The following is a 133,130-nucleotide window of genomic DNA, read 5'->3' on the forward strand; positions in this document are numbered from 1 at the left end:
GTAGAGCAGTATCTGATGCTTTATGGCACATTTTAGAGGCAAAATCCACCATGTCCATGAATGACCAATAAAAACAACCTCCTACATAAAAGCAAAACATAGCTCTTCTTCTATCTTGCCTGAAATCATGGGTTCTTACTAGTTCATTCTCTTCCTGATCTAAGGTTCATGTGGTTCTACCTTTATTAATTATAAACCTTGGGAAATTTTCCTCAACCTCTAAGCCTAATTTAATTAAAATAGCATTCCTAACACTATCTTGAAGGTTTGTTATAGGAATTAGATAAAACTATACATGTTTGAGGCAAGACAGGAAGCAGAGAATGGTTATTTAGTGGGTACACAATTTCAGTTTTGTAAGCTGAAAAGGTTTTGGAAATCTCTTGCACAGCAATGTAAACATATAAACTATACATTTAAAATGGTTACAACGTTTAAGTGTTATGTTCTGTGTTTTTACCATAATTTTTAAAAATGCTTACTGAATAATGTATGAATAAAAAGTTCCTATCATCTGCACAGATGCACACACACACAGAAAATAACATTCATCACTCATCACAATGCCTAGTGCATCATAAGTACTCAAATATCTATAAGCTTCTTTTTCCCCTTTGAGCCTCTCAACAATCTCCTGACTTCAACCTTACCTGAATGAATTTCTAATTTCTCTCCCTCTGAACACTGTGTGGGGCTTAATCACATTCTGTCCAGTGCTGTTCCTTAACAGTTCACTGTAGGTATGCTTTATCTTACTAAGTAGACTGTCAGCTCCTGCAGAGAAATGACCGTCTCTTGTATGTCTTCTACATTCCCCTTCATGTCCAATGCAATCTTTGCATTAACTGTTGGCTGAGATTCTACTTCAAATGAGATGGACCTTCTCAGAGCCAAAATATTCCAGTTACCCCTGTCTGCTCTTGAGTTTCCACTCATCATCATCAACTAACATTTATTTATTGATCTGTTAGTTTATATTAGGGAAAGGGGGCAAGAGTAATGAAGGGGCAAGGAAATTGGAAGAAAATGAAAAGATATGTAAGACATGATTATTGTCCTCAAAAGGCTAACAATCTATTTGCAAACAAAGAAAACATAACAATATTAGTAAAACTGCAAGGAAAAATGCTAAATGTCCACTGAGTATTAACAGATAATATATGAATTCAGTAAGCAACGGGTATTGCAAGGGAAATTCAATAGGAGATCAGTTCTAGAAAAACTTAATATATGAGAGTATATATTCTTTAGAATTAAGATGATTCTTTAAGGGGTAAAAAGTGTATCTGCCTACCAACTCTACCTTTGAGATAAATATTATACATTTTCAGAATAATAACAACAGTTCTCATATACTCCAGTTGACTACATACTAACACTAATCCTAAAAGTGAGGGGTACATCATCCCTATTTATACATAAAGAAATAATTACTTGCCTGTAGATGTAGAGATAATAAGTATTCAATTTGAACACATCCGTCTGACTCTAAAGCATGAATTCTTCCCACTGTACCACTGGTTCATTCATCAAATATTTACTGAGAATTTACTCTGGACAAGCATTATGCTAAAGATATTAAACTAAATAAAACATGATTTCTTCCTTTAAGGGGCTCATGATCTGATAAAAAGGCAGTTACATAAAGATACCATCCATACAAAATATGCTGAGTCCAAGAACAAAGTTATGGAGCACACAGAAAAGAAACCTAATCCATTCTGGGAAATCTTGAAAGGTTTCCTAGGGAAGGAGAATTCTTTGTTAAGTCTTAAAGGATAAAATAAACAATGAAGCTTACATTTGTGTACTGACTAGGAAGATACTATTATTACCTGATTTACAGATGAGAAAATTGTAGCACAGAGAGGTGAGTAACTTGCCCAAGTATTAATAGTTTGTAAATAGGTATTAGAACTAGGATATGTCACTGTTCTCTCTTAATCTCTACAATATGCTGCACACGAGTAGGAGTTTGCCAGAAAAGTGAAGTAAAGAAGAACAAGCAAAGGCAAGAAACTTCATTGAATGGGACAATATAAAAAGCATAATATGGCTTGAGCAGTAAATAACAAGGGAGGAAATTAGAGAATTATGGGCCAGATCACAAAAAGTCTTGTGAAACATGCTAAAGGTCTTAGAATTTATCCTGTAAATTATGAAGGGATAATGAAGATTTGTATATTAATAAATTATTAGCTATCTGAAGGATGAATGTGAGTTAAGATTAATAGGAAGGGGGTCTATTCCCTTCCTATTAGAAGACAGTTGCTGTTGTTGTAAAATAAAGAAAACATGACATACATTTATCTTCCTAACAATTTTTAAGTGTACAGTACACCAAGGGGACAGATTTAATATGCAGTAAAGAGAAGATGAGAAACTAAACTTGGGTAGATAGAGTGAGATGGAAAGTCTGGAAATAAGATATGTCTAGATGGCAAAAGAGGCAGAACGTGGTGATGAACTGGATGTGCCTATCTTCCTACCCATCAGACTTTCCTGTTTTAAATAATCTATCCAGGAAAACAGAAAACCTAAATGTACATGTTTCTCATCTTGGAATTAGCTAGCCATATTGCTAGGCATAGGAGCAATAAAATGAATAAGACACACTTCCCATTTCAGAAAGGCCTCAGTCTAGAGTAGAAGTGGAGACGAAGGAAAAGGGCAGTAAACAATTATGTGGTTATAAAACAAATAGGTAAAAAATGTACTGGGGGTCCAAGGCTGAAGTGGTTAGCCCTAACCAGGGGAAATCAAAGAAGGGTTGAAGGAGGATATTTTCAAATTGAATCTGGACACTTTCCAGTGGATCATGTATTACTTGAGGTGAATATTTCTCCAGTGCAGAGTAGCAGGAAATAAAGCAGAACAAATAGTTTCAATGTGAAGAAGGGGGGATGGGGCAAGATAAATATGTGGACTCCTGAAGTCATCAAAAGTAGAACAGTAATTTATTAGATGCTGGTTCCTGCATTAAAATACCTAAGCGCAAGAAGGATATTGGGGTCACAGAAGGATGAAGGTGGAAGACAAGATAGTAATCTGCAATAAAACTACAAGAAGTGGTCTGGTTTTATAGCACTGTCTGTGGCCACGTCATCACACTCTATCTAGCCACACCTGAGTCACAGAGTGGGTGCTCGTTATGCTTAGAGAAGTGTATTCGTGTATTGGAAGTCTATTAATTCTACCCTAAACTTTAGGAGATGTTTAATAATTGTAGGATGTCATCTTGAGATTCACAGTTAGGAGTCTGTGCATCAGACACTTCCCAATGCTCTTCTAAAGGATTTTAAAACACCTCATAATATCTTATGTTTGGAAACCTCATTGCCTCTGTCACAAATATTGAACTTTGTGACTGAAAGTACCTTTTTTTGGTCATGTGTTTATATAAACGTGACTTTTTATCCTAATTGTAATGCCTAAAGGACAATATTATTTATAAATACAAACTCTCAGACTTGAAAAAGAATACCTTTATTTATCCTGTTTAATATACATCTATGCAAACACTTCTAAACTTAAGAATCTTCCTGAAAATGGTCATTTATATCTTTCCAAAGTCAAATTTTTATGGCTGTCCCTAACAATCAATTAAGAAAAAGGGAAATTCCATTACTAAAACGGATCACAGCCTTTTTAGATCATTAAACGTACGGTCTCCAATGTAGCAGCAGAGGCTATAAATCTAGTTCTTTGACTTTGAATAATCTCAATATTCTTTAAAAGGAGGCTTAAAAATATTCTTTATTATGAAAAATAAAATTTAAAAAGAGAAAAGAAAAAATTAGTGGAAAAATATTTAATGAACTTATTTTAATTAGATGTACACACTGTTCATGAAATTATGTAGAATAATAACAGTGACATTTCTCTACTTATTGTAATGAAACTTGTAGTGAGAATGGTAAAACAGATAAGAGAAAATACTGCATGTCAGTATTATTCGGGGTAATTTTTAAATGATTTAGCAAAGACTGTATCTCCTAGGATAAAATAATGGGTTCTCATTATATGAAGATGACTTACTTGGAATGGGGAACCAAAAACTCTTCTCTCTCGCCATCAGCCATGCCCCGTCCAATTTACACATCCAAAAGTATCAAAATCTCTGATCACATGCCAGACTGAAGATAGCTATAGAACTTTCACATATTCAATATCTGCAATAAAATAAACTGGCGTTATGACATCATAAGACAGTGAGCTAAGAGCTAAAGTCCTGTCTTTTCATACATAATAGCATGTTTATTCATCCCATTGTACCTCTCCAGTTGCCCAGAGAGAAAATGAAGTGTCTGAAGTTTCAACTGGGAAAGATGACTCACCCTGAAACTTTCTGTGTATATTATGAGGGCTTAACAATGCCTGTGGGTTGCTACTTGTGTCTTATGTGTGTGTGGGGGGGGAGGGGGGTAGTGATCAAGATGGAATGAGGCAAGAGTTTGATAAAATGGAAAGTAAGTGATTCTACAGTAGTTATATATTAAAATGACAATATATCACAAACCTTTACACAAACATTTTAGCATATGATGTATATATTCCAATTTATGTAAATGCAAAAGAAAAGGCCTCTAGTACCATTCCACCAGCTTCAGCACTGAAAACATGTAAGTTAATGGAAGAGAAATCAATGATCTCATAAATGTTTCAAGAGTGAAATACTGCTTTCTCCTCAACATAGAAACAATTGCTAGTAATAAATTCTACCAGATATTTTAGTGGTGGTACTATTTCTATCCCTTTCAAAAGTATTTTCTAATTGTCCTACAGATTTCCTTAAGCATACAAAAAAAAAAAAAAATCAGAGACTTCACTTGTCATAGAAAATCCTCAAAATAGACAATACTATTTTCATTGCCAGAAGTATTTGAAATACATAACAGCATACCTTACAAGTCAACTGTTTCCTAAAACGTTTTCTCACCAAACTGAGGTATTTTCACACAGCAACAGGATTCAAAAGAAATAGAAGTAGGATTGCTTTTGCAGTAAAGCAGCATTTATGGAGAAACTCCTTCTCTGTTTCATGCAGGTTGATGGCTACTGGTAGCAACGATAATACTAATGGCTGCACTCATGTAATGTTATTTAAGTACCTCCAATTGACATGGAGTAAGACTTTTTTTTTCTTGTAAGTTCTAATTAGGTTCCTTTCCTTTTTTCCTTCCTCCTGCATACTCTTCCTTTCTCCATCTTTCCATCTTGTCTTTTCTTTTGCCCAACAGTTAAAAAAAAAAAAAAAAAAAAAAAGGTAGTAGTAGTAGGTCTACATGTACCTCAATCCTTACGTCAGGCTATAGTAGAATACCAAGAGATTATTACATAGAGTAAACCTATCACCTCTCCACCCCATTACCCACCCCTCCCCAGCAAGAAAGAAATTTCTATTTCTTATTTCTTATCTCAGTGCCTGTACCAAAAATTTAGGCAGGTCACAGTAGCTTGTCATCCTCCCACATCCAGTAACTTGCCTTCTTACTAAAAGCCTCTCAAATCTATTCACTCCCCACCATTTCCCTGTGTCCACCATCTAAGCCCCCACAATCTCTTGTCTCCTCAGTTGTCTTCATGCTTCCATTATGGGCCCCTCCAACCGCTCTCTGCACTGTAGCTAGAGTAATCAATCTAAAATGCAAATCTGGTCAAGGTACTCATCTGCTTAACTCACTTCAACGATTCCCCATGTTCTTAGGATAAAGTCTTATATGCGCACAATACATGTTTTTATAATCACATCTCTGCTTATCTCTTAACCTCCCTTCTCATCACTGATCCTGACAAAAATTACCTGTGTTTTCGCTATCATGAACTACAGACAAGTTCTAAGTTGTCTGCACCCATTGCCCCTCTTACTAGAAAACTCTCCTTGCCTTTAACATAATCAATTCTTAATCAATTTAAAGGATTCATCTTAGATGTTAGTTCTTCCAGGATACCTTCTATCCTACCTGCTTGATGTTTCCACAGTGTGTGCTCACTTTTAGCTTCCCTGAAATAAATTTGTTGAAAAAATTCAAGTCATTTTGTTGGACATCTGGTTTGACTATAGTATGTGTATATAAAGATCCAAGAATGGGATCCCTGGGTGGCGCAGCGGTTTGGCGCCTGCCTTTGGCCCAGGGCGCGATCCTGGAGACCCGGGATCGAATCCCACATCGGGCTCCTGGTGCATGGAGCCTGCTTCTCCCTCTGCCTGTGTCTCTGCGCCTCTCTCTCTCTCTCTCTGTGACTATCATAAATAAATAAAAATTAAAAAAAAAAAAAAAAAAGATCCAAGAATGAAGCTCCTCAGCTTTGCATCCCACATTCAAATGTTTGGACATACATATACCCAGTCCACTTTAAACTATTCACAGTTGACAGAGACCCCGATATCATCAAATCCAAGTTCCATAAATATAAAAATAGATGGGTTTATGTTTCTAGAAAACCAAGGCTTGAGTTTGCTAGGAGATCTTTCTAGTTTTATTAATATAAAAGTCAAACTTTATTGTTCCAAGATCACAGTGACACATAATTGTCTGAAAACTGATCAACTGTTTCCTTCTCACAGTAGTTAGGAACTGTCTGCTTAACAAAGGACAGACTCACCCAGCTCTAACACACTTGATGGTACCCAAATCTAAACGAGTATGACAATTAGAAGCAAACTCAATTAAAAAAAATTATCAACTTTCTCAGTGATTAACATAATAGCAGTTATCTAACAAAAAAAATTTAGACCTTATTTTAGGACAAAAAAAATACTTTAGAACTCACTTGAGGTGACTCAAACTTAGAAGTTCATAACGTTAAATTCTGTGATAACCCAGCTAGCATCAAGATAAACTATCTGTCCAATTTACAAAATCTCTTAGATAAGAAATCTAAGGTTCAACTCTCAAACACAGTATCTAAGTTTTACTTTTGAATGTGATGTGTGGGGAAGAGGGTAACATATGAATATTTTCTGCCTGCTCTGATGGTTCATAGGCAACAAGTCTGGTAAGAACAGTTTCACCTAATCTCACCAGTAGCAGAAGCCATAATCCATAAAGATTCACCCTCCCTGTCAAGCTGCTATTCTATATTCTGTATGGCTGAGTGAAGAATATTGTGCTATCAAATACAGTTGGTACTGGATGCTCCACCCAGACTTCCTCCTCAGGGTTAAAGCATCTTTCCCCCAAATGTCAGAAATACCATCTTTTGACAGCTCACAGTTGTGCTCCGCATAAAGAAGTGTACTTGGCCACAAGGAACTATCTCACTTATGGTTAAAGCTCCTCCCAGGGCAGAGCCAACAGTCAATGGTCAATTCATACTTAGGAACAAAGGCTCCCTGCTTTAAAAAATTTAGGAACTAACTCATTGGTATTAAAAGTTACCTAATTTCTACCCTTTATCCTGAACAATTTTGAATGCTTGGCAAAAGTTATTGGATAATTTTATCACCCAATTATAAGAGGGGTAATATTCTAGATAAAATTCTAATTGAAAGAGCACAAATAGAAAAGCAGAATAAAAATGACTTGTCCTCAGCAGATCATTATATTCTTAAAGATATGTGAAATGTATTCTGTTGGACTTATACTCAACTCTTCTCTAATAAAAATAAAAAGTTAGATAGCATTTACTTCACGTTCTCAATCTTTCAAAATCTCCTTTTGAAATGAATGAAAGGTTGAATCAACGGATTCTTTTCCCACATCCATTTCTACTGGTTTATTCACCAAGACCAAGTGGGATTTGTTCCTGGGCTGCAATGGCAATATCCACAATATCCTTCAATATCCACGTATCAATCAATGTGATACACCACATTAATAAAGGAAAAGAACCATATGAACAATAGATGAAGAAAAAGGATTTGACAAAATATAGTATCCTTTCTTGATAAAAATTCTCTGTCATGTAGGGATAGGAAAAACATACCTCAATATCACTCCTCAATCCAAACAATATGAAAAGATTCTAGGTTTGGACGCCTTTGTATTTTTGAGTTTTGTTGTTGTTTTGATGCTACCGTTTTTAAACAGTAGACATTAAATCAGCTGTTCCCCCCTAATGGCAGTCTCATTTGTCTTAGACTTAAGCTTCTCTTCCAGAGCACATGGACAAGAAAACTCCTAAACAGACCTGGGTACAATAGTGAATAAATGCAGATGTGCCATCCCTTTAAGAAAACATAACTTTTATATGTAGGCAGAGGTTCCCACATGATAAAGGCAACTTGCCCACAAAAATTAATCTTCTGTTTAAGTAGAAATTTCTGTCAAGGGAAATCCCTGGGTGGCTCAGTGGTTTAACGCCTGCCTTAGGTCCAGGGCGTGATCCTGGAGACCTGGGATTGAGTCCCATGTCAGGTTCCCTGCATGGAGCCTGCTTCTCCCTCTGCCTGTGTCTCTGTCTCTGTCTCTCTGTCTCTCTCTGTCTCTCTCTCTGTCTCTCATGAATAAATAAATAAAATCTTAAAAAAAAATTTGTCAAGTACAGAAAAACCACTAACTTGACAGTGGCTTCCGATAATTGAATGACAAAGCCTGGTTCTTGTTAAGGAAAGGAAAAGATGCAAATGGGAGCAGAGACCAATTCTTTTTACGTTTTCCAAAAACAATAAAATGACATGTCCCTCCCCTATTACTTCCAGTGAATCAAATCTAAATTAGTATCTCCAAATTTTTACACTATACACCTTCATGAATACAAATATTTTCAACATTCACATATATATATAAGATACATAAATTATATCCAGGTATCACTGTATTAGTAGATACATTTCAAAACATAAAATAAATGTTTTAAAAATAAATTTAAACTTTATATAACTTTGGTTTGTTAATTAATAACCAAATTTTTTCTTCACATCAAAATATTCTTATTAATAATTTTAAGGTAAAGATCAATGCAATCAAATATACATCATTTCTTTCGATCCTTGCTTAATGTTTATTGATGCTGTGATTTTAAAGTCTAGTTCTTTTTCTTTTTTCTTTTTTTGCTGCAAAAAGCTTTATTGTCTCCATTTGGTCCATGTTTTGGGAAAGGGCTCAGGATGGTTAAAAAGCTGCCTAGTGGCTGCAGGGGAAAAGGTTCAGGCACAAGCCCTGGCACCCGAAGGGAAGGGGGGTGCCAGAGGAGCCCCTCAAAGGCTGCTGGTCTCCGGAGGCTCCTGGTCATGCTTGAGAGTGAGCCTTTAGAAAAGATACTCACCCAGCCCAGCCTGGGGGGGTGGCCACCCATCTTCTTGATGAGCTTTACCTCCTCATCTAGGAAGTGCTTCTCCAGGAAGTCACAGAGATGGGGATCCGCGCAGGCAGAACCCAGGGCATGCAGATCCAGAAGGGCCTGGTTCAGGGTCTTCCCCAGAAGCAGGGCAGCTTCCATGGCGTCCAGGGTTTACCCCCACTCACTTTGGGACGGCTTCTGCACGTCCTGGAAGTGGGTGCCACCGCGCAGGTTTTGCATCTTCAAGGAACGCTTGTTTGGTGCCCCCGCGCTTCTCCTCAGCCAACTCGTGGAAGTGGCCAACACCCTCTGGAGCCGCATGGCCCGAAATGGAAGCCCAGAGAGAGGAAGGTGTAGGAGGCCCGCAGATGCATATTGACCAGGCGACTGACAGCCACCTCCACCTCGTGGAATAATTCTTACCAATCTGGGAGCTCATGGTAGATCCGGGACAAGGAATTAAATTCAAACTTGGGTGTTCGCTCTCGGTGGCAGAAGATGGCCAGGAAGATGGCTCCGAAGGTTGCGACCGGAAAAAAGGCTGGAGGGTGGCCATTGGCTGGTAGAAGGGGCAACCCTGGGTGTGTTCTGTCCAAACACTGTTGAAGTAAGAAACAGATCCGTAGGACCACCAAACGCACCGCCTGAGAGTCTAGTTCCAAATTCAGTTATGGTTGTCATAGTTAAGAAAGAAAAGGCTGCTCAAAGATAAATAGATCCAAAAAAGATGAAGCACATTATTGGCTGAACTTATTAAATCATGACATTCCCTTTACATTCCTTTGAGCGATTAGTACTATATTCAATCCATGGTTTTTTGGTAATACTCTTTGAAGTTTAATTGAACTAAAATTGGATAGTTCTGTAGTTTATGCACTTAGCCAAACACTAAAATGAACTGTTATATGTTGAAAATGAGTTAATAAATATGGGCATAAATAAATAAATAAATAAATAAATAAATAAATAAATACACTATGGTTAATTCTCACTCTTCCCTAAAATAGCCAGTGACTCTTCAGAGCATATGACTATTTGACATGTGGTTAGTATAGGCCATCAGTGTAAAACCACATGGTAAATTTCAGTAAATTTGTATTGCTTATTATCTAGGGGGAAAATAATTATAAAAATATTTTTAATATCTTCTTAACAAATTCCTTAGCAGTACAGGTAGAAAATCTGACCTAAACAACAGATTCCAGAGAACTTCTTAGAAAAGAAAGAACCACAAATTAAACCTACACTTTTTTTTCAGGTTTTGCTTACCTGAGTAGCTAAGCACCTAGGCAGTATAATAAATAGTATCATCATGTTTCTAGTTCTATACACTGCACATATTTTGGTACTCACATGCTCAAAAGTCAAATCGATTTTTATGTTTAGTGTTTAAGGATTTAATTCACTCAGAAATTAAATAAAAATAGTTAATTTCCAGAAAAGCACAATATGAAATTTAGAACATGAAATACGAAAACTTACTTTGATCTACAATTTAAATATTCAGAAATGTACCATACAATGACCTGATATTCACAAGTCTGTTAAGATCATTCTGACTGATGACAGGAAGCATTTTGTAGGTATTCCACAATGAGTCCATTTTCAGGACACATCAGAAAAGCTGAATTATAAATTCACATCTTAATCCTCAGATTATAAACCTTTGTCAGTCTACATAAAATACACAGGACCCATTTTTTATCTGTTCACTTTAGCCTACATGATTATTTATGGAATAGTATCAGTTACACAGGCTGAACAACAATATTAGCAATATTTCATGTATTTTATGTATTTATAAATGTCAACAAATTATTAGCAAAGGTTTCCTTTTCAGAAATAGAATAGTCCATTTTTTCCTTCCAATTTGAAAGAAATACTAACAATAATGCTTTCAGAAAGATAAATAGCAGTGTGTCAGAGGCTTGAAACAAACCCTTGTAATAAGCACCAGACAACTAGCATAAGACTTTGGGGTCATGGGAGGAGGAGATAAGAGAATCAGAGAATGTCAAGTTCAGAGAAAACCTTCCAGGACATCCATTAAAGCCAATCGTACTTTTGAAGTCCGAATCCTCCCTACATCATGCCAAGTATTCATTAAACCAACCTATTCTGATCAAGAGTTCACTGCTCACCAAGGCAGCCAATTTCTCTCCTAGAATGTTAGAAAGCTTTTCCTTATGTTGTGCTAAAACATGCTTCTCTCACCTACTGAGCATCCTACACAAATCCACTTTCTTTTAGTGCCTCTCCTATGGACTGAATCACCAAAAACAGTGGTCAGCCTCACTGAGTCTTCTCATTTACATCCCGTAGTCTTTCAACTATGTTCTTCAAATAATGATTCTAGTCTTATCAGAGGCCTGGTTAGCATCCAGTTTATTAATGTTTCTCTGAAAGTAGAGAATCCATAAAAGAACATCACCTTGCTAGATATGGTGCAAAGCAGAAATTATCTTCCCCATGCTAAGTATTCCACATCTATTCCTGCAATCCAAGATTACACTGTTTTCATGGCTATGACACACATGTTGATTCAAACTGGGCTTTACGTTGACTAAAACTACGAAGTCTGAATTGTTCATTTATTCAACATATATTTATGGAACGCTGCTTCAAGAATATTATAATATTGGGCAGCCTGGGTGGCTCAGTGGTTTAGCGCTGCCTTCAGCCCAGGGCGTGATCCTGAAGCTGGATCACCAGGAGACCCAGGATCGAGTCCCACATCAGTTTCCCTACATGGAACTTGCTTCTCCCTCTGCATATGTCTCTACCTCTCTCTCCCTCTCTGTGTCTCTCATGAATAAATAAAATCTTTTTTAAAAATATCATAATATTAAGGACAGTAAGATAAATCCGTGAGATACACCTGAAACACATAAGACCATGGGCCCAAGCTCCAGTTTATCCAGATGTAGCTGTGTGGCAAGAATACTTGTTAGAGCTACTCAATCTTCCTAAGAGAATAATATCTTGCTTGCTGGTCTCAGTTCCAAAGCATATGGATGGGCCTTTAGCCAGCAATTTAGAATACCAGCACTCCAGGTTACCTAGGCTCCTTTCCAAGTACCTACTGAGAGAAGAAATGTTTAGGGAAAATAGGTCCAATGCCTTATAAACCCAATCTTTGGTTAATGTTGAATCACCAGAAAGCTAAATATTAGCAACACCACACAACACCTTCCTGATCACCCTCAGTGAGTTGCATTTAATGCTTCACCCTAATTTTTACCCAGAAGATTGTTGTAACACATAACCATGTGAAAGTCACAACTACATGGTTATGTTTTAAAACTGAGGATGTTGTCCATTTTGTTACTGAGTCCCTTTCACTCTTTTGTTTTTTCCTAAAAAATGGGATATTTCTACAATACTAAAAGTAGAAATCATCAGAATAGTTTTATTCATTTTTTAAAATGAGTAAATTTTCAAGAAAGATGAGTCTATAAGAAATGAGAAAAAATGCTATTTGATATACACACAAGTGGCATGAAATATTTGTATTTTTTGTTCCATCAATAACTGAAATGAGAGTAAGACAGATAATTCTAACTGGGTCTTATTAAATATTTACTGTTAATTAAGTTTAAACATCATTATTCAGTTGCCCTTATGTTTCCTCTTCCCAAATAATCAGCCTTAGAACTTATTTTTCCCAATGAAAAAGATTCTAAGATCAGATGAACCTAACAACTACCTGGAGAACTTTTAGAAATTTGCATTTTTATATACACTCCCTGTGTAATTGGGAAGTGGACACTCTTCCAGGACTGATTTTTGGATCACTTTAACTCTGCCACTCATCTCTGGGCTCTCTGCTGTCTCCCTAGATCCCTTTGAAAGCTTGGTAACCCAAGGTAGGTAGAATATTCTTACCTCAGGTCCTACTAAAGCATAGCAGATAAAAGGATTATGTCCCTTCTCTTACACAGCATACCACATTCACTTTTATGCATCCTAGTGTTGATAGGCATGCTCACAAAAGCAGGGCTTCACTATGACTGTCAGATTGAGGTCAGCTACTTATTTTGACTCCCCTGAGAAATGAGAACTTAAATGCATGAAAACAGGTCCAAATCACAATCAAATGAAACTGTGAATAGCATTGTATGGGACTTTTTCCTCAATTGAACCAGTTTCAATCATTTTTTTAAATAACGTATTCTATTTTTAAAGAATTTTCCCTTGAAGAGAAAATCTGCTAACTTCCTTGAATAAAATCATTCTTCCAGAAAGTAAGATTATTTTGTCCTAATTTTTATGAAGAATTTTAATCCTAATAATAGCACTTTTAGAATATCTACAGACAAGTAGCCTGTTGGCATAATGGACTCAAGGAACAGATTTATAAACAATCAAAGTATTATAGGCAAGGAGTAAAGAAACTTTATTGTTGCTCTCCAGCTCGCCATTTCATAGCATAAATCACTCCATGACACAGCAACTGATAGTATACCATAAAGTTCTCTACCTAGACCATCTATATGATTTAGCAAAAGAAATAAGTTTAAAAACTGAAAAGTGACTGATCATAATATGTCAACTGAAAATTCACAATAAATGTCTACATAAAAGGTTCAGGTACTCATTCAAGTTTCCAAGCTCAGTTTAAAGTCACCACTCCCACCTATTGCTTACCATAAAAACTCCAGTCCTATACATTCTATCATGTATAAATTGACTCTAGATAAAAGGCATTACCAAATGAACAAGCTGAGATATCCAGAGATTCAGAGTCTGAAAAATGAGTGATTTACTCAGAAAGTTGCCAGATACAAATTTTTTAAGTCTTTCGATTTAAGGGAAATCAAGCGAAGATCAGTTGGGGCATGATTCATTCTCCTATGTTATTTGCATTTTCTATCTGGTATTTTTTTAATTTTATAAATTTTATGCTGTTTCCATAGTTACCAGCTCTTAATCATAATGAACACCTGGTCTATACAGAGGAATTAATATTTCCTTATGAACTGTTTGAACTTATTGTTAATAGCCTCTCTATACTTTGACAGTGACTAGTTTAAGTTTCTGACCTGTAAGCAAAGATTTTCAAAAGGTTCTTTTCACTTTATTTTCTTTCTTTTTGAATCTTATATATTATGTAAACTTCAGTGGTTATATGATAGTTGAGATTTGCCAATGCATCACAATCTATATTTCTGACATGTCATATCTGTATCACTAAGTGTGCTGCTCTGTCTGGATCAGACATACTTAAAAAAGAAAGAAAACTTTTGTGTATGTATATATTAAATCTAAGCCAAAATCAATTGACAAATTAGGCAAATATTGGTACTCATTCATCAAATTCAGGACTAAAGAAGAGTACACAAACACCAACAACTCCTCAATGACTCATCATGGTTAGGTTTCCTAAGCAACACTAACTAGAGCACTTTACTTCAAAGAAAATTAAAATGGCGTTTGATCCTCTGGACATCTTCCATATAAAAACATACAGGTTTGAACATCAACCATACTTTAATTACAACTTTTTTAGGGGCGCTTTGGTTGCTCAGCCCTTTAAGTGCCTGACTCTTGATCAATTCATGATCTCTGGGTTGTGAGATTGATCCCCACAGTGGGCTCTGCCCTAGGCAAGAAGCCTGCTTAAGATTCTTTCTCTTTCTCCCTCTGCCCTCCCCCACTCCCTTTCCTTCTCTCTCCCCCCTCCCCTATAAAAAAATTTTTTAAGCATATGAGCAATGATATAAGACAAGTATAGACTTGTCCTAGGCCCATATCCTGACTCTACCACTCACTAGTTAGATAACCTTAGATAAGTTACTTAACTATGTCTCAGTTTCCTCATTGTGACAGGGTATAGTAATGATATTTCCTTCAGAAAATTATTTTAAGGAGTAAAATATTTTAATATTTTAAGAAGTTAGATAATTTGTACAAATTTAAAATTCGTAAGCGAAGAGATAAATTTGGGGCCTCCAATGGCCTCTCCAAAAACAATGTTCTTAATCAGCCCACTAGCACAGTGAATAAAGTGCTATATAAGAGATAATCTTACAACTTTTCAAAACTATGAATGTGTCCCATCCAAGAATTCTTAACCTACTCTTAGAAGCCCATCAGTATAGGTAAAATTTGAATTTGCCAGTACCTATAGGCTGGGTTCCTCTAATTCCCTGGATACCATAGATTTGTGTGTGTAACTGATTCCCATAGATTACTGAGGTTCACTGGTGGAAGTGAGTGCCACATCTGCAGTAGGCTCTAGATGGTGCCTGGAACCACATCAACAATGACATCTGCAGCTTGCCCATATACCTCTGTAAGATGCTGCCACCAGTTAGCCTCAACAGGTGTTCTTTCTGCAGTGGCTGAACAGCTATGGAAAGTGCTACTTATCCCATCCTGTTTTCCTAATGATTAGTTAGCTCTTATGTAATGATCTCGGTGATAAGTCTCCTGTTTTTCATGGAAACTGTGGAAGGAGCCTCAGTGTCCATCGAAAGATGAATGAAGAAGATGTATTGTATACATTGTATTCCATTGTATACAATGGAATATTACTCAGCCATTAGAAATGACAAATACCTACCATTTGCTTCAACGTGGGTGGAACTGGAGGGTATTATGCTGAGTGAAATAAGTCAATCGGAGAAGGACAAACATTATACGTTCTCATTCATTTGGGGAATATAAATAATAGTGAAAGGGAATAGAAGGGAAGGGAGAAGAAATGGGTAGGAAATATCAGAAAGGGGGATCCCTGGGTGGCGCAGCGGTTTGGCGCCTGCCTTTGGCCCAGGGCGCGATCCTGGAGACCCGGGATCGAATCCCACATCGGGCTCCCGGTGCATGGAGCCTGCTTCTCCCTCTGCCTGTGTCTCTGCCTCTCTCTCTCTCTCTCTGTGAGACTATCATAAATAAATAAAAATTTTAAAAAAAAAAGGAAATATCAGAAAGGGAGACAGAACATAAAGACTCCTAACTCTGGGAAACGAACTAGGGATGGTGGAAGGGGAGGAGGGTTGGGGGTGGGGGTGAATGGGTGATGGGCACTGAGGAGGGCACTTGACAGGATGAGCAATGGGTGTTATTCTGTATGTTGGCAAATTGAACACCAATAAAAAATAAAATTATTAAAAAAAAAGAAAATACAGGCCAGCTCTGGGTTAGTCTTTTTTAATTGTGAAGCTCCAATTAAATGCCTCTATTCACCTGGCTTGGCTCAATTACTAATGAGAAAATCTGGATTTTTATGAATTCCCTGACACATACGCTGCAAAATCCTGATATTAGCCCATCCTGCTTTTTCTGATGGACCCCAGAAGTGTCTTCATTCAGGGCCTACCAATGACTCAATTGTAATACTTTTCCATTCTTCTCTGAAACCGTTTCTTTGGTAACAACTGACTTGATAAATTTTGCCTTCTACTGCTCAGATAAGTGACCAAAACAATGTTCTTCATCTCTGAATATCACAGGCTACCAGTGGTCTCTTATTTTAGTGAAGGATGGTGTACTGTAGGCTTAGCTTCTCTTAAACTGAAAGACTAAATTCTGGATTTGATAACCCTAGATACTTAATGCTAAAGAGGAACTATATAAAAGCCTGCAGGAGCATTCAGACAGCTTGAGGGAGAAAATGGAATGTGGCAATGCTTCAGAAGAATTGTGGTTCATGTGGCTTCCAAATATGTTCACAGTGAGAACTTGTTGCTGGCAGATGCTAGGCACAGAAGAAGCTGCTCATCTCTCTAGCACTGTTAAGGAAATGATGGTCTCTTTTAGAAGACGGACTACATAGTACAACATGCCAGTTATTGTCCTGGTCTATGATCTAGACAAAATATCTAAATCTGAGTTATAGCTAGATAATAGTTCATTAGGATGGCTTTAGGCATATTAAAAGTCAAAAAAGGAGGTCTGGGTCAAAGGAGTGGAAGAGATTCTTATATTTATTGTATTCCAGGAATTAATCCTTATCTCTATATCACTTAATACTAATAACCCCTGGGTTTATATTTCCAATTACACTGTACCTCATTAACTAATGAAAATCATTTATATGACCCTTGACTTACAAGTCAAAAACAAACTTTAAGAAGAAACAATCACGATTTTTTTGTGAGCTATTTGAGAAAATAGAGAGCTTTTTCATCTGTGGAGTATAAGCAAATGAGGTCTAAGTAGGGATTACAGGAAGTATTTGTCCTTTTCAGATAGTAAACCTTACTGATGCTAATGGAGTAAGGTAAAAATCTTGGTACCATGTTCACTCACTGTGTGAAGTACCATTTCTCAGGCATAATATAAAAAGAATTTCTATCCGTCCTACAAGATCCACAATTAATTATCCCTAACAATCAAAAGTAATACATTCCTCTGAGTCCGGAGTCTCAATTATTACAATTCCCTTTTAGCAAAGCTTCTAATGTTGCCTTTTACTTTGCTGCAATTTATGGGAAAAGCAGTACAGTTACAGATTAGCTACTATAATTAGAAACAGAATTCAAAAGGAATTAAGAGTGTTTGCTTGCTTGTTGCATTTTCCATAGAGATCATTCCAGCCGAATGATTTCTTGAGGCTATTCACCCATGTCTTCACCCTTTCAACTATTTTTTCAAAACTTCCTGCATCCAATATAATGAATTAATGATGTAATACCAGCTAGGTGAAGAATGGGTTTTAAACATAAATATAACGCCCAGTAGGTACAAAATAGTTAAAAAGAAACTGCCATCAAGGCAACAACTGGGTGGTGTTTTATCACTACCACAGACTTAGAGTAATAGAATATTTCTAATCAGCCCTCAATCCAAAACCTAGGGGGCCTAAAATGCGTCTGCAGCCAAGGTTCCACGAGCATTTGCTATATACTATGCAGAACAGCACATTCACAGTGAGTGTGAGAGACCTCGTATTTCATGGATTTGAGTAACAGCAAATAGTAACAAATTAAATAGTTAATATTCAGTGAGGGCTTACTCCATGCCAGCTTCTAATCCCAGGAATGCCTTTAATCCTCATACTGTACGTATCAAATAGATACTGCTCTACCCAATTTTATAGATAGATAAACTGAGTCTTAGAAAGGTTTAGTATTGTCATACAGCTAATAAGCAGCCGAGATAGAATTCTAACCAAGCACTTTGACCCAGAGACCCTAACTCTTAACCACTAACCAGAGATATAGAAATAGAATTAAAGCGGGAATTGAGGAGTATTGATCTCTTGTCATTTTTTTGGTCACTTTTTTTTTTAAGATTTTATTTATTCATTAGAGGCAGAGAGAGAGAGAGAGAGAGAGAGGGGCAGAGACACAGGCAGAGGGAGAAACAGGAACCATGCAGAGAGCCCAACGTGGGACTGGATCCTGGGACCCCGGGATCACGCCCTGGGCTGAAGGCAGCACTAAACTGCTGAGGCACCCGGGCTGTCTTTTCGGTCACTTTTAAAACGTTTCATTTAATCCTCTCACAATGCATTTTGTAAAAGGAAACTGAGTCTCAGAGAGAATAAACACCCAAATCCACAAAGCCGGCAAGGGGAAAAAAAGGAATATTCCTTATACTACACCATACTAGCTCTCTGCAGCTTGAAGACTAAACTGAGTGGCAGATATAAAAACAGAAATCTCACTTCAATCTACATACCAGTGCTGTTATAAGACAGTGACCAGTGGAACCTGCCTTGTAGAGATGCTGACAGGAAAAAGAAAAGAATCTATAAATAACACAAAACATAAAACAAGATATTTAGAGGAAAAGGACCTAATCATTAAGACACTGCAGTTTTGGGGTGTTTGTGTATATGTCTGTGTGCATATATACACATACACATGTGGGTGAACTCCTTACTTTTTGGATTCATTCCATTCTAAACTACACCTTTCATTTTGTTCATGAAATCTGGAGTGGTTCTCAACTAGGGACAGTATCGACAATCAAAGAGTTGTTTGGCAACGTGTGAGGGCAGCTGGTAGTCCTCATGACTGGGGGATCCTACTGGCACCTAGTGGGCATGGGCTACAGATACTAAACATCTTGCAGTATTGTGTCTGCACAACAAAGCATTGTCCTACCAAAAATGCCAATACTGTTTGTCCAACATTAAGAAGTATTTAAAGGAACCTTTCGAACCTTTCAAGTATTGCTAAGGAAAAAAATACATGATCCAGGTAGACTTAATCAACATTTTTGTCAAAGTACTGATGCTCCAAGTGGACAGAGGAAGTTAAGTAGGGATCTTTATAGACAGGTTCCTGAACAAATTACATTGTTTTAGATGCTTACTACATGTTATTTGTACATAAATAATATTATAGGGGAAATATGTAAGCCCAAATTTGGAATGAAGACTCAAAGTAAGCTCAGTCTAGATCATCAAGGATCTTTATATTTTAGCCCAAAAGCTGACTTCCTACATATAAGGTAGTTTCTACCACGAGCAGTATAAAGGTAAGTAAACAGTAATCAAATTGTAGTTATACTAATATTATTCAATCACAAAATACCTTCTAAGTATGTATCATGCTAGACACTGTTCTAGTAGATGGGAACTCAGTAGTGAATAAAACAGGAATATTTCCTGCCCTTCATGGAATTTTCACTTTATTTGTTTACCTACTACACATATAAATAAATACATATATAATTTCAGTTAGTGATAGGCACTATGAAGAAAAAATAAGGCAAGAAAGTGGATAGACAGTAATGGAAGAGGTATCTTTTGTGACGTACTCTGGGAAGAAGACGATATTTAAGCAGAACCTTGAAGGACACTGAGAAAACAGCCACTAAAGAGCCAGAAAAGTATTACTGGCAGAGGCAACAGCAAGGGCAAATTCAATAGGAAACAAAATGGGCACGTTTAAGAAATAGCAAACAGGTGAATGTAATTGAAATGGATACGCACGAGTGAGTGGTGGGTTGGCATCAGAGAAGCATAGAGAGACCAGAATGTAGAGCTTTTTGAGTCTTGATAGAGTCTGGACTTCAGCTTAACGTGTCAGAAATGGAGAGTTTCAAGCAAAGGAAAAAATGATCTAATTTTTTTTTTTTTTTTTTGAATACTAGGGTAGTAAGAAAAAACTGAGAACTAGGATACCATACTACTTGGATACTGGGACTGGGATAAGGCACACAAAAGCATATATGGCAACACCTTTGCCAAATTGCCCGAGTGGGATGGGTGCTTGTTAGAGAAAGCTAACTTTATTTTAAAACTACTTGGGCTTGGGGGGTCCCTGGGTGGCTCAGGGTGTGATCACGCCTCCCTTCAGCCCAGGGTGTGATCCTGGGATGGAGTCCCACGTTGCGCTCCCTGCATGGAGCCTGCTTCTCCCTCTGCCTGTGTCTCTGCCTCTCTATATTTAATTTATAAATAAAATCTTTTTATAAATAAATAAATAATAAATAAATCAATCAATCAAACTACCTGGGCCCAAAACACTGCTGCACAAACAACTTCAGCCACCCTGTTTCAGACGATTCAGGTCATGAAATGACCTCTTAATATTTTCCAAAAAAAAAGGCATTTTACCATCCACAGACTCTCCAAACTTCAAACCATCATCTTCAACCTTGACACACCTGAAACAGACCTGTAATAACACTTAACTTCAAAGTCCTCCTTGCTGACTTCGGCTAACTGAAATAAAGGGGCAGGGGGGGGGGGGGGGGGGGGAATTCCCAAAGTGTTCACGCTCAACTACAAGGGAATGTTTCCTAGTACATTTCGAAGTACTTGATTAGAAATAGGCAAGACTAACAGCTCCAAGCAAATGAGGCCAGAGGCCAAGGCAGAACTTTAAAAAAATAATAATAATCCAAGGGATCCCTGGGTAGCTCGGCGGTTTAACACCTGCCTTTGGCCCAGGGCGCGATCCTGGAGTTCCAGGATCGAGTCCCCCGTCGGGCTCCCAGTGGAACCTGCTTCTTCCTCTGCCTGTGTCTGCCTCTCTAGTTCTATCATAAATATAAATAAATAAATAAATAATCAATCAATCAATCAATCCAGGTTAGGGAAGCAATGCTAACCACACTATTTGTGGAGTCATCCTCGGATTTCCGATACGCAAGAGGCCTTGGTTTGGCTTATTTGGCATTTGTCTCAATTTAGCTATTTATTTGTTTGTGTATTTATATAATTACGATTACTTATTCAAATGTATTTGAATGTATGTACTTATCAAATTCATTTATTTGATGTTTGTATTTATTCAAATAATCACGATCGGCCAGTTCTACTGCGGGGGGCGTGTTAGGAGGTAGGACTATGAAGCTTTGCCGTCGGTCTAGAGAGACTGGTAACATTTAAGGTAAAAGAAAAAAAAAAATATATATATATATACATATAAGATGCGAGGTCGCGTGTCGCCGAGCTGAAGGAGCAGGCGGGGCGGCGACTTCACCCCTATAACCCGCGCCACCAGGAACTTACAACCTGGGGGGGGGGGGGGGTGCCAAGGGAATCGTCGCACGGGCGCCTGCGGAGGCTCACCTGAGGGCTTCACAGGGACCGCACGTCAAGGGTGCCCCTCAGCAAGGGTGGCCTTCCCCACGCAAACAACTCGTTCCTGATTTAAAAAAAAAAAAAAAAAAAAAAAAAGCAGTCACCTCACGTCTTCTCAGCAGGACCCGGGGGCGGTCAGGTCAGGGTGGGTGTGGTGGAAACGGGGAGACGCCACGAAGCGCGCCCCACACGCGCTCCCGAACGACGGGGGCCGGTCCTCCCCGCTCCGGAGCCCCGACACAGCACATCGTCCCACAAACCACTTTTCCTACACTTTGCTTTTCCCTACAAATGCCTTTCACGCCTCCCAACCACGTCTAATCCAACGTGTTCTCTCACACACGCACACCCCCCCCCCCCCATTGCTTAAAAGGGGATCAACGAACACGTCACAGGGCACAGCGGGAGGATGGTGACGGGGGATTCCCCCGCCGCAAAACGCTGGAGGCCGCTCGTTTCACAGGGTCCGAGGCAGACGGCTGTGCTCGGGCGCTATCTTCCCGCGGTCGTGTCTTCATTTTAGTCGCAGAAACAAAAAAAAAAAAAGAACTACTTGTATGTCTTAAAACGTTAAGCGGGTAAAGAAAAAAAAAAATACTTGCTGTCAGGTCTTCGTCTCCTTTCTGAGAGAGCGTTTGGGACAAACACACTAAACCACTTCACCGGTAACACGTTGCGCCGCCGCGGGAGGACGCCCCGCACGCTCGCTCCGGCTCGTCGCCCGCACGGCGCGCCCGTCCCTCCCTCACCCAGGCGCGCGTCCCGGGGAGCCGTCGGCAGCGGGGATTGTGGGAAGTGTAGTCCGGAGGCCCCGCCCACTACGTCGGCAGCGGGGATTGTGGGAAGTGTAGTCCGGAGGCCCCGCCCTCTCCGCCATTCCTCTAATGGCCGCTTCCAGGAAGGTAAGGTGCCAACTCCTCCCCGGAGGGTATTTGGGGTCGCTTCGGTGTGTTTGTAAAGCGCGGGGGGGGGTCCGGTTTGCACCGCGCGGGGGCGAAGCAGGGATTGTTCTTAAGGTCTTAATGTGAAGGCCTGGCGGGAACTGGTCTCGGGGTTCGATTTATTTGGACGTTGATCCCCGTGCGGGCGGAGTGACCAACTTTAAGTCTAGTTCTGCTGCCTGAACGACGAGCTCGTCCCGCGGGTTAGTGACCCTCCCTCCGTCGTGCGTTCGCGCCCCTCCCTCGCTCTGCGCGGACCCTGGCCGCCTCCCGGATGAGGACGCTGATGGTGGGGATGGGGAGTAGATCCTAAATCCCCCCCTGTTGCGATCGCAGGCTCCGTCACGTGGCACCTCTTAGCCTCGGCGCCCCAACTCCGGGAAGGGGCAGTTTCCAATCGGATACGCTCCACACGCACATCCTTCCTTTGGTAAGTTTACACGAATTCCCCACGACCTCACGGACTTCTGCGTTGCATGACTTTTGCCAGACCGGTCTGCATCGCCTGGATGACAGAAATGCTAAGAAAATGTAAATTTTTATTTATTTATTTATTTATTTATTTATTTATTTTTACTTAACTTTTAGGATGTTTTAAGTTTCCGAGTGCCTGGTGTGTTTTCCCTTTGTTCTTCATTCCGTTCAGTTTGCTTAGCCGATTCACGACGTTGGCACGATAGCGTGTGGGAAAATTGCTGGAGTCGAGGGATGATCATGAAAAGGGGAGGTTAGCCCCAAAAGGCCATTCTTTAAATGCCTTTTGTCGACTTCCCCTCTTTTTTTTTTTTTTTTTTTTTTTTCCTACCATAAAATGAGGAGAGGGGTCTGAAATTTACATTGAAAAGGTGTGTGGATTGCTACTGATGGATTTTTACTGTCCTCTGGAAAGGTGGGAATTTCTAACGATTTCTTTTTTGTTTCCTTGTCTGATTTCTAGAAACCTTCAGCCCTCAAGATCCGGAGATAACCTGGAAGATCCCAACATCATGACCTCAGTTTCAACACAGTTGTTCTTGGTCGTCATTTCACTGCTTTTGGTGCTGCCGGTGGTTGAAGCAGTAGAAGCTGGAGATGCAATCGCTCTCCTGTTAGGTGTGGCTCTCAGCATTACAGGCATTTGTGCCTGTTTGGGCGTCTATGCACGAAAGAGGAATGGACAAATGTGATTTTGATGGGCCTTCTGAATCAGACCTTGCCCGGAAAACCTTTGTGTTATTGAGGTTAAAAACTGAGCTTTAGTGTCTAGAAGATCCCACGAAATAGGGTATTTTCACATTCTTAATTATCTCCCTGTAAGTGGGAACAAATTGATACGTGTTCAGTGGTGGTGGGGGGGGGGTTCATCACAACAAATAATACACTGAAAAAAGTAGTCTATAATTCATATGTGCTAGTTAGAAAAAGGGTCAAAGAAGTCAGATGACTGAAATTTTCATATTATTTCATAGTTTCAGAGTTTTCAAAGTGAAATAGGAAGAAGGAAACCCTTACCCAGAATCCTAGGAAATTGCCCGTGCCTCCTCCATCACTGAGGAGTCTTTTCTCCACATTTTTATTAGTTTTTCGTTCTGTTATCTCCCAAATTAATGTTGTATTTAGATATTAAATACAGTCAGTCAGAGATTAAAATTTTTATTTCTTGGGGGAGAAGTAAGAAAAATGTATTCAATGTATCTAATATTGAAATGAAGAAAATATTTAATGTAAAAAAGTTACTTTATATTGACATTGAAATGGAGACGAGATTTAATGTAAAAAAAAAAGCTTTATACTAACTGAGTTAACATTTCCATCATGAGAAGTACTATGTTAAATATAAACCCATTATGTTTTAAGTTAATGTGCGATGTTCATTCTGTTTATATCTTTGTATAGACTTTTATGTCAGCTAAGTGGTGGAGTGCCTTACCGTAAGTGATCACATTAGCTTATAAAAGCACTATCAGTGATAAATGAGAAATGGACAGGATCAAGGTAGGAGAAGCCCCTGGTAGAGAATCCACAGATACAGAAGGAAAAGTTAATGGCCTATACTGATTTTTAGACTAACCAGATGAGATGTACCCTCTCTGACCTTAATACTCAAAATGTCCTCAAACTAGCATTATCACCTGGCTTCTTGTTAGAATCTCAGACTTCATCCAAACCAATTGGATCAAACTACATGAGGGTCCTACTGGAAGCAAGTAATCAAGTTTTTTACTGAAACCATGCATTATCCAATCTAGCTCTCCACGTAACATTGAGAGTCTTAATTTTGATTAGAAAACAAGCAGCAGCAACCTGAAACCCTCTTTATAGTGGCATCCTGCAGGTTGAGCTCACTTGGCTTGCATGGGAAATTGGGTAGAGGGTAGGAGTAAGAGACAGCCATGCTATTCAGGCAGAAACTGCGTGGATCTGTTTTTGTCGTAGCTGATTTATTTTTTCAAAAGAGAATGCACTAACATTTTTGTTCAGATAAATTGGCAGTTACACATTGTGTAATTAATAGAACTTAATTTTACATGCTTTTTTTTTTCGTTTTATTTAAGGATTTTATTTATTCATGAGAGACACAGAGAGAGAGGCAGAGACAGGCAGAGGGAGAAGCAGACTCCATGTAGGGATCCCAATGCGGGACTCAATCCCAGGACTCCAGGATCGCTCCCTGGGCCGAAGGCAGGCGCTAAACCGCTGAGCCACCCACAGATCCCCAACATGTTTTTTTTTTAAAGATGGAAATAGGAATGCAGATTGTGGAATGGTTGGTCTTAGCTCATGAACCAGCCCATTGATTATGGTGTAGAGAGGCTGCTGCTACTTCCTTGTACATCTGAACTTTTTCACTGGCATTAGGAGAAGTCAAAAAGTACATTTTAAGTCACGGTGCATTGGTCATTTTGTCACCTTCAGATACTATTTTTTAAATGATCAAAATAAGACTACAAGCAAACATTCTTTAATGAACAATGTATTTCCAGAGGTATCTAGAAAGAAAACTGCTATTTTCTTGTTTTGCCCTTAAAAGTGGAAAATTATCATGAGGTAGCACTCAGAAATTTTGAGATAGGATGAGGAATGCCTTCTCTATTTTTAGCTTCTTTTCTACACAGGCTGGATTATGTGGTTTTAGCCTGAAAAGAACAGAAACTTACAGTGGCTCTTAACCTTTTAAGGTCTACTAGCTCCTTTGAGAGTCTGATGAAAACATGCTTGCATTTTTAGATTAATTTCAAGTAGTTCACGGAACTGAAGCCCGTCCAGAAATCCAAATTAAAAATTTCTGTGCTTTTTTGGTTTTGGGTTTTTTGTTTTTTTTTTAAGATTCTTTCAGATTTCTGGATTTGCTCTGATGGATAACACCTGCTGTGAAGCAGGTAATAAGAAGAATGAGATGGACACATATCCCCCAAGGGCCAGCATACTTTATAGATGTCTACTAAATGCTCTCTGCATGCTAGCTCAGTTAAGTTTAGTTACAAAGGCAGAACACTACTAGTTAAAATCAACAAGAAGGTCTAGTAACCCACCAATTCCTCTGACATCCAAAATCAGTGTGTTTCCTGTATCACTTCTTTCTGGCTGCTTTCAAGATTTTTTTTTCTCTTCTTAATTTTCAAAAGGTCGATATGATGTGTCTTGGCATGAATATGTTTGGGTCCTGTTTGGGGTTTGCTCATCTTTTTGAACCTATAGGGGTATGTCATTTCCCAAATTTAGGTAATTTTCAACCATTATTTTTTCAAATACTCTTTCAGCCCCCTCCACTTTATCCTTTCCTTCTGTGACTCCAGTGACCCAGTTAGATCTTTTGTTGCAGTCTTAACTTGTCCTTAAGGCTTTTTTTCTTTTCAGTCTTTTTTCTCTGTTGTTCATACTGGGTAATTTCTAGTTGTCCTATTCTCAGGTTCACTGATTATGCCCATGCATTGTTTAGTTCTAAATTTTTCCATTTGATTTTCTTTATAGCTTCTTTTTCTTTGGTGAGACTTGATATTTTTTCCCTTGTCTAGCGTGTTTATAATTGTTCATTGAACTTTTATGTTGGCTGCTTCAAAACCCTTGTCATAGTTCTAACATCTATGTCATTTCAGTATCAGCATCTGTTGATTATCTTGTCTCGTTCAAGTTGAGATCTTCCTTGGAATGATGAGTGATTTCCATTAATACCTGGACATTTTGAGTATTATATTAAAGACTGGGTCATCTTTAATGGTTGTATTTTAGCAGGCCTCTGACAATGCTGCCTCAGGGCAAGGGAGATTGTAGTCTCCTTACTACCAGATAGGGGTAGATGTCCAGGGACACATACTGCTCCCCACATGTCCTCCAATGACCCTAAAGTTAGGGTCCAAACTTTCTACATGGTCTCCACTGGCCCATGGCCACATCTGAGCCCACTGGCATTTCTGGGTTGCCACCTTCAGAGTACCTAGTACCTAGTCAGAGATTTAGGAGGAAAAAGAAAATTCAGAGCATTCACCACTATGTCTTCTGGACCTGAGGTTCCTAGCTGGTCGGCCTTCTTTCTATGTTTCAGAATCCAGTTTCTCTCTTTATTTGAGAGAGCACATATGAGCAAGTGCAGGGAGGGGCAAAGGGGGAAAGAATCTGAAGCAGACTCGACACTGAGTGCAGAGCCCAACACTGGGCTCATTTCACAACCCTAAGACCATGACCTGAGCTGAAACCAAGAATCAGACACCCAACCAACTGAACCACCCAGGTGCCCTTCCTTTCAGTATCTCACATTTGTTTTATACATAATGTCCAGGGTTTTTAGCTGTATTTAGGGGAAGAAATAAGAAAAAGGATGTCTACTCCCATCTTCCTAGAATCAAACGTCTCCTCAGTGCATATTTAAAGAGTGAATTTTCTGGAGAAAGAAAATGCCAGGTAAACAATTGATTGAAGATATTTCATTTAACAGACCTTTATCATATGATGCACATCTGTGCTCCCATCTTCACCCAATCATTATATTTCTGTCTTTACTCAGTAAGCCCACTTAAGGAGTATGACTAACAAGAATGCAGGAGGGCAGATGAAGTTTGAAAAAAGTGAGCTATATTGATATTTTGTCTCAGCAACAAGACTAAGGGCAGCTTCCTGAAAGACTGATGGGATGCCAAAAGTACCTGCTGTAAAGGAACCAGCTAGGCCCAGAAAATCTCAAAAGCTAAACATCATATGCTCTTTTGCCCTCTTAGACTTTCTAAGCTCCGCAGAAGCTTGTCAAATGCCATTTCCAACTTTGAATATAGGAAAGATGATGAAGCTATACAGCCTGAAGCACATAATGAAGGGAGAATTCTCTGTACAAACCATCTCCCAGAGTTTCAAATACGTTCTTTGGTGGTACCCACAATAAGGGTGAAGAATCTAACCTCTGAAATCCAACCGACATACACAGCCAGTTTCCGCCACTTAAAATTTGATCTTGGGCGAGTCACTTCTTTTAAATTTCTGTCTCACTATCTGTTAAATGGGAATAATAACAGTACCTACTTCATAGATAGATGAGGAACACATGAAATAAGTGTGAAAGGCTTGGCATGCTTAAGGTCATTACTGGTATTTGGAGCTATTTTTCTAGATGTGTCCAATTGATAAGTATCAATTTTGTATTTATATATTACATAAATCCCATATTAAACAGTCACTATATTTTAATTCTCACTTTTTTCCATGACTATTTTCGTTACCATAATTTTTCTTCTACCATTATAGGCTTACAAACTGATGAAACTCAAAGTCATCATGTTTAAAAGAAAATTTGGCTTCCCTAGAGCTTCCCCAAATTTTGAAGGGGAAGAAAGAAAAGGATTGATTCTGTTTTAGTAATTCCTAATGTGTTGACCATGGGTCTTTACTAATTGACACAAAAGCTTAGCAGTAACTGCTTAGTCATTTAAGGAGATGCAAGGAATTTGGTTCTGTGTGTTCAGAAAAATAGTGGATTGGGTCTATATTCTACTAGGAAAAGTATCCTGACAAATCTCATCTCCTTAAAAGTCATGAAGATATAAGCAACATAAAATGTGTTCAGTGTTTCCTGTGGTAGGGAGTGGAGAGGGAGCCCTTATTTATACTTATTAATCCCAGACGGAATTTTTATTCTTAGGTGAAAACAGAGCCAAATCAATAAATATGTGTATAGAATAGCATATTTAAATTTTTTCTAATCTTTAATAACTCCATTTTTCTAAATAATTTATGAGATTAATTAATAGACATCTAACAACTAAATGCAAAAGGCAGAAGACCAGAAAAATATGGTTGCTGCAAAATACTAAAATGTGGTTTAATTTTCCATTGATTTGTAATATCAGAGCTATAATAACCCTCTCACATATTTCCACTGAATCCATTATATGTGGGTGATTAGAATTTTGAAAATATTAGTTGGCACTTGATAATCTGAAATGAAATTATGAAATTTTATATACAAGAGGGTTAATTATTTTTAAAGGGCTAATCATGTAGCACTTTGTTACACATAGGGATTATAAATACCATATTTCTCAATATTAATCAAGATAATTATGCTCTGGATAAATGTGCATAAATCACTTAACAAAAGAATTTAAAAGCAGGCATGATCACCAAGAACATAAACTATACCATATTCTATTTCAGATGATTTGTCAGAACAGCTCTTTCATCTTACCACAAAAATTACCAGACCACTGAGATAGCAACATGAAACAATCTTATGGGTCCTGTGATGACATACGCCCACTTTCTCTTGTTTAATCAACATTTTTTAAGATATCATCGCTGCAATTTAGAAAGAAAAAAAAATAACTACCAGGCAATTGTCCTTGAGTCAATAAGTTAACCTACACAATTTATTCATCTGTAAAATTATTTGTTAGTAATCTCTAAAAGGTTTCCTAGTGATAGAATTTTTTGGTTCCACAAAAGGAGCTTTACTAATTTCAAAACTAATAAAGTCTAATGTGTTAAAAATATTGTAATTACCCATTTTCATTCGGCAGCCTGAGGAGCTGATTTCCTCTTCGAACTCCTCACAGAAAACCGTAGTCTAGTCATTTGGTACATTTTTGGATTTCAATTGAGCGAAGCGGGGGCAGCTCATTTTCTGTACTGAACGAGTATGATTAGGGATTGTCTCAAAAAGGAAGAATAAAAACAAACCGTAGCCCTGCCACTCCCACTCACAGCAAATAGCCCACATGCTAATTGATGTTGGCCTGGCAGTATCCAGAAACGAGCAACCTTGCAGTTTCGTGTGCTCAGTCTTTTCTGGCACTACCGATGGGACTGAGCTAACAGACACCATCTTCCCAGTGGCCAAGACAGACAGTTGAGAGCATGCATAGCCCCTTCCTCTCCCTCATAATCCGCCTCCAGGCCACATCTAGGTCTTACGGAATCCACCTTCAAGTTGTGCCTAGGATTCACCCACTTCCCTCCATTCTCACGGCTCCTACCCCAAGTTCAGACCACCATCATGTGGATGAGATCCACAGCAGCACCTAGTCTTCTGACCTCCCATTTTTAACCCTCTGTGATCTCTCCTCAACACAACCAGGACCTCTTTCTCCAGTGTCTTCTATGTCTCTGACCCTCAACCTACCTTACACTCTAGCTTTCAGCCATATTGTTTTTTCACTTCCTAGAAAACACTGTGTATGTTTCCTCGGTCTCTGTCATTTTCCCTACTTCCCCTGCTTTCTAGATCTATATGTTCCTTCCTCTGCCTATAGTCTTCTCAAGTTCACCTTCTGAGGCTTGAACAACACTTCTGTAGAATGTCTTCCCTGATCCTTCCTGTCTGAAATACATATTCTACTGTGTGCTCGCCCAGCAGTCTTTACATCTCCTATCAGGCACATATCACTTTGGATTTGAATCTCTGCTTATTTTTGTCTCAACCAAACTCAGCCTCTTCTCAGGCTTCTAAGCTCTGTGAGGACAGGGACTGAATTACTAATTCACTATTGTATTCCTGGCTTCTAGCACAATGCCTGGCGTATAGAAATTACTGCTCAGTCAATCTTTTATAGAATGAATATGTGATACAAAGTCAATATAGCAAAGGGACGCCCCAGCCCAGTATACACAGTGGCTCCTAGCATCCTCTCACTGAGCCTGTATGTGCCCGTACTGTCCTCAGTACAGCTCTACCACCAACCTTTCAGGTTTTACACAGGTAGGGCTGAGATTCAATGCAAGATTTTACCGTTTTCTTGGACATCTAAATAATTATAGAACACAATTTTAATAAGTATTAACATGTAATCTCATTAGCTGGTTTATTACATACACTATTTATAAAAATCTTGAGTCATATATGCATATTTAATGTTTTGTTTAGAAATTATCCGCCATTTTGAAACACAGGATGATCTTCTCCTGATCTCCTTCTCATTCTCTTATTCAACACCAGACTCAACTGAATTACCAAAATCAAATGCCTTGCCATACTTCCATGCTCATCTTTCATTTGCTTTATAAATGTGGCCTCCTCCAAGGAGCCTTTCCTAAAAGAAGTTAGGATCCATCCCCCAGGATCCACAGTACATTGTTTATACCTATAATAATGTATTTCATGAATCCTTGTTTTGTGGTTATTTAGATACTTATTATCCCTTTTACACCACCACCCCCCACTACCCCTTCTCTTCCATCCACCTCTAACCCATCACCTGTATCTTAGTCTTAAAATCAAGATTGTGGTTTATTTTTGTGTTGAATTCAGTTCCTAAATACTAAATGACAGATGATGTCAAAGTCTACATTTCATTCAAAGTGAGAAAGCTTTATCAGAAAAAAATTTAGGAGAAGAGAAATGATACCTGGAGCCATGTGTCCTTCTACATTTCCAAAGATAACTCCCAAATAAAGAGCCCCAAATAGGATTCCACTTCTCATCCTTAGTCACAGTGAGTGGACTATCATGTACCCACTTCATGATTCCACCCTGCTGTCCTGCTGGATCTTTCACTCAATCCTATGACTTCCACTTCTGAAGAGTAAATCAATTCAGTACCCAGGTATGACTGACGCACAAAGAAGCAATAAAAGTCATTTTTTCGTACTCACTCATTCATCTAAGTATGTGGGCGTCTAAAAAATAATTCTCTTAGAAAAATGTAGACTTAAATTTTTTTGATGCTGCCATTATTTAAAGCATATTTGGTACTCATCTTTGTCCTATGACTTACTCCTTCAAATACCCCCAATGAAGGGAAGACTTCATCATTGAACTTTTGGTTTGGGAAATGAACCAGAAGTAAATCTAAGCTAAGTCCTGTGTGTGACTAAGGTAGGTGACCAAAAACAGAGAGAACAACCATGTAGTGAGCTAATTCTCAAACTGTATGAGAGCTCTGTGGTCTCACATTTTATAGAGGAAGACACTAAGGTTTGGAGAGGTCAAGTTATGTGGACAAGTGGTTACACAGTTTGATAAATGAATGACAAGTGACTTCGAAGTAACAAAAAAAAATGTTTTCTGCAACTTATAAACAAATTAGCTGGTTATTACACTGTGTAATATACTATTTTTTGACTATGGAAATTATGAAATATACATGGATAATGATATAGCATAGTAAAAAAATGACCTATACCTTACCTGTCCTCAGTAAAACTACTTTCACTTTTCCATGTCACTTTCCCCATGCATAAGTTTAATAAAACTAGATAGAATAGGGCATACATGCCATTTTGTTTCCCAGGGTTTTTTTTTTTTTTTGGATAACATTTAAGTAAAAGGCCCAGAGTCGCTGTGCAATTTTATGATAGTCTATAAAAGTGAAAATAAAGATCATCATATGTTCTTGAGTATTCATTTTCAAAATTATTCTTATGGTTTCCATAATTGAAAGTAACCATTAGTTATCCAATGATTCCTACATTTATTATTGTTAGTGGTCAGTAATAATGATAGCTATCAAGAAATATTATTTTAATCATTTTCCTCAGTGCTGTTGCTACATGACCGAAGTTTATGAAGAAGTTTATGGAAATACAGCTCAGAAAGGCTGTGTGATATAGTGAAAAAATACTGAATGAAGAGTCAAAGAGATAAGGACCCTAGCTCTGGCTACAGTGTAAGCAAACAGATAATGGGGCACTGGGCGAATCATTTACAAGTTGATATGGGCCTTATTTTCTCAATCCATAAAGAAAAATACAAATGAGTAGAAATGGTCTACCTAATACACCTATTTCACTGACAGGCACTTTGAACAAGAGTTCCTCTTTGACAAAGGATGTGCAAGTTAAAAGAAGGCCTTGTCAGGGAAGTTACCCAGAAGTGGGGCCAGTAGTGGAAAAAGACAGAAGTAGGTCCTTGAGAGATGACATGATTTAAGGAAAACCAGCAGGAGACACCCAAAACCAAAATGCCTATGTGCTATACACTCTTCAGTATTTTTGTGATATCTGTAAGTCTACTGCTAATGGTGCCTCTTCTAAGTTTTGAAGTCTTCCTCTATTGAATGCTAATATAACCAGGGGTCTGCACGTTAAACTAAAAACGAGAACCTCCAAATGGAACTCCAGATTGGGATTAGACTCTTGAGATTGGGACTAGGAAGAGGATGATGGATAAAATTTCCTAGGGAGAGCCCAAGGGTGTGAATGCCTCCCCCCCCCCCCCCAATAACAGACAGTTAAACTGTGTGACCAAGGTTTGGCCCTGCTTACAACAATGTTTAATGAGGGGCATCTGGGTGGTGCAGTTGGTTGGTCCAACTCTTGGTTTTGGCTCAGGCCATTATCTCAGGGTTGTGGAATCCAGCACTGTATCGAACTCTGTGCTCAGTGTGGAGTCTGCTTGTGATTGTCTCTCTCTCTTCCCCTGTCCTGCCCACTCATGCTCTCTCTCTCAAATAAATAAATATTTATAAAAAACCAACAATGTTTAATTTTGCCCTATAGTCCATTAAATTAATCATGTCAGCCTAATAGCAGTCTTAAAAAGCAGAAAACTTGTCTTTTTATTTTTCATTATTCTTAAACACCCAAGATAAATCTTACAACACAAGAGGCATTCAATACATATTTGTCGGTTGACTCAAGGATTCTGTCCACAAAATAACCCAAATGGTTTAAATGACAAAGGATTTGATAGGAAAAAATATAATCTACTTTGATAGCCCAACAAAAAGCAAATAGAATCAAAATAAAATTTAAATAGTAGCATTACCATAAAAATATAAAATTAAGGCAAGGGAAGAGCACTGCATGATTTTATACTATGGTGGCTGTTGCAGATTTGTATATTTTACTTTTCTATATAATATTGGCATAAAATGGTTACTATACTCGTTTTTTTTTTTTTAAGGTTTTATTTATTGATTCATGAGAGACACAGATAGAGACAGAGGGAGAAGCAGACTCCCCATGGGCAGCCCAATACAGGACTCGATCCCAGGACTCCAGGATCACGCCCTGAACTGAAGGCAGATGCTCAACCACTGAGCCACCCAGGAATCCTGCTATAGTGGTTTTTTAAGTGAGTGGCACTCCTACTCCAAAGAAGAGGTTCCCCTCAGTGTGCTCAAATGACAAGACTCAAAAAACAGAAAAGCCCCCTGAGCAGTGCAGTTGGCTGGCCATGTGTCTCTTGGTTTCAGCTCAGGTCATGATCTCAGGATCATGAAATTGAACCCCATGTGGGGCTCTGCTTGGTGCCAGAATCTGCTTGAAATTCTCTCCCTCTCTCTCTCTCTCTCTCTGCCCCTCCTCCCTCTCACACTCTTCCCCACCCCTCTCTCTCTCAAATAAATAAAATCTTTAAAAACGTAAAAGAAAAGAAGGCAGGAAGGAAGAAAAGGAGGAAGGAAATTATTCCATTTAAGGGAATCCATAGTCATTTTAAAGACCTACTACAATGAATAATTGTATGGATAAAATGAATTTTCATTTATGTCTTTATTTTTAATAAAAGCAAAAAAAGAAAGATGCATAACTGGTCTAATTAGGAGCCTATCGCATTGGTTTTAGGAAGAGAAGCTGATTGTTTTGTCAAGAGAGCTGCAGGGGAGTGGCTGAGAATAGTTGGATTATTTTCCTCCTACCTCTCTATTCCTTTACTATCTCCTTAACTGTTTTCTCTCGTTCTTCTGATACCTTACTGTTCATCCATTCTTCAAGTCTCAGATGTTGGCCTTCTCTTTGTACTCTTTGTTAGAGAATCCCTCTGTTTCCACTCTACCTCCGCCCGCCCGTGTGGCCCCAGGTTTTCCATTACAAGCAGACAACTCCCATATGGCTGGCCCTAATTTTTCACATTCCAATTCAAGACGGACTAGCACTTATAAATGATGCTATGTGAATGGCTGTCACTTCATGTTCATTTGCTAAAATTAAACTTATCTTCGTGTCAAAACTGAATGCCTTGTCTGATTTCTCTGTGTGTGTGCATGCATCTATGAGTGTATGCGTGTATGTGTATGCGTGTGACCATCAATCCACTTGCCAGCCAAGCTTGAATTTGTACTATTCTCATAACCAGGCAATAATTTTGACCTACCTTGGTTCCTTCTCATCACAGTTCATTCTATTGACTGTTCTATCACTCTAGTACTCGTGCCCGGACTTATTTTTCATAAATTCAAGTATTTTAGAATTGCAAGTCTCTAGCTTTCACCAGCCTGTCAAAGAGGAAAAAAAGGGAGTGGGGTATGAACTAAATCAGTGCTTCTCATCTGTGTTAATTAGACCCCTAGGCTCTACAAAGCTGCCTTGGCAGTTGCCAAATCAAACAATAAAAGACCAGTAGAGTATGGCTCCTGCTCCCAATCCCACTTTTCCCACAGCAGCTTCACCATTATCTGTTTCATATGTGAATTTCAAGTATGATCTTATCTGAAAAAAAACTTATCACATTACCTTAAGTAAACTAAGTTTGAAAAAAACTGTTAGGTGATGTTTTAAGATCCTCAACTCTAAAATTCAAATCCTATGGAATCTGGTAATTTAATTAGTAAGATAGTATTTAAAAAATTCCTCATTTAAGCTCCTACTTACATGTATTTTTAGATCAATTCTGGCACTGGTAAGCTGAAGAATTTGAATGAATTTACGGTAAAAATATAGGCATTATTCTGAGTTTCCCAACAGTCAATAGGATAATATAGTAAGCCTCTGTGAGTCCACAGCATCTGAGGTAAAGTAGGGGAACATCTGGAAGACAACACTCTCTGAAATCCTTAGGATCCCAGCCTGCTTCCCAAACTGAAGCACATCATGATGACATGCTTTCCAGCCTACCTGTATTTCATCTGTAACGGACAGAGGAAGTTTCTGGGCTCCTTGTCCATGGAGATTTGGGAGATTTGAACTTTTTGGCTTTTCCTTTCTGTTTCATGCCCATTTGCAGCAATAAACAAATGGCATTTAACATATGTTCCCCTGGAGCGTGAAACCTGCTGGTTTGGCTGTCAAGGTGCAGGAGGTGAAATGCAGTAAGTGGGCTCTGTGATTGAGGTCTGGAAACCAGCCGCTGAGCGAACCCAGCCGGCAGACTGCCACAGAGCCTCACTTCACACACAAGGCTGCAGAGACCACATCCAGGCTTCAGGTCTTGGCGATTGATTTTTCTCTTCAAGTCTGCTCACCACCTTGACGTTTATGCACCTGATTAACTTTGAGTATGAGAATTCACCTCTCTAGACTTATTATTCTTATCTCTGCAGAAAGGCTTTAGGTCTAATGGCTCAGGCCTGGTTTGAGTACTGAACGCGTGGCTAGTCTGAATTGAGATGCCTGTAAGTATTGCAAAATACACACTGGATTTCAAAGACTTAGTGGAAAAAAATATACAAAATATCTCCTTAATACTTTTGTATTGATTATATGTTGATTTACATTACGTATTAGTTGGATATATTAGTTTAAATAAAATACAGTATTAAAATTAGTTTTACTTGTTTCTTTTTACTTTTATATTTTGGCTACTAGAAAATTTTAAATTACATATGTGGCTCACATTAAATATATATGAAAAGACTGGTTTAGACTCTAAAGGCACTGTGGTATACTGAGAGTGCATAAGACCTGGTGGCAAGAAAATATGAAATCAAGTTTCTGGTTTCACCCTCCTTGAGGTAAGTCACTTAAGCACAAATCCCAACTTTTCCATTCAACTTGGGCAAGTTAATTAGCTCTCTCTGTGCCTCAAGTTTTTTCATCAGTAAAATGAATCATGCAACCGACCTTATGAGGTTTTCTGAAAACCAAATAAGTTAATAAATGCAAAGAGCAACTGTCACACTATAACCCGTATAACTACTAATTAGTCATCTTTCAAAACTTGTTTTTTTATTTTAGTACACTAAAAGAAGGATAGATACTTCATAGGATAAAGTTAGAATACAGTCTAATAATGTGTTTAAAATGAATTTAAAGGGATTTAAAATGAATTTAAAGAGACACCTGGGTGGCTCAGCAGTTGAGCATCTGCCTTTAGCTCAGAGTGTGATCCTGGGGTCCTGGGATAGAGTCCCGGCATCAGGCTCCTTGCAGGGAGCCTGCTTTTCTCTCTGCCTGTGTCCCTGCCTCTCTCTGTATGTGTGTCTGTCACGAATAAATAAATAAATAATCTTAAAAAAATAAAATTAAATGAATTTATAAATCATAAAAACTAAGTAAATGCTAGTAACTGGTCAGCTCTAAAAGTCATTAAATTTATGCAACCCTGATGGTCATTACAAAGTTTCAGTCCTCCAGGGGAAATATGAGTTCAGCATTCATATTCCTTCATCCTAAATTATCAGTAAGTTGGTCTCCTGTACATATTTTTGTATCCTATTACATACCATGCTGAGAATGACCTTTTAGTAAAACATCAGAAGAGTGTAGGATTGATACCAACCTTATTTTCAAAGTCATGTTTATATACATATACTGGGATATTTAACTTGTTCTCTCAATAATTTTGATACTGCATAGTTTTTAAGTTGACTTGGGGCTTTCCAGAACATATTGTACTTTAGAAGTATTTGAACATATTGTAAGAAAAGATTTCAGCTACAATATATGATATAACTCCTGAGGGTAAGGAAAGGACTGTTTAATTTCTTTTCAAAATACCATGCATATTTGGAGATTTATTGGAATAACAGATGTAAAAAAAATACTTAATTCTTAGGATAATTTTTTTTCAATGAACATTTATTCATGTATTTCACTAATAGTTACTAAGTGACTATTATGTGCCAGGCACTATTCCAGGTATCAGGGACATAAAGATAATCAACATAGACAGAAATCTTGCTTTCATGAGGCTATGCAGTATCAAAATTATTGAGAGAGCAAGTTAAATATGGAACACATGCATATATACAAGTTAGATGGTTATGTTGGTATGCATCAATTCTGAGCTCTTTTGACTTTTTACTAAAACACACTTTTGAACTTATTTTGCGAGTAGGATCAAAAATTCAGTCCATCTCTTTACTAAATTTCAGTGTATGCATGATCTTCTGTAGTAATAAGACTCATTATGAAACCCCAGCAAGAATCTCACCTATTCAATGCCAGATGGCACAAAAACAAACCATTTATAGAGGGGATTACAAGTAGGCTATATACAAAAGTGCTGTCTCCACATGATTCCTAGTCTTTCAACCAAGTGCCAGGGATTTCTGTGCTTAATTCCCATTAGAATTTATGAGAATTAACAGTGCATGAATGAAAAAAAAAAAAAAAGATCCTTAACTGATCTTTTCTGAAAAGTGAAAATCTTGAAGCCATCCCCCAAGTTAAAAGTTCAAATTTTGCATGTATTTTTGATAAGAGCCTTTTCAAGTTAAATTTTAGAACTGTTTAGGTTGTAAGTGGGGAGCAGATTAAACATGTGCTGACTTGGCTTAACAGAGGCTGAATTTTGGAAGGCTGCATGGTGCAGTGGAAACATTTCCTGGGCTGGGAGTCTACAGACCGATTGAGTTTTCATCTCTAGCTCAAGAAACTTAAAAATTTCTAGATGCAGAAGAACCAATGTATGTGAAAGAATTTTATATAATGCTAAGCAGTAAATACTCTTGGACCTACATATAAGACATACCCTGATGAGTAAATACCTAATTGCTAGAGAACTTTAAATTTTTTATGATACAGTTGTTTTTAATTTACTGATCAGATTTACTATGCAAGAAATGCAAGAACCTCATGATTCCCTTGGAAGAAATCTGCTAGTAAAAAACCTGGAGCTTAAAAGGAGCCCAGGGTTTAATAAAAGCAGAACAAAATGACAATAGTCCTAGACCTGCACACCACAACCCCATAGTGACGAGAAGAGACACTACACTAACTAATACTGACAGAAATTTCAGTATTAAGAATTATCACAGGAAGGCAAATTATTTAGTTGGAGGCTTTTCACTGGTATATATCCCTCCAGTTTACCTAGACAGCTGCTTGCCCAAACAACTAGCAACGAGTTCTGAAAATGTTAGAATCACACCTCTATTCTACAGTTTTAATTAGAACTAAGTGATATGAAACCCATAGCCAAAATATATTTCAAATATTGGAGCTCTGCATTGGGCCACTTCCATATCTACCTCTTAAGCTTGTTCACCTGCCCATCTCCATGCAGCATCATGACATTCCAAGAGATGATGGGTAACAGCTAGAAGTATAGATTATAGAGTTTGTAGATTTAAGACACTCTGTATTTGGAATCTTTATAAACAAGACTCACATTTGCCACAATGCATGCATACAACAGTATTCCTTATACCCCATGGAAATGATTAATGATTCTTAACAATAGCCAAGCCAGAAAACAACTGCTATAATTCACATACCAAATGCCAATACATAACGCCATAATTCTAGATCAGATAAAGGAGAAAGGCAATCTTGACCAAATTCTTCTAAGTGGTGAACTTGTATAAACCCAGCCGTAGACATCACTGCCTTCTGAGAATGAGCTACCACCCTGTTTCAAGTTGCTGGAAGCATTGTTCTTTGCTCCCCTTGTTCCAGAGATTATGAACTCTATCATCAGTTCTGGCCTTTGTTCAAACTAAGAGGACTTAAAGAGTGATTTGGCTGGTATCTTTTTAATTGTATTCAATTAGTAAGATGAATCAGCACTATTTTATATAAGAACCTCTTATATTTAGCTCTTATTTATGACTCGTAAAGAAGGGACAGAAGTATCTTCTGAGAAGAAGACAAAGAAAAAACAAGAAAGATAATCCTGATTTTTGCTGAAGAGTAACATCATCCTTGTGAAGTCTTTTTCCAAATAGCTAATGGCCAGTTTCTATTTCAACTCCTTTCCTGTTTCTCCTCTAGACAATTTGAATAATCCATAGGCAAAACTAGAGTAGAGGGTATTCATCATTTCAAATGTTATATTACTGAGCATTTTACTTCTGTATTGATAAATCAGTTTTGATTTGATTTTGTTTTTGGAATATACCACCCCTTAGGCTATTAAAAAATTCATTATCATAAGTCCTAAGCCAAATAAAAGCTACAGATGTCTCATTACATATTTGAGTACCAGGTTAGGGGTTCAAAGCATAAAAAAAAAAATCTGCTCTTGGTTTAGAATCTGCATGAGAAAAAAAAAAGAATCTGCATGAGAGACATTCAGTTACTAGAAAATGGTTTGAAATTACTAAATAGTAAGGCAAACAAGGAATCATGTAAATTCTAACATAGTAAAGCTAAGAAGTACACAAAATTCCCCCAAATCCAGAGTAAATCCTTGGCCAAGAAAACTCTCTGCCCATAGTACAAATAATTATCCTAACCTTATTAAATTAAGAAAAACATAGAATTCAGTTGGAGCCTGTGTCATTGTTTTTTACTTCTTTTGCTTTTATGTTCTCCTCACAGTGCCTGGCATAGTACTCTTGATGTAGCAGGTTCATAATCACACATTCAACAAGAATGGATGGCGTGCCCTCTGTGTGCCAGGTTCTGTTTGGGCACCAGGGAAGAACAGGGCAAAATAGGACCATACTTGTATTCCCATACAATTCATATTCCAGTTGAGACTAAGAGTTTGTTAGTTGAATGAAACAACATTGCCCCAGGACTTACTCAAAATCCTTTTTTATGTAAAATCAGGCAGATAATAACACACTCATATTTTTTATCAAATGTCCATTAAGTTATATAACCTTATTTATGAGCTATGGGAATTTTGTTATGTCTTTGTTTTAGAGAGGTCTTATTCTATAAAGAGAAAATTATAAAGTTTTTAAAAATTAAGACAAATGAAAAAAATCAGAAAATCAGAATGCAGGACCAGACAATTAATAGAGGAAGCTCTTAAATTAGAATTTAAGTTAACATTCTCTCATTTGTCAAAAAGCTAAACACCACCAAATATTAAATAACCATAATCTGCTTATATGATCATATAACTGGTGCTTATAATAATGGCCTTAATGCACTGTAAGATTGAGGTAACCTCTGAATAATCAAAGAAAAAAAATGCCTTATGTGTCCTGAGTTTTAAAAATTATATTGCATCTTTATTTCGTAAAAATTTACAATCCACGTATAATATGTAGGACTCTCCATTAACCTGATTATTAAATTAAACTTCCCATTCCTTCATTATTGTACCAACACTTACTTTCCCTTCCCACTTCTTCCCAATGCATATACCCATGCAATCATGCATGTGCACACACACACACACACACACACACACACACACGCCACCCACTCTCAAGCCATGGGTCACTGCTTTTTTTTCGTGGTCGAGACTGACTCCATTAAAAAAAAAAAAAAGGCAAAGGGGAATGAGATAATTTCAAATATTTTAACAGACAAATACTTTTGATAAAAGCTCTAAAGTTTTACTAGACATTATTAGTAGGGAAACTTATATTTGCTGTCCTCATTCGCAGGATCACATTTAAATAATGTGCAATAGAAGAAGAGGCTTAAAGACTTCCAGAAGAAGAAGGCATGCTATACTTCCTTGAATAATTACCACTTTGTTCTTAGAACATCAAGGGAATCCACTAAAACCTTTATCATCTGGACCGTGCTGTCATTAATAGCAAAATAGTTTCTTAGCCTGACTTCATAAACCTCTATGCCTGTGCCCCTCACTTACTAATCCTTGTCTGACTTGATCTTCTGAAACTGTTCTGTCAAAGGTTGCTAATTTCCTCAACACCAGATCCAATGATAGCTTCTCATTCCTCTTCCTTTTAAACTTCCTAGATACAACCTACACTTGACCACTGCCTCCTTGAAATTCTTTCCTTCCTTACAGTCTGTGACACTGGTGGTCCTCTTTCTTTTCAGTGTGTTCTATTTCTGGTTCTCCCTTGTTCCTTTCTATCTCTTAAATACAGGCATTCCCTTTTTCAGTTTGCCCAGAGGGAGCAGAATGGTTTTTTTTTTTTTTTTTTTAATTTACTTAACCTCAATCTCCTTCTCCCCCAACAATCTCTCCCTTGGCAATGTCACTCAACGCTCATCTTAGCTCTACAGTCATCTATGGGTACTTCCTAAATTTGGGCTCTTCACTTCCAGCAGCATATACATCAATACTGGAATGTTCCACCAGCATTTCACATTCAATATGTCTAAAATTAACTCAGAAGCTTACTTATCAAACCAACCCTCTCTTTATAACTTCTGCTGTCCCAGTTAATGATGTCTTCTGCTTCCCAGTTACCCAAACTCCAAACCTTAGAGTCAATTCTAACTTTTCAATCTCCTTGGCTTCCCTTTTTTAATCACTTGATTAAAAACATACAGTTTGTAGTTCCTCTTAACAATCAGATCCACCCCTTTGTTTCTGTTCATCCCATCCCCTCCACTTCTACCCATTTTAGGCTTTCCCTACATTGATGCAACTGCTGGCACACTGGTCCTATCTCTTGATTTTTCATTTCTTGCAAGATCCAGCACAATGACTGCTACAGAGTAGAACCTCAACAAATATTTGTTAAATGAATTCAATAAAGGAACAAGTTTTCAGAGAGAGGGAAATTGTCAACATAAAGGTCAGAGACAGTAAATCACTAAATTTTTAAAAGCCTGGATCTTAAATTGAGAGAGGAGATCTTAGAGATGTTAGCCTTAAAATTAAAAATGAATTATATTAACACTTTGAAGCCTGATTTGTGACAGAGTAGAGAGAAAAATCTAACAAATGAACCTTTTAGCATTTTGGAAAGGAACATACCAGATTCTTAATCTTTTTAAAAATCATTAAAATTCTGAAGAAATCTCACTATTTGAGGTGTTCACAATTATGGTGGTTCCTAACTCTCAAGGCACAATTTTTTTTAATCCAGTGGCAGTTTGGGGGTTGAGAGTATTCTTTCCCTGTGTTGCACCTCAAGCAGGTGGAGCACAAAGCCCTAGATACTCTCAATTACTTAGATGTCATTGTGAAAAAGATCACTTTTTGCCACAAACTAGGAGGTGAGTACCATTATCAAAAATAAATGCACAGAGGTGCCTGGGTGGCTCAACGGGGTAAGCGTCTGCCTTCAGCTCAGGTCATGATCCTGGGGTCCTGGGCTGGAGCCCAGCATCACTCTCTACACAGCGGTGAGTCTGTATCTCCTTCTCCCTCTGCTCCCTGCCCCCCCCATTCTCTCTCTCTCTTTCAAATAAATAAATAAAATATTTTTAAAAATCGAAAATAGGGACACCTGGGTGGCTCAGCGGTTGAGCGTCTGCCTTGGGCCCAGGGCGTGATCCTGGAGACCCGGGATCGAGTCCCACGTCGGGCTCCCGGCATGGAGCCTGCTTCTCCCTCTGCCTGTGTCTCTGTTTCTCTCTCTATGTCTCTCATGAATAAATAAATCTTCTTTAAAAAATGAAAATGAATGTATAATATCCCTTTCTATTGGTCGCTTGTTCCATGTTAGTGAATTTTTAAAAATAAGTTCTTAGTAAATGTTTCCACGGGACACCTGGGTGGCTCAACAGTTGAGCATCTGCCTTCTGCTCAGGGCCTGATCCTGGAGACCCTTGATCGAGTCCCACATCGGGATCCCTGCATGGAGCCTGCTTCTCCCTCTGCCTGTGTCTCTGCCTCTCTCTCTGTGTCTCTCATGAATGAATAAATAAATAAAATCTTTAAATAAATAAAAAAGAAAAAGAAAAGTTTTCCATGTTAGTCCCTGGGAGATGAGAGCTTTCTTATCAAAATAATTTCCAGAACATTTATAAAAAGTCTCTTTTTCATACATAGCTTGAGATTTTGTTAAGAATTAAGAGCATCCAAGATATATGTTTTTTAAAGTTTTAAAGAAAAGCTTGAAGTGGGAGAGACAGCACTTTAAATGAATGATTAAAAAATCTTTTCTTAGAATGTTTTTCATCCTAGCCTTTCTTTCTTTGCATTTGCCAAGGATTGTTTACTTCCTGACACACACATTTTTACATAAACAATGCATAGAACAAAAATACTGCATTTGCCCATCATGAGATGTGCATCACTTGGCAAAAATCTGATGTGTCTGTCTGATTAATTTTGAAAAGAAGATAATTGCTGCTTTAAATAAAATTGTATATATTTATTATAAGAACCAAATTAAGCAAATTACATCAGTCTTCCTAATCCACTGATCAAGAGTTAATGTAATATGCCAAGAACTTGAAAACCTTTGGGCTCCTTCAAACCGAGGGAATATAGTATTTTGCTGTTGTTTGCTTTGTCCCTTAGTCTTAACCTTACAACTAATTTTTCTAGATTTGATGATATAAGGAATCAAAAAGAAATTAGTTAAGATCACATAAGGTTAAAATCTGACCCATCTGAAGCAATAGCTTTACATTTGAGAACTTAGAGATGACATGAAATCTTTGGCAGCTGTTAAATATATTTTTTAAATTCCTGTTGACTGAAGATGCAGACTTCAATGTTTTCTCCAGGGGAGTTAATGAACTGAACGGAAAATATCTCATTAATTTCTTGAGCCCCCTTGTGAGGCAAGAAAATGACATTCTCATCTAACAGCTGGAAAAACTGAAGAGCTAGTGAATGTAACTGCACTCAGTTGCAAAGGAAGTAACAGCTCCAATACAATACGCAAGGATGTAGATATGAAACAATATTGCAGACACACACATTCCCTCTCTTATTTTTAAGGAATCAATACCCGCATCTTAAAGTATGAGGATAGTTAAACCCTTGGATCTTGGCCCTATACCTTTTGGAAGAGTAAATTATTGCCTCATGGCCTGGCAGTGCAGTCACCCTTTTAATTTACTTTTAAATAGCATTTCCCTAATCCATTCAACCTAAGATCCGGCCAATCATGAATCTTCAGTAAACTTATCTAAATCTTTTTCTATAGATTTTTTAACTGTAAAATTTCAGGAAATAATAACTCTTTGCAAAGTACATTGAGACCCTAATTGGGAAGGAAAATAGAACAAATTGAATTGATTTGTAGTTGCACAAAAAAACGAACTTGACATTTCACTTAGAATTTGCAAGCCATCCTACAGTTTTGAGGTCTTCCGAATATATTTGTTTTGCAAAAAAGTGGAATGTTTCACTTGAATGGAAATGCCCTCAAGTTACTTCCAGTATTGCTGTAGGATTGATTTTTCTGGGTTAAGGGAATGTAAAAGTTAGGTGCTTTATATGTATTCTTTTTTTTTTTTAAAAAACAAATGATTATTTCTTTAAATTGGTTTAGGACATCCCAAAACAAATCAGGAAAACGGAACATCATTTCGGTGCTACCAACATAGGGCTTTGTGTAATGACTGTGACACCATGACAGTGAAGTATTCATTTTTAAGCTTTAAACGGAGAAAGCTTTACCTCTGTGTGTCCAATAGAAATACAATATGTAAATTAACCCATATTATCTGTATGCTGATTGGCTTGAGTTCCCCCGAATGTCACAATCTCACCACCCAGCAATGAGGTATTTTACTGCTGTCTGGAGATCAAATTATTACTGTAGAGAAGATCTTTATTTTTTCTGTTTCATTAACAGATTATTATAAAGCCATAAGCATGCAAGAGGAGAAGCAGACGTTTTAAACTGGGAATTAAAGAAAGCACGTCTGCTCGGTTTTTTTTTTTGTTTTTTTTTTTTTGGTCGTGGGGAGTTGTTGAAAATCTTTTTGCCATTCCCCACAAACAAAACTCTTCGGAAATGGTAAAATAAGGAAATGCATGATTCCAGAGGCATCCCTAAGCACCCAGTTGTCAGGCTCTGGGGTGTCTTGTGATATCATCGGACCTTTTGGATGGGTGTAAGTTTTATGAATTCGTTATATTCCTAGTATTTTTTTTTTCTTCCGTAAAAACAAAGGGGGAGGGAAAGGAAACTCACACACACACACACACACACACACACACACACACACCCCTGCCTTGACATTACCAATGTGCTGGTCAGCCACACTTGCAAAAAGGGAAAAAGAAAAGGCTGTTGCTCGGTGGGGTGGAACGCGAGGAATAGTCATTTGAAACTGCTGTCAGCCTGATTCTATAGTCATATTCGTTAGGGTAAAATGGATGTAAGTCCTTTTGCAGTTGTCCCCTGAACTTAGCTTCTCCCCACTTGACACACGGCTGCGTGCATTTGCGAATAGAAGCTGCCTAACAAAGACAGGGCTGCCCTAACCTGCTTTCTCCCTCCTTCCCCATTGACAAAGATTTTTTTTTTTCTTGGCTGCGCTTTTTAAAACTATATATTTAATTTCTTTCTGTCTTTTCTTTTATTTCTTTTTTTATTTCTTTTTTAATTTTTTTTAATATATATCCCCCCCCCCCCTCCCCCAGCTAACCTGCAAATGCAAAAAGGTCAGCTGGGGAAATCGCTCAAGAGGAAATCTAAAAGAAGCTTCCAAGGCTCCGGACCACCCTGGACGAGGACGGAAGGAGATGCTCGGGGAAGGCGAAGAGGGGGGGCGAGCGCCCCCGACCCCGGGGCCCCTCCGGGCGCGGCCCTAAGGGAGCGAGGAGGGGCCTGAGGTCCTGAGCCTGCGGCTGCAAGCCCCCGCTTCCAACGTGCGGAGGCAAAAGTTCAGAAGCAGCCGCAAGGGGACAAAAGCCTAATTGTGCCGGTTCGACAGCACGGGACGTGCAATCAACGCAGTCAGCTCCGGACACGCGCCGAGGCTCCCGCCGCCCGCCGAGGCTGAAGCGGGTCCCGCCGCCGCCGCCGCCGCCGCCGCCGCCGCCGCCGCCGCGGCCCCTGCGTTACTGGGGGAGACGGTGCCGCTGCGACAGGGGAGGACGCGGCGGGAGCTCAAGGAGGCTCCAGCGCGCAGGCGCCGCCGAGCCCTGCCTGGATGCTCAGTCAAGGCACTAAGGCAAAAAAAAAAATCAGCAATTTATAGAAAGAAGCAGCTCTAGTCTGTCGGGATATCCAGCACCAACAGGTAGGAGGATATACTCTCGGTTAAGTTTGGGGGGGGAGGGGGGCGCACAGGGTTGATGAAACTGCAGGTTCCTTCCTCGGCACCGAGCCCTCCCTGAGGGTTTTTTTTTTTTTTTTGGTTGTGTGTTTTTTTTTTTTTTTTGGTGGCTTTTTTTTTTTTTTTTTTTTTTTTTGCACAATAAAACTGCATAATGGAAGTGCATTCAGACAATGCATCTTCGGTAGGGCTTCTTGAGAGCTCCATTTCTGCAAAGCGTTGCAAGACTGAGGCATAGCAGGCTGCTGCGAATCGCCGGGAACTGTTCCCCCTTGCAGCACAGAAGCAATCTCTCTCCCCATCTTCGCGTATGTAATGCATGGCTCTCTCTCCCCCTCCCCCTCCTCCGCCCCACATTATAAATCCAGGGGTGGCGGATTTCAGGTTTCGTAATGTTGCATGATGTGATCGGTATTTACCCGGGGATGTACCGGTGGGGAAATTAAAATCATCGAACGCAGTTTTGCATGGGCTTCCTCCATCAGCATATTCCGGGCTAGTGAGAAGTGGCAGAGGAAACATGCTTCCTGGGAATAACAGAGGAAGCCGATTTTCCTGGTGTGGCTCTCGGGCACCCAAGAGACAGTGTGCATTTTGTTTTAAAACGAAGCCACTTGCGATTTGCAACAAAGATGATCAGTGTCAATAGGAAAGGCTTAATTGCCCAAGAAATACAGGTTCATGTTAGATTCATTTGAATCCAGGCAGCCAAGGTTTACAAATGGAAGTGCATTCATTATTCCTCTGGGTGTGTATCCCTGGCCAATATTTACATTAACCTTTTTTTTTTTTAATAATCATGTGGGTTTAAAAGAGAAAAGATTTACCAAAGAATGGGGGGGGGCGCGGGCGGGGGAGGGTGGGGAGGGCAAGACAAAAGATTAAATCACATCAAATCCTGGATAAGTTCCTATTCATTGCGAAGTCTAATGTTGAAATTATGCTTTAAGATGAATCAACAAATACTCCTCTTATGATATGCAGCATGAATAGTGGCACTTGAGTTAAAAGACATATTTTGCAAGGGCTCTTTGGATCCATAGCAGCAGCAGCAAAGCTGCCTGTAAAACACTGACAAATACTAACAGAACTCCAATAAATGTGGGTAGTCATCTCTGTCTCCTATTAGCAATCTTGTAGATTCCTTTGTAACATTAGTGATTAATTCCTGGACCGGAATATTTTATGAGCGTGGAACATTTTATTCCTTCTGTCCTAAAGGTACCCAAACAAATTTATGTTCTCCAGAATAGGGATCCTTTTTCAATTCATCTAGTTCAGAAAACTAAACCAGCCAATTTTCTGAAATCTCACACAAAAAAGACTTAACTAAAGCAAATAATATTATTGAAAATTAAAACTTTATTTGCTTCCCCACAAATGAACAGCTTTATGTTAGCACTGCCTGACATCATTACTTGTTAACTCAAGAACTGATAGCTCATTTTTTTTCCAGATATTCTGATGGCAAATCAAATGGAAGAAAAGAGGAAGCATGACTGCAGATCGCATCAATTCTCTTTGTGGATTACATTTTCAGTAAAATGTATGGATCTATCTTTTCCTTGTTCTTATATCTAGATCATGAGACTTGACTGAGGCTGTATCTTTATCCTCCATCCATCTATGGCGAACTATAGCCATGCAGCTGACAACATTTTACAAAATCTTTCTCCTCTAACAGCCTTTCTGAAACTGACTTCCTTGGGTTTCATAATAGGAGTCAGCGTGGTGGGCAACCTTCTGATCTCCATTTTGCTAGTGAAAGATAAGACCTTGCATAGAGCACCTTACTACTTCCTGTTGGATCTTTGCTGTTCAGATATCCTCAGATCTGCAATTTGTTTCCCATTTGTATTCAACTCTGTCAAAAATGGCTCTACCTGGACTTACGGGACTCTGACTTGCAAAGTGATTGCCTTTCTGGGGGTTTTGTCCTGTTTCCACACTGCTTTCATGCTCTTCTGCATCAGCGTCACCAGATACTTAGCTATCGCCCATCACCGCTTCTATACAAAGAGGCTGACCTTTTGGACGTGTCTGGCTGTCATCTGCATGGTGTGGACTCTGTCTGTGGCCATGGCATTCCCCCCAGTTTTAGATGTGGGCACTTACTCATTCATTAGGGAGGAAGATCAATGTACCTTCCAACACCGCTCCTTCAGGGCTAATGATTCCTTAGGATTTATGCTGCTCCTTGCTCTCATCCTCCTAGCCACACAGCTTGTCTACCTCAAGCTGATATTTTTTGTCCACGACCGAAGGAAAATGAAGCCAGTCCAGTTTGTAGCAGCAGTCAGCCAGAACTGGACTTTTCATGGCCCTGGAGCCAGTGGCCAGGCAGCCGCCAATTGGCTCGCAGGATTTGGAAGGGGTCCCACACCACCCACCTTGCTGGGCATCAGGCAAAATGCAAACACCACGGGCAGAAGAAGGCTCTTGGTCCTAGATGAGTTCAAAATGGAGAAAAGAATCAGCAGAATGTTCTATATAATGACTTTTCTCTTCCTAACCTTGTGGGGCCCATACCTGGTGGCCTGTTATTGGAGAGTTTTTGCAAGAGGGCCTGTAGTACCAGGGGGATTTCTAACAGCCGCTGTCTGGATGAGTTTTGCCCAAGCAGGAATCAATCCTTTTGTCTGCATTTTCTCCAACAGGGAGCTGAGGCGCTGTTTCAGCACAACCCTCCTTTACTGCAGAAAATCCAGGTTACCAAGGGAACCTTACTGTGTTATATGAAGGAGCATCTGGAAATCTTTAGCCTTGTGAAACACTAACCTTCTCTGCTAAGCAATCGTGGCCTGTAGCCATATCTTGAGAAGAAAATCAAGAATGGGATCAGCGGTTATAAGGATTTGGGCAACATTCTGCAGTCTTTGCAATAGTTCACCTATAATCCTATTTTAAATCTCAGAGTGATCCTGCTGACTGCCGGCGAAGGTTTGTAATTAAGAAAGGACTTGAACCACTGCCCTAAGTTTCTTTATGTGGTTGAAAACTAGATAATGAAAGTAGCAGGTGCTAAGTATCAGTGCTAAATGCTGTGTATATCACTACTTATGAAAAAAAAAACCATCAAAAAAACAATTAGCATTGGACATCTTAATAAATTAAGTTGACATGAGGTAAATGTGTTGATAAAAACTAATTTTAGAAGTTTGAAGACTTTAAAACATTTCATACTATTATTGTTTTGCAAAGACTAAAATATTTGGGGACTTAAAGTACTGTAATCCACTAAAGACGTGCCATGAATTATTGGATTATCACACTTTTAAAAATTTGCCTTGTAAGTTTTGGGGAGCATTCCAAAGCAGTCTATTGGTTCCAATTAGGGTTTACTCTCTCTCTTTTTTTTTTGTATTAATACATTACTATTTCTAAATACCACTTTCCTTACCTACTAGTGAAATTGCTAGCATTGAACTGTATTATGTGGTTTTTGTTGATTTGGTATAAAGTTTTTCCAATTCATTTATATTTTACAAATGCTAGATATTGGTCTGGGAGGCAACATTAATGGTACCAACTGGTCATAATTGAGCAGTTCTAATAATGCAGAATAAACACATGTTGCCTTAAAGGGTTATCTAGTATCTTTCATCTTATTTAGCATTGGAGCAAATAGTCAAGGGAAATCGAATTAGTAACTGGTCATGGTCATGCATCTGGAAGTGCATGGACGATCATTTAATATTCTTTTTCCTTTTTCCTCACATGATTTGAAAATTAAGGTGCACATCACCGGGATAATGAGATTTTCATCTGAGGTGTGCTACCCATTCTAGTGTGTTCTAAGAAGCAGGCAGTTGATATGTTTATATTTTAAATCAGCTGTCAAAGGGAGACCACAGCCTTAGTATGACATCCTGCACAATTTGTGAAGCATTTATTCTACCGAAGGCACAGTCTTGTTTATACTTTCTGCACATTCAGTGTATTGGTCGTTTAAATTATTTCAGTTTTAACTTGTGAAAGCTTATAATATGATTTCTGGTATTTTAGAAATACATTAGAGTCTGTGAGTCTCATTCTTTAAGATACAGATGTGTGAATTTCAATATAAAGTTGCATTTGCCAAAATTTACCCGTGTAGCCTGTTACTTTTCTTGGAATAAATTTTACATTTTTGGCAATTAACAATTTCTTTTGACCTGGGAGGCAAGCACAAACTAGGAAGACTAGCCTTATTGTGGTTTTACTTTCTGAGTTTTGTAGCTACTATATTTTGGAACTGGACATGCACGAATGATAGGGAGATTAAAGCTGATAAACTGACAAATAATACTATCTACAAAAGCATTATTTGGTAGCTTATCATAATTATCCATTTATTCTTACAAGCCAGGAATGTTTAGAGATTTATACCTACTTAGTTGATTGGTTTGGAATTTTAATATTAATATCACATTTTATTTTGGAGCATAGCAGAAATTTTGGGTTCTAACTATATAACGTCTAAGAGAAATGATTAATAACATTATGAAGAACCAGAAAAGTTATTGTCTTTGTTTTTCATTGTTTCCATTTGTTTTCTGTTTTTGTTCTGTTTTGTTTGGTTTGGTACTTGAAAAATAAGATTAGGAATCTAATGGAACAGAATTCTTTATTGCTACAGTACTTCTGTAAAGAGAATATCAATATAAATATAAATAAGGAAAAATAAATCACTGGAATGTGTCAATGATATATGCAACTATTCAGTTTTGCTCATATAAGGACAGCTCAAGCCATGATTTAGTGAGCACTGTGTTTGACCTCATTTTACTTTATACCAAAGTTGATTGGATCTGAGACAAAGTTTAATGTACAATAGGAGTTGAATCTAGCAATAAAGGCCCTTTGTTGGTACTAAAATCATTATCCAAAATGCAATAATGGAAATGTTATCAAAAGATATTCTGATAACATTATGTTTCCAACTCAAAAAAATTTATAAGAGAGGCATAATTACAATGATTATAGAGAACTTTGCTTAGAGGTTCAGATATCACCAGCAATCAGTGAAACATTCAGCAATTGTCTTGCAGCCAGGGAGATCAGGTATGATCAATGTCTACAACATAGACAAGAAAACTGAGGCATAAAGGTGGAGAATTGAGTCAAGAGCAGGAGCCAGGAGAGATTGCCTGACTCCACCTAGCTATTTGGAATAACAGATTCCAACAGCTTTGGTAAGTGATCAGTGAGTAATGCAGAACTGTAGTGACTTTTATTTAAGCCTATTTTCAACTAACTTGGCATTTCAGGTCAAGAGGCAAGCAGTGGGTGAGATACATCTCCAGTTAATCGATGCCATTTGTAAGTCAATAAGTAATGGTAGCAATCATATAAAAGTCTGCTTCCGTGTCTTAATGACCCAATCACATTATCTATTTTGGCACCCATTCCAAAATTCAGTATTTAAAAATGGTAACTAATTCAACTTGAAAGTGTTACTAATTTTCAACCCCTGAAAATATCCCCACTGGTGAGTCCAACATCCCTGTGAGAGAGACCCATTACCAATAATAATGTGTCCCTCCTGGACTAATTACATCTGAGCTGAACAGTCTTTAAATTGTTTTCCTTAATAGTGGTGATATGTTTGCATGGATGTGTCTATACTACCTCATCTGGTTTCTTTGGTGCACAGTGGATTTCTCTGTGAGATGCCTGGCTGGACGTAGGCATTCAGTCTGTCACTGTGGAATCCTATGCAGATATTAACTGAGGCCAAAGGAGGTGAGTAACTTGCCTGGTTTCCCACAGAGGCCCCATATAAATAACCTAAAATTAACCATAGTAATTAGAAAAAAAATATGTGTAAGACAACCTACTGACTGAATCACCTTCTTCAAGTATTAGCTGGTTGGATTTCAGCACCAGCATTTTTCAGAGGATAGCTGATTTGTTATTGCTAACACGTGGATATAGCCCACTTGTCCATTTACCTCTACTTTCATGACTGCTACCTGAATGTTTATTTATTTATTCATTAAACAAATAGATATTGGGTGCCAGGTTTCGTGCTGGGAGCAGAGTGGAAAACAAGACAGAGCAGTCTCTCACGAAGATTTCTTAGTCTGGTGGGAACGACAATTAAATATGTAGTAGCAATGAGTTACAAGTGTTGAGATAGTAAGCATTTCTAAGATGGACTTGGTATTAATGGCCATAAATGGACTGTTCTCCATTTTTCCTTCGGTGCCTTCCCTCATCTTTTCCCAGTACTCCTCGGCATCTTTTATATATCATATTGCCTCAATTCAGAAGGAACATGCTGTTCTGCTCGCACTTCATTTAGATGAATCACCATGTTACATTTGGGAACCCGGGTTCCCATGTTGTGAATGCTATACACAAAATAACAGTGAAATCTGAGTGTTAAAGTGACCCCCCCTCCATGTCCTCAATGTCCACTTCCACATGAGAGATAATTCAGTTCCTTCAAGAAACATGGAGGTGTCTTTCCTTACATACACACACCTTATAAGGTAGCATGAGAATGCCTGGGTAAAGTGTCATCAAAGAAGGCACTAAGAAGCCAGCTCCTCGGTCTCTCCCATGGTGCTCAAGCAAAGATGGGAGGGAATAATCTGCAGAACAGGGTACATATCTTTTATTGCTAAAGCACGCCACTGCAAAGTTGACAATGCCCCTTGTTGTAGATACTGTGAAACTCCCCAACCCCATAATTTGAAAAGTTTGGCCTCCAAAATGTATTTCTATTGCAAATAGGATTAAGCATCTTTACAGTTATAGAGACATATTTCTTTTCAGCTGAGCCATGTAATAATAGTGAGTTGTGTTGCAACGGGGGTTACTGTAGGACGGTTTGTAAACAACCAAAACTTCACTTCTGTGTATTCACCATTAGATAAGTTTACTTTGTTCCATTTTTTAAGATTTTATTCCACATTGTTATCCAAACAAAAACCAGTTTATATTAATTCCATATTAAAAAGAAAAGAAAGAAAATAAGATGATAAATGTTAATGTTTCAAATACTGGTTAAACACATTAATTAAAGTAGATGGTTGCCAGAATTGTGGGTTATTTACAATTCCAAAACCTTGTGAGTTCGTTTTCCTATGTAAAAATACATCATTTTCATGTTTGTTAATATTCTCTTCTAAATGTTTTGAATGGAAATTGAAGGGTCTACTAGGATACTTGTTTATTGCTGACTTTTTTTTTATTGTTGGTCTCAAATCTGCGCATGCTAGTATTCTGTGACTTCCCCAATTCCCTCAGAGACTCTTTTTTACACCATATTAAAATGATAGAATTGCTTCATTTTTAGGCATATGCTCATAATTAGTCTAAATAGTGGTTAAAATTAAGATATCATTTGTAGATGACCGGATTATTTTTTGCCATTAGTCAAACAAATAAGTTAAAGGGTTATTGAGAACTTGAGCAACAGAGGGAAGATTTGGGTTTTTTTTTTTTTTTGGCCAACTGTTTGCCTTATACTGCAACATAACGAGTTCTAAAAAATATATTAAGACCAAGAGGCTTTAACTTTATAAAAGGATTATATAAATAAGACCTGGTTTTTAAAATGGAGATGGAGCTTTTATATCATCTTTTGCCAAAGGGGTGATGTCCATTAGTTGCTCAAACCCTTAGGATTAAAAGGCTTTTAAAGCCAGTTTTCCTCCCACCAGATCAGACAGTTATACAAGGGCTGGAGTCCTATAAAAGCTCTAGAAGAAAGCAAAGAGAATGTGTTTACCTCTGAGTGATTGTAGAAAAAGCCCTCAAGGAGCCACAGGTGGTTTGGGGTTTGGAATTATTCACGCTTGACATTCACAACCAGCCCCTCGTTCCTTCTGGTGCCACTGGACGACATCATCCTCGAAATGACACAGGTTTTCAAGCTTGGCTTCGAGGCAGAGGGCAGTCCCTCTTTTTTCCCTCTGTGTGTTTGGAAAACAATAGATTCTTGACACAAATATCAAAACATATTGTAATGCTCCTCTTGCTTTATGGGGTTTTGAATAGATAATAAAATAACGTCTAACGTATATGGGTATTCAAGATCATGGGATGAGGAAGTAAGTTATTATAATACTTGGAAAAAGTTATTATAAGATTAAAAAACCTTAAAGCTGAATTGACGGTCAAGCTTCAACTAGCTAAAAGTTAATTGTTTCTTTTCACAACTTTAAGAAAGCAAAAATCTGAGTAGATGAAGGGTTTGTGTACTTCTCATTCATGAGCGAGAGCGGTGGCAGATTGAATCGAGAGAATTCATTTTCTCCAGAGTAAAGAGGAATTTGGGTAATTTTTAGTAAGCATTTTCGTTAGACATAATTCAATTCAACAATCGTTTATTGTATGCCTATTGCATGTATGATCTTGGGCAAGTTACTTAACTTTTCTAGGCTTCATCAAGAAAAAGGAGATGATAGTACAAACTTCCTGGGGTTATTGTGAAGCCCTTAGGAGAGAGTCTGGCATGTTAAATAAATTTTACTTTTTACTGGCTCTCTCATAGTTCACCATCTAGCAGCAGAGATACAAACAAATTATGAGACAATGTGATAAGTGCTGTGAGAGATTAGCGTTAAAGAAACACCGACAAGCAATTAACTCTGTGAAGATGGCAGAAGGAAGGTGAGACAGAAAAGGTGGCAATTGAACTCAGTCTTGAAGGATCATTTTAATTTCATCCGCCTGACAAAGTTGGGAAAGCCATTTCAGACAGAGGAAATAATAAGATGAGCAAAAGTCAAAGAGAATCTAAAGCTCCCGATGTGTTCCACATAGGAATTCACGCATTAGAGAAGTTTCATGTTGTGTGGCTGGAGCTCAGGACTCTGCAAGGGGAGGGCCAATGTGGTGCAGAGATTAAAAAGCACAAGACTTGAAAGTTTAAGTCCTTTTTCTGCCCTTTACTAGCTTTATGATTTTGAACAAGTTCATTAGGCACTTTGAGTCTCAATTTGTTTATCTGCCGTGGCAGGGGTGAGGGTGGTAAGTAGTAGCAACTATCACTTTATAAGAATTGCTTAAAGATTAAATGAGATAGTATAATAAAGTATATAAAACAGGGGTGCCCGTCTGGCTCAATCGGTGGAGAGCGAGACTCTTGATCTCAGAGTTGTGAATTCAAGCCTCCCATTGGGTATAGAGATTACTTAAGAATAAAATCTTTAAAACAATGGCTAAAGTAATATTAACCATTATTAAATACTTATTAGGTGCCAAAGTTTGTTCTAAACGCCTTTCGTATATTAACTCATTTGGTTATCACAATGAGTAGATGCTATTATTATCTGTATTTTACAAACAAAGAAACTGAAGCCCAGAGAAGTTGAGCAACTTACATAGATTAATAATACGCAAACACGGACGCAAAGCACTTCGCGTGGTACCCAGGCCTGAGCGAGCATTCAATAAAGGTTTGGCTATTGTTGCTGCTGCTGCTGCTGCTGTTGATTTTCACACAATAACTGGGAAAGTTAGAGATTGACCAACGGGAGCTGAAGTGACATGGACACAGAGCTGCAGCCTCAGGCTGTGGTTTTACCTTGCCCTTCTCCCCACTTACCCACCAAGAATTTAAAGGCAGCCAAGAACAGCAGTCGCTTGCTTTCAGAGGTCATATTATTGCGAAAATAGGAAAATCCATCTAATCTTTCAAACGACTCTTTAGAAGGACGTTGCTCAAATTGCGTCACTCAAATTTTCAAAGTGGGCTACACAATTCATGCTGCGTGGAGAATTTCTCCTAGATCTGGCTCATATTCTTCAGTCCTAAATCGGTTTTATCCCAGTCTACGTAAGGAGAGGTTTTCTAGTGGACAATTGGGCTGAGCAAGAGCCTTTTGTGGAGGCTTCCTGTCAAATCTCCCTTTAAAGATCCACCTTTCAGGATCACCATTCCCAGCCATTTTCCAACTATGGACATATATTTCCCTACTCTGCAATCCTTCCAGGGGCTTCTGTAGCCTCTGCATTCATAGCTCTACAATGGCAGGAGTTCCTCATAAATCCTGTTTGCCTGGCATTCATGCATCCACATGGTCCTCACACTTCTCTAACTATAGACTCATACTCAGTGGTTTACACACCTGGCCATCTTCACTGCATTTTTTTTTAAAGCTGTTGCTTTGCCTATTTGAACCCCCTGCCCCCATTCATCCCAATTGAGCTCTAGTCTTTTTATCTGACCTCTTTCTTTACCAGTAATTGTACCAAAGTGATTTCATCTACTAAAGCGACAGCTGCTGTCATCCCCCCACTCCAGTTTGGTGGTGTTTGTAGTCTCAGTAAACACAGTTTTTATTTAATTATCCTGTGTAGCATGAAAAAAAGGTGCCAGCCTGGGTGTCAGGAGCCAAGCTGCTGACCAGCTACAGGCTGCTGTCAATTCACTTGACCTCTTAGTTCCCTCAACTGTATAATGAAGGGGTTGATCTCTAAAATTTCTCCAGCTTGGAAAAATCTATGGTTTGTCCATCTGGGTCGCTGATGCCCTAAGGACATTAATGACATGGTTATTTCTAACAAACATAGCTTCCCCACGGCTGACACTGGTCCACTGAGAGCCACTTCCTGTGTACAATATTTCAACTAACTAGGATCTTACCTAAGCAGTGTGGACCCAACCTGATCCCAGCTTGTTGACATCAACACTAGAGAATATCTATAGCATATTAAAGTACTTTTTCACTGGGCTCTTGCTTTATTCATGTGCTAACTTCGTAATAGCACTTTTAATTTTAATAAGACATACTTGATGCTCCACTTCCATTTCAAATGATCAAATTATAGATATTTGTGCCGTATTATTCCTTTTTATGTTCTATTCTCAATTATAAATAATTCATGGATTTTTTTTTTCCAGAGGGCACCGAATTTATTTCAAGTTCCTGTAGCAAATATATGAAACATAAAATTTTGGAAGATATTTTAGTATCTCCACAGTTGGCAATTATAGAATGATCCATCTTTGAATAGGTATTTAAGAAGCACCTACTGTGTACTAGGAGTTGTACTGGGTGCTTAATAAATCTTGTTATTGAATCTGGTTTGGCTGAGGTTTTAAAGACTTGCAAAATGAACACAAATCTAGTTTTCTTTTTAGAGTTGTTTTTGTTATGCCTTATGAGCATGAAGACATTGGTTTTTAAATTCCACCCAGTACAAAAGTGTTTTCCTATTATTGTTAATCACACCCTACGCTTAGATTTAAATGGCTATAATTAATGGTGCATTTTTTATTTATAATTTCTGATTTGCAGCAATAAAACTAGTTACCATAAAACACCCTTTTAAAATATATTTTGAGTCTGGTGGCTTGTTGACTTTTAAGAGCATGAACTAGAAAAATAATATCCTTAATATGGTAGTAAATTTTTAGCTACTGATAAAGAGTTTGGTTGGTGATGTGGGGAAAATATTCATGCATCCTAGAATTTACAATTCAAGGAAACAAATGTTCCTGTGTCTACGTGGCCCTGATACACTCACAGTGCATTGGGAATTCTGTACAATTATTGCATCAGTGCTTTTAGATATGATGCCACTCAGTTCCCTGATGCAGAAAGAACCTGTGTTCTTCTCAGTGGTGTTATTATTTATTATGCCTGGAAGGTCTTGAGCATTTTCTACAGTGCCAGAGCTCTAGTGCTTTGTATTTTCATCATGGGCATGAGATAATGTCATTTTCAAGAAGAAAAAATGAGAGAGAAAGACATTTTCTTGTATACTGAGTTTTGCTGAAAACTATTTGCTTTCTGTTGTAATTTTAAGACAAACTTAAATTGTATGCACATGATAAAGCATCTTCATACATAATATTCAACTAAGAACTATTCTATTTTCAGCCAACTAAAACTATACTTTTATTGATAATAATGATCAACTATAGTGTTCATTATAATGTAGAGAGAAGAAATATAAAGGAAATCACAGACTTAACTTCCTTCTTAGATGTTTCTGTAGACAGAAAACAACTAAATACGTTTCTTCATTAGTAGCAGAAATCAAGATGTAGCAGGACACATGTATGTAATGACCAAAGGGAAGCCACATAAAGAAATGAGAGGGAATGGTAAGGTGGTTTCCGTGATGGAAACAAGTGATACCAGAAAGAAATTTCATTAGTAGGAAGGTTTAAAAAGTTTGAAAGTAATAGGAAGAAAGAATGGGGCTAATATTTTAAGTGGTCTAGAAATTGGCCCCACTGTTTAAGAGCCTGCAGTGTCTCTCTATTGTGTACGTAGGATCAAATTCAAAGGTCTTAATTAAGACTTTTCATGATACAGCAATGTTCTCACCTATCCATATTTTTCTCATTCTTTTCCATTTTTCCATTCCTTATCAATGCCACATAAATACACACACAGACACCTCTCCCAATATACAGGCACATACTTCCACTGCAGGCTATCCAAGTCAATCCATAGGTCCACTCAAGTTTCACCTTTGATCACTCTGACCCATATTAATTTCTCAATTCTCTGCATATCTCAATTATATTTAATCTGTGTGGTTTTACTTGAGATAACAGTGTTCTCTGACCGCTTCAGATTTATCTAGTAAGATTGTAAGCTCATGGGCTTTGTGATCTACCTATTTTCTACCCCTATAAAGAATCCTATATTACTAATATGCAAAAATAAAATGCTTAAAAAGTAGAAATATTATTTATATAAAAAAATAGAAAAGCAAAAATAGTAATTTTAGAAATTTTTTTATTAGAAATCTCTTTGTCCTGGTCCAAGTTGAAATGTTAATTCAAATGTTATTTCCAAAATAAGAAGAGAGAGAGAGAGAGAATCTATAATCAAAATCTAGATCATCTTGCCCTTTCCTTTGTAAACGAATAATATACTACTAATCTTCTAAAAGTCAATGAACTTTAAAGTTGTCTTTAGTGGTGATGAATTTTGATCTATTCACACTTTCTTACTTGTCTTCCTTGTGATCAGTTTCACACAATTGGTCATATGACCAGAAGGCTATGTAATGTTTTATTTGTATAGCTTCACAATTTTAATATAAACATGCTAAGCAATATTGAACCTATGTCTGCACATATTTTTAAAGATTTTATTTATTTGAGAGAAAGCATGGTGCGTATGCACAGGAGTTGGGAGTGTTGCACAGAGGGAGAGGAACAGGGAGAAGCAGACTCCCTGCTAAGTAGGTAGCCTTACGCGGGGGGGGGGGGGGGGTGTTCCATCCCAGGACCCTGTGATCTTGATCCAAGCCAAAGGCAGACACTTAACCAACTGAGCCACCCAGGCGTCCCTATATCTGCAAATTTTTGAAGACATTTTTGTTTTGGAATATTCTTCACATGACAATATTTACAGTGGAGCATATTGTATTAATCAAGAATATCTCTTAATCTATGCTTCAGTAAGGACTTAAATTAGAATCTGATAGATAACTCATCACAACTTTAAAAACATCATTTGGAAATTAGTTAAAGTGTAGTGAAATTTTTTTTAAAAAATACACTAATCTAATGCATTTTACATCACTCAGAATAGGATCAAAAACAAGAGTTAGGTTTATCAAGTACAAATAAATACTGTTTTAACATTGGTACACTTCCTCAATAATTAAAATAAATTTGTAAAATATCCTAGAGTAACCTAATTTTTATCAGATTATTCAAATACAGTGATTATAAATCTTTCTGAACTACCACTAAGAATATAACCCCATAATTTTATTTCTATTTTTTATGTGCTAAGAATGTTAACCTAATAGCAACTGAATGTTTAATGTATATTCAAGTATACTTTAGGATAATTTTGTTTCATTTCAAATGTATAATAGGCTCTTAACAATAACAGAAATGTTGTTGAATGTGGTGTATGAGGGCACCTATTTTGTTAAATTATTGCTATCATGATCATAGTTATTTTAAGTCAAAATAAATGAGGACAATTTATGTGTCAGTTGGACATGGGAGTAAGAGAGCCTTTAAATATCATTCGTTTCTCAGAGAAATTAATGCTCTGGGTATTTATCAGTGATAAATAAAACTGAATGACAAAATTTTTGGTTTATAATTATTTAGGAAAAAGAAAAATTTGGCATATGTCTACATAACCCATTTCTACAGCTCATACTTAAAAAAAACTGAAACCTTTAGTTTAAAAGTTCTTTTGAGAGTTAAATAATTCTAAAAATCAGAGACAAATAATTATAACCCCTTATTTTGCTAACTCAGAATGACTTAAAGTTATGTCTTTCTCTTTTCAGCTAACCAAACGTGGCTTGTAGTTTATTTCTTAAGAAGGCATCATAAAAAAGAATGTTTTAATTATATGTCAGTTTTCAAGAGAACTCATTCATTTACTCATTCATTAACAAATACTTATGCACCACCTACTATGTTCCACTGTAGATATTTGATACAAAGATATAATAGTGAATAAAACACAGTATCTGTTTCATATAGACCACTTTTTAATAAATATGTAGTTTTTATACATGTTTTGCTAATCTGGAAAATTGATTATCTCAACTCCAGAAAAAATTTTACCCACTTAAAAAGTATTGCCATAACTAATGTTTTCACCCTTACTTTTAAATGTTAATGATTAAAGAAAATGAAATCATCCCACAGATTCATACCTGAAGCAGCTTATTTCCCAAATCAGGAAAGCAAATGCTCCCATCCTACTAGAAAGCATTGAATTCTAGGTACCTTAACTTCAGCAAAAGATCAGTTCTATCATAAAATGGCATTTCATAGATAACAGGCACTGCTGGGGGAATGAGACCATTAACTTCTGAGCTTATAGCAGTTCCCAACAGGGGGTATATGATTTCTGGGCAGTGATTCAGTGAAGTCATTTTGCTGGCCAGCTCCCCAGGCTTCCTGGTAAAAGTCAAGTTTCAGCAATATAGCAAGAATATTCATCTATCATGAATGTGTGATTTTGGTATATTCTATACTTAGTAGGAAAGAAATGAATTATTACTGATTTGATTAGCATTGGTTTTTAAGTTGCAAGGACAGCTGCCACAAAATGGAGGACAGCATGGGTTTCTTTTTTTGCCTTAGAAATATCTACCCCAAAGCCACCTTTTCCATAAATATGGGAAGTGCTGGACAAGCCTAGGAGAAGAACAGACCTGTGGCTGGAATGAATTCACTGAGAATGGTGTTATAGCACAATGGGCTGGGAAGGCTGAGAGTGATCCACTGGTGGCTTTGGTCCTACTCGGCAGTCAAGTGAGTTTTCATTTTGAAACTTGAACAAGCCAACACTGCAGTGGGAGTAAGATGAGGGAGAAACTAGCCTCTTTGGAAAGCAGAAAAAATTTATCAACAGCTGTTATTTCTCTAGGACTAGCTCGACCTCTCCATTCCACAATTCACCTGCCATCCTTTCATAAAAGGGCTAAAGGCTAATATTAGCCTGACTCCATCACATCAATGCCAAACACATCAGCAATAATAAGCAATGCTTTTTGGGTCAAGAGATTCAAGTGACTGTTTTGAATGACTATGACCAATTCCGACATTTCTCTATTGATTTTGCTTTTAAAAAGAATTGCATGCTTCTAAATTTATATTGCTTTCACTTTAAATTTCTATATTATTTGAAAACTACTAGTGAGCATTATTTCTGAGAAATTCAGATACAGTTACACTGCATTCACTTTAAAAGATGGCAAATGAAAAATGCATTTTCTGTTTCCTCATCATCATTGTACAGATTTAAAATTGTAGGTGCTTCCTCACTGTAAGGGGTATGCCATAAAATTAAGATTTTCCAGGTTATTGTAGTATAAGGGATTTTAATAAATTCATTTGTGAGTAGATGCCCCCAGAAGGGAAAATGAGGGGCCACAAGACCAAGGCTTCTCACCCCACATTGCCCTCAGGAGCCCAAAGACTCAGTCTCATGCACCCATCAAAGTAATAGAAGAAAAACCACAAAACAAAGGTCGTGATTCCTGCTGACGAAATAAATGGCACCGTGGGATGAATAATACAAACAGCTATTTTAAGTCTATGAAATAAAAAGGCATTTCTAAAGAGTAAATACCACATCAGGGATAAGTTAATAGGAAAAGGGAGTCTGAAAGGCTCTGAAGACAGACCTAATCGTGTCTAAGCTTATGAGTCTGATGAATATTCGCAGGCAATAATACCACAACAGATTGAATTCTTATTATAGCACATCACATTGTTTCACTGAAATAAAACGAATTACAAAGTCTGGATAGAGTGACATTTCAGGGGAGCAGGAAGGGTTTTGTTGGTCATCCTGAAAGCCTTCCCTGAGAGTATTTATGTCTTCCAGTTTCTGTATGTTATCAATTGACAGTAAGTCACTGGTTTGCCTATTAACATAGAACAAAAATTTCCATGGGGCAAAAATGTTAACCTATTCATAGATACTATGTGGCCAAAACAATGTATGTTTATTATTTATACTTTTTACTTTTAAATTGACTAGATTGGTATATTTTAGAAATAATCAGAATAGGTCTTTTAAAATATGACAAAAAGTGCAGTTCTATAGATCAGAAGACATGAATTCTAATTTGGATGCTGCCACTAGCACATTACACATATAAAGCCTTCCATGTATAGATAGGAACTTTATTTTTATTTTATTTTATTTTTTTAGAGAGAGTGTATATGAGTGGTGGGTAGGAACAGAGGGAGAGAGAGAAAGAGAATCTCAAGCAAGCTCCACACTGAGTGTAGAGCCAGACCCCAGGCTCAATTTCATCACCCTGAGATCATGACCTGAGCTGAAATCAAGAGTCAGATGCTTAACCGACAGAGCCATCCAGGCACCCATAGAAAGGAATATATATATACATATTCTGAAAGTTATACAAGCTATAAAGTGACTGAGGAGAAAATATTCTTTATACTAGGAAGAAAGATAATAAATCATGTCACTTTGATGCTTTTAAGGAGATAGGTAGAGAATGACTGAAATAACATATCCGATGGATGGGACATGTGACACATCCAGATTCAGATCCCATGGGGACTTGGGTGGTGGGAGCCAGTTAGTATTTTATTTACGGTTGTAGTAACCAATAGTGGCAGAAACTAACAATGAACAATGAAAGCTCAAGAGAGTTTAGATAACTTAGAAATAATTGCAGCTTTATATGGGACTTGCAGCTTAAAATCAATCAAATCAAATCTCTCAGGTACCTCAGACTCAACATGTACAAAACTGAGCTGCTCATTTCTTACCCAGACTTGCTCTTTCTTCTGAATTCTCTATAATAATCTTGCTGTATTTATCTTTCTCACCTTTGATTATCAATTGATCTCATAAAATTTCTCTATCTCCATCCCCTGTTCTAGCTTCCTACTCATGAATCAGAAGACTAGAAAGGAAGCTTTGTACTAAAATATAAGCCCCATGACCTGAAGAATTTGTCTTTTTTTACTGCTATATCCTCTATGCCAAGAAGCGTTTTGGGCACACATAAAATATATGATAAATATTTTTGGAATAACTGGATTCAGATACGAGTTTGCCTTTTACTTATTTTACTTGCCTTTAAGATGACTCCTCTGAGTCTCAGCTAGACATTTGCCCTGTGGGACTTTAGTGCTCAACTCTAGTCCCTATTACAACCAGTCAGAATCGCCCATGAGAGCCTGGGGCCCTCTAGTCTCTTCCATCCACCTTTTAACCCCCTAAACTCAGCATAGTGCCTGGCACAGGGTCAATATGTATTTGTTGAATGAATAAATAAATGGATGCATCAAAGTCTATCTCCTCCATCTCTCTGGCTCAAGCAATCTCATTGCTCACATGAGTCACAACAGAAGCTTTCTAACTATATGGACCCTTTCTAGAATGGCCATCCTTCCAGACTATTTTCTGCACTTCAGCCAAAATGAGCTTTCTAAAACCAAACTTGAGAATGTGTCTGCCCTATTAAAAACCCTTGAATGGCTCCCTAATGCTTTGGATAAAGCCTAAATTCCTTGATGTATCTTATAAAGCTACTTTTAACCTAGTTCTTTCACCTAATCTACTTTCAAGCCCTATTTACACTCCATTCTCCAGCCATGCCAAATGTTCCCTGTTACCATGAGCAAGTCATGCCTTCTCTTTACCAGAGCTTTTCTAATTGCTTTGGCCTAGATCACTGACTTCCAACCACCCCTCTTTCTTGGTTAAGACATTTCTCCTACCAAGAAGACATCCCTGACCCCTCAAGTCTAGATTAAGTATGAATCCTATGTGCTTCCTTTGCTGTGGAAATTTTTAGCACACAGTATTTTGTTTATGTATTTCCCCATCTTCTCCTCTTGACTATTAGATTTATAAAGACAACTATTGCATCTGTCTAACTCACCACTAACTTCCACAGAAGCTACTACAGTGCCTGGCATATGATAGATCCACAGAATATTGGTTGGATATTCTATTGGTTGGATAAATTTTCCCCCATCAGTTCAGAATAGCTTATCAAATTAATTCATCGTCCTTTTGGATGGCACGGGAACCCGAATGTGAAAAAAAAGGAAATAAAGGAGAGGTAAGTTTCAGGAGGAGGAAAGAGTTGAGCATTTGTTTAAAAGCAAAAAGTTCTGAATTAAAAGTAGCGTCAATCAGATGCAAGTAAGAGGACAAGCTCGGAGGGGAGAGAGGGGTCAGTGGCCATGGGATATGGCTCCAATAACCATAGCAGGATAGTGCAGACTGAACATTGCTGGTGACTTCAAATTGAGCCTGCCCAGTAAGAAATGGGAGACTTTGGGATTAGATCTAGTTGTCAGTTCTGGGAAGAAGTCCAACACAGAGGTGAAAGAAAGGATGACAATAGTTAATAATAGGTATTTGTTGAATGAATGAATAAATAAATGGATAGATGGATGAGTGCAGATTCCCTCCAATATTCTGGATAATGCACTCAGCTTCTGGGAGGCCCACAAGACAGTAATACAATTTCCCAATGGAAAAACTGGCTTGACAGTAAAGAAGTCACGGGAAGCAACATAGTACAGGGTGAACTGTTTTCTTGTATCCTCTTTCCAGATATAACATAAATGCCAGGTGATTTAGAGCTATTATCTCACTAAAACTTCTTTGGAGTAGGCACTACTATTCATTCCATCTTGCAGATGAGAAAATTGTGACTCTGAGAAGAAAATAACTCGCTAGTGATGGATAATATTAAGATTCAAGTATATATCTGTTTGTCCCCAAGCCCAAGCTCTTATTCTCCAGCTCTCTTGCCTTGCATCAGAATAAACACCATATATTGATGTTTACTCTCTACCAGGTCAATTGTATTAATTATCTCATGTAGACCTTCCTACAACTCTAAGAGTTAGACACTGAGACTTAAAAAAGTACTTCCCTGGGGTGCCTGGGTGGCTCAGTGGTTGAGCATCTGCCTTTGGCTCAGATCATGATCCTGGGGTCCTGGGATGAAGTCCCACATCGGGCTCCTTTCCAGGAGTCTGCACCTCCCTCTGCCTGTCCCTTTCATGAATAAATGAATAAAATCTTTTAAAAAATTAAAAGAAAAATACTTGCCTAATGTCAGTCAGGTAATAAGAGTGGGAGCTGGATTTTAAATCTAAGTCTGCTTGTCTCCAAAGCCCAATGCTCTGCATTGTTACCCCTCTTTCAAAAATCTTTACCAAGACAGGGGTCCTGGGTTAGGGCCACATGATTAACAAGGATGAATTGCAATAAAGTCTCTCAGTTCTGAGCTAGAAGAGAAAGGGCTTGAATCCTTCCTGCAGTGCTGGACATAACTGATATGAGTAGGGGCCAGTCAGAAGGGGTCAAGGGGGTGAATGGACTACAGGGAGAGGTCTATGAAGGGAACAGGAGTGCCAGGCAATCTGGACAGAGACTTCCCAGAGGACCAAATGGCTCCAGGCCTGCAGAGTTGATAGATAGATATCAAGCCAAGAATGAGTGGCTGCTAAAAGAAATAGTAAAAGGGAAAAGGAAGGATGTGGATAAAGCAGTATAAAATCATCTTAACCAGCTAAAGTTTGATTAGCAAAAGCTCTGGCTATAAACCAAGACACATTTCCACATTTATACATGTTTCTCTTTCTGTGAAGTTTATATCCTATAACTTCATTCATCTTTCTGCAGTGTTGTGATGAAACAGAATTTTCACTGCTATAATCATTTAATGAAGAGCATATCTTTTAGGTTATGTGGACACAGTCATATACCAAACAATCCAGATAAAGAGACTGGGGAATGATATATATATATTTTTAACTCCAAGAAAATATCCACAATGATTTAGAAGAAATCAGCAGCGTAGTGGTTGTGATAGGTTTTCTCTCTCCTGGGTTTGTCTTAATTGTTTTCTCTAATGTTTGTAATGCAATCGGATTATATTAAAAATAATAATGACTGTTAATTAGAAGATTTAAATTAGGCTGCAAATATTTTTCCTTTCTAATATGCTAATTGCCAAATAAGAAAGTCTGTGTAGAAACTCATGGGGAGGGCATCCCCGGTGGCTCAGCGGTTTAGCGCCGCCTTCCGCCCAGGGTGTATATCCTGGGGTCCCGGGATCGAGTCCCGGCATTGGGCTCCCTGTATAGAGCCTGTTTCTCCCTTTGCCAGTGTCTCTGTCTCTCATGAATAAATAAATAAAATCTTAAAAAAAAAAAAAAAAAAAACCTCATGGGGAAAATCTATCAGATGTGGAAGAGGTATCTTGATGTAAAAGTACCAATAAGCAGCTATTTCCTTTGTTTGTTGTTTGTCTGTTTCACAAGTTCATTCTGTAGGGGGAAAAAGTCAGCAGATGATATTGGTTAAGAGTTTGGCAATATAGCATGGCAAGTGTGATAGATTAGGAGTCAGGAATCAGGAGTTAGGATGTGGGTATATGCTAACTAGCTATGTAACTTTGGGCAAATCTCCTCCCTTCTGTAGGCCTTTTTGTCTCATCTGTAAAATACAGTTTGGGGATAGAACATTGCTATGACCCCTCTCTATTCTGAGATACAGTGATGCTAAGCTAATGAGTCTAACAGCTCTAATATGTTAAATGTTGGTGTACTGAAATCCTAATTGCAAGTCTAGCTATGCCACAGTAGTAGTTATGATCATAATTCATATCACAGGAATTCCCAACTGCTGACCATTCACCCCCCTCCTTTGATCCCTAGTTTTAAGCTGTTTCAAAACAAGGAATAATGCTAGAATGGAAATAGAAGCCAAATTCCCCACGGCACCCTGAGAGTAGTCCTGTAGCACCTGCTTCTCTATTCTGTTCATTAAAATAAAAAAAAAAATAAAATCATCCATGTCCATCTGGCACCATTCAGAAGTTGCCAACCTGGCATCATTCATGGGGACTAAATTCACTGACTCTTATCTAAAACAAATTTTATACTTTTTGTTCATAGGCTCAGCATGAATGGAATCAGCAGGTTTTGTTGTAACCAGTTTAATTCCAATAAGCAAACCACATATTCCATACAATTAATTTTGCCCTATGCTCTTCAAAACAGATTACAGAAATGGCAACTTAATTTTGGAGGGAAAATAGGACAATCCTACCAGTGCTTAGTTCTTTTTTTTTTAATGACTAGTCATTTGAAATCTAATGTCATAATAAATGACTCTGTTAGAAAATGAAATAAATATACATTCAAAAACAAAACAAAATTATTATTTAATTGGATGCACATAAATACTTTATAAACTACTGAATTTATAAAATAATGGCCAATTAACTTTTTTAAATAAAAAGTGACTGTGGCTGTCTACATAGTCTCAGGAACCTGAATAATTATAAAGGCAATAAAGAAACTGGAGAACACTGCATATTCATCCCAATAAAAATAGTACCCTGAGTGTGTATAACTAACCTAATGAGCTGGTTAAATGTTTCTATAACCATTACCACATGAAAATTAAAATTTCTGTTTATTTTTAAAACATTGTCAAATATTCATTTGGGCTCTTTTTTTGACATTTTTCTGAAAAGTAAAAATTTAAAAAAAAAACACTAAAGCTATTAATGCTTTTAATTTGTGCAAAATTCTGTAGTGTCTCTTATGTAAGCTCAAGGTGAGTTGTCCTGTATAAATTTTGTTTCCATCAAATGGAAAAAGGTAATCTTTTCTTGAAAATGTCATAATATCAATGATCTGGAAAAACAGGTTAGGGTACCTAAGAAGGTTTTTCTCAAGAGAGCCCTAAGTAGATTTTTCTCCAAGAAGAGAAGTCCATGATGATGTCCAATCCTGAGTAGAATCAAGACTTTGGTGTGAAAGAAGATATCGAATCCTTTGCCCAGAAGGGTCCTTTGGTATCCTTCACAGCAGACATTGTTCCTTGCCTGGCACTTAAGAAAGTTTCTTCTCAGCAGTAATACCCTGGGGAAATAGAAGACAGAAAAGACAGTGAAATGTGGGCAAATTACATAAGAATGATGTGGAAGATACAGTCTCCTCCCCTGCTCTAGGCACCGCAGTTCATCAAACTCTGGAGATCATCTCCATCTTCTTAGGGCAACTACTTTCCAAAAGTAAGTTGGGGGGGTGAAATGGTGGAGGAGTCATGGGGGTAAACTTGATTCACAGTTATGAATTGTTAGCATTACAAAAAAAAAAAAAGAATTTAGAGCCAATGAAACTTGTATTTAAATGAACATTATCATATGTCTCCCTAAATAAAAACAGATTAATAACTACAGTTTATTATGCACATGTGTCAGGCATTGTGCTATGTGCATTACATACATTAATTCACTTAAAACTCCCAACCACTCTGCAAAGTAAATGGTATGATCTCTTTTTAAAAGATAAGGAAATTGAGGCTGAAAGAGATCAAGCAATTTGCTTAAGGTTGCCAGGGACAGGGTAGCCCCTGTGGCTCAGCGGGTTTGGTGCTGCCTTTGGCCCAGGGTGTGATCCTGGAGACCAAGGATCGAATCCTGCATTGGGCTCCCTGCGTGGGGCCTGCTTCTCCCTCTGTCTCTCTCTCTCTCTCTCTCAACCTCTGTGTCTCTCATAAATAAAATATATTTTTTAAAAAAGGTCGCCAGGGATAAATGATAGAACTGGAATTCAAATTTAAGTTTATCTAATCTAAAGCACATGCTGTATTCGCCAATAACAATATGTGTTATCAAGTCCACAAGATTATAAAAAAATTAAATGTTAAGTGTTAAAATCCAAACAAATTTGTTCACAGGTCTTCTAGTTCCATCTGTCAACTCGCCTAGACAGCAAGAATAGGAGAGAAGTTATAAACAGAAGGATTAGAAGACAGGAGGAGAACTAAGATTAAATGGGGGAAAACCTACACTAGCAATTCCTAGGCATAACCTCAGAAAAAAAAATGTGTCTAATTAATGTGCTAAAGCACTAGATACAGTGGCTATTGCTGTGTTTAAAAAAAAGTAGAACAGAATGTTTGGCATGAATCTCTTTTTGTGTTCCCGAATGACAGCATTTTATGCATTGTTGCCTTTTTGAGGTTACAGAATAGAGAAGTCCAGGATTTAACCTCTTGGCTTTGTATTTGCATTTCTCAGAATTATGTTAGTGTAGCTTGCTGTAAACAAGATAAAGGCAAAAAATACCTACACTGAAAATCCTCTGGGAAACAATAAATAGTATTCAGAGTAAATCTACAAAATTTATCACAGACATACACACTAAAAGGATGCTTTTGGCAGCTCTGCACACCTTTATTCACCTACATACAGAGAAAAAAACAGACCTGTTTTCTCATTTACCCTCACAGTGTTCCTTTGAATTAGGAAATACTTCACAGTAAGAAAGACTAAAGCACACCGCTTATAAAAAAATTGAACTTCATGTATTAGATTCCCTAGTATTTTTATTCTCCTTTTGTTTTGATTTGGTTTAGTTTGGTTTTAGAAAATTATTTTATCATCTCAAAAAGATGAGGTTTCTATGCTGAAATTTCTATGTTGAAATATCTTCAAATATTTGGGTAAATAAATTAAACACACAGCTAGTTATCTGGTTATGATTATTCAGTGGTTGTTTAAAAAAATAGTAATGCTATTTCTTTTACATCTATTAAATGTAGGCAACACGGGAGATTGAAAGATTAGTAAGATTGCATACCTGCCCTAAAGAAGCTTAGAATCTATTAATATAGAAAAAGTGAATGTATATATTAAAATAATAAAGTAGTTACCATAATATTTGTGGAATGTCTAAAGAGGGGAAAAGATTATTACTAGCTAGGTGATAAGAAATGGCTTGATGGAGAGGCAGCCTTTCAGTTGGCTCTTGAAAGATGGAAATTATTTCATAGAGACAAGATGGAGAATGAAACATAGCAGCACTCAGAAGCATGAAATATCAGCAGAGGCATGAAGTTGGGATATTTTAAAGCCTATTTGGGAAATGCCATATATTCTACTTGAACTATAACCCAAGATATAAACGGAAAATATTCCCAGGAAAGTAAATTTGGGTTGACATTTGGAGACTTGCACTGACTGCCTGCATAGACAATTATGAGGAATATAAAGAGTGAAATTATTTGTAGAAGGAATGCAGTGAGTTCCATTTTTTTTAATGAGTTCCATTTTCAGGTACTGGGGCCACTAAGTCATAGAGGCTGAACCCCAACAAAGTGGAAAGCAAGATGATTTACCTGAGGTGAATTTGATTAGAGAGGAGAACAGAATAATTGCAATGAAAATGCTATCCTGGATATGCAATAGTGTCGGTCCAGCTGAAATTAGATAGCATGAATAGATGTTGGACCCAACAGCATGATTTTGTCATTTCATCCAACGAAATTGGAACAGAAAAATGAGCAATATGAGTAGCTTATGGTTGATGATGGATCTGTCAGAAAGTCAAGACTGCAAAGAATTTTAGGATGTCACAGGAAATACTGAAGGCAAAATAAGTACACAGGATCAGTGGCCTTGCAGAAGAATGAGAAGTCCAGGACTTGGGGATCACAAAAGGGAGAAGCAGAAAGAGCATGCATGAGGGAGGAGAAAAAAATGGTTGTTGGCGATCAGAGGAAGAATCAGAGACAAGATTTTGGTCACAGAACATTATTTCCTGGTGATGGATATCAAAGTATGTTTATGCCAATAGTTAATTGCCAATTTTTATTTGAAAGTTTAAAAAGCAGAAGAAATAGTCAAAAAATATGGAAGGATTTTTTTTGAAGGTGTGGTGAAAGAAACTAGTAGAGGATGAGGAGGGGAAGTGATAGAGTAGATGGGTAAGAGAGGAGCTAAACTGGAATAAGTATGTATTCCATAAAAGACAGAGTGGGGAAGAGGCACTGAGTGTCACAGACATGAAGGAAGCCAGAAGACCCAAGCACAGAGCTGTAGGGTAGGCAAAATTTTCTTAATTAAGTGGCTTGGAGACTCAACCAGTCCCAGTGGACCAACCAAAATGTGAGTGTATCAGTTTGCCAGGGCTGATGTAACAAAGTACCCCAAACTGAGTGGCTTAACCAACAGAAATTTATTGGCTTGCAGTTTTGGAAGCTAGAAGGTCAAGATCAAGGTGTATGGTTGGACCCTTCTGAGGGCTATGAGGGGGCATCTGTTCCATACTTCTCACCTAGCTTCTGGTCATTTATTGGCAATCTTCAGTATTCCTTGGCCTGAAATGTCACCTTCATAACTGCTTTTGTCTTCATATGGTGTCTCCGTGTGTGTGTGTGTGTGTGTGTGTGTGTGTGTGTGTCCAAATTTTCCCATTTTATAAATACACCATTGTATTGGAATAAGGGCTTACAGGCTTACACTACTACTCCAGCATGACCTTATCCTTACTGGTTACATGTATAATGACTCTATTTCCAAATAAGCTCATATTTGAGATATTGGGGAATTAGGAGTTCAACATATGAATTTTGAGGGAATATAATTCAACCCATAATGGTGGACTTAGCAAAATGTTGGTAGAATCAGAGTTGTGAGATCCAGTCTCCTAAGGAGCTAAACTTGGTTTTGATGTCTTCTCACAGTGTCTAGAAGTGGGGAGAAAGCAGGTAAAGGCAAGCTTCTGCATGTTTGGCCTCATGCACACAGCCTTTGGATAATTGACTGCAGTACTTGCTTTCTATCTGGATGCTTAGACATTCATATATTCATAAACACAACCTGTGTGCATATAACTGTCTGCTGAAATGACTGGATACAAGTCATTCAAGTGCAAGTTTAGAAGTGGGAATAATGCAAAGAATGGCAAATTTGTGATATGATAATCCACTAGACAAGCATTACCATTCTATCCTGAATTCCCATCATGTTTTCTCTGCAAAGCTGGAAGGAGTTCAGCCTCAGGCCACAAGACAATCAATATAAGGTTGATGAACCACAATTAAAACATGTCAAGATCTAAAAGTTATTGAAGACAAATGGTCCTTCATTGAAGATGTTTCTCAGAAATAGAATAAAAGATAGCCCTGGGAGACCAGAAATCAGTTCTAGATAGGTCTAATCCTAATAATCCTTTAGGAAAAGCTGACAACATTCAAAAGCCAAGGTTTTTAGCCATCTAGAAGAATACTCACCTTTTATGCCTTTGGTTTTCCAAGGAATCCCTCAAAAGGATCTAAGAATTTAATAAGAAAGCTTGCCCTTTAGTGTTCCAAAAAATAATAAAAAGACTAAAGTGAAAATTTTATATAAAATGTCATGACGTATGAAACTGTTGAAAATACACATGGAGGATGACATGAAAGATTTTACTTTGATTTTTTTATTTTCACTTCTTAAATGATTCCTCATTCTGTTATCTATGTGATAATTAGAAAGGTTCCCATTAATTACATTTGCAATTTAGCATTCAGAGAAAGAGATTAAGTCAAAGAAAAATGAGGCTAGAATATTCTACTTCTCACCTGGCTAACGCTACTCATCTTTAGGTCTGGGCTGACTTCCCACTATAAGCCTTGCCCTCAATTTAAGTAAGGTTTCTTGAACTTTTCCTTCAAATTATTAGTTTCAGCTTGCATTTGTATTTTTGAAAATTGTTTAATTCCTGCCTCTCTGCACTAGATTCTAAACTTCTCCAGAGGAAGGATGATGTCTTGCTCGCCACTGTACCCCCAGTCCTAATAGGTATTCCACAAATATTTATTGATTGAGTAAATAAAGACTAAGGTAGAAGAACCAAATAGTAAACAATATTTACTCCAAGCTGCTTAACTAGATCTGGTAACAGAGGGAAGATAATAGCATATCTATTTCATAACATTCTTCTTTAAAAAAAAGAGATTTTATTTATTCATTTATTCATGAGAGACACAGAGAGAGAGAGAGAGAGGCAGAAACACAGGCAGAAGGAGAAGCAGGCTCCATGCAGAGAGCCTGACGTGGGACTCGATCCCAGGTCTCCAGGATCAGGCCCTGGGCTGAAGGTGGCACTAAACCGCTGAGCCACCCGGGCTGCCCCATAACATTCTTTATAAATTTATTTTTCCTACATCTCTCATCATTTCTAGGCCCTTGGTTCCTGCAGGGGATGGGCTGTAAGGAAGAAAGACCCTTTGGCATCATCACCACTCCCCCACTAGGAACCAAAGATCCCACTCAAATAGCCAAATGCAGATTTTCACACAACCTCAAAATATCGCAATCCCTCATTAGAGGACCAAAATGGGAGAGAAAATCTCTTTTCCCAAATCTTAGTAGCTAAGTGGGTTTAAAACCAGATAGGCTGCCCAATAATCCTAAAACGAACACAGAGACAATGTTCACCAACAGCTAAAATAAGATAAAAACAAGGCTTTGCTCCACTACTTAGGAATATAAACTAGAAAAATAATCTCTTAGCAGATTCATGTAATTCTTGTCTGGTTAGATTTTTGACTAATAAAATGCCTTTTTCTGTAATTGAATCATTTATTTCCTATGGAAACATCCTACACTTCAAATTGGATAGACAGTGAATTTCAAAAATTAATGTCCCCTAAAGACAGAGATTTAATATTTATACACATAACACACACACACACACACACACACACACACACACTTGCTTTTTGTGTGTGTGCAATGCAATTTTGAATCTTAGGAAAGCATTTCTACATATCAGGATTCTGCTGTAATTTCACTCTATGCACCAAGAATCACTTTCCCCGCAGTGAGGAGAAAAGCAAGTATTTAAGGGAAATATCTAGTCTAGAGTGAGCAGTCCATGTACTCTGGAGGCATATAGGACCTTTGTAACGCAAGAACACTAATCTATGGTGATGGAAGCATGGAGAGGGAGAAGTACTGATCTAACTTGTAAAGTGGAACAGCTTCAACCCAAGGCCAATGGCAATATTTTCATTCAAATAATTAACAAATAAGTCATATTTGATAAAGTGCTTGCAAGATTCTCTGACATTTTAAAATATCATTCAGAATGTATACTTACTTCATTTATTTGTCAAAAAGCTTTAGGATAGATTATAATAAAAGTAGACCATAGGTATATAGGGTCTTTAAATATGGAAATAAGAGAGACTGAATCATGGAAAAGAAAGATATTTGCAGAACAGTGGTTGAAAAATAACATAATTACCATTAAAAATTGAGCAGCGAATTTGACTCAGAGCATCCCTTTGGCAATGCATAAATGGAAACTCAATTTGTTGTCTAGCTCTCCTTGATTAAAAATCTCATGTCAATTGCACTAGAGGAAAAAAGTCTTTCTTATCCTAAGTTCTAGGAAAAATTTTCTACATGCCTTCTTATATAAAAGGGATATTGAATAATAACATAAAATACTCTTCCAAAGTGTTTCTGAAAAATGTAAAAATGTTTTTCATTCACTATTTCGTTATTTCACCCCTTAAATAAACTGGATATTAGATTGTAAGTCACTGAAGACCTTTCTAAGGGTAGCTAAGCCAATGCAGTCCAAATACTTTTGAGTGATCTAAGGGATAGACCTGAAAGACCGCACAACACTGTCATTCAAAGTATTTCAGACCAAAGATAACTCTGCTCCAACTATACCTAACTCAGAAGCCAGACACAGAAGACAGATCAAAGTTTTAGCTGCTTTGGTTGAAGAAGAAAGAGGGGAGGCCTGGGACCCTACCTTTACGTTATCCCTTGTACTTCACTCCCCTGCCCTATCTCTATCTGGCTAGCTCCAAGATTTGGGTAAACCTCCCCAGAGGACTTTTCAAAAACCACTGTCCTAGAAGAAATGTTTAGTTAACTGGTCTTTTGACTATCTCTCAAATAAAGCCCATACCCACTAGCCTTTGACAGGTTCAAAATAGCAGTCAGCTTGAGCTTGTTAAACTCTGTGGAAAGATTCTAGAGTGTCGTGTTGTTGCAAAAAACAATCACATGCAAGATATACAGAATAGGGGAGCAGGATGTCCCACCGGAAATAGTTGCCAACTGGCTGCCAAAGAGAAGCGTTTTTCTATAGAGTCCCCAGCTACTGAAACAAAATAAATCAGAATCAAAGTAGTTTCCATGGCAGGTCTTAAGAGTTAGTGAAGGGGTTAAAAATAAACACTTCAAAATATATGATTTTTTTCTCTAAATTTATAAGAATTTTATAATTATTGCTAAAAATTGAGAAAACTAAGAGAATGCAAAGAAAACATTAAACTTTATAATCTTATTTCTCAGAGAAAATCAATAATAATGTTTTATTATAATTCTTTTTTATCTTTTTTGTATGAATTGATAAATACTTTGGGGGAAAAAAGAGATGATGCTGAATACACACCTTAGAAATCTGTTACTTTTACATATTATATCATCAATGTTTTTCTACTTTATTAAACATTTTCCCACGGTATTATTTTTCATAGCCTCATGATAACTCTATAGTTCTAAACAATTTTTGCCAGTATTATCAATTGTGCTGCAATGCCATTCTTAGAAATACATCTTTTCTTACACACAACAATTTTTTTAGAAATGCAAATTTTTAATCAAAAGACAAGCCATATTTAAGCCTTCCCCCCCCCGCCCCATAATCAGTTTGCCCTCAAAACAAAACAAGAAAAACAGTTGCCCACTAGAGCTAGAATGGCTCTTCAGACTTACTGTGAGTTAGGCTGAGATGACTAGGGATTTAGGCCTCCACACTGATCAATCACTGGATAGGGGCCACCCAAGGAAAGGATGTGTCTCTAGATGAGACTTTCTTCCTGGATCCCTGTAGGTAAGATGGCCCCAGCAACTGGATCAGTAATTGCTTCATTAAAGGAGGACCTGAAGGTGTCCACCATCTAATACCACCAGTGCTGTGGAAAGGTGCCTGGTTCCCCTCACTTTGATGGCACTTGCTATCATCAGTTATTTCAAATATTTGTTGTTTGAAGGGTGAGTAATGATGTCTTGTTTCTTGACAATTTGTACTTCCTTTTTCATGACTTGCTTTTTCATGGTATTTTCCCAATTTTCTGTGAGGGTTGTTTTCTAAGGGGAAGGCTGATTTTTTTAAAAAGCCTTTTATATACTAGCAATATTAAATCTCCCATAAATAATGCAACTATTCTTTCTCATTATGATATTTGTATTCAATGTTTTATGGTATTTGGTAGCAGAAGCTTTTAGTTTACAGGGTCAAATATTCAAGTCTTTCTCTTTATGATTTCTGATGTGATAATCATGCGTAGAAAGGTCTTCTCCACCCCCAAGATTATGTAGATATTGTTCTGTATTTTAGTAGTAATTATATATGTACATATATACATATTTTTATATGTGCATATAAACATATAATGTTTAATTTATCTGGAAGTTCTTGATATTATTTTTTCTCAAGTAGTCCAACTGTTACAATATCATTTCTTAAATTATCTTTTTTGATGTTTTGAAATGCCATCTTCATCATATTCTATGTTCTTTTTTTTTTTTTAATTTTTATTTATTTATGGTAGTCACACAGAGAGAGAGAGAGGCGCAGAGACACAGGCAGAGGGAGAAGCAGGCTCCATGCACCAGGAGCCCGATGTGGGATTCGATCCCGGGTCTCCAGGATCGTGCCCTGGGACAAAGGCAGGCGCCAAACCGCTGCGCCACCCAGGGATCCCCATATTCTATGTTCTTATACTAATATCCAATGAATCTTTCATCCATTTTCAGGGCCCTCATTGGAAAATGATTCATAAAAAGTGTTCTCCAATGTATCATGCTGCATAGGATGGTGCCATGTATAAACATTTTAGCCAACGCTCCCTACCCTTTCTAAAGAAAAAATAAATTGATATAAAGAAATTAAATATTAATGGGAATATAATTTCCAATTTTGAATGATGAGTTTTAATCATATCCAGTAAATGCTTTACCTATAGAATGCTAATATTTTATTTGGAATCCTTATATACCACTTAGGCACATTTTGTTTAAATAGCTGAGATGATTCTTTCTCTATTACTCTAAGCCCCATGAGATTAAATCCTATTAAAAGTAATTCACATTAGCATCATTAAGAAGATAATCCTATTTGGCCTACATACAGTACTTTTTCTTTCTTTCTTTCTTTCTTTCTTTCTTTCTTTCTTTCTTTCTTTCTTTCTTCCTTCCTTCCTTCCTTCCTTCCTTCCTTCCTTCCTTCCTTTCTTTCTTTCTTTCTTTCTTTCTTTCTTTCTTTCTTTCTTTCTTTCTTCTTCTTTTAACAGTGCAATTTAGCTATATCTTCCTTTTCACTAAAAGAGAAGAAAGTGGAAAGTTAAAGGAACTTTAACTCTATTGTCTCTATTGCTCTTTCTGCTTTTACATCCAAAACATTCAGAAGCACGGTTTACATGGCAGTTCATCTCTACACAATAAATTGATAACAAAATAGAAGCTAGACATCACTTAATAAAACAATTTAGCTACTGAAATTTTATCCTGTGAAAAGCATCACAGTCTTTTACCTAAATAATGACTCTGTCTTACACATTGGGACACTTCAGATGGGGGAAAGGAAATGAATCTAGTTTGACTTCAGGCCTTGAGTTGTCTGGAAAAGTCTGAGATATGTTCTCTATCTCTCAAATGGTTCCTCCATGAAACAAAAATTATTCTGACTCACTCTGCCAGAACATAAACTCTATAGTTGGTTCAATATTAGTGTTCTTTCCCCAAGCAAACTTAATTGTCACTACAATAAATTTTTCAAAATTAAATTTAAAAAGCTGTTTTGGATATGCTTGCCTACTAGTTTTCCTTTTATGAAAATGTGCAGGATAATCATGTTGATATTTCCATTCCACCAGTTTCCTGACTACATTATCACATGCTAAGAACACATAACTAAAATCACATGACAAAATCTTCACAAATACACTGTAGGTATCCAGTTTGGGGCTGGGGATAAGGAAAACAAAATTTGATCAATTAGTTTCGAATAAATAGAAATGTCTTTATTTGCATCATAGATACAAATGCAGCACTGGTAAGGCTACAAGATGAGATTATCAGCTCTAAACCCAGGCTTCTTCTCTCCCCACTCTCCACTCTCCAGACTTCCTGAAAATCTACCTCCACCCCACACATCCTGTTTTTTCTACTTTTGTATTGACAGGAATAAGGCTTCTCCTACAAAAACTCTCTTCTCAATGCCCTCCATGACATCTCTGCATAGGACCTTGCTCTAACAACTAGTCTCCTCTTCTCCACCCTTCCCTCTCCATGGGATCCCAGCTTTTAGCTGGTAATATTCATGCCCTTACTTCTTCCAGTTTATCACGTATTATTTCTCTCCTTCTCCATAGAAAGAGCTGTCTATATTCTGATTTCATTTTCTCACCAACTTTTTCTTCAATTCACTAAATCCTTAGCACACCACTGAAACTATTCTTAGTAAGATCTAGTTACTAAATCCAATATATTATTTCCAGCCCTTGTCTTTTCTGTTCCCTCATAATATTTAACACTGATAACTCCCTGCTTCCTAACATTTCCTCCAATGTGTCTACATGGATCTCATTCCTTATTCTTTGGCCTCACTTACTACTCAGCTGCTTTGAATGGTTCCTTTACTTTCACCTGCTCGTTACACAGTAGTATCACTGACGTTTTGTGCTAGGCACTATTTTGTCCTACACACATTCCCAGGAGGTTCCATTTATTCCATGACTTCAAGCAGCTATCCACTTAAAGATCACAAATCTTAATATTCAATCCAAATTTATCTATTTTTTAAGCCTGAGACTGCCAAGTAGCTCCATCCAAATGTCTCATTATTTCTGAACATAACCACAAGAGACAAGATTACCTGCCACTTTGAGGCTACATGAAGAAGTAGCAATCTTTGCTATTTTAACTTCATAAGGTACAGGATTTGAAATACATGCATATAATTCATGTCCTTTAATTAATAAGCTAATGTATATATCACTATAAATGAAAAAATGCTGAACAGATTTTTTTTTTACTCTGCCTAACATGATGCAGTAACTTTGACTTAAGAGAAATAGAACATAGGAAACAAATGGCCCAGTGAAATAATACATAATTTAATAATTCAAAACAAGTTTCTTTCAGATATCTTAGGTAGGAACTCTCATTTGCATATTTTCCCAATTGCTATTTTTGTCTTTCTTAAATTGGCAGGGTCACCTACCCCTTCCTTAATAATAACACACTATGTCTTTATTGTGAGTATAAATGCTTGAGTTAGTTAAAATGTCACCAAAAGACCAGATTCTGTCTTGTGGATAATAGGGCTTGAGATGACTTCATTATCTAAAAATAACAAAACACAGTAGAGTTTGCTGCAATGAAAACTGATATACAATGTTCCATAAATATATCTTGCAGGAGTCTAAGATGTTGATCATGCCTTCTTGGTATAAATGAAGGCTCCGTGAGTAATTTCTAGGCAGCATTATTTAGGTCAAATAGAAAATGGTACTAACAGGAAGCTGCTGGAAGCATTCAAGTTAAAGAAATGCAGATTTTGAATGTGGGCTTTATTCGCAGTGAACCAATTCAAAACATTCTTGCTTTGACTATATAATTATCATGATATTTCTACTAGAACCTCACTATAATATCTGCTGTCATATGCCAGCAAATTTTGACGGCTCTTCCTCAAGGAGTATTCCACAAATACTTCTCATCCCTTTCTCCACCACTACCTTGGAACAAGCCACAGTAATCGTCCTCTAATCTGGACTATTGCAATGGCTTATTCGTTATTTCCCTACTAGCACCCTTGCCACCTTTTCAAGATATTCTCAGGTAGAGAATACTAGAAAATTCTTAGCTAGAGTTACTCTAGCTGTAACAGCTAGAGTATCTTCAGAAAACATAAGTAAAATCATATTACTCTTCTTAAATCCTCACTTAGAATAGGATCCAAAGCCCTTATAATAGCCTATAAGGCTCTACATGATCTGCTCGCCTCTCCACTCCCACCCCTTGCCACCGGCAGGGCTTCTAGATCCCTGTGGTTCCTGCCTCATTGACTTCTTTGCTGTTCTTGCAACACAGGAAAGACATGCTCTCCTAAGAGCCTTGGCTTTACTTAGAATATTCCTTCCCCAGATATAGCTAAATCTTCTGCACGCATTCTACACATATTTCTGCAGACCAAGGTTCAAATCCTAGCACAACCCACCACCAGTTCTCTGTCATGGTTACTATTCTTTATCCCAGTCTCTTTTTCCATGAAAGTGGAAATAATACTACATAATCAGGCCAGCCATTGATCTTGCAATTCTCTTTGCCTGGTAATCACTATGCCCAAATCTCTGCTTAGACCTAATTCATTTCCTTCAGGCCTCTGCTTATATTGTTTCCTTATCAGAAATCTCTGATCATCCCACATAACATAGCACACCCACCACCCCCCAGCCTCCATCTCCTTCACCCGGCTCTATTTTTCTTCAAAGCGCTTTTCACCACCTGCCATTTTATATATTCATTCGCTTATGGTCTATTTCCCCTCACTATAACAAAAAGTTTCTTTTTGATAAAGACTTTCCACTGTTTTGTTCATTCCTGTACCCCAGCATTTAGAATCCTGCCAAACAAATACTCAGAGCTTAACAAATACATATTTGTTGAATAAATTAAGGAGTGAATGAACATACACTTCACTTCCGGGAATCCATTCTGAAAATTAACCAGACAGGTTATTTCTGGAATACGACATGCTGGATTTCAGCATGACCCAAGTTTTGCCTGTATCATACAGTGTATGTCTGGAGAGTAGTAGCCTTTACTTCAGCATGATTCACACTATGTAGGCTCACAAGACGAACTAGAATGTAGCAAAATAAACACCAATCTAGATAATTCTAGCCCTCAGAGAAATTACAGTGGCTCAGAAATATACATTTTAATCATCTACAATAATGAAATTATCTAACGACCTTCTGAAACCTCTATTCCATCTGTGTGCGTGAACAGTTCAAGGCATTAAATCCAAACTGAAGGATATTTGATCTGATTATAAAAGCCAGGCAAGTGTGAAGGGATCTGCATTTAGTGGCTCAAGGACTGAAATGATCACAGTTCCCATGCTAAGGCCAGTTCAATTTCTTGTCAGCAGGTCAACTCGTTGTTTTCCATGAAGAAGCCCTTAGAGGTTACATATCTTTAAGTAAGAGACTCATTTTAATGAACTTTTTTCCATACTTAAAATGGCCTTACCACATATGTTTGCAACAAAGAGCCAAATGAAATTTAATCATCTCCAAGGTTATTTGCAATGTTTTATGTTGGGGATATGTTGGGGATAAATTTTTATATTAGAAATATATCCTTCTTTGAATTAGAAGATAAAACTCATCCTCTGGAGATCATTTCCTTGGCTAAAGCAATATGAATTCCCTAGCTGCTTTCTCTAGCAGCAAATCTATAAATCTCAAATTAAATAGTGTAAAAAGGGCCAACTTTATTAGATCGCTAAAATAGATAACTTCAAAAATAGATTTTCTGGGAAAATGCTAAAAATTCTTTAATATTGAGAATAGACACCTTGGAGATTAGCCACATTTGTTAACTAATGCAGATTAAATTTTTGCCACATTATTTTTTCTATTCAGTGTAACTGTTCAAAATATCTATAATATATTGCAAGATTCTGAATGAGTAGCTTGGGGATTGGGTATTTTATAATAGGCTTAGTCTGTAAAGAGAATATAGGAAAGAAAAATGATTCTCATATTCATGTAAAACAGAGCAGATGACTAATAGTTGCAAGTCTATGTATATTAATATATACAGTATGTTTCTAAGTGCTATGTCTGTGTGTAAAGTTGGATTTTACAATGTGAATCCATTGTCAAACAAATCACTTTCATGCTGAAGATGGTGTAGAGAAAATAAATCAAGTCCAAATCAAATAAAACTTTATTCCATTCTTTCCCTCCAGGAATATCAGAATTCATTTAACTATCCATTTGTCCTAATGAAATTTTCTGTTGTACACATAATGCAGGTGAACTGAGCAGCATTCCCAATTTGATCTGCTCTCACAAACCAGAACAAACTAGACTGGTGGGGCAGAAAGCACTGCAGATCAAGTTACAGCCCTGGCTCTTGGGCCAACTCTTGCCTAAATCTGTTTCCTCATGTGCACTACAAAGCAAGTAAACCAGACACATCTCCTAGGGCCTCTTCCAGCTTTAAGTTGGTGTATTTCCCCCTCCCGCCCCTTAAAATAAATATCTCTAAAAGGATCGGAGGTTGGGGAGCGAGAGTTTGTTTTTTCAACAATGAAGGCAGCAATCATATTTTTCTAAAATTACAGATAGAATTTTAGACGTTGCCTACCCCCTGTTTGCAGAACTTCTGTCAAATTTTTCTTTATGAAATCTGATCATCTCTGGTTAAAAGCTTTTGCTTCTCTACTTGCTCAGTGGCTGACTTGGACATCTTTAGACAAAAATCCATATAATTTGTTTCATTGAATTACTGCTGTCCTATTTCCAGCCACCCTTATACATCCCAGAAGACAATATCCTGAAAAAGTCTATGTGTCTGCACATGCTGTTCCTCTGTCTCCAGTGTCCTTATTCCTCATTTCTGTTGTCAAATTCCTACGGGATGCCCTCCACTGCGAATGCACAGCTAGCTATTTATTTCTATTTCTATCACAGACTTTACTATATTGTATTGTAACTTCTCTGTTCAAGTCTGTCTTATTCACTAAACTATTTCTTTTTTGGAGAAGAAGATCATGTCTTACTTATTTTTATGTTGCCAGTATCTAGCACCATGCTTGGCACATACTAAGTGTTCCATATATATTTGCTTTGCGTGAAACTGTAGATAGGTCTAGGCAAAAAAGAAAACCCAGTAAGTGTTATAAACTAGCTCCAGCCCCAGTTGCTGCCTAATGTTACTATAGTGACTTTAAAAGTTATAAAAACGTGCCCAGCAAACATAATATTCCTCCTCATAGCAAGTATAAGGATCAAAAAACATTCCTTGGGTGGGTTTATCAGTCAGAGAAAATTTAGCACGTCCTCCCTTATGCATTTTTTAAAATAGAGCAATGTGTAGATATAGGCAGAAATTCATTCATAAACACTCTCAATGAATGAAACAATTCTACAGAGCATGCTTAGTAATGAGAAATATGGAAAGTTTGAGAAGTTAGTTTCTCCCCAGAAAAATCAGCTTAAGGACACTTTTGTCACTTGCGAGTTTTTTTGAGCCTCACCATTTGCCTGCTGCTTATGAGATAAAAATGTTACAGGAGAGCGTCTCTCCCCATAGTCAATGAACTCAACTCAAGTAAGGTCTGACTTGTGAATAGAAAAAAAAGTGACTGTAAATCTGTGTGTTGAAGTTTATTAACACAAACTATTACTTTTTGTAGTAGGAGGAGCAGAATTAATTTATTTTAAGAGGGATCCCTGGGTGGCGCAGCGGTTTGGCGCCTGCCTTTGGCCCAGGGCGCGATCCTGGAGACCCAGGATCGAATCCCACATCAGGCTCCCGGTGCATGGAGCCTGCTTCTCCCTCTGCCTGTGTCTCTGCCTCTCTCTCTCTCTCTCTGTGACTATCATAAATAAATAAAAAAAAAATTAAAAAAAAAAAAATTTATTTTAAGAAAAATTCTCCCATACGCAAAAAACTCTTGCCCTGAAATAGCTCTGCAAAATAAAAATGAATTCATAGACAGCCAAGAAATAAATCCATACATCTATAGTCAACTAATCCTTAACAAGAATGCCAAGAACACAAAATGGGGAATGGATAGTCCCTTCAATAAATAGTATTGGGTAAATTGGTAGCCACATACAGAAGAATAAAATTGAACCCTATCTCACACCATATTTAAAAATTATTGCAAAATTTAACTTAAACATAAAACCTAAATCTGTAAATCTACTAGAAGTAAACATAGAGGAAAAGCTTCTTGGCATTATTCTGGGCAATGATATTTGGATATGATATCCAAAGCACAGGCAGCAAAAGCAATAGTAACTACAAACTAAAAATTTTCTATGGCTCTCAACCTTAGCTCTATCTTCTTAGAAATGTCCATGCCATGAGAATCAAGTAGAGGAAGAAGAGAATGGGAAAGTTGAAGTGCAAAAGGAAGCTGAGGCAGAGGTCCAAGTAAACCATTAGCTTGTGCACCCATGCAAGCCCCAGGAGCAGAAATATAGAAAGCTGAAGGTCCAGGACACAGGTAGAAATTGTTGGACGGTATGCTACTCTGTAGAATTTCTCTCGATACATCTTGAACATCTATCCCCAAATGATCACCATAACCACCTCTGAGAGACCCACCTTGTTCATATCAAAATAGTTCTTTATGGTCTTTGCTGTTGGCCTATGACATTCTGGGCTAGTTCTGTTGTCAGTTGTGGCTAAATGTAACATGTGTACAATAAATCATCTTTTCTTCTGTCCTAGCTAAAGAAGAAAAGCAAGCAACCAACCAAACAATAAATAAAAAATTTCTTCACAGCAAAGGAAACAATAGAGTGAAAAGGCAACCTATGGATCCATACAACTCAATAACAAAAAAACAAATAATCCAATTAAAAAATGGGCAAAGAGTCTAAATAGACTTCTCAAAAAAAAAAAAAAGAAAAAGACATACAAATGCCCCACAGGTGTATGACAAGGTGCTCAACATTACTAATCATCAAGGAAATGCAAATCAAAACTACAATGAGATGTCACTTCATAGGTGTTAGAATGGTCACTAAGAGAAAACCAAAAGATAACAAGCATGGCCAAGGTTGAGAACAGAGAACCCTTGTAAGCTGTTGGTGGGAATGTAATTTGGAAGAACCATTATGAAGAATGGTATGGAAGTTTTCCCCAAACTAAAAATAGTAGTACTTACTTTTGATCTAGCAATCCTATCCAGGTGAAATATCCGCACTCTCATGCTCATTTCAACGTTATTAACAATAGCCAAGATATGGTAACAACCTAAATGTCTGTCAGTGCATGAAATGTAATATATGCGTATAATGGAATATTACTATACTTTAAAAAGAAGGAAATCCTGCCATGCAACAACATGGATGAACCTAGAGGTTATTATGCTAAGGGAAATAATCCAGATGCATATACTGCACGATCTCACTTGTATGTGGGATCTAAAATAGTCAATACCATGGAAATAGTAGAATGGTGGTTACCAGGGAAAGGGAATGGGAAGGGAAAAATGGAAAGTGTTCATCAGGGGATACAAAGTTTTAGTTATGTAAGATGAATAAATTCTGGAGATAGAACGCACAACAATGTAACTATAGTTAATGATAATTATTGTATACTTGAAATTTACTAAGAAGGCAGATTTTAAGTGTTCTCACTTTAAAAAAGAAAGAAAATGGTAACTATCTGAATTATGGATCTGTTAATTATCTTTTTTTTAGGGATGGGCAGAGGGAAAGGGACAGAAAAAATCTTAAGCAGACTCCCCACTGAGTGGAGGGGCTGATCTCACAACCTCAAGATCATGATCTGAGCTGAAATGAAGAGTCAGACACTTAACTAAGCCACCTAGGTGGTCCTGGATGTGTTAGTTATCTTGATTGTAGTGATAATTTTACAGTGTGAATGGATATCAAATAACCAAATCATATACCTTAAATATGTACAATTTTCATTGTCAAATACATCTCAATAAAAAAATCAAAATAGATTCTTCATCAAGACTTCTTGGTCACTTCCTAGGCAAAAACTGAAGAATTATGTACATTACAATTGGCAGCCTTTTAATAGTCTTTTCAATACCTGTTTCAATTCAACCTACCAAAAATAAAAACTAGCAAACTAGTTTTTGAACATAAAAACTATGTTCTTGTAAAAAGCTCCTATATGAACTACATTTGTTATAATGTCCATTTAATAACTTACATTTATCAAGTACATGCCATGTACCAGGACTAAATTGTTTATTATGTAATAATTCGATTAATCATCATAACAATCCTCTGGGTACGGATTATTATTTCTGTTTTTCACTTGAAACCTGAGGCAAAGAGAGACTATATAATCTTTTACATTACTTGACTAGGTAGGGTCAGAGCTACAATACAAATCCAGACAGTCTGAATCAAAGCTGGCAATTAACCTGCCCCATTATTTAACACTGGACTATGGTATCCTCTATATAAAAACAATTTTTAAAAACAAATAGTCTTAATTGGTGATCTTTTTCTGATAATAAAAATAAATCTTGGGATCCCTGGGTGGCGCAGCGGTTTGGCGCCTGCCTTTGGCCCAGGGCGCGATCCTGGAGACCCGGGATCGAATCCCACGTCGGGCTCCCGGTGCATGGAGCCTGCTTCTCCCTCTGCCTGTGTCTCTGCGCCTCTCTCTCTCTCTCTCTGTGTAACTATCATAAATAAATAAAAATTTAAAAAAAAAAAATAAATAAAAAAAATAAAAATAAATCTTGTTTCTTGTAGGATATTTTTACAATCAAAAAAACATATTTTAAGGGAAAGCATATAGACCCCAAAGAGATTCAAACCATACAATTTGTTCAAACAGTACAAATTGTAATATTGTGGCAATAGAATTAACTGTGGAACTTTAGGACCCATAGAAAAAGAGTAGATCTCATTATCAGTTTATGAGTTATGCTCCATTCTGTAGATGATACTCTTCCTGATCAGAAAGCAGCCACTACTTCAATACCATCTGATATTTTATGCAAAGGCCCAGCCCCAACACCAAAAAAATAGGGCAGCAGTGGTCAGGAACACCTCTTTATAGTAACTGATTTTTGTTATGATTCACAAGATAATAAGTGCTTGACATAATGGAAGACATTTTTGTGCCAGCAAGGCATGTAATGACTTTTTCTAGTAGGTCTCTCAATTGCTTCATTTTAAGAAAAACATGGAAGAAATTAGAGTAGCCTCGGGAATGTTCAAAGCTTTTCTTATATTTTTGGAGAAGATACATCTTTGATTTTACATAATATATCCTGGAAAGAATGAATATAAAACTTGCTAATGCCATGACTAAGAAAAAGATATCAGAATTGTTCTAATTACATTTTAATCTTTTCATTCTGATACATTGAGTATCAAAATCACACAGGAATTCCTAAACTTTTCCTATGAGTTCTTAACATATTGGTCTTACATGAACTGTGAATCCACACTAGAATGCTAGAAGGCTTCCATAAAACACTTGAAAATTAAAAGAGCAAAGCTATGAAATTCTAAAATATTTCACATTTATCACATGACTCACATAATATTATCAACTATGTGTTCAGAGTGACCTCAACAACTTAGGTAAGTATCTTGTGAAAAAAATATCATAGAGGATATATGTGTGTATTATATGTGTTTCAACATACTAAAATAGAAAAATATATGCTTGTATATTCATCCATCTAACAATATAATGTTGAAGGCAATAACAGCCAGTCTAGTAACATCTAGCAATTGTAGTTGCAAAATATTATACACTGAAAGTAGATTTTTCAAAGTGACACTTTCTTTAAAAAGAAAAAAAAAGATTTTATTTATTTATTCATGAGAGACAGAGAGAGAGAGAGAGAGAGAGAGAGGCAGAGACACAGGCAGAGGGAGAAGCAGGCTCCATGCAGGGAGCCCGACATGGGACTCGATCCCCAGACTCCAGGATCATGCCCTAAGCTGAGGGCAAACACTCAACCTCTGAGCCACCCAGGTGTCCCTCAAAGTGACACTTTCATTATTCTTCATTATAAAGGTTAAAATGAGATGACATAAATTGGCATATGTGATATTTTCAATAATCTAAAATAGATTAAAACTGAGTATGTCTAAATGACACAAGGTAAAGCACCTCTGTTTATAAAATAAATTACATGAAATCTACATCTAAATCTATTTAATGCATCCTAAACTGGAAATTAAATAGTGGACATGCAGTGATAAATCATGTCAGTGATTCAGGGCCTTTTTTAAAACAAACAAACAAACAAACAAAAAAACAATGTTCAAATAAACCCTTTGATCAGAATCAAAGTAGACTAAAAATCAAGTGTGACAGATTTCAGCCATTAGTCATGATAAGAGCTCTCAGAACACTTAACAGGGGAAAATTTCACCTATCAAGAAAATAATCCCATATGATTTTTATTGATATCTCTTGAGTTATCTAAAATCAATGCAGTAAGCTTCATCGATTAGGTTGTTTTATCAAAATAACTAATCGCAGAATGCACCTTATCTTCAGAGAAGCTGCCACTTAACTTTCTTTATCAATCTTCTTACAAGCATGATGGAGAATTTAATTCTAGACATATCCAAAAATAGTTGCATAGAAATTAGTATTTTTTTAAATTTCTACATTCTTCTTTGTATTATAAAGTGCTGCCAAAATATCACAGACTGTATGTTATTTCTGAGCCTTTCCTGCTTAAGTTTTCTGAAGTTCATGTAAAAGAAATCCTTAATCTTTAGGAATTACGGATCTACCTAGAATCTGATGATAGCTATGATATTTTCCTTTTTTTTTTTAAAAAGAAAAAGGACATATTAAGTTTGCATGTGATTTCACGGCATTGATAGATGCCTGGTTAAAAACTTGTGTTCTATGACAAATACTTTATTTTTTCAGATGGGCTGCATGAAATGCACTGGACTTCTCAAAAGAAAAATGGATCAGTGAACTCATTGAATGAGATCTCAGAAGATTGGGGGAGGTGATTACGTATGGCATTGGAAGTGGAGCTTATCTATCTGTTGAGAGACAGATCTCATTTCTGTAGGTGAACACTTTTATTAGTGATAGAAGGGCCTCTATTGGCTTATTCATCTTTGGTGAGACATCTCCTCCTGGTCTCATCATTGCCAATTCAAGTGGCTCCGTGTTGCCAGTACAAGTGAAATAGTTCTCCCCACACTCACTCACTCAGTAAATTGATATTTATTGAGAACCTGTTGTTATGTTAAGATCTTACCCAGAATACTGGCTTTAAGAATACAGACACAAACAAGAAATACAAGGTTCCCATTTTCATGAAGCTTGCCTTCTAGCAGAAAGGAAAAGAGACAATAAGTAAGTAAACAAATAACCAAGATAATTTCAGATAGTGGTATGAGCCACAAAGATGTAAAAGAAGGCCACATGATGAGTCACTGAAATAAGGGAAGAGACCGTCTGGACTGTGGTATTGATTGAAATCTCAAAAGATGAGGAAGAGCCAGCTGTGGAAAGATTTGGCAGAGGGTAGCTAGTGGGTTCAGACTGTAGGCTGAACGCTTGGTCGGAATGTGAGCAGAGGGGAGAACATCAAGTAAATGTTCCCGAAGGGAGAGCATGCTTGGCTTCTTCAGGGATATTTACTTTATTTTTAACTTTTATACACAATGAGACAATTGATATACTTTCAAAATTCATCTTCAATCCTTCATCATAGCCAGAGCTAACAAATTACCCTCTGAAAAAACCTTTAAAGCCCAAACTGGCCTATTCCCTGTTCAGCAAGTATAGCCCTGTCTTGTAAGTCTGTGGGTAGTGAACTTGTATGTCCCAGCAACGTCAAATTGCTACAAAAGCTCCTAAACCCTTAGTTCAATTTCTGCACTTTTCTTATCACAAAACAGTTACGCACAATTCTCAGATCCACACCAATTTGTGAACTGTAGTTTGGGGAGCACTACTCTACAGTACCCTTTCTATGAACAAAATAAAGCTTTATGTTTTCAAAATCATGAAAGTCACAGTAGAGGGCTGTTTTCTACTCATCATTGTTATAGATAGCAAATATTAGAAATAGCAGCAATAAAACTCAATGTTAACCTGGAGGGATTGCTCTCCAGATGAAAAAAGATTTGGAGTAATTTATGTCTCTGACTACCTGGCACTATTTCTGATGCCTGGGATTTGTTCTAGCACAGTTTCCTGCAACAATCATCTATTTGAAGTACTCAGTTCATTTTCTGGTCTTACTCCTCTTAAAAAGAAAAAAATACATATATATATATTTATATATATATATATATAAATTTAACATGTAACAGAATTTATTGGGGCTTTTTTAAAACTTCATTTAAAACAATCTTAAAATTTCAGCTTTTATTAGGTCAAGTGACTATATTTATAAATGGGATTATAAACAAAAGTACAATCATGGGGAGCCTGGAGCTGGGTCACACTGGTTTCAAAAAAAATTATGTGCATCTCTTCACACTCAGCATTAGGTGATGTCAAGCTGGTAGTTGATAGCAGCCTAGTTGAAAGTATTTACATCCTGGAAATCAGCACAACTACTACTCAAGGCTTTTTTTCCAAGAGAGCTGGTTATTGAACATTTACTAGCACATCACCATCTGTAATCAATGTTAATTTCAAATTTCTTTAGAGTAAGAAGGATTGACAAAATGGCGTTATAAAATTTGAAATATTTCAGGTACTGTTTTCAAGATGGTTGCATTTATGTTCTTTAATACCAGGCTAAGAAGAACAACAAAAAAGTTTTCCTGGACTATACAAGATAATCTATTTTTCAATATAAATTTGTATCATTGGTTCTGTTTGTCCACACAGGCGTACATGCACCAGCTCACAAGGAGGAGTAGCAATGGATATACAACAACAATAATAATATATGTGTTTCTATGTGTAAAATTATTTTAAAATATGATGTAATAATTATCTTAATATTGACCAAACATACAAGCAAAACTACAGTAATTTCTCCCAAACAACAGTAGAAACTAGAACTGGTGAAAAACTTTTTGAAACATAATGGGTAGAAAAAGCCTCTGTACCGTTGGGAGTTGTATTATTGAAAATAATAATAACACTATTTTTATTTCCAATCATTGTATTAACAATAGAACTCCTTGTTTACATTTATAAATAGCAGACTACACTGAAACTTAAATCTATCACTGAAAAATTATACTTTTTTGAGAAATTAGATTATTTATAAAGACAAAATCACTTTTTAAAGGAAATGAGAAGCAGATAGATAAAAGGATGTAGTAAATGCTTGGACAGTTGGTAAATAATGGCTACTAAATGAACATTTAAAAAATGAGCAAGTTGCTTCACTGGTTAGAGTGTGGTTCTAAAGTAGTTAAAGGCATGTTAGGTTACTCTAACCTGTGATTGTTGGCTGAACAGTTAGTCTGAATATTAGTCTTGAAAACAAAAGCCTTAAAACCACAGGAGAAAGTCAGTAAATTCAATGACTCACCATTAAAGACCTCCTAATTCAATGTATGTGAAGCTTGGGGGCAGTGGGACGGTAGCCTTAGCCTTTGATACCAGGGATTTCATAAATCATTAACATCTATCTCATTTATAGTCCTTTTTTTCTCCTAATCAAGCAAAAGTACAGTGAAAACCAAATTGGAAATAAGAGTTATACTAAATTTTAGAATAAACTGTTTTTCAAATATTGTGAAAGATGTTTATAACAAAAATGTTTAACAAAAAAATAAAAAATAAAAAAAAATGTTTAACACATTAGCCTCACCCCCACCTTGCAACACCATCTGTCCAAAATAAATTTTAAGAATTGCTTTATTTTCCCTTGGATAGTTAACTTTTTTATGATATTTGAATCTGAGCTAATTTTCACAGCACAGCAAAAATAGGATCTTATGGAGAGATAAATACTACTCTAAAATAATGAAATAGAGAATTAAGGCAATATTCCTATCATAATACATCTACCCTCCCCATTTTGCAAGGATTTTCTTATATTGAAAGATATCTTTTTAGTAATGAGGAATTAAATTTTCTGCCTTTTAAACTATATGAAGGGATAATCCTCTATCCTGTTCCTTGCTTTCTTTTCTTGTTAAGAGAGGGGAAAAAAACCACATCATAGTACCGCTTCCAGCTGCTTAATATTCTTTCCTTAAGCAAGCTGTGTCAGGTGATTGTCTACCTCTGTGGCCCTTAAATCACTACCAGTGATGGCTTAGTGCCCACAGTTTTACTAATTATCACATCTTCCTTAAACATCTCTTAGTTTTGAAGACAAAATAAAGTTCATGTTTATATTAATTTCAACAACATTCATTTAGCAGCCACAAAACAATCTTTCTTAAAACTAAAACATAAAGAATATGCTAAATTTCAATCAGTGTAGGTACTATTGAAGAAAAACCAAGATGCTCTCTCCATTTCCGGAACTTTCTCTTATTGATTCACAAACATTTTAACTGGAAATTAGAATGACAAATGCAATAGTATTCTTGGGATTTTCAAAAGTCTGCATAATTGTAGTCATCAGGATGGGAACCTCTTCATCTGAGATGGCTTTCTTGCCCTAGAATTAGAACACACTTACCACTAAGCAATAACACTAAATAAAATGAAAGATTAATAAAAATCATTTGTGTTCAAGTTTCAAGAGGGATGCTCTCAGGCATTATTTATATAGTCAAAAGTCAAAAACTTAACTTTGTCTAGTTCTTCACATTTTGGGAAATCACAAAAGATATCTCCTCATACTTAATGAAAAAGTAGCTGTATTTTTGTCCTGCATCATCACATATAACCCTTCCATGAAGGATGAACTATTATTATTCCCATTTTATGGAGGAAGCAATGGGAACAGGAGACAAAAAAACCTTAAAATGTTTGGCCAAGGCCACACAGATTAAACACGGTAGAGATTCCAATTCAAACCTGACTCAAAAACCAATGGTCACCATCTTCAGAATATACTGGCACCTTTAGATAACTATCAAGGAGTTTCGAAACTAATCCTTTTTCTCAAGTGTTTAAAAAAATCAATATAAATATAGGGTTTTTGAAACACGTTGAAAACAATCATAGTTCATATGAATTATGATAATTTATATGTATATATTGTTTACTAAACTCTCTTGCACATTCTTTCTTTTAAGCATTATTGTATAAAATTCTGAGTTTCCAATCTGAATGTTTTTTTAAAACTTAGGATAATATACCCAGAACAATATTTAAGTTAAATTCTACAATGGAAGCCCATGATTTCTTGCTGGGGAACTGCATTGCCCTAACAATACGCACTTCACATAACTCCAACCAATGACCATCCACAATCATGAGAATAATCTCAAAAGACTAATCAGCAGTTTATAATTCTGAGCCCTAAGAGGAGTTATGGAAAGTTTATTGTGACCTCATTCTGCAACTTTCCAGATTTCAGAAGTTTTACTATAGATAGATGGTTGCCAGGTCAATACTTTGCCTTCTATTATGTGAATCTGGCCATTTCAAGAGCAGGAAGAAAAATGAATAACTCTCAATACTTTCTACAAAAGGGTCAGAAAATTCAGGCATTTATCTATCTGTCCAATCATCAGCAAATGTGTATATAACCTTACTTTTCCTCACAACCAGGAGAAAGAATTCATCTTGACATATTCTTTGTACATAAGGAAAGCAAATAACTAGAGGGAGATTAGTTTGATGTGCCCATCTAATTGGATGAGCATCAAATAAACCTTTGCAATTGTATTTTCTTGGTGTGCTTACTATTTTATGCCCTATATATGTTGTAACAAAATGATCCAGGTCAATCTTTAAGACCAATTCAGTGAAACCAGTTACATTCATGTAGATCAATCACAAAGAATTGATTAGACCATCCACTTATAATCTAATTGATTGCATTGTGCTTGGGTGTATCTGAAACAGCCACTGTTTTTATTATGATACAAAAATAATCACACCAGCAATTCGGTACTTATTATGTAAACCAAAGTAAAAACCAGGCTTATTTTGTCATGTTCAAGTTACTTCTTCAACTGGACTTTTGAGATTGATTTGAAAACTCTTTTTCTAAAAAAAAAATTTTTTTCTGTTGCACAGTAATTCATTCATCTCATAAAAAAATTCAGACAAGAAAAAAGCACATGAAACACAAAGTTCAAATCATCTTGTGATATGAACCTTGTTTCTAAGTTTTCTGGGCAAATCTTACTTTACCCTTGCAAATTTTGTGTTTTTAGACCATCTTCTTTCCAAGTTCCTAAACTATCATTTAATCTCAAAAGTATAAATGGAAAAATCAGTACGTTGTGATCTTTAGGCAAAAACAATACTTGTGGAGAGACAGAAAAAAACAAATTCCTCTGCCACGTGATGGAAAGCACATATTGTTTCCTCATGCTTTTCTAATAATGTGCTTATCTTTTAATTAATTACTTTATGACTATTTGGTATTACAAAAAGTTGTGATTTTCCCATAATCATTCAATTTTTGTATTTAAATTTAGTTTATGGATAAGGCAGTAACTATATAATAGAACACAAAAAGCACATGTTCCAATCTGTGTAAGCTGCTAGACTTGGTTTCAAGAAAATACATAACAGATCTCTATCGGTAGTTCTTGACTTTAAGTGTACAACAGAATTATCCCTAAGGGCTTGTCCAAACAGAATGCTGAGCCCCTACCTCTACACTTTCTGAATCAATGGATCTGGACTGAGACTGGAGAATTTGTATTTTGAACAAGTTCCTAGACAGTTGTGGTAGTGTTGATCCAGAGACCACATTTTGAGAACTATTGATCTATATCAAGGCATTAAACATCACTTCAGAATTCATCTTTGTAATATTAATCATCACTGAATCTTGATTTTAATAGACAATTTAGAGCTGTGTACACAGTAGGTTTCAGTGAACACTGTTGACTGATTTAAATTTAGGCATAAAATAAATTGGATTACAAACCGACCAGTTACTAAACAATCCATCTTTTCCCCAACCGAGAAAATCTTGGCCTAGGTAACAGAGAGCTGAGGTACATAAAATTGCCTTTAGATACTGAGTTTTTCTACCTATGGAGTTTCTTTTCAGTGCACTTTTACTTTATTTACTGACAATAGAAAGCACAGTCATCTTGGCACAAGCAATATAATGATAAATGAAATGTGGTTAATGAAACATCAATGAAATTGTTGATTCCAGGGATTTTTCTTTTTAGAACAATGTTTTGGTAATAGCAGAAAGTGGTTCTTGGAACAAAAGAGATCACAGCTTGATTTTTTAACGTTAGGCCCCTGTTGCTGAAATCTGGAATCTGTCTATTAGTTTGTTTTGTGGTTTATCTTTCACCCTGCATGACTAATTTAAGCAAGATGTTTCTTCTGTTTTCAATCCTATAGTGAGATGTGTAAGCTCTTTCCCATAGCTATACCAGTTCTGCCAAATTCTGAATACTAGTTGAAATATCAATGGAGCTGGAAGAAAACATTTAAAGATTTTTCCTTTGCCTTTGTCATATGTTATGGTATTCATATGACTCCCTCTGGTGGCAAATGTAGCATGGAATGTTAATCTTTTTCAAGAAATATACAAGTTTACATTTCTTTTCATATAGTCAATTGTTGTTTCTTTCTCATCTGAAGTTTTATTTTCTACCTAATGCTGATGCTCTCCACAATCTGATATACCCACTATAATGATGTGATTCAAAGTTATTGGTTCTATCAATACCTAGATTGAATCTCTTTGTCAAAACTCAGTCTAGAAGATGATATCAAATAGTTTGTGCAGGCTCTTAACAATCAAACCAGAATATAAAAATTCTAAAATAATTAAAGAAAGCAAACCCCCCAAATTCAATCTCAAATCCTCTAAACACAGCCCATTCATGTAAAATATAAGGTTAGTCTAAGTAAACTTAAATATCTACACCCAGAAAATACCCTCAGGGCTCCATCCATATGAAATGTACAGTCACCCAGAGATGAATTTGAATTTTACCATTTGGTGCATGGGTAACCTAAGCCAGGTTATGTAACCTCTGTGAGATGTGGTTTTCATACCTACAAAATGGAATGATGCTGTGAACTTGTTGCTATGGATCAAATAAGACAATGTATGTAAAGACCTAGCACTATGTCTGACATTTAGTAAGACACTAGCTAGTAATCTGAGCCTTTTATCTGATTTTTGTTTGAAACGTACAGCGATAGCCTTGGCTGAGGTAAAGATGTGAGGTTCCCATCAGACCAAGCTCACACAAGGAACGGCCTCCACGAGCCAATGTTCCAAGTGATGGTTAAGCAAATGCACACACTGAAGAAATGAAGCTCCTTTCTTATATGTGCACACAGTATCTTGACGTCTATCATGCCACCTCGAATGCGGCCCTGGAATACCAGAGAATCCCCCTTTCCAATCAAACTTGCCTCTATTTCTGTCGCTCAAGTCAATATGACAATGCTTCTTTTTGAGCTAAGGGATAACATGGATTTAGGGGCAACAAAATTTTTACTCTCAAGAAAGAAAATATCTTGAGAAAATATCTTAAGAATCTTTCACATTTACTGTAAGACAAGAAGGGTAATAATGCATTTTATATCTCCTGATAAAAGCTTCTTGCACTTGTTAACAAAATAATTGGCCTATACAACATGAAAAATTGATCGTGACTTAAATGATGTTTATGCGCACGTCTGTTTTAACAGTTTTGATTGAGGAGTTAAAATAGGTTATTTGTCCTCATCTCTTTACTGTTGCTTTGTGGTTGTGTTATTAGTTTTGTGATTGAATTAATCATACATATACATAGGCACAGGTGTACATGTTTAAGGGTTTTGTTGCGAATCTTATTTATTTAGACACTTTCATTGCTACTAGTATCTTTCCTACTAGTGAAAATGCTGATCTAGATTGGTCAGGAGTAAAAGCACCATCATGCGCCATAGCGCTGGGCGTAGGGTCCGTCTGTCGTCTAGGATTCCATTTCTCGAGAATCTCATATTGCCTTTGGACGCCTGCCAGTGCAGCTAAAGTAAGAGGGGCCAAGGTTGCCCTATGACCCCATCACCTCCTCAAGCTCTTATCATTGCTTTTTCCCTTAGCACTGACTTATTTTTTTCCATCAGAAAAGTACAATCCGGGATCCCTGGGTGGCGCAGCGGTTTGGCGCCTGCCTTTGGCCCAGGGCGCGATCCTGGAGACCCAGGATCGAATCCCACGTCGGTCTCCCGGTGCATGGAGCCTGCTTCTCCCTCTGCCTATGTCTCTGCCTCTCTCTCTCTCTGTGTGACTATCATAAATAAATAAAAAAAAAAAAGAAAAGAAAAGTACAATCCAAGATTCAAGTATGAATATAGAAGAGAAAAAGCAGAGAAAGCTACTTGGCTTGCTTTGCCTTCCGCCCAATTCAAGCCAAACTGTCAGCCAGTAACAAGAGTTTGCCCGACCCGCTCTCTGTGCAGATATTCCCCTTGGTGAACTTGCAAGAAGTCATTGGAAAGTATTTCTGGGTTTCTATTACTGGGGGAAAGGAGGAAAGAATGGGCAAAAATAGAATTCTGGGCTTTTCAAAGCAATACAGGCAAATTATTGAAAACTATAAAACGCCTTCACAGTAATAGAGCCTTCTGCAACTACCCAAAACTGACAGCCAGTCTTCTGGCCAAAAATATGAGGAAGAACATTGTCAGGGGTGACTTCCATCTTTTCCATATATTCAGTGGCAGGAGCATTTGTGACTCCTTCTCTTCCTGACACCACATTTCTTCAACAAGCCTTCTTGCCTTGCCTCTATCTTTGAAACATCTGTCAAATGTATGATCTATAGGAATTTTCATCAGCAACTGCTCCCTCTCCTATACTCTGTCTCACACAGGATCCTTTCAATATAACCATTTTATGGTTTCCTATATTGATTTACTCTCACTCTCTGCTTGCTCATCAGTCAGAGCCCCAGCAGAAAACGGGTCGTACATTCAAGTCATGTAATCTGAGGAGAGTTTAATAATGAGACTATTTACAAAGGCTTGTGCAGGGCTGAAGGGAGCCATAAGAGTAATGCCATGCCTTGGGAGCCTAGTACCCAGCCAGAAGCAGCAAGAAGAGTGAGTGGTTGCCAGACCCAGAGAGGAGAGCTATATAGATGGGGCACCGGTGGACTGCAGTGGCCAAACTGGGAAGAATCTGGGTGTTGGGGGAGTCAGTACCTCGACCTCACCCTTTTTTCTCCTCTGATCACCTACAGGCCTCTCCTTTGAAAGGGCTACATCTAACTGGGAGCTGGAAGACAAAGTCATGTAACTCATGTGGGGCAGCATTCCCAAGGGCCTGTGTAGCAGCCAGAAAGGTAGAGAGGGGATCTGGAGATGCAACAGAAGAGTTCAAATACATCTGCCATAGCATGATTTTACTGCAAGTAAAATTTTACTGCAAGTAGCCATTGTCTCCTGCCTAGATTACCGGTTTCTTCCTATCTGATCTCTGCGCCTTTACTCTTGCCTTCTTCCAGCCCATCCTCCATACCAGACAGAGGTGACTCTAAAAGTGTTAAACTGATCATGTCACTTCTCTACTTAAAGCCAGTCAGTGGCCTCTACTGCTCTTGGGACAAATTTTAAACTCTTTAACATAAAACATACGAGGCCTTTGGCAATTTAGCTCTTAAGATCTTTCCAGTCTCGTTACTCACTGTTTCCCTGGTCACACTGCACACAAACCGAAGGTAATCCGGTCTTCTAATATGCCATGCTTATCTCCTGATCTCTCTGCATGATGGTCCTTTGGCTAAGTGCCTTTTGCTACTCTGCTGGTTGAGCTCCTTAGTACTAATTCTCAAGTGTCCCCTCCTTTATCTAGCCTCCCAGAAGTAGGTTATATGTCTTCCTGGCACAGTTCCATCTGCTCCAGACATGGCACTAATATGTTATTTTAATTGCCTCTTTACTACTTTATTTCCCCCTAGAGAATATAGACTGCTCGAGTGCAAAGGATTACATTGTTCATCATTGTCACCTCAGCACCAACTGGGGCCTGGCATCATGTGGGACCTAGGAAATTTTATTGAATGAATAAAGAAACTAAAAGTAAAAAGTCCAATCTCTTCCTCATGACTTCCTGTCTCTCCACAATCCACCTGACATTACCTAATCACCCTCACCTCTTATTATCCTATCTTCTTCAACATCTGTTTCTTCCCCCATCATGGACTCATCTATCCAATCACTTTACCTCCTAGAAAGGAAGTTAAAAATCCCTTTTCCTTCCTTATCCCCTCTCCTAAGGGTGGGTTAGAATATAGACATTGCATTCTATCTCAGACTATAGAGTACCACAGGGTAGAGTATTAAAAAGGACTGAAAGACTATACAGATGTAAAAATAGTTCTTTGAGGTTATTTTCCTTCCAAAGCACTGGAAAAGTAAGGCAGGGCCACAGTCTTCTCTTTGTATCCATGCAGCTAAGAAGACAGGCCTAGAAATCTTTTCCTCTCCTCAAATCACACGTGGGCTTTGGGACAAATTTCCAGTCTCTTATACATTCTTCTCTCACATTTCTTGCTCTCACGTTGACTCACAAACCACATTGAAGCTGTAGGTAATCTTAGAGTCCACCCTCCCAGCGTCTAGCTCACTGGATATACAAGTATAACGTGAAAACCTCAGTTTGCAATCAAGGGTTAGCTTACCTTGCTTCCTCTGTGTGAATTGCTGTCTTGGGGATCTTGGGATCAGGTACTTCATTTGAGGTAATATTCAGACATTTCTCTGCTGGAAAAATACCATATTTTTGGTTTTTCAAGTTGTTGCTATTTCAATTTTCTTTTATTTTAGATTAATTTTAAAATACTATATGCATATGGTAAAAAAAAAAAATCAAAACTCTGCAATGAGACAAGTGTCCCTCTTTCCCACATTCTGTCTCCTGGAAATTAGCAAAAGTATCTGCTGATTATATTTTATTATTATAATAACATCACCTCTCAACCTAAGAATTGGGTTTATATCACAGGTATTCTGGTGCCAGATACCTTGTGGGAAGATCTTGGGCAGGTGGCCTCAGGCAGATTGACACAGGAAGCAAGTATCTAGCTTTGGTTTGGGGATGACTGTAATCTCCTTAACTTTGGAAATGGGGCATGAGGCTGACAGAGCAGATAACCAGGATGCAAGGAGAAATTGGTCAGTCCCAAGGCAAAAGGCAGATCCATCTATCAGAATGAGGGTCTGAGTTCAAAGCTTGACAGACCTCACTGATGGACTGACCCTGAGTCCCATTGCTACCAGCCAACTAACTTCTTAAATTCCCCTGGATCAGGAATATGATTTTTCCAAACCACAGATGAGAGCTAAGATGTGACTAGAAAATTATAGTAGAAGGAAGATAGGTAGAACATTATAGAAATAGTCTTTTTTGGTACTGATAAATGGTTCCTACAATATTTCCTTTTTCATGTGTGTTCCTTCTCTAGCCATCAAACTACAAACAACATGAGGTTAAGTACCAAGGTTTTCCCTGTATCTGTACTTGATAATAAATCATAAATTTACCTAAGTTCTGTGTACTAATCACACTCTTGAGCTATGTGAGAATTTTATATATAAAAAAGTTTACATTTCATTAGAAGTTTACTTTAAGAAGTGGACTGCTTCCCCCAGAAGGTTAGAAGTGTTTCTGAAAACTTAAACAAAATATTTCTCTGGAATGTGAACACTCTGCCTACAAGCTGCCAAAAACAATCAGATTACTTGGGACTCAAGTACTAGAATCAAACTGAGCCCATCATTTTTATCTAAATTCAAACAGTTTAATTACCTGATTGTTGAGAGTAAATAATCATCATTCTAGGAGGCCCAGTATGATTAAAATATGATTGTTCTTCATAATTTTGCATTGTTTTCCAGGATTTTTATGTATATTGTGATTGGGTACACCAGAACAGTCTGATACCATATCAACCTCAGTGGAACAAATGAACTTTCCATGAAGTCTGAACTACTCGCCAGGTGTACTGCCTTTTTCAGAGGACTGTACACTTTAATGCCTAAATTATTAGGAGTTATACTCAGTAGAGAGCCTTGATACTGTAACCCACCACCTCCCTCACGTCATCTCTTATTACTTTCCCCTCTGGCTTGTTGCATTCCAGCCCCAAACAGCCCAGACATGCTTCAAAAAAGCCTTTAAGGATTTCATGTTGCCTCTTCCCTCTTTCTCAGATACTCTTCCCTCAAATATCCACATGGCTAATTCCATTTAGCTCACTTTCTTCAAGCTGCCTTCCTGAACCACAAAGCATCTACTATTTCATGGCATCCACTCCAATTTGCATTTATTCACTATTAACTTTTTTTTTTTTTTTTTTTGGTCTAACTGAAAGTTCTGTGAACTCAGGGACTATGCTTTGTCCCCCACTGTCTATTAAACATATAGCCATTCAGTACCAACTCTGTGCCAACTATTTTAAGGGACACAGTTGTAAAAAGAGTTCACATTATAGAGGAGAGCTAGGAAGACAGACAATAAACAAGTAAAATAATGATATTGCAGAAGATGACCAATGCTTTGAAGAAAACAGGAGAATGTGATAAAGAATGACTGAGAGGGGATCCCTGGGTGGCGCAGCGGTTTAGCGCCTGCCTTTGGCCCAGGGCGCCATCCTGGAGACCTGGGATCGAGTCCCACGTCGGGTTCCCGGTGCATGGAGCCTGCTTCTCCCTCTGCCTATGTCTCTGCCTCGCTCTCTGTGTGTGTGACTATCATAAATAAATAAAAATTAAAAAAAAAAAAAAGAATGACTGAGAGTGGGCAAGTTCATTGAAATCACCTGACCAGGAAAGGCCTCTCTAAGGAAGTAACACTGAGTTGATGAAATGGGAATGAAATGCTGGAGGCAGCCATGAGAAGACATAGTGGCTGAGCACTCCAGCAGAGCAAACAGAGAGTGTGAAGGACCTAAGGTTGGAAAATTTTTGACCTAAAGGGATATAAAGAATTCCACCATATCTGGGGGGTTCTGAATGACAGGAGTGGGGTTAGATGGGAATAGCAAGCAGGGGGCAGATTATACAGAGCAGTATAGATCATACTAAAGCATTTTGCTTTGCCTCCTATGTGCAGAATAGATTATAGAAGAGCAAGAGCAGAAGCAGCAGGAAGGTTTACCCCAGCCGATATAGAAGACAGCAGTGTCTTGGATCGGGTGTAGATAGAGACAAGTAGGAGAAATGGAGAATACACTGGAGGTGGAATTGACACGCCTTGCTGGTAAACTAGATATGTGCAGTGAGGGAAGGAGAGAAATCAGGGATGGCTCGTAGGCTTTGGGCTAGACCTATATGATGGATGAATGTGCTCAATAGTTGTGAATACATCAATCAATACTGAGGTTCTAGGTGAAATTTTGTTTGAATAAAACAGTTCTGGGATCCCTGGGTGGCGCAGCGGTTTGGCGCCTGCCTTTGGCCCAGGGCGCGATCCTGGAGACCCGGGATCGAATCCCACATCGGGCTCCCGGTGCATGGACCCTGCTTCTCCCTCTGCCTGTGTCTCTGCCTCTCTCTCTCTCTCTCTCTCTCTCTCTCTCACTGTGTGCCTATCATAAATAAATAAAAATTAAAAAAAAACAGTTCCTCTGATGAAAACTATCACAATTAAAGCGATCAGAGTTGAATATACAGTTTTCAATCCCATCTGAGTGAGTTTGAGGCAATGGCTGTACTATTACAATTTCCCTTGGCAGTGCCTTTCAGATGGAATAACAATGGGTGCACACCTAAACAGAACTTCCTTCTGGTATGGACAGGCTAAGGCTAAGACTGTTAGACCTTGGGAGGTTTGAAGATTATTACCTATGAAGCTGGGGCAGTTTGGTTGTGAATGAGTACTCAGTTTTGAGACCTGAATAAACATAGTAACAAGTCAGAACTTGGACAGGGTCTCTGGAAGGGATGCTGGTTAAGTGGTTGGCATAAGACTGAGAATTCAGAGCTGAGTGCCTTTGGTAGTGGTCTCACTTGGCTAAGGCAAGAGCATAAGCTAAAACAAAGTCAGACATCCCCTCTGGAACAAAGAACCTAGATAGCAGAGAGAAGAGAGGTTGGTGTTGTTTAACAGGGAATTGTAAAAACAAGAAAAATGAAAAGTGTGCAGAAGTTTGAATGTCATCCAGGGAAAATTATGCCCCCCCCCAAAATCATTTAAATCTCTTAAATCCTTTATTTATGAGATAAGATGAGATTTTCTAGGCACACCAAGATTATAGATCAATATCTTGCAATTGGATAGGGAGTGAAAGAGTGGGGTAAGGTGTAACAAGGTCCTCTACTGGGGGTCTTATAAATCACACCACAGAAGCAGTTACCTTCTTTCATAACATTCAAGGCCACCCTTAGGCTTGATTGGCTGAGTACCTGCTTTGCAGAACTGCTGGGGAGAAAGGGAGTGCAGAATCAAAAACAAATGCTTTATCTCCTGACCAACACTGGAAATTTAGGTTGCTCAAACATCGGTAATCCAGAAACTGCTGCCACTCACACTGCCCGAGCAGCTAATAGGGACCAGCAGCAGGCTCACAGCTGCTCAGGATAAAGACCTACTAGCACATCTGCCACTGAAGGTTACAGGTGTCTGTTCATGTGGCCTCTGGGAACGCTGGCACTCAAAATCAGCAGGATTATGAGGTTTAATTGATTAGTGCCACCAAAGTGTGTATCATCTAGTTGTAGAGTTTGTAGTCTTAGTGTCATAGAATTGAGTTAATTTCCTCCCAAGGGAGACATTTTGTAATTTTCTTAAGTGATAGCTTTAACCTAATACCCTCAGTGGTTAAATCTTGATAGTTAAAACTTAATGGTTTTCTAACAAGCTATTCTTGGCATATGCATAATTTGTTTTCTTTTCTTTTCTATGCAGAGTCCCAGGTTGAACTGGATGAAACAGGAGAAATGTAAATCTCTTCATCAGATTTGTTTACTGAGATAATATCAAGCACCAGACAGTATTCTTAAAAATAACAGAATTTTCATTTTCGTTGAAAAATGCTCTCATTTTCTGACTGTAAAAGTTCACAGTCGTGAATTAAAATTCTACTACTTACTAGTATGTAACCTGGGGCAAGTGACTTAATTTACTATAAGCCTTAGTTGCCTCACCCATAAAATAGGGATAATAATAGTTGTATTATCAAATGAGATGATGCAGGAATAAGACTTAAGACTTCCTTGGAAGCTAAATATTTTCCACCAACTTTTTATTATTATCAAATGTTTAAGAGTTTGTTTTATCCCGCAGTTAAATAATCATGCATGTGGGTATTTAATTTGCAGAACCAAACTTGAGCTTCAAAGCTTGAGCAAAGACAAACATTTTAAACGATTTTTCAACTTATTTTCTATTATCCCTTTGTATCAAATCTGTCTCAACAGATTTTTTCTGAAGACCTTCTGAAATGAAATGATTATTATCCTGACAATTCCAATTATCCAGTCTTTTAAAGATCCCAGTATGCATATATTTCCCACTACAATCTGGATTTTTCAAGGTTATTAATTAGTTAAAGAATGGCTTTTTGGTAAGATAGTTCTTTATATTTATAAAAGAAAAGGGCAAATGCTACTCTGCTGTTTGATTGAAATTATCTGGATAAAATTCTAATCTTAGTGCTAGGGTAGTCTTTAAAAAAAAAAGATTTTATTTATTTAATCATGAGAAACACACAGAGAGAGGCAGAGCCACAGGCAGAAGGAGAAGCAGGCTCCATGCAGAAAGCCCAATGTGGGACTTGATCCCAGGACGCCAGGATCACACCCTGGGCTGAAGGCGCGCCAAACCACTCAGCCACCAGGGCTGCCCCTGCTAGGGTAGTCTTAAAGAACAGTGATACACTTATATTCAACTCTTGTGTTTAGCCACTATTCACTGCTATCCTGCTCTGTGCAAAGCCCTAAAAATACAATAATAATTAAGTCACTAAAAAGCAAGACAAGCAGCTGCATTTTCTATAACTGTTTGTCTATTCCAGAAGCTGGTAGATCTTCAGAAGCTGTTTTAACAATTGAGATAGCTTTATCTAAACTTTGAAGTAAGAAGAGTGAAGGAATGAATGTGGACTGAGAAAAAAAAATCCATGATAAACTAAATCAACATTTAAAGTTAATATTTTTAAAGGCATAAAATGTGGGACCTGTGTTTGCATTTAACCCTTAAAATTATGTGGGTCTTATTTTTGTGTTTTACTCTTAAAGTCATGTTAGTCAAGACCAAGCCATCCTCTGCCATAAACATTAGGTGACTTTAGGAACAATAAGCTCCCCAATAACACAGCAAATTCAAAATATTTGAAGGTAGAAAAGGAAACTTTGGTTGTGTTCATCCTTTGGGCCATTGAGCAAGTTTATTTTTTCTGTTTTTTTCCCTCCAAATACCTAGATAAAGGAAAAAAAAAACAATACACAGCACCTGAAACTGTAGGGCTGGGTATATAAAACTGAGTATTACATTGAAAGTATAATTTTGAATAGCATAAAAATTAACATCCACAGTTAATTCCCAAACCTCTTTTTATCAATCATTTCTCTTTTCACAAAACATCCTGTTTGTTGTGTTAATTTTTTTGCTATATACACGAACAGTTTTATCTGTAAAGAAATAGGTGATATACTTAATAGGTTTTTGGATTTTGAAGTATACATACATCATAATCATAATCAAAATGTGCTGTTTTATTAAAAAGCAGTAAGCTAATAAGTTAGCCTACCACAAGCTAACACACCAGCTACTTGCAAGTTAACAAGTTAGCCTGCCATAGTTACGTGGTTACTGGTAGAAGACACGAGTCTCCTGGATCAGAAACAAAGGACAATTTGTTACTCAGAGCAATAGCAATAGCCAGGGTATCAGCGTCTGCACTGATACCTAGAGCCCCAATTCCTACAGGATTGCATGAGAAGAGAGGAATCCTAAACCTAGGGAATTCAAATCTTTTATAATGGGCAGTAAAAGCACCTGCCCATTGCTCCAGACAGAGGTACGATTTCTATGTTCCAAGGCTGTAAGCAACCTCACCCTTTCCACTGGAAGAAGACAATATGTCCATCTCCCATCTTCTCATCACAAACATTCTTGAAAAGTTGGTTGAGAACAAACGACAGTCAGTGCTTTGCTTTGCAAGAGCAAAGAGACTCATGGAGCATTGCCTTTCAACAACTGTAAGCAGTGATTTCTGGGGAAAGAGTTCAGAGGGACAGAGAAAGAATCCTTTCCTGATGACTTTTCTGGTGCCAAGGAAGACAAGGCCCCTTCATACTGGGTAGTTTGGTGAGAGTTGAGTTTGGGTGAGTTTCCATTGACACTCATGGCCTGAGAAGAAGAAAATTCCATGTCCTATCCTTCCTTTCTTTCCTGTCCCAATCTCTCAATTTCCTAGGACATTATAGTTGCTGTCTTTGCATCTTGAGCCCTGACTTGGAAATCAATTGCCTTAGAAATAATTTGTAATGGCAGTCAGATTCCCTGACTATTCCTCTCACTGCCTCCAATCTCAGGCTCCCCAAAGGCCCTATTAACCCATAATGTATCTGATTTATGGAACATTCCGTTTCAACTGCATTGTGAATTAAATAAACTTGGCAGGCTAGCTGGAGACCATAACCACCACTTAGGGAGTCTCTAGTGTGGGAAAATGTGTTTTATTAATGAATGCATTTAACAAATGTCTTTATGGGCCATGCCTCCCAGTAGATTGCATCATTGTGTTTAATAATCAAGTTTTAAGAATATTACCAGAGGAAGTTTACTTTTGCAACTGTCTATGAAAAATGGCAGTGTTCCATGGCAGCAAAAAGGTTATCCCAAGTCAAAAGCCTACAGAAAAAAAGTAGACTTAATCTTTAGCAGGAGATTAAAGTTCAGGGTGTATGTGCTAACATGTCTGTCAGATTATCATCTTCTCTCCCGAGAGAAATGTGATGGCCAAAAAGCAGACTGTAAAAGAAGAAACACTTAATGATGTTTCATCAAACCCTTGAAAAATGAGGCGTTTGTAATGTGTCAGGAAGAAAAAACCCAAGGAATGATCTCACTTTCACTGGAAAAGGATTGTACCTCTGAGAACCTCTCCGAGTATTCCCAGTTTACCTTCAAATTCCCTTGTGTTATGGGGCTCTTGTTGTGCAACAGGACATTATCATTTATCATCAAAATCTTCTCCGTGATGTTCCACTTTCATCTCTGCTTTTGTTTAACCTCAGCCCATTACAGGCAGCTGTGGAATATTTTCCTATGTGCATTCCCATTTAGAACTTACCAAACATTTTTACCATTTTATCATTTTCTGTCAATTTTTACATAATTCTTTAAAGAATTTATGCTCCTTTTTTCCTGGCTGAAAATTACCCAGTTTCCCACTTGGAGAGACTGAAAGTAGACTAGCAAAGTCAAGTGTGATTGCCTTGGTTGTAGAGTAAAAGGGGCAATCACTATTTCTGTGCTCTACCAGATTGCTGACCTTTTTTGTTTATCAGAGTGAGGGATTCTTTGGTCACAATGCCACCTTTAATTGTCTTCTATTTTTGCTGTTCTCCCAGGATCTTACTTGGTGTTCATCTGGGGGGAAAACACCTTTTGGTCCTTTTGTAATTATAATTCTCCATCTACTAATTTATCTATCTTATTGTTGATTTTGTGTCTAGCTTTACATATTTCTAGAGCACATTCTTAGAATTTTACAAAATATTATTTTAAAATACCGAATTACTAAACTATTCTAAGAAGTACTTATTTATTTATTTATTTATTCACAAGAGACACAGAGAGAGAGAGAGAGAGGAAGAAGCAGGCTCCATGCAGGGAGCCCGATAAGGGACTCGATCCTGGGACTCCAGGATCATGCCCTGGGCATGAAGGCAGGCTCTAAACCGCTGAGCCACCCAGGGATCCCCTTACTTTTGAATATTATAGAAAAGATTATATTAATGAACACTTCAAACTTAAAAATCTAAATGAATATTATCTCCTTCCATATGACTGCCTTAGGAGTTTTTACTTTTATTCAACCAATCTTACCATTTTATTTATTTTATTTACTTATTTATTTATTCATTCATGAGAGACACAGAGAGAGAGAGAGAAGCAGAGACACAGGCAGAGGGAGAAGCAGGCTCCATGCAGGGAGACCGATGTGGGACTTGATCCCGAGTCTCCAGGATCATGCCCTGGGCTGAAGGTAGTGCTAAACCGCTGAGCCACCAGGGCAGCCCCAATCTTACTATTAAAAAAAAAAAAATTTGGAACTCCTCTTGTGGATTTGCCTTTGGAACTGGCTGCTTTGTTTTACTCAACTCAGTGGTAGTAAATCTCTATCCTTTAGGGGTGGATCTTTCTTTTTTGAAGGAGATCATTGTCATCCATTGTCTGGTAAATAGGTTAATGAGCAGACTGGGAGACCATTTAGGAGAAAAAGCACCTGACTATAAGGAGTAAGGGTGGCATTCTTGTCTGACTAAACTGGCTCCAAAGACAACTTCAGAAAGGACTTCTGGAAGGTTTTATAGCTTTGTCAGGAGGAATTGGCTGCCCATATGTCTGGCCCCTGTGCAGATTCCTGGTTCAGTGATAGTGATAGTGATGTATGATAGTGATGATAGTGATGTATCACATAGATCCTGGCATGTCATTGCCTTGAACCTACCTGGTAGGCCATTTTTGTCTAAGAGAAATGGGAAGTCATTTAAGGATTGTGAGCAGACAAGTGCCATGAACTGGTATGTTTTGAAAGGATCATTCTGGATGCTGTATTGAGAAGACACTGAAAAGGAAAGAGTATAAGGTGGGACAGACTATAGGGCTCTAATTAGGAAGTTATTGCAGTAATCCAGGCAAGAAATGATATTGATTCGAACAAAGAAAATGGAAGTGATGAGAGGTGGTTGGTTTAAAAGATACAGTCAATAGGTTTCCTGATATGGGCTAGATTGGGTCTCAGCTAGGAGATATTTTTCCTCCTAATGGGGTATTTGGCAACATCTGGAGACATCTTTGATTGTCATGACTAAAGGCATACTATAGGCATTTAGGGAATAGTGGCCAGGGCCAGGGTTGCTGCTATACATCCTACATTGCAGAGGACAGTTTCTCTCAAAAATTACCCAAAGAATTACCAAGTGTAAAATGTGAATTGTGCTGACGTTGAGAATCCCTGTTCTTGTTGCACTTTGCAACAACATTACTTTGCAAGTTCTCCAACTATATGCTTTAGGAGAGTCCACTTCAAGAAATTTGACACTAAGCTAACGCAATTGTTCAAAAGAGGACACACTAGCAAAATTCATTCTGCCAATGGACTGAAAGCTTAAATTAGAAAGAAACCTCCCCAGTGGGCATGTTCTAAGAATAATGCATAAGTCTGTTCAGAGGTGACTTTATCCACCAATGTATCCACATGGAGGGCAACCAAAGTCAGGACTTCTGCTTAGACATCCAGAACCCAGCTTCTACAGGAGCCACCGAAGTCTACATTTATAAAAAGTTCCTTCTGATTTTCTTGCCAGAGAGGGAACAACATATAGAGATAAATCTAAGTGGAGTTTGGCCTACCAAGTGTCCCAGGTTCATTATGTCAGAGGAAGAAATCTGTTGTCCACCATAGCAAGGCAACCACTGAACAGATTTGCCATTTTAAGGATTCATGTAGTTGGGTGTCCTCACTTTGTGCAGATTATCAACTCTATGATATGCATCAAATAATTACGACTTGGGAAACTACTCTATGAATATAGGCATCCTTTACTTAGGAACATTTTATTTGGGAAGAGAATCATCAATTCTTTTAATCCTAATTCTTGGAAATAGAGCCAATATCAAAGTAATATGGGTGTTTCTATTGGCGGTAACACATCAGGAAGGACAAAGCCACAAGACTGCTGCCCTGAGTAGACAACAAAATTATACAGGCCATCTTTATCATCCATATATTTATTATTCAAGTTCTCAAACTTATAAGATTCATAGACAAGCAAAAATATTATTACACAAAAATATTTGATAGGAAACTATCATGTATAAAATTTGTTTAAAATTTTTGAAAATTTGAAAACAAAATTTTTTGAAAATTTGTTCAAAAATCCCTTTCTGCTTTATGCTAGCTTTATCTTTTGCAATATTTTCATATCTTTGCCATTTTCTTTAAAAATCATGACATGGAGGGCACTTGATAGGATGAGCACTGAACATTATACTGTACGTTGGGAAATTGAATTTAAATAAAATATTAAGAAATATAATAATAATAAATTATGACATATTAGGGCACCTGGGTGGCTTAGTCTGTTAAGCGACTGACTCTTGATTTCCAAACAGGTCATGATCTCAGGGTGGTGAGATGGAGTGCCAAATTGGGCTCTGCACTCAGCGAGGAGTCTGCTTGAGATTCTCCCTCTCGCTTTGCCCCTCACTGCACTCACACTCTCCTTCTCTCTCTAAAATAAATAAACAAATCTTTAAAATATAAAAAAATATATAGCGTGCTATAATTATCAATGAAACAGAAAACCTTAAAAAAGGTACAGGCTTTCATGAAGCCCATAAAAGTGACATCAGAAAACAGCTAAGCTATTGAAAAATAAAGATCTGATGACTAAGTAAGTCCCTCAAAAAAGGCCCTGAAGAAGCCCTTGAATATTTTGCAAACATAACTCTGAGCATGCTACAAAAGCAAAGTGAGAAATGAAGGATGCCCTACTGTGCTATTCTATGACTTTGTTGGAAAAAAATTAACCCCTCAAAAAGACTTTAGTTTATTTTTTTGTGCATCCTAAGAATTAGCACAATCATATGCAGACTCTAACCTAGATGTTGTTAATTAGGAAATAAAATAAGGATTTTTTTTAGTTTATAGACTAACATCTTATCTTTTTTCTTCAATATAAAAATACACAGAAAATTTCCTCCAGATTCCCTTATTCTCTGTCATTCCCACCACCCGCATTACAAGCCCAGTTCTTAATGAAAGACAATTGGCTTCTGTCTGCTTATTAGAGTTTGACATGTATCCTCTACCCCAAGACGAGTATGACTTTGTTTTCCACTCCGTGGTTAAAGTGGCTGGATTAGTCACTGCCAGTAGATGGACACTTAATTCCAAAGAGCTACAGAGACATGGGCCCAAATCTCAAAGTCCCTCAAGTAGCTCTAGAACCTACTGAAATATCCTATTAGATTACATTAGGATCAAGGCCTATTTGAGAAACTTGCAGCCCAAACAAATAGATGTTCCTCTCAGACCAGGGAATCCTCAGTCTGGAGAAGCCTCCCAAATGACAAAATAGCTTAACCAAATATGTCCCAAGCTTTAGATGATTATGAATTGACCTATAACTGACCAGCTCTCCTGTCACTTTTCACAACCAAACAAAACCTATAAGAGATTCTTCCTCCTTTGCATTTTACAAATTGGCTTGGTTCCAGAATGGCTTTATTCTAGTTCCTTGACCTGCCTATCATTTCAGGCCCAGCTCCTGCAAAGTTCCATGTTACAGATGAGAAAACCTACACTTGGAAGAGTTAAGTAATTTTTCAAGGCCACAAACATAATAAGTGGCAGAGTTGAGATTTGAACCATGACAGCTTGATTCCAGAACTGATGCATGTCACCATCTGCAATATTGACTCTATTGACGGAGCAATATCTGGTAAAATAGAAAAGCAGATTAGTGTTCTAGGCTGCTGCTAAGAAAGATAATGATGACTGTGTTGTGGGAAAGTTGGATCACACCAAGAGCAGCTGTCTGCAGTACCTACTCAACTATGTAAAAATTAACCAATTTAAAACCCTGGAAATTCCTTCCCAAACAAAGGCTCCTAGAAATCCTACATAAAGAAAACAGCATTAGATGGTATTTAAAACTAAACCAATGGGATACCTGGGTTGCTCAGTTGGTTAAGCGTCTGCCTTCCGCTCGGGTCATGAACTCAGGGTCCTGGGATTGAGCCCTGTGGGGGGCTCGCTACTCAGTGAGGAGTCTGTTTCTCCCTCATGCTGTGTCTCAAATAAATAAATAATAAAATCTAGCTTTTAAAAAAAAGCTAAACTAAAACTTAAAACAAACAAGTCAAACAAGACAAACTGATCCTAACTTCCTCCTCTACTATCAAGCCTTGGGACCATCATGCAATCTCCATGCTTCTTTCTTCCCATCTTAAACATACAGCAACATAAGTAATAATGCTCAGCTTTTTCTTCTCCATGGCATTGTGAGTACAGATCAATAAGTTTGTATTTTCTCTTTTTTAAAAAATAATTTATGGGGGGGTGGGGGGGAACAGAGGCAGAGGGATAAGCCAGCTCGGCACTGAGCACAGAACCTGACAAGGGACCTGATCCTAGGATTCAAAAAGCATGACCTGAGCCAAAATCAAGAGTCAAAAGCCAAAGCCAAGAGTTTAACCGACTGAGCCACTCAGGTGCTCCTCAATGAGTTTTCATTGTCAATGTTTTTTGAGGTCATCAGAAAAAGGATGTCACATAATTCCAATGTGAATTCCCATTTGCTTACTTTTAGCCACTCCAGTTCATTTTATTTTTATTTTTTTTAAGATTTTATTTATTTATTCATGAAAGACACACATGAGAGAGAGGCAGAGACACAGGCAGAGGGAGAAGCAGGCTTCATGCAGGGAGCCTGACATGGGACTCGATCCCGGGACTCCAGGATCAGGCCCTGGGCAGAAAGCAGGTGCTCAACCACTGAGCCACCCAGGCATCCCTCCTGCTCATTTTATTACACTAGAATCTTCCTTGATCACTGTAAGTCATTGCTTGTACTTTGCACTATGTGTATCTACAGTTACCTACAGAAATGTATTCATCATTACTCACTCATCATTAAATTGGTTTTAGCAGTAAACAACTGAAAAGATGCCATCAAGGAGCCAGTCCATGGGAAACTAGATCATTTCCTTAAAATCAAATACAGGGATCCCTGGGTGGCGCAGCGGTTTGGCGCCTGCCTTTGGCCCAGGGCGTGATCCTGGAGACCCGGGATCGAATCCCACGTCGGGCTCCCTGCATGGAGCCTGCTTCTCCCTCTGCCTGTGTCTCTGCCTCTCTCTCTCTTTGTGTGACTATCATGAATAAATAAATAAAATCTTTAAAAAAAAAAATAAAAAATAAAAAAAATAAAAAAAATCAAATACAACTGCTATTGCATCATATCAAAGTCCATATCAATGATTTTGTCCTCTGTTATATCATTTTTAATGTAACAATAACCCTTATGGCTTTTTATTCTTCTTTTATTAGTTCTCTAATATTTGTATAGCTTTATCTGGCTATGAGCTTTTGGATTTTTTTCATGTATATATAATTTAATTTGAAGTGCTTTTTTTCCCCCAAATATTTTTACTTATGTCTCATTTTCTTTACAGGTATTTCTTTTTGTTGATACTACACTAAATATCATTCATAGTCTTCAAAGCGGTTTCATGTAAGTCCCATTTCTTCATTTCTATTTAAAATACATATATAGGTCAGAAGCATAATTATTCTATTCCTTTGAAGTTCTCTTTTAAAGCCTATGTTAATTGTGCAGTCTCAGCTGACTACCTAAAACTTCAATATTTTTATCACATATAAGCAAAGAATGGTTTTACAAATTAAGATTTCGGTTCTCCTTTTGCTGCTACAAAAGTTCCATTATAATGGTAGTTTTCAAAGTGTGGTCCCAGGACCAGTAGCATCAACATCATCTGGGAATGTTTCAGAATATGCAAATCTTTGCCCCATCTCCCCACCCCCGACACCACACCCCAGCCCATACCTACGGAAGTGTAGGCCTGGCATCCAGCAACCTGTGTTTGAACAAGCCCTACACATGATTCTGATATTTGACAACCATTGTATCATAGAGATTATTTTTAAGGTCCTTGAAGAACATGAATGATGTCTTTTTGTCTTTTTTTTTTTTTTTTTTTTTTTGTCTTTTTGTCTTTTATCACTCCGTGTGCCTCCAATACTATGCCTGGCACGTATTAGGTATTTAGTAGATATTGTTGGTATAAATGAATCCATTGATTAGCCAATCATTTCCAGGATTAGTTTGGCATTGTCTTCTTCTGACTTCTCTCTTCTTCACATCTGTCATCCATAAAATTGAAGTAATATTACGAAGAGACGTAAGAGTGGCCTGAACATGACTCTCACTGGGCTCTGTTGCTGTTTTGTCAGCACAATGCTGTCACAGTGCCCAGTGTTACTTTTAAGTTCTCCACGATCAGTGGTTTTTCAGGATGCTTAGAAGCAACTTGCATACCAAGCAGGAAGAGCACAAAGAAACTGCAGGATATTGAACAAACGCAGAGCACTGCGCTGCACTTATATCATCACAGCATCTTACTTCCCTCCCTAATGTAAAAGGGCAAGTGTGTCACCACATAAGCATTCAGCGGTTTCTGCTACACTGTACGCATAACAGAAAGCCAGGAAGATTAATCATGATATCTGAATCTGTAGGTATAATTCCATGCTCCAGAAGTAGTGTTTGCCTGACCTGGGTATTATATAAGAAACGTAGCTCTTGATTGCTTTTTTTCTCAAAGAGTTTCTTCATAAAAATATGAAAAAATACCACATTTCTGCATTTCATGAAATATTCACAGATAATGACAGTTTTGCTGAAATCATGTAATCAGCCATTCCTAAATTGGTGCCATTATAATTACTGTTTATTTGAAAATCCTCAGAGAAGGACAGAAGATACGTCTCCAGTTTTGTAATGATCAGAGGTTATTCTCCTGGATGCTCTTCCAAACACCTGGGTTAACACCTATGTAAATCAGATAATGCTAATGTGTGCATATTAATGAAGGTCAAGCATTACCATTCCCACAGCTAATTTTTAAAAAAACTAATTTCCTCCTTTTGACAGTATTATTACCAACAGATTCTTATCCTTGCAAGTCCAGACATAACATTAAAAAATAGAAACCTCCTTTATTCTTCTAATGCCTCATCTCTTTTACTTTAAGATACTCTTGATTGCTGTTTCCAGTAGTTTGGTCTCGTGTGTTGAGAAAACCTGCTATCACACAAAGAACCTGGATTATCAGGCTTTTGGGGTTTTGTTTTGTTTTATTTTCAGAAAACCTGGGTTTCAATCCTTTAGCTACAATTAAAGATAGTCACTTCTCCTTTGAACTGTAATTTCCACATGCAGAAAGGAAAGATGACAGCTTGGTGAAAGTGACCTTTAAAAAGTCAGTTGCTATGGATGCGATCAAAAACAAAACAAAACAAAAAGCATACACAAAAAAGCCAAAAAAATAAAAACAACCACCAAAAAATAACGAGTGTTAGTGAGGCTGTGGAAAAATCGAAACCCTTGTGCACTATTGGTGGGAATGTAAAATGGTGCAAACATATGAAAAAGAGTATGGTGGTTTCTCAAAAACTTAGAAGTAGAACTACCATATGATTCAGTAATTCCACATCTGTATATATTCCCAAAATAATTAAAAACAGCATCTTGAAGAGATATTTGTACAGCCATATTCATAATAGTATTATTCACAATAATTAAATAGTCATTCATTGAGAGATGAATGGATAAACACAATGTGATATATACATATGATGGAATATTATTCAGCCTTTAATAGAAAGTAAATTTGGACAACTGTTACACATAGGTAGATCTTGAGGACATTATGGTAGGTGAAATAAGCCAGTCACAAAAATCACAAAAACAGTACGATTTCATTTAGATGAGATATCAAGAACAATCAAACTCATGGAAACAGCAAGTAGAATGAATTGTTGCCAGGTCCAAGGTGGAGGGAGAGTTGGCCAGTTGCTGTTTAATGGATCTAGAATTTCAGTTTTGGAAGATGAAAAAGTTCTGAAGATTGGTTGCACAACAATGTGGATAAACTTAACACTACTAAGTTGTACACCTAAAAAATAGGTAAGAAATTAAAACAATGAGCTATCACTGCACACCTCTTGGAATGGCCAAAATCCAAAACACCGACAACTCCAAATGCTGGTGAGGATGTTGAGCAGCAGGAACTCTCATTCATTGCTGGGGGGAATGCAAAATAGTACAGCCACCCTGGGAGACTGGTAGTTTCCTACAAAACTAAAACACATACTCTTACCACACGATCTGGCAATCGGTCTCTTTGGTATTACCCAAAGGAATCAAAAACTAATATCTAAGGGATCCCTGGGTGGCGCAGCAGTTTGGCGCCTGCCTTTGGCCCAGGGCGCGATCCTGGAGACCCGGATCCAATCCCACATCGGGCTCCCGGTGCATGGAGCCTGCTTCTCCCTCTGCCTATGTCTCTGCCTCTCTCTCTTTCTCTCTCTGTGACTATCATAAATAAATAAAAATTAAAAAAAAAACTAATATCTACACCAAAACCTGTACACAGATGTTTATAGAAACTTTATTCACAACTGCCCAAACCCCAAATCAACCAAGATGTCCTAAGCTGTGGTATATCCAGTCAATGGAACATTATTCCACATTAAAAAAGAAGTGAGCTATCAAGCCATAAAAAGACACAGAGGAATCGTAAATACCTATTACTCAGTGAGAGAAGCCAATCTAAAAAGGCCATATATATTATTTGATCCTAACTATCTGACACTCTGAAAAGACAAAACTATGAAGAGAGTAAAAAAGATCACTGGTTGTCAGTGGCTAGAGGGAGGGAGGGATGAATAGGTGAAACACAGAGAACTTTTTAGGGCAATGAAACTATTCTGTGTGATTATAATGGCAGAAATGTGTCATTATAAGTGGCATTATAAATTAATATGTACAACACCAAGGGTGAACCCTAATGTGAACTTTCGGTGATAATGATGTGGTTCATCAATTCCAATGAATGTACCCCTCTGGGGTGGGATAATGGGAAGGGGGAGAGGTATATGGGATATCTCTGTACCTTCCTCCCAGTTTTGCTGTGAATCTAAAATTCCTCTAAAAAATAAAGTCTCTAAATTGAAAGGGAAAAATTGAGATAAATTTTATGTTATGTGTATTTTGTCACAACTAAAAATAAAATTGAAATCACTTGCTTTATAAAATTTGCCCTCTTGAAAGAAAGGATTCCGTATCAATTTGCTATGTATTATTATCTCTCAGTCTTCTAATACCCCCAAAAAAGTATAATAATAAAGTTTAATATAACTATAGGGGTATAGTTTGTATTTATGTACAGTTCATTTATATGGAAAATCTATGGCAGCATCAGAAATATTCAAAACCTTCTTCCATTTCGATTGCCTCCCAGACCACACTGGAGACAGGAAGGAGTGGAGTATTTCTATGAAGAGAGAACATTTCCCAGTAGGAGGGCAGGGCTCTTTCTCTACTCATCCTTTCTCCTACCAGGCTGAGGGATTGCACAGCACTGTCCCCAGCCCTGCAAGCCGCTGAGAGGACAAGGAGATCAATTGTAAGAAGCAGGCCCCACCGGTGTGCTGAGAGATTATGTGCCCCAGTGCTCTCTCTCCCTCACCTCCTCCCTTGGCTTCTTACAACCCCCTGCCTTTCCCCCAAAATCTAGAGTCAAAGACTCCCAAATACAAAAACCAAGGTAAGGAAGTGGCTTTTTCTCAAGGCCCCAAAAGCAACTACTGTGCAGTTCAGCCATTCTCTGGAGAATTCAACACGCAACCAGTTAAAAGTAGTTTTTCTGCCCTTTTTTTTTTTTTTTTTTTTCCTTTTCCTTTTTTGGCCTTCCTGGTCATAAAGAAAAACTCACAGTGGTAAATGGGGCTGGTTCTCTTTCCTTTACAGGCAGGTTACATTTCTCTTCAGGTGTGCCACCCCCTACCCCCTACCATCCCCACAGCTACTTGCACTTTCTCAGTGTTGGCCCCATTTTGGGAGAGGATGTCCACCGTGTAGGCCCGCCCTCTCCTCACTGCTCCACATATTCTGAATACAAACTCCAGGTTCTGAACCTCTCCCACTTCTTCTTCTCAGCCCTTGCTCCAGAAATCAAAGCCTGTTTCTGTACTACATCTCTCAGGCTGATGACAAACTGGCTAAACTGCCCTACTGGTTTACACTAGGTTGTCATTGTTAATTAGGACTCACCTCCAGAATCATTTCCATTTTAGAACAGGATTCAATACCTCAACATAAAGTCTTCATCAACCCAAGGTGAGACTCTCAGGCGCTGTATGTATCTGCCGAGTGAAGGGACCAGACAGTCTTCCCAGGGCCAGTCAAACCAGGTCACGTGATTCTTGGCCCTCCCTGCTATGCAAAAAGGCATCCTTGCTCTTTAAACTTTGCTCCTGCAGTTGTTCATTTAGTAACTATGTCCTAGGTCCATGCCACGTCCAGGCTTCTGACATGAGTTCTTCCAGCATTTCCTTGGCAGCCCTACAAGCAGCCTTTCAATAAAGTGCCCATAAATGGGGAAGCCTGGGTGGCTCAGTCTGTTAAACGTCTGCCTGTGGCTCAGATCATGATTTCAGGGTCCTGGGATGGAGTCCTATGTCGGGTTCCCTCCTCAGCGGGGAGCCTGCTTCTCCCTGCTTCTGCTTTCCCATGCTCGCTCTCTCTCTCTCTCTCTCTCTCTGTGGAATAAGTAAATAAAATCTGTAAAAAAATAAATAAATAAAATGGCCATAAAGACACAGAAAGAAGAAATTTAGGACTACACTGATCATTAGGGCGAAAGCAAGCCTAACTCTCATATGTGGGAAAGATCAATACTAATTCTAAAGCAGAATGAGACTGGTAGAAATAGCTCGGAGAGAAGCAAGCACATATCCTTTACCCCTTTGAATCTATGGGAAAAATGTCCTGGGAGAAAGGAAGGCAAGCAGTAAAGAGTGCATTGCTTTTGAGGCATGGATGCTAATGTAGAGTTGAAAGCGCGGTCAAGAATTTACACCAGTCATTAGGATTCGTGATAAAAATTGTTTTCACATTTAATGTTGCCTTTCTCCCCACACAGGTCTGGTTCTTCAGGCTTCTGCATCTACACTATTCATATGTCTTTGGGTTTAAAATATAGTGCTGTATTTGAACAGACTTTAATTTCTCCGTTTTTATATTCTACTGTTTAGTTAATCCTTTAAATAGAATGATAATAAATTCGGCATATTGTTGCAAAATTTGCATAGGTAATTGCCTCATTTATGCATTCTCTTTTTTGATAACAGCATTTCATGGCTGACTCGCATCAAGTTTAAAGTATGCTAACACTCCTAGAGCATGCAGTTATTTTCCAACATTACCACTAAATATTCTACTCCTGTAACTGATTGTCATTGGTTTTTGCCAGTCCTAGATTTTTAAAATAGTATCTGAAGCGTAGAGCAGTTGTGCAATCAATCTAATTCAGGTAAATTTGTTTTTCAAATGGAGAGCACCTGAAAAGTGTGGTGTAAGTAAAAACAAAAGCTGACCTCTGTTCTCAAGCAAATTCCACATTCAAAAAACAGTCTTTATCTGGAAGCGTTTGAATCAAATGAACAATTACTAGAGATGACGGTAAACTGACATGAAAATTGCCTGAATTAGTCCATCTGGAGAGAAGAAAACAGAAAGAAGACAGTCAGCGTTTTAAGATATACAAGATTATTTTAAAAAGAATACTGAAGAGCAAACTTGTTCAAAAACGTATCCTCATTTATAGATGAAGAAAAAGAAGTGTTCATCATTGATCAAGGAATAGGAAATTATCTGAAGTTGAGAGGGGTTTTGTTTGTTTTAGGTCTTGGGCTCCAACTGATATTCCACTTCTCCATTTCAAATGTATCCCCAAATGAACAGAATGCAAAGAATAAGGACAGGAACCGACACCTAAGGCTAAAATGACAAAAGAACAAAATAGGAACATAAAAATGAGTAGTCTAAGCATAGCCATATTTTCAAGAAAAAAGTGTGTAGATGATCATAAACCAGCATATGTCTACAAAGTACTGGATGTTCAGTCCCGGACTCTAAAATAATATTATGGAAAACTTTATCCTTTACTGCACCTTGTCTTTTATTAAACATTATGTGCCATAGCCCAGATGTAAATCTGACCTACCTTTGTTGCACAAGATAGCCCAAGAGAATGCTAGAAAAGCTAAATACCAGGACTAGGCAGAGACAAAATTAGCTGAGCATGGATAAAAGTCTGAAAAGAAATATTTCAAATTTCTAACAGTGGCTGCCACCACTGGATGGAATTAGAGCTGGGGAGGGGTTAGAATGATCAACTTTTCTTTTTTTAAGAATTTTTATTTATTCATTAGAGATACAGAGAGAGAGAGAGAGAGAGAGAGAGAGAGAAGCAGGCTCCATGCCAGGACCCCAAAGCAGGACTCGATCCTGGGTCTCCAGGACCACATCCTCGGCCAAAGGCAGCCCTAAATCACTGAGCCACCAGGGCTGCCCAGAATGATCAACTTTATATCATGTATTTTCTGCTCAAATACTTTTAATTGGTTATAATGCTTATAAATCACTTCAATAATTTAAAAATCAATTGTTAAAACTTTTGGCCAGATGTCAAATAATGCAGCTTGTCAGTTCAAGCAATTTCTGACTTAGAGAAACATCACTTCCTTACTAATGACCCCCAAATGCCACTGCTCCCCTGTCTCCCTTCAGTTGGACACACTGCCACGCCCACAGAAGTCTCAGGACTACTGTCAGGTGGCCTATCGGAGGGTGTGGAAGAGAAGGAGTGCAGGTAGGTGGGTTTTTGTAGACAATCCGTGCATTCGGAGTAAGGGAAGAAGTTGTGAAAACTATAAACAGACCTTGAATCCAGATTCCCAAACGGAGCTTCTTGCTTAAGTATTGTCCCACATTCTCCCCCACCCCAAGACTCCCTGATTTGGTTGGGTTTTTTTGCACTTCAGTTTTCACCCTCCATAGAATTCTACCAAAAAGATGACCTTTTCCTTTACATCTTTCTTAAAGCACAAATAACCTCTTGAAAGAGTAAAGTGCTATCTCCTGGGCTATTTGTGGATACCTTATTCCTATTGGTAAATGACTTGATTTTACATCCTCAAAACGGCCAGCTGAAGTTAGCCTTGCTGAGTGGAGCGAAGGCATATGGTTTGTAAGCGTATCAGCAATGGGAGGCCTGGATGTTGAATGGAAGACTTGGTCCAGCAGAGAGTGTGGAAGTCTGGGGACCGCCAAAGAACCCCAGAAGTCTTAAAGGAAGATGGGTCGTAATAGAAGGCAGTCAATACCAATACAAATTTGGTCGATACCAAATGTCTAGGGCTGCTTAGACAAGCACCCAGTGAGAAACAATAAACCCCTTTTGTTCCTTTCACCTGCTTCTCCTCTTTCCTCTCCTTCCTTTTTTTTTTTTTTTTTTTTTACTTCGAATACTAAATAACAATGAGCAATGCCCTAAATAAATTTGGGTCGAAGCTCCTTCCTCCATCCCTCTACCTCCAGGGACTCCCCATCACTTTCCACAGCCTGAACACTCCATCGTTTGTCTACTGCCAAGGATAAGGTTTGCAAAACAGCTTATTGAAGCTTGCCAGTCAGAATCTGCACTGGGGAGGAGGGAGTTACAGCTCAGAGGGGCACACCTGACCGGGGCTGGTTCTTTTGCCATGATGGAAATGAGAGCTGAGGCGAAGAGCTGAATTGCCAGGGCTAAAGGTGAAGGGAGCACCAGGGGTTGGATGGGGGACTGGAAGAGAGGAGAGACTCTGGGCAGGAGAGAGAGGCACTGAGGCGGGAGAGTAAGGAGCCATCTAACAGGGAATGTTATCAAGTCTTGTTGTGTCCTGTGCACTCTGAGTCCCCTTCCCAATTCTCTACTAAATCCTCCGGAAAATATCCACTCCTTATAATTGGAGTTAGCCCCCCTTTTTGCAGATAAATTACAGGGTTGAGTAAGGAAAGTCTAACGTAAAACAAAGGCTTCTCCTCAGGACTCCACTTACATGTGTAAAAGTATATATGCTTATGACAAAATAAAAGAAAGTTGTTTCGATAGAGTGGTGACAATCTACTTTTCTCTTTTCTGTTGTCATTATTAGCATGCACTTTTACAATACATAGATCTTTTGTTTCCAAGAAAGGGCTTTGCATTCAAGTATGTACATACTTGTCCTTATGTACAAGTTCCCACCAGGTCCTCTCTCCAGCCTGGCCTGAGTCACATCGCCTCTGCCGGAGACTCATATCACACCTCCCTGTGGGTTTTGGAGCTTTCAGGACTCAGGCCCCAAACAGACGCAGGGCTTCAGAGACCAGGCTTCTGGGCATCCTAAAGACACAGCGAGCCTGCCAGTAGCAGAGATGGCTGTGCCCTCTAAAAACATGGTTACAAAATTCAAGACACGCCAGTGATAGAGAACCCACTCTACGTGCCATCAAAAATAGTCGGTAAAGGGAGCTAAAAGAAAGAGTGACATTTATTAGCAGCGCTTCTTGGTTTTCCAGAATGGTTTCTCAGTTGAGGACTTCCAATTCTTTGAAGGAGGATGGTGAAGATTAGTAAGATAGTATATAAACTGAGTCTTTTTCAGAGAGGTCAGTTCAATGCCACGTATCTTAGGGAATAATTACTGAAAGCAGTGGGGCCCTAGCTTTTAAAAACAGATTTCAAAAATCATTAAACAGTCTTTAATCACCGATTTACACTTACCTGACTCATGATTTCCCAGCTCCTTCACCTCTTTCTTTCTCAGTTTCAATGCCTCAAAAGAACACAAGCAAAAAGAGTTAAAGAATCCTTGCGGGCAAGAGTTTTTTTTTTTATGAAAATGACATCCAAAGAATCTAGGAAAAACAGAGCATATGCAGCTTCTCTTGGGCCCGCACTGATTTCTCTTGCAGTCTTTCTGATCCTAACCTCAATTTGTATTCTATAGTTTAATAAACTCTATTATTTGGAAATTTCGCTGCCCATTTGCACCTCACCTCTTGGGAGGTGAGAGATGGTAACTTGAGTCTCCAGGTGCACCAAGATAAAAACATCTAGAGATCACAGGAGTTGTAGAGTAACGGTTAACCCAGAGCCAGAATGTCCAGGTTGAAACCCCAGCTGTTCCTCTCCCTCATGTGACTGAGGATAAGTTACATCACCTCTGTACATCTCAGGGTCCTCATTTATAGGGTTAGGATCATAAGAACCTGCTTTATAGAGTTGGATAAACTGAATGGGTGTACATCAAGTGCTTAGGACATTGTCTAATGTATAGGAAACCATCAATAAACTTGGCCATTAATATTGGAAGTATCAAGTTCACTTTTGTGGCTTGTTGGGAGCTCTTACACCATGGCTTACATGGCATTGTGACTGAAGGTAGAAAGGAGCTGTCTTTACTTTCTTGATCCTTTGAAGACATTTCAACCTGTAAATGGAGGAATATGAAGGTTTCTCAATAATAATGATTCCATAATAATGCATAAAAGCTATAATTTACTTAGGAGTCAATGAGATTTGGTTGTCAGTGTGAACACTGGAGGGAAAAAAAGGAACAGAAACTTCATTCCCTGCTGACAATGTGAATTTTAGTGCTGGAAATGACTTTTTACTTGTTTGCATAACTATAGCGAGGGTATAAATTTTAAAATATTTCTGATCTTGCATAACTTTTGGTTCAACCTCAGTTAGGGGAAATAGAAATACATGAAGATACATGATTAAAAACTGCAACGAGAAAAGAATTACTTATTTATGTCTATTTTAATGAGAAAAGAATAATGTTTAACACTAGAAAAAGTCACTCATTTTACCTGAAAGTTGAATATCTACATATAAATGAGCTAGAACCTCACACTGGCGAGTAAGGCAGAGTGGGTCAAAGAAGCAGATATTGGACAATTTGTAAATGGCACTTGGCAAACAGAGAAAAACAAAGAACAATTGCAAATGTTCCATGGCTGGTCATTGAATTCTGCAGCAGGAGGTGAGTGCAATTAAAGAGGAAAATACAGAGGCATGTGAGGAGTTACTGAAGTAGAGCTCCGTAGCTGTAGGAATACGAAGGTGCTTTTTAAAAGCATCAGAAATTTTCCAAACAAGTTGGATTCCCAAGTATGGCTTAATAACAACTTCAGATGCAATCATACTATTGCTCTAGCAAAGAATAATCTCTGCAGCATCTAGCTTTCTTGCTGTCTCCAAACACAAACACACAAGACTTCTGGTTTAAGTGGATGACAAAACCAAAATGCATGGGAAAATTATGGAGTTTAAGAAGTCTTATGATGTTCATATAACTATGTTTCAGGCTCTTTGATCTCTGGGGGGTCTACTCAATCCTGAACCCTTGTATCTCACCTAGAAGGACTCCAGGGCAGGACCCAATCAGTGAAGAGCAAGTATCTGTTTTTCCTTACAAAGGGTGACACCAATTCACTATGTCCCTATCCCTCAAGAGAATATTGTCTTTGGAAGTGTATCATTGCAGGGAGTCCTACTGCCAATTGATCACCAGTTTAAAAACACATTATATATAATTGCAATGTTTGTTGTTAATTTAAAAAAAAAAAAACATGATGATAATAGCTGGATATAGTCAAGTTCAAATAGTTTTAACTATGCTCCTAAACTTCAAACTGACTTGAATTAAATGATGCTTTTAGAGTTTGAAATGGCAAGTACAAATGTGATATATTTGAGTGAATTTTAGTTAAAATATCTCAATAAAATCTAAAAGTCAGGGGATCCCTGGGTGGCACAGCAGTTTAGCGCCTGCCTTTGGCCCAGGGCGTGATCCTGGAGACCCAGGATCGAATCCCATGTCGGGCTCCCAGTGCATGGAGCCTGCTTCTCCCTCTGCCTATGTCTCTGCCTCTCTCTCTGTGTGTGACTATCATAAATAAATATTTTAAAAAATTAAAAAAAATCTAAAAGTCAAATGTAAGCAAAATAACAAAACATCTAAATACTGGAGTAGTTTTTCTTTAGTTCAATCTCATATTAATGTTTTAAATGTATATAATGCCTTTATGTTTGTGAGCTATTCATCAACATTCTGTTCTTTTTAATTTTTTGCCTATCCTAACTTAAATTTATAAATGTAATATTTTAGACTTTAAATTTTTCCACTTCCACATTTTGCAATTCTTTTCATCTGTCATTGAAGTTTTGGAAAGTTCAAAAATATTTAACATTTTCCCACTCTGAATGAGTAGCATTGCTTTTGTTTTTGGTTTTTGTTTGTTTGTTTGTTTTGCTTTTTTGATAGAGAGTGTGAGAGCAGGTGGGGAGGGTGAAGAGGGAGAAGGAAAGAGAGAATCTCAAGCAGATTTCATACTGAGTGCAGAGATCTCAGGACTCAATTCCAGGAACCTAAGATCATGATCTGAGCCGAAATCAAGAGTTCAGATGCTTAACCAACTGAGCCACCCAGGCTCTCTGCATTGCTATTATTTATAAAGGGTCTTTCCTTTGAGATATTTGATAATAGAATTATATTTATGAGGCCCAAAGGCCCAGCGTACCAAATGAGTACATTTGCAGTTTATGCAGTTCATTACAGAGTTTGCGGAGAATGAATAAATACTTTCTCTATGAAAGCAATTAAAATAAGTGGGAAAATGATTAATAATAGTATAGGTTCATTCTATCTTATGGTTCAGAACTTTACTCTGAGCTAAATATTTTGAATTGGGAAACTTTTATCATTAATGCCATTTGGTCTAAGTCAAATTTATCAGGCCAAGTTAAAGTATCAATATGATAAGAAACTTTAGTAATCAGTCTTCAATTTGTTGCAGCTATCGAATTATTTATTCATGAATAACTTAGACCAATTCCAAAGAATCATATCTTTCAGCCATACATTTCCCAAATACATGTGTTGAGGAATAGCAGTAATTGTTCAATAATAGCATATTATTATGCTACTAATAACCTTTATTTTACTTTCGTGCAAATAGACTTTACATCAATTTTTTTCTCATTTTTTTCTTTTTCCTTTCTTATAAAAAAAATAAGAAGAATATAGACTTTCAGTCACCTGCATTCATGGCCAGGATTTTTTTTCTTCAGGTTTTTTTCATAGGTGAGTTAATCAGTGGGTCTGTATATTACCTGGGATCACCATCAATGTCTTCTCTTAGGCATTTATCTCATCAAGGTGCATATAGCAAATGATTGTTTGCCAAAGTAATCAAGCTTCTTGAGGGCAAATTTAATGGTTCCTTGTATCTCTAAGGAAAAATAGACTACCACATGCAGAGAAATCAGAACAGTCATTATTCACAAGACAGTAAAAATTTAAAGCTAAGTGGATTTAAATCCTACTAAGAAATAACATGAAATGCTAAAATGTGTGAACAGAATGTCTCCTTTTATGTTAAGACATTGCTTGACTTAGTTCTCATCAAGCCTTGATATTTTACTGGTTAGGGCTCTCCCACAGCTATGCAGCCAATAAGCTTCCATCTCTAAATATACTATAACACCTTGTATCCATGGGACCTAGATCAGAGAAGATCAGAGTGTACCAGATGCAGATGGACAACTCACACAGGTGCAGTTTATAAGATAATCGTGATTGGTGCTATCCCTAGGGTATGGAAAGGAGAGGAGGTTGCCAGGCACACAGCACCAACTGACGACATGCGTGGCTCTCAGATGCTTTATGATACCACTGAGTGTACGAGGGCACACACAGAGGAGCACACACAGAGGGTGCAGTGATGTATGTGCAAGAGCTCATTGGCTGTTGCCATGGAGGCAGCCAGTAATGGCGTAGAGGGAACAAACTGAAGGACATAAAAAGAGATGACTATGCTACATATACTGAGAAGGAAACCTGTGAAATCCTCTCCTCTCATTGGCTATTACTATGGAGACAGCCTTTAAAAGCCCCTAGGAGATGGAAATTAGATTCTGATTTAAACACACACACACACACACACACACACACCATACACATCTCATAGTGGGGGGTATCAGCATGAAAATATTTAAGCTGTTTTCCAGAACAATTGCTAATATATAGCAAGGAAATCCCCTAGGCACAATATTGGCATTATTTCATACTGATCAAGAATATAATTTTTCCTGTCCTGATATTCATTTCAAAAAGTTATCCAGCTCATCCAATTTTATCTCCACATTGTAGGTCAGATTCCCATACCACTGGATCCCATTGACAGTCACCTTTTCAAGTCATGAATACAACTCCCTGCTGCACACAAAGTGCTTAAAGACCTTGAAACCCTGATGTTTGGCAGGTAGACATAAATCAAGTTTTATCAGCTCTTTATACCTTGGGTAAACGTTTTTCAGTGGTGCATTATTAACAAGGATCCTTGGCACCCCGTTATGTTAAAAAGCCAGTTGAGCTTTAACCTGCTGGTCATAAAGCATAAAGGAAATCATTGTCTCCTAAATTATTCTCTTCTGCTTCTTTTCGAATGATAGCAGTTTGCCCCGACTCAGTGACCAGAATAACCATCATCTCTTGAATCCTTCTCAGTGTCTCATTTACTCTGAACTCAGGCTTATGTGTTGTAGCTAAGCTACCTGAAACTTAGGTTTATCTTCGTTCCAAAAAATACAGGGAAATACATAACTTGGTTGAAGGAAAATATATATGGTAGGAAAAAAACGTGCCTTTTGAGTATCCAGAAATTAATCACCATTACTTATACCCCAAGAAAAGTACCCAGCAAATTAAAAAGTTGAATAGTTGACTATGTAAAATAAGTTAAAGGATTTTTTTTTCTTCTTTTTGTAACATAAGTTAGGTAATAGAATGGGAAAAAGCTTCGGTTTGAATCTTCTAGACAGTAGCGTCTAGAGGTAGACACATAGTGAGCTAGAATTTTCTCCGTGGCTGGATTCTTCAGGAAGCATGAAACAAGTGTTATAAAGTATACAGTTGAAGTGGCTTAGAGGGTCACTGATTACTCTTTGCAAGGACTGTTCTAGGCATGGAATGGGGCTTGAGAGACAGTCACAGGTTGCAAAACTCTCTGATTTTCTCCCAGAAACAGTAAAATAAGAAATTCTACAACCAAGAGAGGCACATGCTTTTATTGCAAAAGTCAAAATATTAATAGAGGTATAAATCACTATGGAATGTTCTGAGTCATCCCTGTACCTGGGTGGAAGGATTATATCTTCTGCCTAAGAAAGAGAATGCTAGAGAAAGGCCAAAATAACCATTCACTGCACCAATTCCCTGCAATCAAACATTTAGCACAAATCCTTCTGCCTTCCAAATGAGTTAGTCCATGGAAACTTAACTGAGTCCTCATTACAAGTCAGGATGCTCTATCTAGAATTACAGATTTTCTTGGCTAAGGATCAGTCTGTATTTGGAAACAGTAAAGTTCTATCTATGCGCTTGGTGTCAGAAGCAATCCTGAACCTGGTGTACCTTAACATTTATTAAATGCATCTGCTGTGAGCTGCCTCCACGGCAGTGAGACAAATAAAGAAATAGAAACTTCTAAGATGATAGATCTCATCAGTGAGATGGAAAGGTGTGCTTATACAGCCTCTGAAATGTTCCTCAGTGTCTCACTTTTTCTCTCTTTGGTAAAAATGTGATTCAGCCTTCAAGAATTACTGATTTGGTATTTTCAAGCAGAGGGGAAAATCTGGTTCAATGTAAATATTAAATATTATTATTTACAAAGCTCTTTTTGTAGCAGGACTTGACATGAACTTTTAGCAAGATGTGAAGCCCAGTGTCTCATGCCTTTGACTCTAAGCACTATCCTTAGAAATTCCATTTGTAGAATAATTTTCCTGAGGAGTCTAACACTCTTATTTTAGCTTATTATACACAGAGATCATTAATTTTTTTAAGTTAATTGATTTTTCAAGCTATCACTTGGGTGCTACTATACGGATCTTCAGTTGCAAGGAAAGCCCTCTGAGGATTATTTCCTCTAAGTTACATACCTGAAATTCTTGTAATTAGCTAGCCAATGAATGGGAGCACCACTGCTAGCCTCGAGATCCCAGCAGTCTGACTTTCAATAGGCAATTACTTTGTGATGAAAAGATATTTTTATGAACCATTTACTCGTATTAGGATATTATATTTCATGGGACACCTGGGTGGCTCAGTGGTTGAACATCTGTCGTTGGCTCAGGGCATGATCCCAGAGCCTCAAGATCCAGTCCCACATCAGGCTTCCCACAGGAAGCCCGCTTCTCTTCTTCTGCCTCAGTCTCTGCCTCTCTCTGTGTGTCTGTCCTGAATAAATAAATAAAGTCTTTAAAAAAGAGAGAATACTATATTTCAGAAGTAAAAATAGCAATGTTGCAACCTTCCTCCAAGTATGTTCATCAAATTAGTAAGAAAAGACATCAGAACCACAATAGATGAGAGCGAAGGTGATAAAATCAACAGGTCACATAAAATACTGGCTGAAAAACATGTTCGACCCCACCAGAATTCAAATACGCAAAATAAAATGCAATCATATTTTAGTATATCATAGTAAAATCAATATCAATATCAAAATAAATAATCATATATCTTAAAGATTACAAAACTTAGAACAAATAAGAAAGTGAAGAACAATCTATTTGAAAGATTAGATCATTTAGATTAAACTTTAAAGGACTACAAATACTTGGGCATAATTTGAAAGCATCTTCATTAATTTGTAACAATGAATATTAATCCAATTTTCCTGTTCTCTACTGATTTCAATGGAACATTCTTTTCCTCAAGTTTTGGAAGCCCAGAGTTTTTCAACTGTCAGAGATAAAATTTTATTACACCTTTATTTATTATTTTAAACATGACTTATTTATTTTACAGAGAGAGAGAGTGCGAGGGGGAACTACACACGTACACGTACAAGAGAGAATCTCAGGCAGATTCCCCACTGGCCTGGGGCCTCAGTCCCACCACCCTGAGATCCCAGCGTGAGCTGAAACCAAGAATCAGACAGTTGACCAGTTGCCCCACTCAGGCACCCCTGCACCCTTTTTCATTTTAATAATTACTTACAATCTCAACTTCAACCTTTGACTTAGCTAGTGAAGTAATTTCCCAGAGGTTTAACTCCCTTTGCTGCAGAGTTCTAACTTTTCTTTCCTTACAGAATTTGACAGAAAGAGACCAGGTTGAATGTGTCCTACATTTCCCAGTATAACTTCCATGTGACAGCATTTTTCAAGTCAGCAGAAAAACTTCTTCTCACCATGTTTCTTTTTCATGCCCCCCCTTCTACCTTTTTGAAGCCAGGGCTGGTTGAAATCCATATCTGTACTGTACACTTTGGCTCACATTGCATTTTCCTCTGGTAGTGGGTATAGCAGACCTTAGCTCACCTATAAATCTACTTGTTTTGTGGTTGTTATTTAAACAACAACAACAACAACGACAACAACCGTGCCCTTTGCATTGTGGAACAGAGTATAACATAATTTAAACAGATGTATAAGATTGTTTCTTTTTCTATACCAACTAAACCATCCTCACAGTTGCTTAGAAGCACAGATTTAATGTACTACAACATTTTCCTAATTCAGCGTTCCTAGAAAACAAATTACAGTATTCAGAAATGTCATCACATTTCTTACTGATATGATTATATTACATTTTGATAAAAACAATGTTGTTGCATGTTCAGAAACAGGTATAATAAAATAGCAGCTTACAAGACACTTCCAATGATTAAAAATGAACTTCACCTAATACTAAAATTAAAGATTCTAAAAACACTAAGTAAATTTAATGCACTCTTCTGAATTTTTTGTTAAAATGTTTTTATTTTGATGGTTCTTTTGTATTTACCAGGAAAAATACTCTAGTTATGTCATAATAGGGGAAAAATATCATGCCTGCAGCCTCATTTACTGCTAACCTTTCCCTGCCCAGTATTACATTTAATCGCCTGAAATGTTCTTTGGATTTCTTTTCACATTTGGCAGATTCATAATCATATTTTAGAACTAGCTCAAAGGTCCCGTATGAAGCCATCATTAACAACCAGATTTGAATCACTCATTGCACTATCTGTAATCCCCTAGGTCTTGGCACACTTCTTTTTAAACACTTGTAGAGTATGAGATCCTTAAGGGCAAGGTAGCTTGTACAAGATAAATGGCACATAGGCACTTAATGAAAAAAATAAATCGAACCAGTAGTACTGAAATTAGGAACACAGGTTAGAGCTACAACACCTAGAAAGGAAGCAAAATATGTCTTTCTCTGAAATAGGAGGAAAGCAGTTCTACAATACAAAGTATTGCTTCTTCATGAAGGTACTTTCCCAATTTCAAAGGTAAGGCAAAAAATCTTGGAAGAAATTGGTTCTGCTAATTATGAATTTGTGTCCAAGGCACCATACGGTTTGGCTAAACTGCAAATAGTTGTGGATGGATTTCACAAGATATTCTCCACAAAAGCAAGAATAAACAGATAAGAATATGATTCAGAAAATTAGAGGATATGCTAACTAATGAATTAAAATTTAAAAATTAGAGAATAACTCATTGGGGTGATTAATACCCATCCATCACCAGGCTAGGCTATCCTGAGGAAGAACACACTCCGTTTAACCCTATTTTAGGGGCAGGGTTGAGAAACAAGAGTCTATGAAATCTTGCATGTCGGAAATATTCACACGTACAGGTATCTTTTTCTTCTTCAAAGGCACTGAGTACAGCCTTTATTTTGGCTAAAACTTGTGAGTGGGCTAGAAAGGTGTGATACTGTGATTTGTAATAAGAAACATATACTTGATCTTTGTCTCGCTTTCTGGCACGGAGCTCCTAAAACCCGGGGAATTTGCTAAGTGATGAGAACCCTACAGATGTCTTTTGTTACATTAATGAGGTGGAAAGCCCTTAAAGGATAACCTAAGGGTGGGGGCTGGTTGCAAGGGAAGCCAGCCACGTGATTAGAGGATGGTGTTTTCAGTCCCCCTCCACCCTCTACCTTTGAGGAAGGGAGAGGAGCTGGAGATTGAGTTCAGGCACTAATGCCCAATGATTTCGTCAGGCATGTCTATGTAATGAAGTCTTCATAAAAACCCAAAAGGATGGGGCTTATAGAGCCTCCAGGTTGGTGAAAACGTGGAGATTCATGGAGAGGAGAGAGCCGGAAGAGGGCAGAGAAGCTCTGTGCCTTTTCCCCACACTTTAGCCCTATGATCTAGTAAGTAAAATGTTT

The 133,130-nt window shown here is 37.7% G+C and overlaps 2 protein-coding genes and 1 long non-coding RNA gene across 5 annotated transcripts; 2 read left to right on the forward strand and 1 right to left on the reverse strand.

The window, feature by feature from the left end:
* The first annotated feature begins 22,469 nt into the window (after positions 1–22,469).
* On the forward strand, positions 22,470–24,488 carry SMIM30 (small integral membrane protein 30). Its single transcript, XM_072783412.1, has 3 exons — positions 22,470–22,614; positions 22,990–23,083; positions 23,591–24,488. Exon 3 carries the CDS (start codon positions 23,640–23,642, stop codon positions 23,817–23,819), a length of 180 nt encoding a protein of 59 aa, XP_072639513.1. The 5' UTR covers positions 22,470–22,614; positions 22,990–23,083; positions 23,591–23,639; the 3' UTR covers positions 23,820–24,488.
* A 22,292-nt stretch (positions 24,489–46,780) lies between these two features.
* On the forward strand, positions 46,781–51,097 carry GPR85 (G protein-coupled receptor 85). Of its 2 annotated transcripts, XM_072783414.1 has the most exons (3): positions 46,781–46,974; positions 47,199–47,318; positions 48,467–51,097. In XM_072783414.1, the coding sequence occupies exon 3, from the start codon at positions 48,637–48,639 to the stop codon at positions 49,747–49,749; it is 1,113 nt and encodes a 370-aa protein (XP_072639515.1). In that variant the 5' UTR covers positions 46,781–46,974; positions 47,199–47,318; positions 48,467–48,636; the 3' UTR covers positions 49,750–51,097. The 2 variants fall into 2 exon arrangements, with proteins under 2 accessions (XP_072639515.1, XP_072639514.1); XM_072783413.1 differs by lacking the exon at positions 47,199–47,318.
* A 17,290-nt stretch (positions 51,098–68,387) lies between these two features.
* LOC140609439 (uncharacterized) lies at positions 68,388–119,553 on the reverse strand. 2 transcript variants are annotated; one of them, XR_012011274.1, is made up of 4 exons: positions 119,131–119,553; positions 117,018–117,156; positions 100,716–100,797; positions 68,388–69,337 (listed from the first exon to the last, which is right to left on the reverse strand). It is a non-coding gene; the product is annotated as an uncharacterized lncRNA (long non-coding RNA). The 2 variants fall into 2 exon arrangements; XR_012011273.1 differs by lacking the exon at positions 117,018–117,156 and having other exon boundaries at positions 119,131–119,523.
* Positions 119,554–133,130: the final 13,577 nt, after the last annotated feature.

This window comes from Canis lupus, chromosome 18, assembly GCF_048164855.1.
Source record: "Canis lupus baileyi chromosome 18, mCanLup2.hap1, whole genome shotgun sequence".
Classification (NCBI taxonomy): domain Eukaryota; kingdom Metazoa; phylum Chordata; class Mammalia; order Carnivora; family Canidae; genus Canis; species Canis lupus.

What these genes read in the sequence shown, in the direction of transcription:
- SMIM30 (XM_072783412.1), top strand. Translation starts at nt 23,640, where the DNA reads ATGACCTCAGTTTCAACACAGTTGTTCTTGGTCGTCATTTCACTGCTT.
- GPR85 (XM_072783414.1), top strand. Translation starts at nt 48,637, where the DNA reads ATGGCGAACTATAGCCATGCAGCTGACAACATTTTACAAAATCTTTCT.